At 37.1% G+C, this 119,605-nt stretch overlaps 2 protein-coding genes across 2 annotated transcripts; one reads left to right on the top strand and one right to left on the bottom strand.

Moving 5' to 3' along the window:
• The first annotated feature begins 53,299 nt into the window (after window positions 1–53,299).
• Ca1 (carbonic anhydrase 1) lies at window positions 53,300–77,513 on the top strand. Its single transcript, XM_026384047.2, has 8 exons — window positions 53,300–53,798; window positions 67,203–67,259; window positions 67,772–67,969; window positions 69,324–69,442; window positions 72,489–72,584; window positions 73,362–73,424; window positions 76,234–76,389; window positions 77,181–77,513. The coding sequence occupies exons 2-8, from the start codon at window positions 67,223–67,225 to the stop codon at window positions 77,295–77,297; spliced, it is 786 nt and encodes a 261-aa protein (XP_026239832.1). The 5' UTR covers window positions 53,300–53,798; window positions 67,203–67,222; the 3' UTR covers window positions 77,298–77,513.
• Window positions 77,514–90,288: 12,775 nt separating this feature from the next.
• On the bottom strand, window positions 90,289–91,609 carry LOC113179591 (uncharacterized). Its single transcript, XM_077800962.1, has one exon. The coding sequence runs from the start codon at window positions 91,572–91,574 to the stop codon at window positions 90,894–90,896; it is 681 nt and encodes a 226-aa protein (XP_077657088.1). The 5' UTR covers window positions 91,575–91,609; the 3' UTR covers window positions 90,289–90,893.
• Between the last annotated feature and the right edge of the window lie 27,996 nt (window positions 91,610–119,605).

Genomic DNA, 119,605 nt, shown 5'->3' on the forward strand with positions numbered 1-119,605 from the left:
GACAAAGTAAGTAAAAGGCACCTCATATTAACAGATTGGAAAAATTGATATTGTCAAACTATTCATAATACCTAAAGTGATTTACAGATTCAATGAAATCTCTATCAAAATTCCAATGACATTTTCCAAAAGAACTAGAAGAAAACAGTTCTAAAATTCATATGGAACTACAAAAGATCTCAAATTAGCCAAGGCACTCTTGAGTAATAAGAACAAAGCTAGAGGTATCATACTTTTGGTTTTCAATTTATAAAACTAAGCTACAGTAATCAAAATAGGATGGTACTAGCATAAAAACAGACTGATGAAACAGAATAGGAAACTCAGAAATAAACCCACACATTTATGATCAATTGATTTTTTTTTTTTTGGTACTGGTATTGGACCCAGGGATACTTTACCACTGAGCTACATCTCTACTTCACCCCCCATCTTTTTATTTTATTTTGAGGCAGGATCTTATTAAATTGCCCAAATTGGCATCCTCCTGCCTGGGCCTTCCAAGTTGCTGGGATTATAGGTGAGTACCCCTGCTCAGCTGGTCAACTGATTTTTGACAAACATTCTAAAAACACACAGTGGGGAAAGGATAGTCTCTCCAATACATAGAGCTGGGAAAACTGCAAAACATGAAATTAGACCCCTATCTCATGCCACCCACAGAAATAACTCAAAATGAATTAAAAAGTTAAACATAAAAATTGAAACTGTAAAACTGCTAGAAGAAAATATGTTAAAACCTCTCAACACTGATCTTGGCAGTAATTTTCTGGACCTGACACCACAAGTACAGGCAACAAAAACAAAAATAAATAAGTGAGATTGAATCAAACAAAAAGCTTCTGCACAGCAAAGTAAATAATTAATAGAATGAAAAGACAATCCACATATGAAGAAAAAATAGTTGCAAATCATACTTCACTGAAGGGGCTAATACTAGCATCCACATGGAGCTCAAATTAATTGATAACAACCAAATAACCTTCTTTTAAAAAGGACAAAGAACTTAAATACAGGCATTTCTCAAAAGTAGGCATACACATAGCTCAAAGATATGTGAAAAAATGTTCCACATCTCTGATCATCAGAGAAACAGAAATTAAAACCACAATGAGATATCAACTCACACCCGTTGGGATGGTTGTTATCAAAAAGTAACTCTTGGCAAAGATGTGGAGAAGAGGAACCTTTGTACAATGTTGGTAGGAATGTAAATTAGTACAGCCATTATGAACACAGTATGAAGATGTCTAAAGAATTTAAAACAGAATCACCGTTTGATCCAATTATGCTACATCTGGAGATCTATCCAAAGGAATTAAAAACAGGATCATGAAGAGGTATCTGTACTCCTATGTTCATTTCAGCATTATTCACAGTAGCAAAAATATGAAAGATCCTAAGCATCCTTTGATGGATGAGTGAGAAAGAGAATGCACATTTGCACAGGAGGCTTTAGAAAAAGAAGGGAATCTTGTCATCTGTAACCACATAGCTGGAGCTGGAGGGCATTATGCCATGAGAAATAAGCAAGAGACAGAAGCAGAAATAGAGCATGATCTCACTTACATGTGGAATCTAAAACACTCCAACTAATAAAAGCAGAGAGGGGCTGAGGGATGGGAGAATTGGATGATGTTGGTCAAATAGCAAAAGGCAATAACTCTGTAGAAGTCAGATGTTAAATCGGCTGGAATATGGGTATCATTCCACAATGTATATTAAAATATTAAGTTTTACACTTTAAATATGTGTAACTTTTATGTGTCAACAAGATTGTCAAAAGTAGAGAAATTAAAAGTCAAAAAGAATCCTTTGATTAGTAAAACTAAATTCAAGAATTAGAAAAAATATATTACTGTCATCTCCTAAATATGAATTAGTCAGAGCCATCTTTTAAGTCCAAAGGCAGTATTTGCTTTTTGAATCCAGGGCAGTTGTGTTTCTTTTGTTCTCAGGATACATTTGAACTCTAAGGCTATGTCTATATGTTTACTGAACTTGCAGGAGCCTTTATAAACACCTGAATCGCCTAAATGTTCAGCAGAAGGAATAGTTTAGAATAGTATAGATTCAGAAAATGGAACAATGCATTAAATATAATATTCATGATTAAATTACTGTGTTAAAATGAAAAATGCTTACACAAAATAAAATTTAACACAATACATGCAACATGCTTAGTATTTAATAATACATATAACATGCCTGGTATTTGAGAGGCATTCAGTAATTATTAGCTAATAAAAAAGAAACATAAAGGATGTAAAGTTGTGTCTTGAATTTGTCAGCTTCTAAATAAACAAAAGCTTTGCAAAGAAGATACTAGGACTCTTTTTTTTCACAACTTTATGCTCAATACCTAGCACAGTGCTTGACACCAAGGAGGTATATCACAAATAGTGTTGGAAGAAAGCATCAGACAAGAAGAAAGGGGAGAGGCAAAGGCAGAGTTTCTAACACAAGGTGAATTGTCTGAAGCAGTGCTACCTTTGTTCAAGACTGATGAAGACTGAAATGTGCTGAGGACTTTTTGAGATTAGTTGGAACTAGACTCAAGTTTGTAGAACTATTCCTATACACATGCGATGGACCAGGATAACACACATTCTGATTACTCCCTCCAAAACACACCTCCACATCATGCACTACTCTCCACTTCCACTGCTAGCAATCAAGAGCAATCCTCACCATCTGTACTCTTGCCATCTGTCCTGTGGGCCTAGCATATACAAAACTCCCCAACCTCTAGGCCTTCCATCTGGCTGGAATGTCTTATTTAGAGCCATCTTCCCTTAGACTCTGCAAGTGTAGGTTCTTTCCCAACACTCAGGCTTCAGCTGTAAGTAACTGTAAGTAAGCTGTAAGTGACCAACTCAGAGTGGTCTTCTCTGACCATCCATCCAAGTAGATTCCCCTGTAATTGTACAGATTTATGGTTATGCCATGTGATGATTTGCCATGTGTATGCAGTGTATAATGATCAAATTGGGATAGTAACATTTTAATTTTTTTGAAACATGTAGTAATTGGACATATCTATAGGGTACAACGTGATGTTTCAAATACATACAAATAATAGGCATTGATCAAATCAGAGTAATTATTATTTCCAACTCCTTATCATTATTTTGTGATTATAGCCTTCTAGCTTCTCTCTTCTAGTTATTGATAAAATATATATTAGGTGGTTGTGAGTCACTCCACTGAGCTATAGAATACTCATTAGTTATACCTGTGTTGGATACCCGTTAGCCAGCCACCTACTATCTTGCCTCTCTTCTGCCCCTCCCAGCCTCTAATAATCACTACCGTACTTGCCAAACAACCTTTTTTAAAATAAATAAATAAATAAATAAAACCACTTTATAAGAAAAACATAAGGGATTTTCTTTCTGCATCTACTTTTCTTTGGCTAATGTGATATCCTCCAGATACATTCATTTTGCTGTAACTGATAAGATATCATTCATTTTATTGCTGAATAATATTCCATGGTGAATGTGTACCATATTTTCTTCATTCATCTGTTGATGGGCATCTAGGTTGATTCAATATTTTAGCTATGGTGAATGGTGCAACAACAAATATAGGTGGAAGAAGACAAGAACTTATTGAAGCAAAACACTACTGCTATTTCTTTTTTCAAAGACGTAAACTTTGTGGTGGATTCTAAAAGTTGAAGTGTATCAGATATTTTCCAATGACTTAGCAGAGAGCATCTGTTGGTCACTAGTTCACTCTTTATCAGAAAATAAAATTGCATGTTGCAGAAAAGTCATCTGCCTAACACAAGAATAAATCCACCCCTCACCCATTCTATTCTTTGGTAGGCATCTGTGAGCATGGCATGCATATTGAATCCCAATTCAGGAATGAAAATCTGAAACCAAGCTATCTGCTTTTGTATACTCTGGCACTGTCTCATTTAAAATAATCCAAGAATGAAAATATGAGCTAAGCTATTTGTTTTTTTAAACAGTGAATATGTCAGTCCAGAAATTCCATTGGGCAGCCATTTACTCTCCACAAAGATAAGAGTTCCTGTTGACCTTGAATTATTTAGATGTCTAACAACACAACACCTCCTCCATATATATTCACTCTAAGCAGATAGAAATTGGGCTAAAAATCTCACTCTAATCACCTATCTAACTCATTAGATTACATAGAAACTAAAAGAATTTAGGACAAAAAGTAGTATCAGAAACCTTGAACTAGGAGCACCCAGAGTTTGAGTGCTAGCTCTAGCACTTATAAGCCATATATATTCTTGTCAAAATTAGCCTAAGACTTCAGTCTCCTCATTCATGAAATGGGAGTAATAAAAACTTTATAAAGTTCTTATCAGGCTAAATATAATAATGTCATGATATTAAGATAATCTGTATCATCATTATACTATGATAGCTTTCTCAATTAATATTACTTGATATCATGACAATGATTACTACTATAAACAATTATTGACTCTTTGGATTCAAATGGATCTCATAGGTCATTGAGACTAATTTCAATGAAGTTCCAAGAATCAAATTATTTTGCTCATCCAGATTCATCTTGAATAATTCCCATGAGCAAATGATTACTAAATTACAAATTAGACTATTCCATTCTCCATAACTTCATATATTTGAAATTAAGTCAAGGGTAGAAATCCCCTTCCATCATATGGGTTCTACTTCTGTCAGAGTAAATAGAATCACATTAAATCATAGTAAATAGAATCACATTAAGTCTTAAGATTTCCCTTTAAATCTTTGAAAGTAGAACCATCCATTGGACTCTCTTCTCCCTCCTCTCCTAACACAATGCAAGTCTTCCAATTCCAAGTGAATTATGCCCATTGCTCAATGAAAGTGTCACTCTTCTAGGTCTCTTTCATCTGCATAGTTTGTTGATCTTCATAAAAATAGGTACCCAAAGTGAACAAAATACTACAGAATTTGATAACAGTAGTGACCAGAAATACAATTACATTCCTTTTCCTGGACATTATTTCTTTTAATGTAGGATAAGAAGGCTTTCGCTTTTTTGGCTCACACCTTTGGATCACATTGAGCTTGATGTCTATTTCCATAGCCAAGTCTTTTTCATGTGAATTCCTGTTAATCCCATGCTCCCTGAATCCTGTATTACTTTCAGCCCATCGTTCCTGTCTGATGAGATCTTTTTGAGTCCTGATTTGCTTCTTTGAGCATATTAACTATCACTTCCAGCTTTGTGTCAGCAACAAATGTGTCTTCTATGTCTTCATTTATGTTGTGTATGAGATTATCAAATGGGATCCTGCCATGAGCAGCACCCTGTGACAACTTTGGGGAGGTCCTCAGGGTGGACATCAATCTGTGAGTTAACATACTGTGAATTCCCCTAATTATATTGTCACCCACATATTATTCTTAGGAAGCATGCCACTGTTGGAACCATGATGAAACATCTAACTGAAATATCCTGGGTGCTAAGATGACATGCAATGGTTTCAATTCTTACTTTAACACTTAGTAGATGTGTAACATCAAGCTGTTATTTAACTTTTGTTAGCTTCTCCTTCCTAATTTACAAAGTAGTTTTTTTTAAACAATGTGTACTTCTTTTTTTATACATTTTTTTTTTATTTTTTAGGTGTAGATGGACACAAAACAATGACTTTATTTTTATGTGGTGCTGAGGATCAAACCCGGGTCCCTCCCATAGTAGGCAATCGATCTACCACTGAGCCACAATCCCAGCCCAACAAAGTGGTTTTTATTTAATAGGCTAATTCCATGAAGAACTGTGTCATACTAACCTCATCTTCAGTAGCCAATATAATCCAGGCACACTCTTAGTAAATTTGCAGCAGATGATGAATTACCAAATAAATGAACAATGGGTCAAATTACCATTTCTCTGGTCTATTTGTTCAATTTATGAAAATAATGGTAGTAAATGGTATTAGAAAAGTATAATTTATTCTGAGATGATTCATTGCTGGCACCTAACCACCACTCTCTCTCTTTCTCCATGTTTTATTGGAATATGACTCACATCTTATAAAATTTACCCTTTTAAACTGTACAATTTAATCACTTTTATATCTCACAGATTGTGCAAACAATGCAGAATCTAATTTCAGAACATTCTCATCATCCCAAAACAAAAATACTATACCCTGTAGCCCTCACTCCCCATTTCATTTCTCTACCCCAGCCTTAGACGACCATTAATATTAATCTACATCCCATTTCTACAGATTTGTCTATTCTAGACATTTTATGTAAATGGAATTATTAATAGGTAGTCTTCTGTAACAATTTTCTTTCACCTAACATAATCTTTTCAAGGTTCCCTGAGGTCTTAGCATACATGAGTACTGCATTCATTTTAGGGCCAACTAACATTCCATTGCATAGATATAACATGTTGTATTTATCCATTAATCAGTTGATTTTTAAGTTGTTTCCACATTTGGATTATTATGAATAATGCTGCTATAAATATTTTTATACAGGTTTTCTGTGTACATATTTTTCATATTTCATGTTTTACTACTACCTGGTAGTAGAATTGATGGGCCATATGGTGACTCTATGTTTAATCATTGTTTTCAAAAGCAGCTGCACCATTTTATGTCTTTACTAGAGGCATAAGAAGAGTCACATTTCTCCATATCCTAGTAAATACATATTATTGTTCATCCTTTTGATTATAGCAATTTTAGTAAGAGTATATTGGTATCTCATTGTGATTTTAATGTGTGTTTCCATAATAACTAATGATACTGAATAGCTTTCATGTACTTATTGACCATCTGTATAATTCCTTTAATAAAATATCTACTTAAAGTATTTCAGCATTTTTCACTTGTGTAGCCTGTTTATTGAGGGATTGCAAAAGGTCTTTTACAATCTGAATACTAGTCCCTTATCAGATACATGATTTGTGAAAACTTTCTCTCATTCTGTGAGGTGTCTTTTAACTTTCTTGATAGTGTTTTTAAGGTTTATAAAGTCTAACTTATTTGTTTCTTGTTTCTTGTGATTCTGTGTCATATCTAAGAAACCACTGCCTGGTACAAGGACACTAAGGTTTATGTGTACATTTTCTTCTAAGAGATTTTTAGTTTTTTATTTTGTTCTCTTAAATTTAAGTCATATATATGCAAAAAATCCACATAGCCTAAATTATATATATATATATATATATATATATATATATATATATATGGCATGAGATAGTCCAACTTCAAGTTTTGCATGTGAATATCTAGTTGTCCTAGAATCATTTGTTGAAAGGACTACTGTTTTCCCATTGAATATTCGTAGAAGCCTTGTTGTACATCAATGGAGCTTAAATTAATGTTTGTTTCTGAGCTTTTAATTCTTTTTTTTTTTTTTTTCGTACCAGAAATTGAACCCAGGGCACTTAACCACATCCCCAGCCCTTTTTATATTTTATTTAGAGATACGATCTTGCCAAGTTGCTTAGGGCCTTGATAAATTGCTAAGTCAGCCTCAGCCTCCCAAGCTGCTGGGATTATAGGTGAGCGCCACCATGCCGGGCTTAATTTTTATCCAATGCTTTACATTTGTGTCCCTCTGCAAGTACTATATTGTTTTGAATACAACAGTTTTGTAATAAGTTTTGAAATCAGTTAAGTGTTTGTCCTCCATTCTTGCTCTTCTTTTTCAAGATTATTTAGCCTATGTGGATTTTTTGCATTTCCTTGTGAATTTTAGAATCAGCTTGTTGATATCTGAAAAAAAGACAGCTGAGACTTTCATAGAAATAGAGGTGACCATGTAGATCAATTTGGGAAGTATTGTTATCTTAATATTAAGTCTTTCAATCCATGAACATGATGTCTTTCCATTTATTAAGTTTTTCAATAATTCCTTTCATCAATGTTTTATAGTTTTAGCATGTAAGTTTTAAACTCCTTTTGTTGATTTCATTTGTAAATGTTTTATTCTTTTTGATGCTAGTAAATAGAATTTTTAAATTTTGTTTCAGATTTTTCCTTTTGGTGTATAGAAATTTAATTATCCAGGAGCAGTGGATAACCAGCCCATAATGCCAGCTACTTGGGAAGTGGAGGAAGGAGGGATTGTGAGTTCAAGGCCAGTGTGCAACTTGGAGAGATACTGTCTAAAAAATTAAAAATAAAATGGCTGGGGATGTGGCTCAGTGATAAAGTGCCCCTGAGCTTGATCCCCAGTACCACAAAAAAAGAAGAGAAAAAAGAAATTCAATTAAATTTTTCATAGTTATCTTAAATCCTGAAAACTTGCTAAACTTGTTTATTAGCATTAGTAGTCGTCATTTTTATTGTTATGATTGTTTATATCTTTCCTAGAATTTTCTGTATATATGATGATTTCATCTACCAATATACATATAGTTTTACTCTTTTCTCTTCAATTTTGATGCTTTGTATTTCTTTTTTCTTGTCTAATCACTTTATCTAACTCTCCAGTCCAATGGTGATAGAAATAGTAAGCATGAACATTTTTTTTCCTTTTTATGATATTGAGGGAAAAATATCCAGCGTTTTACCATTAAGTATGTTAACTGTGAGATCTTTATATAGATACCCTATAATAGGAGGAGAATGTTTCCACTTCTAGTTTGCTGTATGATTTTATCAGAAGAGGATGATTGACTTCATCAAATACTTTTTTGTATCTATTAAAATGGTCATGTGGCTTTTTCTTTTGTTCTATTTATATAGTATATATTGATTAATTTTCAGATGTTGAAACAATTGCACATCCTATGATAAGTCATATTTAGTTCTAACATACAATCTTTATGATATTTCATTCAGTTTGCTTATTATTCAGTGAACCAACATTTTCCAAATGACCCAAGAATGATGATCAAATCAATATGTGGGTAAATAATAATTCAAAGTATAAGATAAGCTGTTGATATTAATGTAACAAAGTTTAAAACCTATTGATATGATTTTAGATTTGACCTTCCACTTGTTGAGTTTTAAAGTAATATAAAAATAGATACAATTGATGAAAAGGATAATAAAATTCAATCACTTCTCCTTTCACACAGTTTTGGAAATCAGGATGCAATCCCACTAGAACTAAACAAATGTGGAAAATCCATCTGCATCTAGTCACACACCTCCTGAGCATGTGAATGGGCTAGAAATCATATAACATTACAAGTTTCCATCACACTACAGCTCACCCTCTTTCCACCATGTCATGAAAACTCTCTAGCATCAAGACTTTTGATGGCCAAGTCTACAAAGCTTCTACCCCAAGCCCTTTTCTCTTGGCTGAGTTTGTATTTTTCCTCTCTCTTTAGCTCTCTTTGTTCGTATCCTTTTGCTCTCTTCCTCTTGCACACATCCTAGTGAGTGCAGAAGCTAGGCAGGTAAGCCAGATGGGAGCCCAGTCATTCACATTCACAAGCAAACCTCAGACATTTTCGAAGGTAAATTACCATATATATTGTGGTAGTTGTTCAGTTCTTTAATCACTTAATGTATTAAACTGTCCTACCAATTTTATTAGATTCCTGCTTTTAATTAGATTTCTACCTCCCTTTTATGTGTCACTGAGAAGTTTTGGCGTGATATCTCCCTAACTCTTTTAGGCGGAACTCTTTATGCTTGTGGTCTCTTCTTACTGAGATAAAGTTCACATAACTTAAAATTCACCATTTATGTCATTTCAAAGTGCACATCCCAGTGGTTTTTAGTATATTCGCAACATATAGAACCATCACCAATAACTCCAGAAAATTCTCACAATTCCCCAAAGAAACTCCATGTCCATTAAGTAGCCATTGCCCATTTCTCCTCCTTAATCCCCACTGCTGGCAACTATTAATCTGCTGTGTATTGATTTGCCTATTCTGGACATTTCATATAAATAAAATTATAGAAGTGTGACCTTTTGTGTCTGGCTTCTTTCACTTAGCATAGTGTACTCAAGTTCGTCCATGTTTCATATATTATTATTATATATTATATATTAAATATATTATTCATATATTTCAATATTCTTTCCGTGGCAGAATAATATTCTATTGTATGGAGTATAAAATTTCATCCACTCATCAGTTTGTGGATATTTGGACCATTTATATTTTGTGCTATTGTGAATAATGTTTTCATTAATATTGGCATGCAAGTGTCTGCTTGGGTCCCTATTTTCAATTCCCTTGGGTAAACACCTAGAATTACTGAATCATATGGTAATTCTATGCTTATTTTTTCAAAGAACCGCTGCATAGTTTTCTTTTTCTCTGTTTTTTATTATAGCCATCCCAGTGGGTGTGAAGTTGTATCTCATTGTGGTTTTGATTTGAATTTATATTTATAAGGGATATTGATCTGCAAGTTTCTTATGATACATTTTTATTATTTTGGTATCATGATATTACTGCCCTCCTAGAATAAATCTGAAAATGTTCCCTCTTTAACTTTTTGGAAGAGTTTGAAAAAGATGGGTGTTATTTTTTATTTAAATGTTTGACAGAACTCACCAGTGAAGCCATCTTGTCCTAGATTTGCATTGTAGACAAAGTTACCAATTACCTATTTAATCTTTGTACTTGTAATAGGTCTATTCAGATTCTCTCCTTCCCTTTGAGTTAGTATTGGTAGTTTATATTCGCCTAGGAATTTGTCTGTTTCATTGAGGTTATTTAATTTGTTGGCATAAAATTGTTCATTGTATTTTCTTACAATCCTTTTATTTTCTGTACCCTTTATAATATAAAGATCACTTTCCTTGCTAGGCAATAGTAGCTGATTGTTTTCCTTATATCCCTCTAAAATTTTAATATCTAATCCATGAATTCTTTCAAAAATACTTAGGCTAGTAAAAATTGTAACGAAATATGTATTTGATGCTAGAGCCAGACGCAATAGATATTATAGTTCTCTGCAGTTTTTACAAAGTTTTAATATTAATATTCCTACATGGGCTGGGGTTGTAGCTCAGTGATAGAGTTCCTACCTAGCATGTGTGAGACACTGGGTTCTATCCTCAGCAACGCATAAAATTAATTAATTGATTAATTAAAGGTATTGTGTCCATCTCTAAAAAAGATAAAAGAATAAGCAGAGAAAATGTTTTAAAAATATTTCTATGTAATTTCTACTTCTACATCTCTGTGCTTTTTGGTTTTATCCTTAGTTAAGTACCTTAGCCTTTTCTTTAGCCAGAATTAATTTGTTAAACAGAACTTTTCTTGTTTAATATTTGTCAAATAATAAAATTTATATCTTTCCTATATTCATAACCAGGTACTTTTTACTGTTCTGTCCTTTGCAGAGAGGAGCAGATGGGGGTGCAGATGAGAATCACTTTCCATAATACACCGTACGGTTGGTCGACTCTTTGTGTTTATGTCTCATTCCTGCTGCATTTGATCTTGTCCTCTGTAGTTGTGCTTTCATCTAGGATTCCCTCTCCAAGATTAAAATCATAGTCCTTTGCTCCTTGCATATCAGGAGGAGAGTTTATTGCCATCTTATATGTATCAAATGGAGATGGATATGCCAATATCAGTAATATTCATAATGGGAAAGAAAAATGAACAGAAACAAAGTATTTCAAAAACAACTTAACAAATTATTCATGGTAAGGAGGCTTCTTCTAGTATATAGGAGGATGATATTTTTCAGTTTTAGGAGACCTCTATTTACTTCATACTCTGCCAATATTTATACATGCAAGCATATAATTCAATAAATTTGGTTTAGTAGAATTAACATGTTTTATTCCCTTTTTCCTAGGGGGGAAAAATACCTTTTCCATCTCCAAATAGCTGATTCATGTGAGCTCCCACTCATTCATTCAAGAAGTTCTCATTGAAACTTGTCAAAGATAAAACAAAATTAACAAATGAAAACATGGACAGACATCCTGCCCTCATAGAACTTGTATTTAACTGAGGATAGATAGCCCAAAGGAAAATTGATGTGGTAAGTACTTTGGAGAAAAATAGAAGATGATAAAGAAGACAGAAATGTAAGAGCACCATTTTACAATGGGTGGTCATTTGCTTCCCTGCAAAAGTGACATTTGCACAAATAAGAAGATATTTTCACGATAGAGCACCTGTGTTCAAATTGTATCAGGATAAGTTTCCCCTTCAAAGTCTCCCTTTGACGTGCAGCACCTGTTTTTCTGCCTCATGTCAGACATCCCACTGTCTCTTGTGAGCCCGTTCTTCCACCTCTAACACCTCCATGCATTCTTGTTCCTTTTCCAATCCTCATCAAATATCTTTCCATGTGCTTACTGTGGAGGATATGTTCTCCCAGTAGGAGAGAGATTTGTTCCTCTAAATGGTACTTCAAAAAAGCATTTGATTTATATCATGAGCATCTTATATGTCCTCTAAAGAATTTTCCCTTTTGGACATACTCTCCAAGTTCACCCTTCTAAATCACCCTCGCATGCTGCAATATATTCCAGAACAAGGTGCCAGTTTCTATTATTATTATGTGGACCATGATTCACTGCTGCTAGAGTAATCTGTGTTTGTGCATGATTTTTCACATTAATGCCAGCTAGTTTTAAAAATTATATTTAGTTTAAATATCAAAAGTTAAATTTAATACTTTCTAAATAGGGAGCAACCTACTACTATTTTTAAAAACTTTTCTTTAAGCAAAACACCTTCATTGGAATTAACAAGAGAGTCTTCAAATTCTGAAGCCTTGAGAACCACTGGTGCCATTCTTCTAAGGACATTTATATTATCTAAGAATTTAATAGTCCTAAAATTTCTATCATAAGTATTTTTATGGAAGTGAGATAAAATCCCTACAATTATAATGTAGTCATGTTCCAAAAGTTGGGAGAAGGACACAAAGAAAAGAAATCTACATTCATTCAGCATCTTATATGACAGAAATCCCTGTTATGATCCTCCCAACAATTCTAAGGGCTAGATTCTCATATTCCCATTTGACAATGGTGCACCTGAGGTTTAAAAAGTAAGTCCATTGCTGCAGGTTACACAGCTGTAGATAGGCAAAGCTGGGAGTGAAACCTGGTCTTTGTTGCTCTAAAGACAATAGACTCTTTCCAGTAGTTCCTGTCATGCTAAAACTAAAACTTGGCATATTTTAAATAGTAGGTTTTATAGAAATCCAAACCATAAAATCTTACTAACCTGTTGACTTACATGCAATTTATAAAATACCTGAGGATAATTTAAAAAATATTGATCTACATGAAAAATCCATATGTGACTTGTGAAAAGAAAAGAAAACAGGAGCCCAAATCCCTTCCTACCCACTCAACAAAGGCAGAAAATGTTTGTTCTATTAACTTATAAAATTATAATTAAAATCTTTATTTTTGGCAAACTTTAGGAAGCATGACAATATTGTCAACATATTTTAGAAAGCATGACAAATATACCAAGTATTAACATTAACATGGTGGTGGAAATTCAAGATTGGTATGTGAATTATAATTCTAGTGCAAAGTGTTCTAAGGAGTGCCTCTCGTCCCTTTTGCCAAAATTGCAATTATCAAGCTGTTACTTGACCCAGCTTGCCTCTTGGTAGCCAGGCACTGATGTGTCCCCATGGTCATGATCTCTACACTGAGTAGTCAGCTCTGCTCTGGGGAAAGTTGTTGCACAACCTCAAACAACATGCTCAACTCAAGCCAGCTGTCATGAAAGTTCACATCCCTGATCAAAGGAGACCAGAGATTATGTAAGAAAGCATGGAAAACTTGGCACTTGCAAAAAAAAAGAATCACAACTGGAAAAACCATGTTGTAGGTCACATTTTACTGAGGAACTGTCATTAGTATCAATATAATGATCATATAATTTATCATTCAAACCAGAATTCTTTTGAGACGAGTATTAATAAGAACCCTAGGAGAAAAGGCATTTAATGAGGTTGCACCAGCAAGTGGAGAGCTTATATTACACTTGCTATTAGCATCACCTTTATAAACGAGAAGACAAACATCTAAATGATATCTATACACCTTGTAGTCTTGCAAACTCTGGGATCATTTTGGATGAAAGATGTCTACACATTCATATGAGCTAGAAGCATAGCCTATTATCTGGAAATAAAAGTCCATGGTTAAATGAACCTCAGTACACAACATGTGAGAACACTATTTTTGTTTTGCTCTTTGTCCTAAGAATATGAACTCTTAGACATAGGAGTGATAACAGAGAGAAATTAAGACTTGAGCTATTACCCAATGATTCACAGCATTTTGTTCACAATTATGTACTAGAACTTAACAAGATCTATAGCTATTTGCTTATTCTGTGTCTGTTTATAAGCAACTCAAGAACAAAGAAGTGTCTTACTCATCTCTGCTGCTTCAATGTTAAGCACAGACCTACTAGATGTGTCTTCCGTAAATGTATATAAAATGAAGGAAAATGGTAGGCTCCGGAGTTCAAATCTTGAACTATAGAATCTACTATATGGATTAACATTGACTTAGAGAAATGAATTTCCCTTGACTTAGGGAGAGAGAGACGGACAGACAGAGGGACACTGACCCTCTCCTGACCCTCCCCTGATTTATTTTGATTTCATATGCTTTCATAAGAGTGAAAGCAGAGTAGACCTTTTCAAGCTTGTTCCAATGCTAGCCAGAGGCTGGAAAGCAACCTTAACTTTGCCAGTTACTTGTGCTGTCTCTGCAGGGCCTTTCTGGTGATCTCAGCCTTGCTCTACAGGCAGGCAACCAGTTTTACCAAGCTATATTTGTGTCTGCTAAGCAGAAATTACTTCAGCGTTTCCTAAGATGACTGGAATGGTAAATATTCTTTTTGAACTCTCCCTGCCTGCCATACCTTTCTTTCTCTTCAGCCACCATGGAATCAGAGTTCTAAATAAAGAGCTTACATGTGTTTTTAAACAGCTAAATTCACCTCTATTATTTCACTTCCAGGAATACTCTTTGGCTAGAAACTCTGGAGCTTCATTTATGGATAGCTCAGCTAAGTTGGACGACAACACACTTCCAAGATGGCCTTTGGGCAGAATTCAAACAGAGCTGCTTCAAATTCTTTTTAAAAGCAGACAGGGCATAAATACATATATTTTTGATACCAGCTATGGAAGAAATATGGCATCATATCTTTTTTGAAGTGAGGTAGGATATAAATAGGTAACTATGCAGATTTCCATCTCAGATATTTGTTTACAAGGAAAAGTTCAGCTCCCTCCAAACCATCCACTTTATTTGCCACCAGAGTTATTTTCCTAAAGTGACAAACTGATCCTATCATCATCTGCCTCCCATCTTCCAACTCCCTTATTATCTACCAGGATACATTTCTTACCTCCACTTACGAAACTGGGGGTTCTATATAACTTCCAAAGTCACCTCTCACCACTCTTCCATCATCACTTTTTCCATTCCTACATAGAGTCATGGTTCCATAGCTAAAATGACCCCAGTTCTGTATCCCTCCATACTTTGTAATGTTATTATGGAGCAGCTACTTTTTTTCCAGCTGTGTGAATCTGCACTGGCCTAATGACTTGCTTCACTTATAGAATGTAATTTGGGTTGATTCCATGACTAGTTATTAGGAGGATTTATGTGCTTTTGCTCTCTCTTAGAAGGTTCTAAGATTTCCAAGAAACTTCCAGGCCTCTGCCATGAAATCAAGACTAGACCAGCTTGGTGGAGGATGAATTCACCTAGAGCAGAGACTAATCATCCCAGCCAAGGCCATGTTAGACCAACCAGCTCCCAGCTGCAGGCCAGGTGGTCACACATTCATGAGTAAACCAAGCTTAGATCAGCAGGTGTGGCCATCCCAGTAGAAATCTCCTGCCTACCCATAGATTCATGAGAAATAATAAATGGTTATTGTTAAGCCACTGGTTTGGGCATGTTTGTTACTAGCTTTTTGTGGCAAAAAAAAAAAAATATATCTGATAAGGGGCTGGGATTGTGGCTCAGCGGTAGAGCACTCGCCTAGCATGAGCGGGACCCAGGTTCGATCCTCAGCACCACATAAAAATAAAGACATTGTGTTGTGTCCATCTACACCTAAAAAATAAATGTTTAAAAAATATATCTCATATACATACCAAACTACTTATAGTTCCAGAACAAAATGTTGTTCCAGTCCTTCATTGCTTTTAAAGGTGCTATTTTTCTCTGCTTGGAACAAGTCTCAATTCAGTTCATAGTCATTAATATGTCAACCACATTCTCCAACATTCATCTTCTCTTTTTCTGCAAGAGATAATCCTACTTACATTTCATGATCTTGCAACCTGTAAATCCCTTGTCAAACCCAGCAATGGTGTGGTAAAATGAGATCTCCCTGATTCTTCTTCTCTCTTACCTCATAGTTACTCACTCTCTCCTCCATGAGGTTGGCCGTGTTGCTCCTATATACATTCTAGCAGTCGTCACTTTATATTGAATTTTTTATATTTTTATCTCTTCCACTGGACTACAAGATCTTAGAAAGGAGAGACATACTGTTCATTTTGGAGAAGCCAGGGCCTAACTAAGCCAGTTGCTCCACACATCTTTGCTGCATGGCTGTTTTAATTTTTTAACTCACTATGAGTTTGTTTTATCAATGAATCTTCAAATTCATAAAATAAAGACCTGAGGATATAACATGATATGAGTGAAGTCAAAGTTTATTTTCAATCATGTCTTAGGCACTGCTAACATTATAGAAACAAAAGGCAGGTGAAGTGGTAATTAAGCCTTCCACAGAAGAAACAGGTTAAGATCATCATAAATATTTGTGGGCTGAATAACTCCCAAATGATCTGATTTATCAAAGTCTTCATTCAGAAACTAAAAGATATATTCTTATTGGAATTTGTACATTTAAGAATGGGGCAGAAAAGGATTCAAGCTATTCTATCTTAGCCAAAACATCTATTTACTATATATGCTTCCTCTAGAAGAATAGATTTTCTGACCAGGAGAGACTAATTAATAAATTCATGAAATAGATTAATTTTTTAGGTTTTTGATTTATTTATTTCAACTTGATTTGTACATTTCATCATGCAAGTATTTCATATTTGTTCATTGCACCCAGAGATGTGTGTGTTACGACTATAAGACCACACGTCTCTCCTGTCCTCTCCTCCTTCATACTCCTTAATAACTCTGTTTTACCTATAACCTCCCATAGGTCCTGATATAAGGTACAAGAAGCTAAAATCAATTAGGCATAGAGAATTAAAAGACTTTATTGACCTCAAGATGCCTGTCAGCCATGTGTGAGCATACCACAAAATCTAAAGATAAGCTCCCAGGTTTGAAAAGTCTTGGAATTTGTAGATATTAGTCCCTTAGCAACTTTACAAAATATTTCTAATACCTTCTTAATTAGCCTCTGTCTCATCACCAAAGGATGTAAAACAATTAATACGTGAAATAATTAACAGGAATGGCAGAAGGTGAGAACATTTGGAGTTTACCTCCAGGATCCCTGCTCTTGTCCATATCATCTTTACAAGAGTTTCAAAGAGCATGTTATGATATGCACTTTTTTTAAAAACATCAGAAATTTATTAGTTGCTCAAAACATTACATTATATCAATGTAATGTTTAGATTTTTTTAACATTACAATGTGTTCTCTGTTTTATTTTTTTTTTTAAATGGCAACCATGTTGAGCAGGTTGTAAAAACTTTATCCAGATAGCTTGAGTGATTCAGGCCAATTGTAAGGAAGCTAAGTCCAGGGTTGACAGGCACTTATTTGAATAAATCCAAAGGCACAGGACCCGTGTGACACAAAGGGAACTGGAAAGGGGAAATCTCATAAGATTTGTCCAATCGGCAATGGGGAATCCATGTGTTCTGCCATTAACTCAGCTCCCATCCACCCATCTTGGGGCTACCAACAGTTACTTATTCTGTTCCTCCAACTCACCTGGACTATGTTTACACCTTAGTTAAACATTTCCTACTTTGGTCCCACCTTCCTTGTGGCCTCTCAGTTTGGCAATCAAGTTCAGACAATCAACTTCTGCTCATGTATCAGAGTACTGATTTGTTTCATGTTCCTAAATCAGTTGCCAAAAGAAGTAAACCAACTGACCCCACCATTTCACACTTGACAGACTTTTCGCAGCAGGCCTTCTCAGAGGCCATGGGTCATCCCTGAGATTGGCTACTTTGCCCCTTTGAATGGGAATACTGTGTAGGCCTAATAGTAAAGGATGAAATTTACATATTCTCTAAGGCCCCAAGTATCATTAGCTTTTGTTTCAAAGAGAGTAACTATAACAAAATTTTAAAATTCTGATTGTTTGGCTCTTTAAAGTGGATTTTATTTTCTAGAACCATTTTGGGTTCATGGGAAACTGAGCAGAAAGTACAGAATTCTCATATATCTCTTGCATACACACACACACACACACACACACACACACACACACACACAACAATCTCCTGGACTATATTGGTATATTTGTTAAAAATCAGTGGAATTACATTAATATCTGATTATTATCCACAATTTATATTAAGGTTGACTCTTGGTTTTGTATATTCTATGAGTTTTGACGAATGTGTGATGCATGTCCACCATTGTAGTATCATAGAATAGTTTTGTTGCCCTAAAAATCCTTTGTCTATTCTTCTCTCTCTCTCCCAAACCCTTGGTAACCACTAATCTTTTTATCATATTCATTGCTCCTTTTTTTCCCCAGAATGTCATAGAGTTGGAATTACCAATATGTAGTTTTTTTTGATAAGTTTCTTTCACTTAGTTATATGCATTTAAGGTTCTTTCATGTATTTCATGACTTGAAAAATCATTAATTTTTAGTCTAGACAATATTGCATTGTCTGGCCATACCACTTTGTTTATTCATTCACTTACTGAAGGGTATCTGAATTTGTTTCCAAGTTTTGGCAAAAGTTAAGAACCCACAGGTGCAGATTTACACATGCACATAAGTTTTCAACTCATTTGGGTAAATACCAAGGAGTTTTGTCTGGATCATATGGTAAGAGTATTTTGAGTTTCGTAAGAAACTGCTGAACTGTCTTCTAATTGGTTGATATCAAAACTTTCTGCTAATTAGTACTTTTTTTCCTCTGAAGGATAGAATTGGCAATCATAAAACAATCAAGTTGTGCTCCAATCCTCTTCTATTGCCATTCTTACCACTTTCTCTTATTCTTCACAACAGTATTCCAATATCCATACATTGGCCATCATCCACCTATTGCCCAAAATTATGATTCTAGAGAAAAGGAGGCTACAGGCTTGAACCACTCAATTACTTGACATCTCCTGGCTGCAAAATTTCTATCCTCTTTGCATATCTTCTCTCTCTCTCTCTCTCTCTCTCTCTCTCTCTCTCTCTCTCTCTCTCTCCACACACACACACACACACACACACACACACACACACACACGAGAACCTCTGCCTATAAACATAACCCATTTACCTTAGTTTGAACTTCAACCTACCCACATAATTTTAATACAGTGTTCCTTTTGTTCTTCAACTATTTCCTTTTCATTTATTCTTCCTCAGCAGGTAAACAATCTTTACTTCACTCACATATAAAAATAGGAAACAAAACAAGAGACCTCTAGCCACCTTGCCCTACCTAACTTTCTCTTCTCTTTGTAACTTCTCTCCCAGAAGCAGTGGGTCTGTCCTGCTAACAGCTTCTGTCCTTACCCTTCAGTCTTATGCCCACTGACTTTTGTACCTCTACTTCTCTGAATCTATGTTCTCTAAACTCAGCTCTCACCCACTAATTGCATAATCTAAGAAGTACTTTCCAGCCTTGCTCTGGCTCCATCCAGTTGCTTCCAGTGCCCAGTTTTGATTTCTTTCCAAGTTTCTATCCCATCCCTACTCTTTGGTCCAATCCACAGACTTGTATTTACTGGCTTTCTTGGCTCATGTGTATCTGTGTTACAGACTGTTCTATTTCTTACTATTCTCCTCATGGCCTCAAGGCTGCCTAGACCTAGCTCTCACAGTTGATACTCCATGCTACCATTAGCCTAGACCTATTGATGGGTGATAAGATATCTCAACCATCACTTCATCAGATTATATCAACCTCCATGAGCATACTAAGGGCTCACAAATTTTTATCTTTAGCTCTCTCAAAAGCACCCATCAGGATATCTGACAACCATCTCAAACTTGAATCTCCTCATCTTAACCCATCTAATGTGCTCATTCTCCAATATTCTCTTTCTTGATAAATGGATTTCTGGTGATTTAAACAAGTTATGTTTTTGTTCCAATAACTTTGAACACTATTACAATAGTCTTCACTGTTCTCTCTAAACTTAGCCAACAATTAACATGTATCAGAGTGTTATGCTAACAAGCAAATCCAATTGCCACTTCCCTATTCAGAAATCTTTGATAGCTTTCAGCTCTCCTGTGAAAGAAAGTGTAATCTGCTTAGAGGTCAAACAAATCCTCCATCATCTGGCCATTCTCTGATTCTCTAGTTCCCCCCTCTTGTCAGACTCACTGACATACTTTATGCTTCCAGAATATTAAATAATTTATTCACCCATGTCATAGAGGACATTTGGGATTTTCAAAGCTATGTTATTCAGGATGAAGAAAAAAACCCAGGAATAATACCAACTTGGTTAACTGAAAGGATATATTTTAAAATTTTTACCCCAAGTTGCTTTTCTTTTTATTATTATAGTTACTAATGGATATTAACTGCACAAATTAATGATTCACTGAGGTTTCCATAGATGCATCTTGCAGATCATGACCATCCACTCTTTTAACCTTGAACTTCTCCCCCAATAAGCTTTTCAGTCCCTGTTAATTTCTTTCTATCCCCCAACCTTCTACCCTTCTCCACCTCTAGTCATCAATATTTGATTAACAGGCAGAATTTAATGTAAGGAATTGGTTAAACAGATTTGGGAGGTCTACAAATAAAACAACTGAGGAAAAACAAGAGTTAGTTACTATGAAGGCATCCGCTCCCTACTCCTGTGGTTGGGGGAAACAGAAAAGATTGGAGTTATAGAGTTGGGACCCAGAGATCTTAAGAGCAAGTTCAGCTCTTCTGATACATCAGCAGCTCAGAAGTGCATCCCCACTAAGCTAAGAAGTCCCAGTTCATGGAAGAGGATGTGGGCAGTTACTACCTTTGTTCTTGGAATGTGGGAAGAAACTCAACACTGGGATTGACTGCCCTGACAGGGTGAATAACCATCCCTGTGACTCTCACAGTAGTAAGGAGAAAAAGAGAAGGAACAATGCCCTTATTCCTTCCTTAGTTTTCTACTCCTTTTAATGCCCACTATTAGCAGACTCTGGAAGAGGTCCAACTGGCACGGAAGAAAAATGGCTTGCAAAGTCCTAGTGCCACTATCACTAAACAGAGAGCAGGGGTGAATGGCTTAATAACTAGCTTTCAGTCAAGTTTCTTATCTGAGGAACTGCGAAGACTGACATGGAGTCCTGCTTCTCCCTCTATAAGATGCAAGTGGTGGGGCAGGGATGGTATCCCTTTCTGAGCTCCCTGAAGCTGGAGCATCTGTTTTCAGTCAAAAGAATGTCTCTCCCAGGGCTTTATTCCTGGAACCAGTGATGCAAAGTGGAAACGATAGTGCAGAATTCATTCCAATGGTGACTCCAGTAGCAGCAGAACCCAGTGTCAAGAGGAAGTGGCCTCAGATAAAGCAGTAATAGTTGACCCGCAGTAGGGGTGACTGCTGGTAGTTCCGATTCATATAGTATAAGGAACTATCTAGATATTAAAACTAAATATGAACAATGGCAATGAATTTAAAGTCAGTCACTCGTTTATTCAACAGATAGTTTTTGGGTTTCTAGAATTCTCCAGTCATTGTGCTAGATGGCTGACCTCAAGAAGTTTACCATTAGAGGAGAGAACATACTAGAACATGGCAGGCCTGCTAGTGGAAGCAAATAGGGTGCTGTCTACTGTCTCCTGGCTTTTTTTCTATTCTGAGCTTGGTCCTTTAGATTTCCTTAGTATTTGGGGAGCCACACAATATCACAATATCCTTTCAATTCTTCACTTTTTGGCTAAGTCAACCAGCGTCAGTGTCTTTTGCTTTCAGTTTCTTTTGGAATATATATATATGAAAGCAAACAAAATTTTATATATATATAGTATACTCAACATTACATATATATATATATATATATATATATATATATATATATATAGAGAGAGAGAGAGAGAGAGTACTCAACATTCTCTCTGTTATGTGTAGTATTTTCCCACTTATGAGATTCCTTATTTCCATTTGATCACTTACTCATCTTTCTGGTGCTACTTCCTCTGCTCCTAGACTAATGTGGGTATCCCCACTGCAAAGAGGGTATGCCTTCATATCAGCAGATGCTATCACACTTGTAGCATGTTCTAGTATGTTCTCTCCTCTAGTGGTAAACTTCTTGAGGTCAGACACCATTGTTGTAAATATGAACACCATTGTTCATATTTACTTTTAATGTCTAGATAGTTCCTTATACTATATGAATCAGAACTCCGGCAGTGAAAACTCACTATCCTTAAGGGCCAAGGTACCCAGTAATTTCAGTTTAAAACATTTAGTAAGATAACAAACATTTTCATCAGGTCATATTTTTGTTTATATCTCTTCTAGTATACATACTAGTTAAAATGTTCACATAATTACAAGGGAATTCTGTTGATTAATCTAAATCTCAAGTTCAGAAAAATTAAGTCACTATGAAGAAACAACTTCCTTCCACAACGACCTATGTGCTATAATTTATGCATGACTATGATATGTATACAATGCATCTATTCTGACGGCTCCTTTGACAACTAATAATAGAAGAATCTGAAGTGATTTTTCCTTTACCCTGTGAGCCTCTTTAATCCCAGGGTAGAGAAAAGACTGGCCACTTATGGACACTTGGGTATAGTGAGAAGATCTCTCAGTCCCCCCTTCCCCTCACAGTGCTATTGTTAAATGCCTTACCCAGACCTTGGCCACTAACTGTGGGTGGTTCTGCACCATCTCTGGGGATGGCAGTTTCCTTTTCTCCTTACAAATCTGACTTTTCCAACCTCTAGGACACTTAGTGCTAGAGACTTCCTAGAGTACAGAGCTGGTCCCTGTGCCAGTATATTTGAGTAGACTCTATAAATGACTTTAGAACAGAGCTTGTACCTCAGAGCATTGGCTCTCCTAAACCAGGGGGCTAAGAAAACTGATAATCTTTAAGAAATCATAGGAGATAATTCTAGAGGACAAATACCTTTAGGGCATTCACTGACAGGTATTCACTCAAGATTTATATGGGCCCAAACCTTGTCCCAGATCCCCATTTGACCCTGAGTGTGCCAGAATGAATTCACTAACCTCTTCTTACTACACTGGAGTAAGTGGAGGGGAACAAATCTTTGTTTCTGGTTTCCTTGAGAAGCACAGACCAAGCTATGAAGTCTGAACAGAATACAGCAGGAGTTCATTCTTAGCCCCTTTCAATTATGGAATCTTTATTTAAGCTTGCTGACCTTTGAGAGACTTGCTGGAAGGTTGGCAGTCACAGAGAGGCTTAAGAGGACAAAAAACTAAAGAAATTAAGAAATGTTTATTGGTTTTGGTGGGTCTTTGAATACAAATTTTGTGATTTTTGTGAGTATTATTCAGAAATTCTCCCACTGATATACTTTGAGGAATTGATATGGAGCCACAAATAAACAGATGGTTATATTCACAATGTAACTATTTAAATTCAATTCAGAATGAAGTACAGTGGATTGTATGAGATTTCACATGTAATCATGTTCATTGTAATGAGAACCCATGTTTATATTTCATTCTTTAACATCTGAAAGTGCTATGAGGCTGGAAGAAACCATTGTCTTACATCATCTCATAACCCAATATATGCATATCCATCTTATTAATTACTTTGCTTAATCACGTGTCTTTTTTTCTTATTAAAGATTCTATGAAAAAATATTCAAAGAAGGAAAGGAATAATGGCTTTTTAGAAAGAAAAGGGAAGAAAACTAATGGATAAGAAAGAAAAAAAAGGGAGCTGATACTCTCAGTTCTCTATTGGACATACCAATGGCTTCTCTGATGGCTTTAGGAGAGGTCAGTTGTCAGACAGAAATTCATATGGTCCCGTAAAATGAACTGACATACAAAGGCTGCAAAAAAATGTGTCTCAGTAATCACAGAGATGCACTAAATGTGAGACAAAAGTTCTGCAAAGGTCTCATGCACAGAAAGTAAAATTAGAATTTGTCCCACAATTTCCCGCCCAAATTGCTATGTATGTGTTGAAACCCATATTTCTTCCAATTCACCTTTTCTTTAAAAATGACATTTTTGAGGTTTTTACCTTTAGAACAATTTTTAGGTAGCCTAATTTTTTATTGTTTATTAATTTCACATCATAGTTGAAAATCTTTTCCTAAACATAGATTATAAAATAAGTCATACAGCTTTAATTACTCATATGAGTTCTCTCTCTCTTTCTCCCCACCTACCCACTTCTAAATCCTTGGTCCATTTGATCCACTGATATCTTTTCTTATGCAAGGGGCGAAATACTGATCTGACTCTATCTTTTCTCAATTATCTTTCATATTCCCAGCAATTTATTTAAAAGCCTATCTTTTCTCCAGTAATTTACCAGTTTTAGAAATACTATATGTTGAGTCTATTTCTGGATTTTAAGTTGTATTTCACTGAGCTGTTTGTCTATTCCTGTGATAGTATCAAATTGTGTTGAGCTTAGAGGATGACTAGTTATGTTTTACTAGCTGGCAAATAAATTTGGTCCCCTTTCACAGCTTTTCTTTTTCTGGATTCTATTGGCTATTCTTGTTCATTGTTTTCTCTTCTCCTGTGCACATTACTATCTTATTAAGATCGACAGATTTATAAATTAACCTGTTATGACTAAATCATCCAAATTTGTCCAAGTGTACTTTTTTGTGTCTTCTCATACTGCCCATTTCTTAAGTTAATTTCTGAACATATTCTCTTTTTTGCTATGTAAATGGATTTTTCTGTATCATTGCATCTTTTAGCTGACCTTTTTTGTGTATATAAAGGCTACTTATTAATCTATATTCTGCTACATTATTGAACAAAGCTTCAGTTACTATAGAGAAATAAGTTTAAGTGATCTAGTATGCAGAACGGTGACCACAGTTAATAAGAATGTATTGTGTACTTCAAAATTTCTTAAAGAATAACCTTTAATTTTCTCACCACAAAAAATAAGTCAGTGAGGATATGAACGTTAAATAGTTTGACTCTATAATGCATACCTAGATAAACATTACAGGGTAGTCCATATATACACTATTATTTATCAATTTTAAAATATGAACAGACAAAAAGAAAAAGGTTAAAAAGAATTTAACATGATTACATACAGCATTTCAAATAATACTGCATTCATATTTTATGATTATAATTAAATTACAATGCTTACACATTACATAAGCTAGAAATACATGATGTCTTATTAACAAGTAATATATTGATTTCAGAATATTTGTTGAAGGTAAAGAAAGAATTGTCGAAACATCACTAAATTTATTTGTTTGTTTGTGTGTTTATATATTTATTTTTGCATCACTAAGTTTATAAACAAAGTCTTTAATCTTTAAATGGATGCTGATCTCAAAGTTGGTACTATTTTTGGAAAACTGTTATTTGTAAAAAGTAAAAGATTTATATTAAAAGTAAAAGACTTATAAAAGATTATAATCAGAATAGAAAATTGCATGGAAAATATAATTTTTAAACAAACATTTGAGGTAGAAAACTACTTCAGCACAAAAGTTATACATACAATCATACAAAGTCATTGTGTTTTTAAAAATATAATAGTAACTGTAGTTTGTGGAAAACTTGCTAGTTCCTGTGTTAGTACTTTAAAATATTACTTTATTTAAGCCTCAAAACCACTCTAGGCTGATGGTATTTATAACTATCATTTTACAGACAAGGAAACTAAATCTGAGAGACACTGGGATCTTTGTCAATGGTCCCCTACCACAGCTGGTTCATGGTGGAACCTGTCATTCTAGCAGATGCTATGTCTGCACACAGCAGGGCTCCTAATAATTAATACTTGTCAACATGTCATCAATGTATGAGAGGGAATAAATTGACTAATAATATAAAATTGTACTACCAAAAGAGGGCCGTTTTGGCTACAGTATTTATCTGAGATTGTTTTAATTTATCATCTTCTAAAAGATTAGGCTGATCTTTTTTTCCTCTGGTGTCCCTTTTGTCTGAAGCAGAATCAGTATTATATAAAAATATGATCACATTTCCCCAAAGGCAAGGTGGTCAGAGAAAGCCAGTGATGATGATATGATACTGGGTATTAAATAGCCTTAAACCAGACTTAAATTTCAAGTGGAGCCACTGGTCTGCGAAGAGAAATATCAACATTGCCGATAAGGGTTTTTAGAACCCAGCTTCAGAGTTTTGGATCCTGAGTGATAGTTCAGCTAGAATCTCAGATCAGAACTTCAAATGAACTCTACAGAGTCATGGCACTTTACTCAAGAGAAAGATTGATTGTATGTTTGTAGACTTGGCAGCCCTTGCAAAGATGACTTAGGGCAATCAACTTTCACCTCTTCTTTTCCTCTGAGATTTATGGAGAATTTTTATTTTTGGAGGCATTTTTAAATTTTTACTCATAGTAGGTGAAATGATGTTTTTGTGACACTCTGATTTCAGGACTAAATCGGAAAATCACAACGAAGAGTTTAATATTTTCCAAAATAAAGCACATTATAATTTCAAAAAATGTAGGACAAATCACTGCCCAAGCATTTTTTTAACCAATTCTAAAGTAAAAGCTGAGCACAGACTTGCAAGTTAGCTCAATTATATGTCTTTTCTTCTATTATTTCTACCAAATTTAGGCCAATCATTAAAAGTTGAATAGAGGATGAGGAAATAGCTCTAAAGAGACAATTATTAAAATGAAAAGAACCTGAAATTAACATGATTACCTTCTAGTTACTTAAGAATTAAAATTTTCATCTACTTGTTCCCTATTCCTATAAACCTCTGGAAGAAAAAAAAAAAGTTTAAAGAGGCTTTTTAAAGAACATATCAAATTTGTATTCTGAAGCGTAAAAAAGTTGTTATAAAGATGGACTTTAGTGGGCATATACTTTCTCTTTAAGAAATCAACATGTAAACAACTAAAGAAAAATGTGAAGAAAATCATTAAAACAAGTCAGAATCATATATATATATATATATATATATATATATATATATATATATTTGGTGATAAGTTAATCAATAATCTGATTTCTCGCATAGACATTTCACTATGTACACCAGTTGAATTCAAAATGCTATTTTTACCCATTGATGGCTCCTAGTGTCTTGGCCTTAGACCCTGGCTCTTCCTTTGAATATTTGGCTTAATTCTAGGCCAACACATCTTCATTACCCCTAATAAAAGCAGGTATCTACAGCTCTCAAATATTGCCCAGATCAACCCTTCTCAGCCCAGTTCACGTCCTCTCCAGTGACCTTCAACCAGCCTGGTCCTGGCGTTTACATAAGAACAGGATATTAAAATATTCCCTGTGCGTGTTTGAAGTTGATACTCACTGCCCAGTTATTTCAGAAACTTTTTAGAACAACTGCTCCATCTTTAAAGTGTCTGCAGACAGGTGTCATGGGTGAACCATCCAAGAGTGTCAGAAGCCATCAAAGCATTATTTGCAAAGTCAAAGCACTTTAGTGATGCTATTCATGAAACCCTATCTCAAAGCCTGGAGGTTATCTGGTCCAGCTCTCTATCTAATTCAAGAACTCCTTCCCCAGCATTTGTGAAAGGAGAAAAGAAGGGGAAAGAACTTGGCATTTGTGAAATCTGAAAGCCTGGGTTTAAACCCTAGCTCCAGCTCATTTACTTCTGTGATCTCAGGCAAAATGCAAACCCACTGAGCCTCAATTTGCACATGTAAGTACAAGATTTGGGACGTGTTTAATAAATAATTGAATGAATAAAAACCTCAGTAATATTGGTCTCTCAAAGTTGTACTTGTAATTTTCCAAATCATTCTCTTCCTCTCAACTGTGCTCTTATACCTTTCTGTATTTTCTGAAATTGCCTTTGCTCTCTCTCACTGATTTGCCTGGTTAACTAGTACCTATCCAGATAATGCTCTCCTGGTAAGAGCTTTCTACCTGAGGCATCTGCAGCCTGCCTGTCTGACAACCCGCTCATGCAGTTGATGTTTGTGTTTATCACTGAGTTAATCAGGTGGTATAATCATAGGTCTTCCCCTGTATCTGCCTGACAGACTGTGAGTTCCTTTATTTATGTACTTTTGTGAGGTGCAGGAGGTAAAGTTAATTTCATCTCTCAGTCTAGGGAAATCTACCACTATTTCCACAAAAGTCCTCTTTCTGGCCTTCTCCCTTTATTATATTTTTTGTAGGTTTTTTGGTACCAGGGATTGAACTCAGGGGCACTTGACCACTGAGCCACATCCCCAGCCCTATTTTGTATTTTATTTAGAGACAGGGTTTCACTGAGTTGCTTAAGCACCTTGCCATTACTGAACTGGCTTTGAACTCACAATCATCCTGCCTCAGCCTCCCAAGCTGATTATTTTTTGTTTATTCATCTTTTATCTCCATATCCATCTCCTAAGTCCTGCACCTGTAAAAGTACTGATTATAAAGTGATTATATGTATCTTTTTGTTTATGCATATTTTCAAAATGATTTTGGATTGGACCAAAAGGGATTGGACTTACTTAATTTTAAAATTAAGTAAGAAATTACTTAATTTTAGGGGCTGGGGTTGCAGCTCAGTGGTAGAGCGTTCGCCTCGAATGTGAGAGACCCTGGGTTTGATCCTCAGCACCACATAAAAATAAATAAACAAAATAAATATATTTTGTTCATGAATAAGCAAAAAAAAAAATTAATTACTTAATTTTAATAAATTGACAGGCTTTTTGCATCAACAGCACTTGTTATAGTAGACCATCTTTAATTTTCAATAAGTATCTATGCACTTAATGCAAATAAAGAATAAGTTAAAGGGCCAGGATGTAGCTCAGTGGTAGAGTGCTTGCCTAGCAGGCATAAGGTCCTGGATTTGATCTCCACTACAGAAAAAGAAAAAACCTAGAACAGGAGTGCTGACACATACAAAATGAACAGAACAGAGTTAGCAAAATTCTTCCAAGAAGGTGGGTTCCATTGTAGAATTCCCCTGAGTTCAATCCCCTGTACAGCAAAAAGATAAGAAAACAAGAAGTTAAAATATGGTCATTGAAATTACCATAAATCAGGATTAGAAAGAAAATTGTGAAGTGGGTGGAAATAGTCCAGCGACCCCCAACCCCTCTTAGGACGATAGGAATGACAGGCCACATAAACTGCACTTTTCAGAACCAGGTCCATCCTGTGCTTCTGGTTATCACAACCTATTTGGCAGAGACCTATTCCAGGGCCCATGATTGCTGTGGTGTCAGTGTTTATTATTATTCAGGGCAGAACTCTGGTATGTCCATATGTTTCAGATGGACATTTTTGGAAGAGAGTGGCCCCTCACCGACAGAAATGGCACCACCCAGGTCTCATCTCCAATGTTGCTTAGGTATGGAGAGGCCTGACGTGTCTTCTTCACTGCTGTATCTCTCACTCTGGTTGCCACAAACTTCATGCTTCCCAGCACACAAAGCATTGTGGACTGTGCCCAGGGAGGACAGTGGCCAATGTTTAACTCAAGGGGACCAAGGAAATGAAGATTTTTATCCCTACATTCCTAAAACACCAGCTGAAGTGGCCCCATTATTCAAACAATATAAAAGCCTGCCAAAGTCCATGAGCCCTATCAAGTACCACTGCAAACCAATAGGCCAAAGCTCTGATGAAGAAGGCCACCTCTATAAATGTGAATCCCAGCTCCTCAGAGGTGAGCTGGGCAGAAGGCTTCCTATGAAGAAAGTCACTGGAAACTCCAGAGGGTTTCTCCCTCACCACCCAAAAGGTCCAGGTGGTTGGTAAACCATCCGAAATCAAATTGGAAAGACATACTTTACCAGATGAAAAAACACAGAGAATATGAAGAGAGCTTTTCCCAAAAAGATCATTTTAAAAGGGCCAACTTACTACTTTGTCTGCTTACCATAAATCAGAGTGACTGTTTACTAAAGCCAAAATGAGATAATTATCTGATTTGTCTATAGACCAAAAATTGCATGATTTGTTAAGAGCACATGACTTTATAAGCTAAAACTGCCCATGATCATGAGAAGCCACAACAGAGTAATAGTCACTCACCAGTAAAATAGAAGTCAATCAGACATAGAAGAGGGCCCCACTTTCTCTGATGAAGCTTACCCCTGGTGTTTCCTACCCTTGATACACTGGGTTTCTTGGCTTGGAAGGGGGCCAAACCTCCTGTTGCTGAATAGCTGTTAAGATTTAGCCCCCTTGAGAAACTTTGGAGGAGGCTCAGACAATGCATACAACTGGCATGGTGCAATGGGTATCATTTTGCAGAACTCTCCAAGGGAGAATACTCTATTACTATAACTGGCGCAGCACCTGCCAATGCTAAAGCAAAAGAATTCTTTTGACATGGTGCTCCTATCTCATTATCAGGCCACCTTGCTCCCTTAGTCCTACTAATACATTTAGAGATTAGATAGTATAGATGTCAGCCAATAATGAAGGAACTGTTCATCCAAATGCCTGTGTAACCACTATTATAGCCAGGCATGGAGGTGCACACCAGTGACTTTGAGGCTGAGGCAAGAGGATCACAACTTCAAGACCAGCCTCAGCAACTCAGCAAGGCCCTATCTCAAAATAAAAAATAAACAGGGTTGGGGAATAGGGCTCAGTGGTAAAGCTCCTCTAATAAAAAAGAAACTATTATAACTATTTCCCAGTGAGGCCTCCCAATAAATTTAATGCTCCATGGCCTCCATCTAACCCCTTGCCATCTTGAAATTCCCAGGAGGCCTTCTATCAGCCATTAATGTATCTAGGTACAATTAATGACTCTGTTTAGGAGCACTCACTCCAACAAGAGCAAGATATTCTGATTTCCATTAATGCACTGCATCCTCAGGGTGGTCACAAGCACATCCCAAGGGCCCCCCAGGGACCTCAGCCTCATTATCTCTGGTCCAATCCCTTACTGATTTGCACTGATGTCAACCACCCAAACCCCTATCTTAAGAATTGACATGCTCCCTGGATCTATGCCACTACTGGGAGCTGATCACCCCATCAATACCTTGGTGGTCCTTTGGAGTCTGCACAATTCCCATTAATTCCTCGTTCTCCTAGAATCAAGAACTGAAAAAAAAACAGTGCCACCTGAGAATCCTTCTAAACATGAGGAATGTCCTTTCAACTTTAGGTCACTTGTTCTCAAGGCCTAGACAAGTTAATTAAATTTGATGTCACATTTGAAACAATTCCACTGGAAAACTTTTTGTGTTTATTACTTAAATTCAAATTTCCCGTAATTTTAATGGATGTCGTCACAGGGCCATGCATCAATTAGAATAAATAAAAATCTGTGCCATTATTAGTGAGTTATGCCAGACTAAACCCCACCTATTTGCTTGTACTGGTTAAAATAGTTGACACCTCCACAATACCAGTTAAAGCAAGAAACAGAAGAGCTACAACCTGTAACACAAGATAAAAGAGGGGGTCATAAGCCCCAAATTCTCCCCTTAATTGTCCAAATTTGCCTGTCCTCTGAGTCAATAAAAATACATGGAGGATCCTTATTGATTATTGTAACCACATGCCAAAGTTTCTCCCATCAAAGGACAAATGTGTAATATTACTGAGGTGACTGAAAACAAAGACACCCCCATCATGAAATATCTTGCTACAATTGACTTCATCAGTGTGTTTTATTCTGTCCCCATTATGGGCTTCCCAGACTCAATTTATCATCTTCCAAGTACCAAATCTACCTTTACCTGCTTGCCTCTGGGGTAAACAGCTTTGCCATGGCCCATAACCTTTGCCACCAAGAGTTTGGCTTCTATTGGCTTCATTGGCTTCTATTCATTATGTAGATGTTATTCTCTGAATATCACTAGAAATTCTGAAATCTGAATCACTAGAGGCTATCTATCTAGGCAGACATGGATGCCACAGTGTCCCAACTTCAAAACAGAGACTGGGTTATCACACCACTTAAAATCCAACCGCTGGTGACTTCTGTTAAATTCCAGAACACTAGCTAAAGCTCTTGCTTTTGGTTTAGACAGTGGATAAAGGACAGTTCCTTATACAGAGTAGAGAACTATGAGCACTATCCACATAGCAAGAGTTGGCAAGTGCTTGCCTTAAAATCTGTGTCACCCTTGTTTCTGTTCATGTCACAGCCAGCACATCTAAGGCTCTCTTCAATGATCCAGCTGATCTATTAATGATAGGTCACTCTACACTCAGCATTATAGGATCTATTAAAACCTAAAGTTCCACCTAAAAATCTTCCATGCTATTCATGCTCTTAAAAAATGGGTGATTAACCTAATTTTCCCCTCTAAGTCCCTCAAAGAAATTATTCCTTCAGGGCTATTTCCACAAAAGAATACATTATCAGAATGGGAGATAACTACAGTTCATAAATGAAAATGACATTCAAAAGTAATGATAGAACTGGCGCTGTATCCCACCATGATAAAATTGATAACACTGGTTACTGGTGATGACAAATTCCATTTCTTCAGATGTGAAGACTGAACACCCAGGAAAAGCCTAGGCAAGTGTAGAATAGTAACACAGGCTTCTCCGCAGAGAAGGGGACTCAGAGCAGAGTGTTCCTGAGAGGGGTGACACTTGTCCTTTTTACCATTTCCAGGTTTATTACTTCTCCCGTCCTCTAGGGACATTCAGTGAAGAGAGGGGCAATTCAAGGGGATCCACCCAGGGAATACTCATTAATAATTTCTTGCTGGGACGGACAATCTCCCTGGAGGCAGGTAACTTTGGGGTTATGGTTAGGGGAGGGGGAATGTCCTGAAGGTGTTACGGTTCAATCTCCCAGAAGCAGGTAACTTTTGCCGTGAGTGATGGGGATGTGTCCTGAAGGTATTAATATTCCATTCCCCTTTGAACCAGCTTCTACCTTCCCATCCTATTCATCTTCCATCTTCCTGACCAGGCTGGATTTCTCTATCTACACTAACTTCCGGACCTTTGTTCTTGCTTCAAAACCAATAGCAATCATTAGTGCCGGAAAGAAACAAACACCAAACAATAAAAAGCCTATCAGATGCAGCTGCACATCATGGTGTAGGATCTTGATCTTATTATTATTAGTCTGGTTACTTTCATTGTTCTGTGATCTAAAGGCTTAAACAAGCCCCATTTCAACTAGACATGGCAAATGCTGGGGTTTAAATGCCATTGAGTTTGGCTAATGCAAACCCTGCTGCACAAAACTCTCACCAACTTCCCCATCACCAGCCAACTCCATAAGTCAGACAAAAGATCCACAATGATTGGTTAAATTGGAGGGGCTTCCTATAGGCTAACACTGAAGTCCCCACCTCAACCACAGATGTTTTAATAGGCAAACATCCTAACCAAGGGCAAATTGGGCCATACGATTGACGATCTACGTAGAGCAGAACATCTCTCATCACTCATACCAGAAAAACCTTGTACTGTTGACAACTTTTAGATTCAGCTACTCTTGATTGAGATTTTAATGGTTTCAGCAAGATTCAGGTGTGTTGTAATTGAACACTGATCCAGTTACAGCAGCACCCAATATCATCTTTTCTGTGGATCCACAAAGCCTTTGACTTAAAAGATGATTGCACATCCATCCCAGAGCCCAACATGTATTCAAATTCTACAAACAGTTCAGCCTCATTATAACACCATAGAGCCACAAAAATATGACCCCATCAATTTAAGTGGGCTCCAGTGGGAAGGATACCCCATTACCACACTGGCCCAACTCAAAACTTTGCCATTAGGAATGATTTTGCTTCTGCCTCTCAGCCAACTACACCAGAACTTGGAAAGTCTCACCCCCATAGGAGACCCCAGATTTGTTTAGTTTTGGTTTTATGGTTTTTTTTTTTTTTTTGCTTGTTTGTTTTTGGTTTTTGGCCTTTTGCCCAAAAACTCAGCCCTGCTCTGTGATCCTGTAAACATCTCAGTCCTGTCCTTTATGATTGTAATCCAACTCCAAAACCTCATTAAAGTTAAGCCCCTTGGGAACCAAACCCAGTGTATCCATCCATAATGCTTCTAAGATTCATGTTCTTGCTAATGCCACCCACCTCTCCTGCCCAGAGGGTAGTTTTACTGAAGTCTCCAAATTGTGTGCTCTCCAAAGTGTAACAGAATCACACTGGCCTCTCGATACTCAAATCTTTTAGTCGTTGTATTGTTTCCCTTCCCCCTCCTTCATTTTCAGCTCCCCCACTTTTACCTCAATCTCTCCTGTCCTAACAGTGTCTATTGTTCTTGTACTCTAAAACACTGAATGGCATAAAAAGTATAGACCCATTGCCCTAGGCCCTTGGATATTTACACATATATCCAAAATGCATATGCATTTGACTGAGCTTACCTATTAGGCATTGACTATCTGTAACTGTTGGATGCTGCGCCCCTCCCCTGACTCAGGCAATGGCAAGGCCCTACTGAGGTGGATGGCGCAAGGCGTCCATCCTCTGGAGGAGCGCAGTATGTTTCTGGGAATGGGCTGATTTGTTTTTGTATCCCTTTAATAAGTAGAGTTGCGATTTCTCATATGACCATTAAGTATGAAGGAAAAATCATGACTTTCCCAATTAATGCAGCTACTTCTAAAGCATAGATCTGTTTGCTCTAAATGCAATGATTCAGCTGTGGAGTGTAAATTGTTAATGTCTAATGAAAAACTCCCTGTATTCCTGTCAAGGAAGTTTTTGAGAAATTAAATTAAAATCTAGAGAAGAAAAATTAATGTTAAGAAGACAGATTAGTGCTTAGTACTGGGCAACTTGTTCTTGTTCCTGTGCACAATGGTTTGTGCTCTTACTTTTGTTTGATTAAAAGTAATAACAAGTCAACCCCTTGCCGTAACCATGGCACCAGTTCCAGTCAGTAAGTCAACAAAGAATAGTCAAGGTATAGGCCAATAGTTTGGGACATTTGTAACTATTATTAAAAGTTAACTAAGCAGAAACAGCTCAAAACAAAACGAGAACTGAAAGTACAAATGCTTGCTTATGCATAAGCCAAAATACATTCTTCTATTCTAATTGTAACTACGTAATATTTTGTTTCTTTGAATAATGATTCCTGTTTTGTAACCACAAAGTACTGTAAGCCTGCCAAAATGAAAAGTATATATGATCAACTTCACAAGTAAAGATTGGGATCAACACCTTCACTTTGGTGTCTGTGTTGTTTCTCCACCCCTCTTTCGCCGACTCCTCACCATCCGTTCGTCTCCTGAGACCCCCTGTTGGAGCTGGTCTCCGACAGTTGGACTTGCTATTATCCTTCCACATATCACACCACACATCTTTTCTAGAAATGGAAAATATCCAGTAAATAACTCCTCTTCCAAATTTTCCTGCATGGCCAGTGGAATGGCCTGCCTGTTTCCTCAGTATGTATCACAGATGAACCGCCACTCCATTACCACATGTCCAACAAAAACCACTTTCTCCCTCTAGTGTCATTCTCTAATATTCCCATTTACCTAAAATAAGGTATGATTTTTTCCAGCCTAGAGATAACACCACAGGCTTATATGTTACCCAACAAATAAGGATGTATAACCCCTCTACATTCTGGTCTCTCTTGGCTTCCCATTTATATAGCTTCCTGCTACCACCAATCAAGTGGCCACTCTCATGAAAAGCCTGGACCACAAAATCATCATTAAAAACATAACTCACAACTTCAACACACGCTGTAAATCAAAGAAGATGCTACTGAGGTCCCCGTCATGACCAATGTATTCTGGAAACACTAAACAAAGAAAGGGACTGGCTACAGACCAAACTTCAGGAACTCCTCATGTTCCTATGGGGTCTTTTTCTTTTTACTGTCATAATAAAACATTTTCTATGTTCATTAATTCAACCCTTAGAAAAATTGTAATCTTCTGGTCAGACCAGAAGATGGTCAATCTTCTGGTCAAACCTTTATACCACTCAAGTCACACAAATACCTTAAATAATTGAGCTCAAAATTGATGTCAAGGAATCAATTATTATATATATTTTATTTGTGAATTTTTTTTCTCTTTTTAATTTATTGTGCTTTCTTGATCTTGTTTTGACACCCTGGCTAGAGGCTGGCCAGTTCCCTTTCTTGAGCAGCTGATTAAGTCCACACCCCAACCATTTCCTTTATCAGGGGCATTTTACTCTTGGGATACTAAGTACCTAACCTAATCACTACAGGGCCAGACAACAGACAAGGGGACAGCGCCTCTTCCCTGGAACCCACAAAAATTATGGGGAACCCGGGGAATTAGCTAACCCCACCCTGTTTGCCATAAATAAGCTGTGCCTGTCTGGTCCACACTAGCTTGCTGGTACTCTGTTTGCAGGTACGACCTCCCGCCTGGCCCTGCTCAGAAGACTTCTCTGCTTGGAGTTGTAAGTAATAGAGTTCTTCTGCCTTTCATCTACCGAAGCATTCTTATGTTGTGCCTAGCCACCAAAAGAACCTCTGGAGCTCACTGCTCTCGATGTATTAAAGTTGAAAAGTTTTAAACCAATTCTTATCAAGCTTTTAAGTCTCGTGGCAGGGGGTATCATGGGAAATTGAACCCAAGCGTGCTTTACCTGTGAGCTACATCCACAGCCTTTTTTATTCATTATTTAGAGACAGGGTCTTGCTAAATTGCCCAGATTGGTCTCAAACTTGGGATCCTCCTGCCTCAGCATTCCAAGTTTCTGGGATTACAAACGTGCACTACCATACCCAGCTAAACTTTTATGTCTAACAAGTTTAAAAATCTTGAAATTTCAGTGAAGAAATATAAATTATTATTTACTTATTCCTTGATTAATACTCAATGGTTATTCCTTTAAGCAATGTAGGTGATAGAACTAAATGAGTTCCTTTAAATATTTTAAACTATGTTAATTAAAAACTTATCTCTTGAACATCTCAAATGCTTGCCATGTTAGTCTTTTATAAATATTTTTAAATGGGAAGAAAATACTAATAACTAAGGAAAACTCAAAAAGGAATAGAACAAATGTGTGTACTAATAATTTTCTCTTAAACATTCAAACTGTGAAGACAGTTGGATATGGTGGCATATGCCTATAATCCCAGCCACCTGGGAGGCAAAGGTGGGAGGATTACTTGAGCCCACAAGTTTGAAAGTAGCCTGGACAACTTAGAGAGATCCCATCTAAAAATAAACAAAACCACTATGTAGAGACTCACGAAAAATTTTTCATATGGTTCATATATCTAATTTTCTAATATGCCAGGTTCTATTACAAGTTTCAAGTACCTTAAGAAACAATCTCCATAGATTATTCCAATGATTATAAAATTGGGTTTCTAGACTTAATATAAATGTATTAACACTCTAGATTTGATTGAGCTTAACATTCCTGTAGTTATTTCTCTTTTCCCAGCATTGCAAAGTCACTTATTCAAATAAAGAGAAGAGACTTACTACCTCATTGGGCTGAGGTAACTGTATTGAGAATCAAGGCCAAAGTTGAAATGTCAATTAAAAAACTTGAGAGAGGAACAGAGACCTAGTTAGGTATTACATCCACCTGAGGTGATCTACCTGATCCAAGGTTCAGCATGCTGGTCATTTTCTTCATGAAACCTGATACATCATATGAACCTTTACCCAATTTTTAAAATTACCTCTTTAACAAGTTTTTTGTCTGATTTGGTCTATGAAAATCCTCCTCCATGTTAATATTCTTTATCACTTGGCTAAATTTAATTAATTTCGTTATTGGGGTTCACATGTTTTTTTGTACTTTTCATATCTGGTTTGATGTCAATTATCCAATTGCCATTTTATTGACTTTCCCTACATGATTAGTGCTATTTACTGGATACTTTATTTTAGAACATGGAATTAGATATGCTAGCAGGACAGAACTGGCACTGTGAATTTTCTGAAGGAGGTAATAAAAAAAACAGGAAATGAGACTGTGCTAATATAGTACAGACCAGTGTGAGCTAGGTGGGTTCTCTCTGGGGCCTTTCTGGCACAAGCACTTTTTTGTGTCCTTCTTGGTGTGTCCGTAGTGTCTAGTTAGGTTTCTCTCATTGCCCTTACATCAGTGATTTCTAATTATCTGAAGGTGAGGAGTACAGCAGCAAAAAGCAAAAATGTAGGAGTCCAACAGAATTACACTGAGGTGGCATTATGGTGAAAACAACAATGTTTAAACTTCAGGTCTACTTTCTTGGTCTACTTCCAAGATCTTGAAAGGGCCCTAGAAATGTGTTTACATTGTCATAAAATTTACAAAAGACATTTTACCCCAAATCAGTCAAACCCATTATCATTTTAGTCTCTCTACCTGTCAGTGTACTTCCTTTGTCAAGTGATGGAGAGGCTTCGAGCATTTTTCAGATCCAGACGGGGAAATTGAGTTTAGAATAATTTAGAATAAATTAGAATAAATACCCACTTAGCATAGTGGGTATTTACGGGGTTCCTAGTCACTTCTGTATACATATTTATAATTTATTGCTACCCATACTGGCATAATAAAAAAAATATTCAGGGCTCAAAGCCATATCAAAATGTGCTAATAGCTCCTAGATTCAGACATTTGTGGGCTACTGAAAAGAAACAGATTATGAAAGGTACACAGACAGTACTAATCTATTGTAAATTATTTACCTGCCAAATGTGTGAAACTGCAGGCAGAGAATTTGGTTTTCATCTGATATTAGTCAAGATGAAAGTTCTCTCCTCTAAATATATCTGATACTCTCTGATATATGATGAAAACCACATCATACTTTAAAATTTTTTTAATGAAAATAGAACAAAAATTAAACAATCCTGTGTTCTAAAGCACAGACCTGAAGAAATATTTCAAATGCATATGAGGTTTTTTGCATCTGGCAACAATAACAAATACAAAATGAAATTTAATATACCATTCTAGAATTATGAATGGAGTCTCTTCCTCTTCTTTCCATAGAAAATAATACAAAATGTCTGCCATATGAAGAGTTAATCAAAGATTATGACCCTGAAATATAGGTAAAAGGTATGATAGAATTATGTCAGGCTGTGAGTTAATATAAAATATTGTGCTATGTTTTTTGTTCTGTTTCTTCTTTGGTGTTTAACATTTTTAATGTCAGACTTTTTATATCTTTTCTTTTTCCAAATAGTTGCTTTAGAAACTAATTTTTATAATTAGTTTTGCATTTCCTTTTTTTGGTAAAATTACATTCACCATTTTATACATCTTCAGGTTACAGTTTTGTGGCACGACGTACATGCACAATATTGTGGAATCATCACAGCTCTTCATGTTCCACCTTCCCAAACTGGAGGTCTGTTCCCATTAAACAACAACTCCTCCCTTCCCTAGGTCCTGACAACCATTGCTCTACTCTATCTCTGTAACTAACTATTCTAGGTACCTTATAGAATTGCAGTCCTAGAGTCTTTGTCCTTTAGAGCCTGGCTTATTTCACTTAGCATAGTGTCATCATAGTTTATCCATGCTGTGGCATGTATTATTCCTTTCCAAGCCCAAATAATATTCCTGTATATGTGTGTGTGTGTGTGTGTGTGTGTGTGTGTGTGTGTTGTTTATTCATTTATTTGCCAATAGACTTGGTTTGTTCCCACTCTTGGCTATTGTGCATAATCCTGCTATGAAAGTGAATATGCAATATCTGTTGAAGTCTCTGCTCTCATTTCTTTTGGATTTGTACCCAGAAGTAGAAATGCTGGACCAGATGGCAATTGCATGTTTAATTTTTTGAGGAAATGCCACACCATTTTCCACAGTGTCTGTACCATTTTGCATTCTCACCTACAATGTGCAAGGATTTCAGTTTCTCCACATTATTGATGACATTGTTTTCAGAAGGTTTTTGTTTGGTTGTTGTTTATTTTATAATAGCTATCTAGTTGTTGTGAAGTGTATTTTTAAGAGGGCCCCCCAAAACCTGTGTATCCCCTGGACTCAGGTCTGAACTTCAGTTCTACCAAAGTGGTCAATTTGCTCCATTTCTCTGTGGTTTTGTTTCCTCACTTGTAAGATAAGGGTAATAGTAAGCTTGTCTCTAGGATTGTTTTGAAGAGATTGTGAATAATACATGTGGAACCATCAGCATAGCACCTCCCTCAAAAGTAGCAATACCTACCTTCCTCACTACCTAACTACACATCTTTCCCTGTACTATATTGTGAGTTTCTTACTCATTTTTTATCCCCAGAACCCAGCTTAGGGCCCAACCACCATCAGTAGTTTTTTGGGTTGTTTTGTTTGTTTTTCAGTACTGGGGATTAAATCCAAGGGCACTTTACAACTGAGCTACATTTCGAGCCCTTTTTAACTTACTTTTTAGATATACTTTATTTTGAGTTAGGGCCTTGCTAAATTATCAAAGCTGGTCTCGAACTTGCAATACTCCTTCTTCAGCTTCCTGAATCACTGGAATTACAGTTGTGCACCACCACACCCAGCACACAGTCAGTACTTGATGGACTATTTAATGATGGGCTTTAAAATAATTTGTAGAATGCAGGCCACATTCTTTTAGCCAAAAGAAGGTGGAAATTGAGAGCTGGGTTTGTAGCTCAGCAGTAGAGCACTCGCCTGGCATGTGGTGCTGGGTTCAATCCTCAACACCATATAAAAAGAAATAAACAAAATAAAGCTATTGTGTCCAACTACAACTAAAATATAATTTTCAAAAAAATAATGTAAGAATTAAAATATTCTTTGGTGAAGAGAAATTAAAGTAAATATGACAATCTGGGTGCTCTATAATTCACTGAATGCAATTAAGTCCTTATCAGTATAATAAAATTTTTATTGTTCTCATTCCCTAAAGTATCTTTGCCCATGCTCAGCAAAGCATTTTATTTTTCTCATAAAATTGTAAATCATAGCATCTCTCTGCTATTGCTTTAGACCAATACTTGTATTCAGTAGACCCTACCAGACCACTGCAACGAGATTCTGATGCCCCAAAGGGTAAGAAAGAATAATGTCATGTGATTTAGGATGCTGCCTCATCTGGGCTATTTTATGCTCAGAAATATATGTATATTTAAAGCCTACAATATTCAGAGATCCCATTCCTATGTAGGCCTACATGCCAACACCTGAAAATGATAGTAATTATGACACCTGGTTAAAAAATAAAAGTCTTAAAAGTATCTAGAATAGTATGAACATAAGTTTAATACCTCCAAGATCAATTAAAACATAAGAAGAGCTTTTATTTATATATGTCAATCATACTTAATCTATTTTTGTGTCTCGATCTGATAATAAAGTTTGAAATTATGCATCCTTAATATAGACTGCTAAAATCACTTCTGTAAAAAAAGTTAATACAAATAAATAAATATTAAACCAGGCACGATAATGTATTTATTTATTCATTTGTTTATCAATAGATACTCAGTTTATTCCCACTATTGACTATTGTATATAATCCTGCTATGAAAGTAAATATGTAAATATCTGTTAAGTCCCTGCTTTTCGGTTTATACCCAGAAGTAGAAATGCTGAACCAGATGGTAACTGCATGTTTAATTTTTTTGAGGGAATGCCATGCCATTTTCCACAGTGTCTGCATCATTTTGCATTGCCACCAGCAATATGCAAAGATTTCAGTTTCTCCACATGATTGCCAACATTATTTTCTGGGGTTTTGTTTGATTGTTGTTCAGTTATGTGTTGGCACATATCTGTAATCCCAGCTGCTTGGGAAGTTGAGGCAAGAGCATCTCAAGTTCAAGGCCAGCCTGTGTCTCAAAATAAAAATTTAAAAAAGCTGGGGGTAGAGCTCAGTGGTCGAGGACCCTGGGTTAAATCTCCAGTACCAAATAAACAAATAAATGTTGAAAAAAGGAAGAACTTGTCATACTACGAAAGTTGAAGTTACTTTTTATTCTATAAAAATTAAAAGCACCTCTATTTTCATTAGCAAGTCAAACTGGGTGGGCAAGATTGTTGTTGACTTTCATGTTTATAGAAATGAGCTAGGATGTTTTACATGCTGACTACAATTAAATCATCCAAGGTTACTATGAGGGTTCCAGATCCCTTTCTTAGAAAAGAAAAAGGAAATAGAACATAGCCAACAAGTTTTAAATGTTCTTTAAGAACGTCCAAGGTTTCAGATCTGCTAAAGCAAGGTCACGTTTGAAGGGTTTGGCTCGGTTTCCTCTCATTTCACTTTTCCCATGACCACTAACTGCCATTATCATTTGTATTCCCAGAAGTTTGAATAAAGTCTGAGCAAAACCAACCTTCACTGATTCTGCTTACTGAGCTGATTTTCAAAGGGGAACTCGTACAAATAAACATACAAAACACAAGAAGCAGAAGTCCTGATGGGTTGATAAATTATAGATTATACAGTGTTGCCAGTTCTCTAGAACACTTCAGCCAAATCTATAAGCCATCTAGTCCAGCTTTGCAAGCGGCTGGTCTGACTCTCCTCCCTTCCATTTCCTAGCCTGATTCCAAAAGGGTGGGTGCCCTGTTATTTCTTGCTACAAAAGAAGTGATCTGCCAGACACCTTACCCCACCCCCGTATAGCGCAAACCCAGGGATCCTCATTCAGCATTTGACTATTTGTTGAACTATAATCCTGCCCTTCCCTTTCCATTAAGATCCAGAACTATAATAGTTTCTTACTCATAAGTAAACATAACTTCCAACAAGAGATAAATTAACATGGGTAACAAGGGTCAACAACCATCACAGTGCCAGGTGCCCATTCATTTCTCCTTCAGGTAGAGATTTCAAGGACACTTTGAAAAGAGAACATTGCTCCTATGTTTCCTAGTAAAAGGCAACAGGGCCAACTAACCATGGACCGTCCATTGACTAGAGTACTGATTACCATGTGAGGTACCCTGGGAAGTTGCTCTGGCCAAAATCTCTCCCTTACCAGCCTATACACTCCACAACATACAATGGTCAGAAACATATCCCTTTATTTAAGATCTGTTGAGTTTAAAATCACCACATAATACATGGATGGGACTGGAACATATTAAGCCATTTCCTGCCATTAATGACTTGATGTAAATTTCTTTCAAGGTAGTTAACTAGCCAAGGCTAGGCAAATTCGGATGTCAGATTGGAAAGTTCAAGAACTATGTCCTAGGAATCCAGGGTGATCTCCGAAGTGGCTTAGCTGAAAAACAGTGTGAGGAAATTGTGAACTTGGGGAAAAAAAAAAGGGATAGCAAGCAGGATGAAATCTGATATGAACAAGGAGGTAGAAGGGCAAAGCCATTTCACAGATCTGTCAACCAACTGCAATCCTGACCTCTGGTTTCCCTAAAGTAAGAGCTTTCACAAAGTAAACATGGTATTTTAATGTACTATTTGAGGTGGCCATGCAATTATGATATACAGTTTAACTGGAATGAGGGGACACTCCCAAAGGAAGAGCCCAGAAGGAGCCCAAGATTATGAGAGAAGAAAGTGGTAATTGTTTGGAAATGTTCTTAGGTGTCCTGGTCTGCCACTGATCTATGATCTTCAAACCCAAACTGCAAGGGAAGCTTTTTTCTAAGCCTCCCTGGAAGAAACCCATGACCCAAAAATCCTTCTCCAAGTCTGTCCAGAGGCATGCTACTGGTCCAAGTAGAGTCCTATTTGGTTTTAGGAGGGAGGACCTGTGGGGACACAATTATGAAAAGCCTGGAACCTCTTCATTTCAATACTTAGCTCTTGGCCCACCTAAACAGATAGGGCTTTGCCCCCACCCCCCAACAGTAAAAACTTACAAATCTCTGAATTTTCTCTTTTTTTAAAAAAATATTTTTCTCCCCTCCCCCCCCAAAATTTTAGTTTTAAGAAGGATGGAGGATCAATCTTGACAAAATTTATCAAGAAACTGATAAAAGCAAATTGTGCATGTCAACTGCTTCAGTCGCAATGTGTGGCACAATCATCAAAAACATTCTATACTTCTTTATTCAGAAAAATTAAATTTCCACATGTTCAAAGAAATATGTACTGCAACTAAAGGCAGGCAGGAACATTTTATTTAAATGTAATTCACAAAATTCTGCCTTCTCTTTGCTTTCAATGTTTTCTGGTTTTATTTCCACTATGGGTAACTAACTGAAAAGTTATACAATTCATATTATCTTATAAGCAATGAAGAGAAAATGAGATTCAATAGCACATAAATAATTCTCCATCATCCTTACATCCTTTTGATTTGTTCAGTGATTTTGTTTTTTGTAACATATGATAACACAGCATGTATAGTATTGCAGGCAGCTATTAAACTGTCCATAATACATATTCTCAGCCCCATGTCCCAGATATGACTTACCTGCATCTTTCCTGGCCACTGGTCCTGCTCCTAGAAATCTCAGCCATTTCTGACAAAGGACATACAATAATGTTTTTAAAGCAGTCATCTCTAAGTGTGATTCTCAGACCAGCAGCATCAGTATCAGCATCACAGGGGAACATGATGCAAATTCTCCTCTCTTAACCCAACCCACTGAACCAGAAATTCTGAAGGTGAGGTTGGGCAAACTGTATTTTAACAAGCTCTCCAGGTGATTCTGATGCACACTAATGTTTGAGAACTACAGGCTTAAAAACATGAAGCAAGGATTTTCATTTGTTTTGGGAATTATCCCTCAAGTTTAATTTTTCCATTCACTTTAATGTTTTTTTATGTCATGAAATTTTCCCCTTGATTTTTTTCAAACAAGCACATTTTTCTTTCATAAGAGTATAATGTTTGTGTAGGTAGCATAAAATAAAATAACTTCTCATCTGGTCAGGCGATTTCCAGTTTTATAAGGCAATAAAATAATACTCCAAAGTTGCACCCAGCTCCATTGACATGCCATGTCAGTAAACACATAGAAATTGCAGAAATAGCTTTTCTCCTCATATAAGTGTTTAAATATGAGGCTTTTGAGAAAAAATTTATATAACTATTATAGAAATAATATATACTCATTGTAATCATCAAACAATACCAATGTAAAGCAAGTAAAAATTTAGTAATCTGTCCTGACTCTTCTCTCTTCCAGTCATCTCCCCTTCAAGGCAGCAAATGCTGCCAGATTGTATTATCTTTCTACTGTCAATTCACTGCATGCATAAGCTTGAATATGCAAAAAGAAAGCTTTATAAACAAAATCGGATCATATTATGCTTTTGCTCTGAATTTTGCTTTCAACACTTAAAATATCACAAACACAGTTGCCTTTTATCATTATTTCATCCATCCTCTGTTAGGTTATTTTGAAATGCCTACTCTTGGAAACACTGATTCAGTTAGTTTGAGTGTGTGTGTGTGTGTGTGTGTGTGTGTGTGTGTGTGTGTTTCCAATTACTCTTTTTAAATTTTCATAGTCTAGATTCCTAAAAATGAGATTTTGGGTGTTTAAATCTATGTCTATTTATAATTTAAGTGAGAACTGTGAACTAATGATTGTAACACTTTACATTTCTACAAGGAATAATATTGATGTTTTCAATTTGGGTCTCCCACTGTTTTGGTTTGCATTTCCAGACACAGTGGTTACCACTGGAGATTTTGCAAGAGGAGGCAAAATGCTTCCTTGGAAGCAGAGAGGGAAAGATAACCTCCTGATGTTCTGAATGAGAGTGGGTTTGGTGGGCTTCCCTGCTGCTCAGCTGTGGGGATTGATATCAGTTCTGCTCAAAGTCACAGTTCCTCATCAGGATGTTAGAGTTGACCAGCACGAAGCAGGCTACACATTGGAAACTGACAGAGGAAAACTTTCTCTAAAAAAATCATAGGAATATATTGGGTTTAACTAGTTGTACCTATTCAGGGAACCAGAGTTCTGAGTTTCTCACCTCAGGCAAAATTAGCAACCCTCCACCCAGCTGGGAGCGCCTGCCTTCTACCTGAGCCTATACACAACGAAACCTATACCTGTTTGTTCTTAAGACTATATTTTGGAGGCTCCTGGGCCTTGCTTATTCTGCTGGTTGAACCTTACCAGTCAGATGCTGGCATTGAGATTGGGCCATAGATAGGCAAATTGTCATCTTTCCTGATCTCTTGTGTTTTCTTATTTGTATATGGCCACAGTTGTTCTCCCTGTGTTTAAAAATAAACAAGCAAAGGCTATAGAGAAGATGGAGAGGAGATGATTCTACAATGTTAAAAGTTGATCACCCTTTTATAAATTTATCTAGAATAAAACACAAAGTATATAAAGTAATTTTCCAATCCTTCCAAATGTTAATTTTAAAGAAAAAGCCCCTATGTACAGATGAGTGCAGAACACTGCAGCATAAAGACCATATTTGGCTTCCCCAGCCTGCAATGTGAGAAATTCCTTTTACCATAATAATATTAGGAAAGCTCTGTCCAGCCAAGCAGGGTTCACTTTCTTAAGTCATAGAGGTTCATGAGGCCAGGCAAAGTTTCAGAATCATTTAATCTCACCTTTCAACATCCATGATGGTTGAACTGAAGCTATCTACTTTCAGATTTATGTGCCTGTAATTTTTTCATGATGCTCTGAAATGTAGCACCTGGAAGTTTATTCCCCAGGAGATGCTCAGCTGCATCTCTGACCTAATCTTGAATCCTGTTCCTGAGACCTACCCCAGCTCACCAAACACCTCCCCATTTCATCTTGGATCTTTCCATTCTTGGAGCTTTTCTCATCTGTCTTTTGGGGACCAAGGGAGAGAGCCATGTGGCAGCTGTTGCTGCCAGTATCATGAGTGGAAGCTGAGCACCCACCCCCATCCCAACACCTCTCTCTCCACATACCTCTAGGTGGCACTAAGAAGGACCTACTGCTTGGGCTAATTTGATACCCTCAGATCTGTCACAGTTTATGATCTAATGAAAATTGAACTCATTTATTCTCCAGTTAGGAGGTTTCAGTTTTCTAGTACTAAGATTAGACCAGAGAGATGGTATCTCTTTGCTGAAAATGGTGTACTAAGATTCTGGCATGTTTTCCAGAGATGAGATTGATTTTTGTTTGTTTGTTGTCTAGCTCAGTGTATTGTATACCTGTTTTGCTTCATTGAAAGTTTTATTATTTGGGGCTGGGGATGTGGCTCAAGTGGTAGTGCAACTGCCTAGTATGCATGAGGCACTAGGTTCAATTCTCAGCACCACATAAACATAAAATGGAGATATTGTGTTCACCTAAAAAAAAACTAAAAAATAAGTATATAAAAAAAGAAAGTTCTATTATTCCACTTCCAAATGGATCTTTTTCATGAGCGAAATCAAATGGTTTGTTCTCATTATCACTAACCTTCCATGGAAATAAATGAGCAAAATCAATTCATTTGTTAATTCATTCCAACATCTAACAAATATTTATGAATATATACTTAGCAAAATGAAGGATCGTAGGATTGATAAGATTCTGTCTCTGATTTCAAGTACTTAATCATCTATCATCTGATGGAGAGACAAGTATATATATATAAATATAATCATGACTTGAATGTGAAAAAGGTCATAAGGAAGATACAATACAAAGTCTATGGCATGTAGAGATGCTTCCAACTTTCATGAATCTCATGGAAGGATTCATTAAAGAAATACTGTAGTTCCCCCTTATCAGCTGGCTTTACTCTCTTCAGTTTCGGTTTCCTGCAGTCAACCACCATCCAAAAATATTAAATGGAAGTTTGCAGAAATAAGGCATTTTTAAGTGCTTAGTTACACTCAGTAGTGATAAAATCTCATGCCATCCTACACGGAATGTGAATCATTCCTTTGTTCATTGTATCCACACTCTATATACTACCCATCCATACTACCTACTAGCCCTCTAGTGATCAAATCAACTATCATGGTATTGCAGTACTTGTTTTCAAGTAACCCTAACATACTAGCCTAACTTACATCATGACGCCTACATCATTCACCTCACTTCACCTCATTATGTAGACATTGTGTGATCTCACATCATCATGTGTGTCCTGAATGGGAAGCCGAGCATTTCACATGAAAGAGCACCAGATGTCAAATACTGAAGGTGGAGAGAGATGTATAGTGTAAATCTGGACATGACAGCCCTGTTTTATTAAAAAGTCAACAATGTAAAGGAAACTTCTAATATATATGGAAAAGTGGGCTTGAGGCCCTGGTGTGCTATGTCTGGGGTTCACTTATTAAGCAAAGTTGTGGGAAGCTGTTGAAAGTTTCTGGACTGTGAATGAGTCGATTGGAACTGGGCTTCAGGACTATGATTCTCACAGTGTGACTTGAGATAGACCTGAAAGAACAAAGGCTCAGGCAGTGCTGCCAGTTAGGATGTGATTTTATGTCAGCAGGTGAGAGGCAATGGTAAGGAAAGGAGAATAAAAAAGGAAGGAATGGCAGAGGACATGTGGACCCATATGGGCAGAATTCCTGCCTGGGAACTTCAGGAAGGGGAGGGATCGCTCTGAGAGATGGCTACACTCTGACCCTCAATAATGGCAGAACCATTAAAAGATGTATTGGAGGCAAAAGGAAAACAGTTCCCAACAGTGCAGGCAGCCTTCGTGGAGGCAAGAAGGGCCCAGAGTGTGGGCAAATTACTCTAGCAGTACTGACCCTTAATTAGAGAGAAGGAGCAGACAAGTTTGTAATTAAGAAATAATATTCTCGAGTGTAGGACAGGGCTCAATGCTTGTATCTCACTGACTACTCAGAAACTCCCTGCCCCCTTCCCCTGGGCTTGTGACCCTGCCCTGGAGGCACCCTCTTGTCCCCCTGTTGGAAAGACCCTGCCTGCTCTAGAGCTTCTTTTGCCACAGCCCAGTGCCCACTGTGGACAAGGACCCACCAGACAAGGCAGCACCCTGACCAGAGGTGGATTAGGAACCTGCCCTCTGCCCAGTAGCTCTGGTTCTGAGGTGGGATAAGGTATACTACTATCCTGGAGCCTTCCCCTTTGGCCTCTAGAATGTTCCAGAAGGCTGGATAGGTCCTTCTTTTAGATATCTGCCAGAAGCTGCACTGGGATGCTGTGCCCATCTGCTGGTGCCCTCCAACCCATGCAGCCTCCTCTTCCCCCTTTCCAGGACCTCCCAGCACTTGTGCCCATCTCCCCTGCAGTTTAGGGCCTGGCTGGTAAGGTGAGTGAAGCTGACATGTGCAGAGTGGCTCTGTATACCAGGTGATATAGACCCACACTTTGTCCCCTTGGGGCCAAAGTCAGTGCCGTCAGGTAGCAGGAGACGGGCTGTTTCCTCCCACCTGACTACAACTCCCCACTTAAATCTGTCAGAAAAGTCCCTGTGCTGCTACCTCACCCCACTGCTCCATGGGCTCCTTTGTAAAGGGCTCCCTAGCTGGATAATAAAAAGTTTTGAGTTGGAAAAATAAAAGAAAGAATATTCTCATAGAAACACTTTGAAAGTAAATTTGCATTTTTAAATGATTAGCAGATGGACCTGTTGACATCATTCATCACCTGTATGAACAGAAATATTTGTTGTGCTGTGCTCCTGAGCACAGCACTCCAGGGGTTGGAAGCACAATGGGCCAAGTTTGGTTTTTAAATAATGTTAGAAAATTAGAATTTCTGTCATTAGTAGTAAAACTATGCAGCTACCTAAAGCAAAAGTGTTGAGAAAAGAAAATATTTCGTTCAAGCTTTTTTAAAAAGGGTAACCTGAAGGCAGAATAGTAATTACCAGAGATTGCGGGGGGGAAAAAGAGGGGTGATTAGTGAATACCGTATGTATGTATGGAAATATCATACTGAGCCTAATTAATATGTGCAATATATGTGAATAAAAAAGAAAGAGAGCTTTTCTGCAAGCAAAAGAGAAGACGGAGGGAGAGAGAAAGAGAGACAGAGGGGAAGAAAGGAAGGAAGGGAGAGAAGGAGGGAGAGAGGAATGGAGGGGAAGGAAAGAAGGAGAAAGAGAGAAAAAGAGAAGTGTTAGTTCTTGGAGGAGAGGGAAAGAGAGCAAGAGGAGGAAAGGAAAGAAAAGGAAAGGGGAAGCAAAGGGAAAATGTTTTATTTTTCCCCTAAATTTTGGATGGATTTGCCACAAAACAGCAACCTCGATGGCTAAGCAAACTTAAGTAGGCTTAAGAGCCGTAGTAAAATAAAACTTACACCAAAATCAATCTGACTCCTCTTCGTGCTACTGTGCCACAGGGGAATTAAAGGTGAATAGTTTACATAAATGGCTTTATTGATAATCAGTTTGATAATCAGTTCTTCTTAATTATTCCTGCATAAGTATTTATTATTGACATCAGCAATGATACTTTCCTCAGAGCAATATATGATGTATTATCCACTTAGAAAAATAGAATAATGGATGAATAATTAGTCACTTAACATGAACTAAAAACAGTGGGAAAATATCTAAAGAATGATCATCTTCAGAGTAGTAATGAAACTTATTAGTTCACCATATTATTTCAACTACCAGTATCTGCTCTTGTTAGCCCCACCCCTCAAACCCACATTTTATTATTTATTTATTTAGTACTAGGGATTGAACTCAGGCCATGTGCTTCTTCAATGAGCTATTCCCCCAGCCTTGTACCCAAATTTTATAAAGCAAACTCCCTGGACCTTTTTTTAGCTCAGTATGAGCTAATTTTCTTATATCTCCTACCTAAACATGCCAATGCAATCACACTGAGTGCAGAATTTCATCTTTTGACACTCAGTTGGCCTGTTTTCTCCTGGATAGCCCATATACCCCTACCCCTAATCTCTACCATTACTTAATGAATTCTGGAGTAAGTTGCCCTTTTCTCCCTACCTATGATAGGCTAAATACTGGCCTTCAAAGACATCCACATCCTAATCCCCAGAATCTGCAAATATGTTACCTTACACATCAAAAGGGACTTTGCACATGTAGTTGAATTAAGTATCCTGAAATGGGAAGATTATTCTAAATCACTCAAGTGGGCTTAATACAAGTACAAGAGTTCTTATGATAGGAAGGCAGAAGAGAAGACGGAGAGAATGGTAGGCTGATGACTTTGAAGATGAAGAAGGGAACATGAGCCACAGAATACAGGAAGCTTCTAGAAGGTGAAAAAGGCAAGGAAACAGATTCTCCCCCAGAGCCTTCAGAAGGGGTACAACACTTCTGACACACTTTGAATATAGCCTCTAAGATGCATTTCAGACTGGTGACTTCCAGAAGTGTTAAAGGATAAATTTATATTATTTTAAGCCACTAAATTTTTTGGTAATTTATCATAGGAGCAATGGAAAACTACTACATCACCTCTACATGTAATGGTTCATAAACTCGTAACACAAAGCTGTGGAATGCCTATTCAGAGAGAACAAATTGCATAATCAGCACAGTCCTCAGGATAACAGCAGCTGGAGAACTGGTGCTTCCAGCACTGATCCAGAGCCGAAAGGATAGAACGGGATCCAAATAGAGATTCCGTACAGTGAGCACCCACTGCACTCCAGACACCGCACCAAGTATTCTGTGTATGTTCTCTCTTTGACACTTTCTGCTTTCGTCTCCTTTTAAATATCTCTGACATATACAATGACTGTCTTCTTGAGTATCTCATGGCCTTTGAGTGTGAACTCATTGTTTGATGATGTGGGAAGTCCTAAATTTCTAAGTTGGGCCATCTTTCCTTCAGAGAGGTCAGTAGCCACTGACCATCACCAACCATGAATTAATTCTCCCAAGTGCCAGCTCGCCAAGGTTTGGTGGTTCTACAAAAGGAAAATGGTGATGGTACAAGATGATGAGAAAGCAGATGGATTTAAACTACATTTAGGAGGAAAAGACTTTTAAAATTGCCAGAGACCTGATCTGTATGTTTGGGGAAAGGAAATATTCAAAGAAAACTCCTAGATTTCTTCATCAAGAAAGCATCAAGGAAGATGATAGTGCCATTTACAGAGAGTTTACAGGGAGAAAAATTTGTGAGCGATAGAAGACAAGAATTACATATTACATTTTTAATATACTTCTGATTTTATTCTAATTTTTAAAAAAGTTTTAATGCTGAGTGTCCAGAATAATTTCAATTACTTTATAGATTGACAAGAAAAGGTCAGTAGTGTCTTTGGTGTTTATATATGCATATTTTTAGGGAAAATTGGTATTTCATCTTATAAATAAAATCTGATTGGGTTTATTTAAGACACAAAGAGTGACTGAATATATCAAACAAGTGAAGTTGCAGGAGATAAAAGAATACAAATTTTCATGCTTTCTATCTTTCTGGAAGGATTTATAGAAGAACTGTGAAATGAGTCTCCAAAACCTGACTGGCAAAGATTTAATGGGATTTGAATGTTTTGGGTTTTTTTTCTGTATCTTTTATCTCTTGTTTTGTTTTAAATTTCTTCTTCTTAACCAAATGCTGCAACCAGGAAATGTAATCTGTGTGGAGCGTCAGCATTTGTTCTCCATGTTCCTCCAAGGAATTCAATCTCCTCTTTGATATATCATGTATAACACCAGTAAATGGGTCTTGATCCAGTAGAGTTTACTCCAGGCTCAGTTTTTAGAATAGAGGCATGTCCTAAGGTATACAAAGGGGACAATGATCAGTGATGATATATGTGCAACTATCATGGACACTAGTGGAATGAACCTATGTTATAACCCCACTGTCCCACGAAGTTGTCAATGATAAGTGAGGTCCCATTGCAACCTGCTTCTACAGGATTCTTGCAGAGATGAAAGTTAACAGAAGCTATCCCTGAGTGAAACTGGCCTTCTCTTCCTCCAGCTTCCTCTCCTGCCTCCGTCCATCTTCATGTCAGCCTTTCTTTTAGTTTTAAGCTCATCATCTTTCTTCTTCCAGATCTTCTTGACCAATCATTTGCATTTCACCGAACCTTATTTTTACTTACATGTTAGCTAGTTCAGGTATTTCTATTTTTAAGTGTTATTTGAATTCCCCTAGGCCTCATCCACCAAATGAAGTCACTGATTCATAGATCTGGCTTGCAAGAACAGATCCTCCTCACACCCACCCCAGTGAGAACATCACCCAGTCAATTCCTGGCACCCTCCAGGATATTTCCTGTGCTCAGAAACAAGTCTGCTCATGTTCGCACATCCAGCCTTCCTCTTATGGCTTTTATTACCTCAAAAGCCATTTTTAAAAGACACTTTCCCTCCATCTTGGCTGCTGATAACTGTACTTGGAATGTGGCTTTCCTGACTAAGGTACAATCTGTGGTTACTTTCTCTATGACTTCAAGGTATCAAGTGACACTGTGTTTCTTTCCGTCCTCGCTGTGCTCAAGCTACTATATTGTACTTTGTGAACTAATGGGCTGAATGTGCCCCAGGTATTGCAATTTGTTACCTGGACCCTCAGAGCAACTTTACCTTGACTGTTGATCTCGCCAAATCCATCTCGAAGACCATTTCTTTGGTTCCTATTGTCCTATTTCTTCATTTTTTGAAGAAGAAGAGGGAGAAGGAGAAGGAGAAGGAGAAGGAGAAGAAGAAGAAGAAGAAGAAGAAGAAGAAGAAGAAGATGAAAAAGAAGAAGAAGAAGAAAATAATAAGATATTTTAAATCTTCACCTTCTATTCTCTTTCTCTTCCCTCACCCCCAAGAGGTGATTGTGATGACCTGAATTTGGTGGCTACTTTTTTCAAGTACACTGTTTATGTTGTCACTACATAGTATGGAACCGTAAGTTATTTGTTAATTTTAATGCACATTTTAAACTTTATATAATTGGTGTTATACCTTATTCATTGTTCTTCAATTTGGCTTTTTGATTAATTATATTTTTGAGATTTATCTATATTGGTGCATATAGTTCTTACTCCAAGATATAACACTGCCACGTGTATTTGTCCACTCTTCTACTGTTTGACATATAATTTGTTTTTAGTTTTCTGCTATTAACTACTACAAACAAGTTTTAACATAACTTGAAGCAATCCTAAGTATGGAAAACTTAAATGAGATTGTTCTTCAGAGATCAGACTTAGGAGCCGTTGTCACTGAAAGTCACACTTCTTCGGAGGGATACAGTTTGGGTAAAGAGAATCAAGATGAAGAGTTGCTTTCCTGGAATATCCCTTCCTTTCCTCTTCTTTCTAATTCTAACACAACCTTTCCTTTTTCTCACATATCACCAGGATCCTCACATTTCACTAGTCCAGAGCCATCCAATCTCTTACATTGGCTTTTGGAATTAGTCAAGCTCTGGGTTAAAATACCACCTCCACCTCTGTTAAAGCTTGAACAAAGTTCTAGAAGCCATCTAAGTTTCATTTTTCTCATAGAGTGATATTAATCACTTTAGTGTGAGGAATAAGAAATGATATCTGAGGCCTTCCATGGCAGGCTGGACTCTTGCTGTAGAGAGGTGGGCTATGTCCCCTTTTCATGAATGGGGTGATCTTTGACTTAAGGCCTCTCCTGTCATCTCTTTAGTATACTAACCAGCTTTCTGAATGGAGGCCCAGGCCTCCAATAGAGTGTTCCAAGAAAAGGAAACTAGTTTCTCTGATGTCCCTGATGCGCCTGGAAACTGGCATAGGGTCTCTTCCACCGTTAGTCAAAGCAGCAATAGATGATTGGAATAGCCTCCTCACCGGCCTCTTCAGTCATGGATCTTGTCCCTTTAAATTTGTTAATAATTTACCATTGGGTTTAATATAAAATAACCGTACACATGTCAGGTGCTCCTATCCACTTCCCTAAGCTCATCTTATTGGGAAAATCAGGCAAGCAGAAGCAAAGGGCACTTGAAGAGTGGGAGAAACCAAACTTTATTTTACACTGGCGGGCCCAGAGGAGATCAGCACTGCAGACTCTGAGAGTCCCTTAACCAGTTTTTCCCAACATCTATAAACTACCTAGTGTCATAAATTCTCCAATCTAAAATGATACATGATTGTGCACAAGGTTTCAAAAAAACGATATATGATTGTGTGTGTTTCCAGGCAGGAAGTGTGTTTACAAAAGCTGAGTGCAATAGAGGAGACTGATCCTCTTACAAGGTAAAACTCTAGCCTCGGGCCCCAGCCTTCAAAGGGGCGTTTCCTTCAAAGGAAATTATTAGATCCTAAGGAAAGTCCTTTGTATCCAAAATGTCAGAGTGCCTGTTGCTAATTAGTTTCCTTGAAAACCAGCTGTCTGGAAAGGGGAGGGGAGGGAAGGAGAACTCTCCCTTTCCCAGGCACTAATTTTCACAGTATCCTTAGTTTATTTTGTATCCAGGCCTGGGTTAGTTACCCATTACATTCTCAGAGCACCTTTTCATGAAGAGAGGACATAGCCCAGCTCTCTACAGTGCCTTAGCTCTGTTTCAGTTCCTTCACATGCAACAAACCCCTTAAAAATTCAGCAGCTTAAACTATTTTTTAAAAATCACACGACCAAACATAGGGGAGAACAAGGTAAGGGTGTGAAGGGCAGGGGGCCCAGATTCAGTGGAAGCCATTCAAGTGGCAAGACTGAAACACCTAATTCTATTTAAGGCTCCAAGCTCTTGCCTACCTAAGGGCCTTTGCAAAATCTCTTCCCTTTATTCATTCAACCAATGCTTAGGTATCCACAGATACTGGATAAAATGTTCATGACTCTCATGAATCTTTCTTCCTAGAGGAGGAAAGCACATAATAAACAAGTGAAAAAATAAACAAGATGATCTTAAATGATTTTTAAAAAGCTCTGAAGAAATAAACTGGGGTAACAGGTAGAGAGTAACTTGCAAAAATGGAGATGTTAATTGTGGTCAGGAAGCTGTTCTGAGAGGTGGTGCTATGTCTAAACCTGAGTAAAGAGGAGAACCAGATCAGTGGCTCTACAGAGATGGAGTGTTATAGGCAGAAGAAACAGCTCCAGCCTCTACAGTCTTGGATCTTGCCCCATAGTTACAATGCCGGGCCCTTACCACCACCCACCCAGTTAACTCCTTTAGAGAATGTGCCAGAACTTGTAGGCGGCTACTGTTATTTTCTTGTTCATTGTGAGTCCACAATAAACTATAATACCCATGAACATAGGGCCATGTCTATGTATTTCTTGAATATTTTCATATAACTTTGCTTAGTCAACATTCAAAAAGAATTGTTACATGAAGAAATAAATAAATTCACAGTCACTCTCACAGGCTAAAAATAGAACTACAAGATGATGAGTAGGGTAGAGACAGGCCACCTGGGTCTGGATTTCTCTCCCCAGGTTAAGGTTGGGGTCAACCCACTGTGCAGTTTCTTGGTACCCTTTTGGGAGATTCACTTGAGTGGCAACTCCCCTGACTCTGAGCTTCAGTCAGTGCTGCCCTGCCAAGCCTAACAGGTTTTAATAAAATTAAGTGCCAGAGAGAAAGCTTTGGGGGATTCATCCTTTTTTTCTGTAAGAAGTTTGTTGGGATTTTTATACTAAATCCCTAAACTTTTCTCCTGCTCCCTTCAAATTTGAAACAATAAAAAATAGAGCTTGTATTCTGTTTCATTAGAAACCACCTCTCATGGACAATAATAGCAGCTGACCGTTGCAACCTCCAAAGTAGGAGTCTTTCCCTCAGTGTTCACAGAAAAACATGGAGGCTTATAGAATTGAATAATTTCCACAATATATTTGAGGAGTAAATGGAGATCAGGTGTTCAGATCCCCTGTGTCCATATGGTCTTCCCGCAACTCACATTGCCTTTGTGTTGACCTGTTCAGCACAGGGGCTGAAAATGCAAATTCACAATTTCTTATCTCCAGTCCTAAAATCCCAATATCTAAAAACCAAAAGTTTCCCTGCAAAAACCTGACCTGGCTTAACTTGAACTCATCTGTGGGCAAAACCTACTTTAAGCTGACATAAATCTACTTAGACTTTTTATTCTACTTAGCATACTCACACATTTTACTACAGAAATAATAATATGCTCCCTCAGGTCTTATGAAGGAAATTAATGATGTAGTTTAGACTTTGCATTGTATTATTTTCATAAAATCTGAAAACTTCTGAATTCTGAAATATGTATCCCTAGGATTTCACATAAGCACCTTGGAATTTGTAACAAGTAATATTTGTGAATGGCTTTATAGTTCACCAAGCTTTTTAAGAGTTGAAGAATTGTATTTTATTTTCTTCTAACACACAGAGGACTTTGGCAGATTTTTATGTGCCTTATTTCCTTTCCTTTCTTTAAAGCAATTTTGTTTCCTGATGTTTGGCTACTAACTACACTTAATTCCAATGGAACTTTTGAATTATTATTCCCGTAGAGAGATATTTAATTTTCAAATGAAATGAAATGAGGGAAAGCATCTTAAGAAACACTGATATTTTAAATTAACTTTAAATTAATGAATGTATTTATTTATTTATTTTGGTGCTGGGGATTTAACCCAGTGGTGCTTAACCAATGAGCCACATCTCCAGTCCTTTGTATTTTTTATTTTCAGACGGGGTCTTGCTAAGTTGCTGAGGGCCTCAATAAGTTGCTGAGCCTGACTTTGAACTTGCAATCCTCCTGCCTCAGCCTCCTGAGCCTGAGGTATATTGTTATATCCTGTTGCATGTACATACTTGTACATACTTGTACATGCAACAGGATATAACAATATACCTTGATCAATTTCATTCCCTAGTACCTTATCTTTCCCTCCCCGCTTTCCTCCTCCAATTCCCTTTCCTCTGTTCTATGGGTGGTTCTCAAACTTTCAATAAGAGGAAAGGGTATTCTAAACTCTTTTGTACCTTTGAACTTAGAACCACAGGAACATAGTGCCTATTAAAAAGAATTGAAGTTATACGTTAAAACATCTATGGGTGATTTTTTTTACAATGTATTGGAACCTCAAGATGCAAATGCTGTCCAAGTCAGCTGAGCTGGAAGTACATAGCTTTATGATAGTATTAGTGTGGCACACAATTAATGGCCCATATTCTTCTTCTCCCATTTAGGCCAGATGTTTTTCCTCACATTTTCGATCACTGCCATGCACACAGTGCCTTTTGTACCTGGCTCAAACTAGAATGTACTCTTTCCCTAAGGCTTGGATCCCTGGACAGTATTCTCCAGACCTAAACTCAGCCAATGCTCCAAACTGTTACCTGAGCCTGAATTCAACTAATGGTCTTTGAACAGCAGAGGATAAGAGGGTCCTAGACTAGAAGCCAGGCTGAACTGGCAGGCAGAGGAAGCTTGAGTCCTGATACAGGCAGCAGTCAGTGGCTGTGACACAGGCCAACCATACGTCAAAGGCAAAGTCAGAGTCCAGATTGGAGGACTAGAGCCTGTCCAGAAAGCTGAGTTGTTCCTGATGACAAATGACAGAGCAGAGACCAGGCATAAAAGTATAGGTCTGATATTCAAACTAAACTAAATTCAGCTACCAGAAAAGACATGTTCACATGTCTATTCCAAGATGTAACTAGAATTTATGTCCCCAGCACTGGTTTTAAGCTCTTTCCCTGCTGAGGTCATATAAAAAGAAGGAGCAGGATTCTGCAAGTGCCACTTGTAACATGGATTAGAGCCAAATGTGGTTTTCTCCCCTGCCACTTTCAGTGACATCTATTCCAAATCTTATTCTCTTTGAAGTCATGGGTCTTTGAGTTCCAAACTCTCCATCCATCCCTTAGAGATGGGTTGACTGGTTTGGATGCAACCCTGATGTTTAAGGAGACGGGCTGGTGACATCAGTGACACTGCATGAGTAACAATGTTGCAAAAATCAATCTACAGCTTATTTCAGCAACCAGAGTTATGGAGCCTGAGGCAAAGCCCAACTGCTATGGTACCATTTGTTTTGTTGCTTGTTCGTATTATGATGAAGGGATTAAGTTGTGCTCAATTTAGCTTCATCTAGACACTTGGTTCAAGTCCTCTGTCAGTAGCTGCATTTTAATCCTACTGAATTTAATAGCAACGCCAAATATCTCTAAGGTACCACAATTTATTATTGATCTTTATGTTGGTTCGACAGCAAGCAGCCTTATAATTAATAACAAATACATCTGGTCCTTGCCTCTGGGTTCTCTGCAGAGGGAGTGAAAAGAACTGGATTGTCGGGCTTGCTTTGGAAGAGGCAATAATAGGAAGGAGACTGAAAACTGATCATAAATCAGTTGCCTTAGGCAGAACACCTGCCCTGTCAGTCTTAGCTACATCCAAATGGAAAAATGGGTGATCTAGGATTACCCCTGGGCAATGCCAATGGCCAAAGCACTGAAAGGTCACATCTATTATGGTTGGCATTTCTCTCCCCACTGGGCTGTTTTCTGAGTGGATGTCATACTCGTCTCATACAGAAGGCATGTCCATCATGTCAGAACATTGCTGTCAATATTCGATCTAATAAAAGACACCCTATCTTTCTTTTCTTCAAATTTCATTATATCTAGCAGCTGCCAAAAGATGATTCCTTACTCCCTTACTACTACTCCAACACATTTTAGAGACTGGAGGCTTTAAGCAAAGCTTCATGGAGTGCCTCTGATTTTAAAGTGAAAATGGTTCTTTTAAAAATTATTAAGCAAATGAAATGGCACAGTCAGTCCCCTATCCAGACATGGCTTTATATAAATAGTCAAGGATCCCTTGGAAGAAGCCAGTGGCCCTTATAAATAATATCATGTTCGCCAGTAATCAGAAGTGGGAGGAGGAATGGAAAAACAGTCTTAAAACAGAAAAATAAAATAAGATAGAAAAGAGAAGCAACAGCTGGGGCCAGCTGCAAGCAACCGCACAGTAAAACTCTGTCCAGATGTGCAGGGGAATTTACAAGAATGCCCAGAGCTTTCCACAGGAGCAACAAAAGACCACAGTATAAGAACAGCAAATGTGAACCCTGGCTAGGCAGTGCCCCTAGGAATTACCAGCAGGAGGCACTGAGAACATTGCCAGGAATTCATCTTCCCCAGATCAGATCACTGTAGAAAACCAGCTTTATTTGTTCTAAGTAGTCTACACTCATGATTTCATTCTAACCAGAGTATGGTTCTTAACTATTAAGATCCTTAGGACTCTCTTGGACCTTGTGGGTCTCCATTTTAAAAGTGTTATTGATATGAACCTGGGAGGTGTTTTTCCTGGAGTTCTTTCTCACCAGACTGGTTCCGGCTGCCTCCTGGGTGATGATGGAAAACTATGACACTTGCCAACATGTCATTCCCTCATTTTGTAATCCTCAGGCAGTTGCACAAAGGTTATATGGAAGCTTACCAACTAGTGAAGGCAGAGTCCAGGACGCTCTTAAAGGAATTAGGTCTATCATTGCAGTTTCCAAATATTGCCTATTGAGGGACTCCACCACAGTGCCAGATAAACTCAGTGCGAGGGGACACAAAAAGAATCCTTTCATTTGACACCTTTTCACTTATAACCCTGGAGTTTTGAAACGTAAGGCCTTTAAATCCCAGTTGAGAACTGCTGCCTAAGCAGCTTCTCCAAAATTTTCTGATTCCAGAAACTAAAGGAGCTCTAAGAAACCAGACGACAAAATCCTATGCCCTCTTTCTATGGGAATTGTTGCTAAGGAAGAGTCATACTATAATAACCAGAGATCTTTAAAAGTCCTTAAAACCCATCATCTACTTATAGCTAAATCTATCTTAGAGATCAGCTTACTATTTTTTATATATTCAGGTTAACTCTTTTTGGTCTAGAACAATTTGGGGAAAAAAAATCAGAAAGAAAAACAGAGGAAATTCTGACCTCTATCAGCTAAATTAATATGTCTGTGCCCATAATACCTGACAAGAAGAACTTAGAGGAGGAAAAATTTATTTTAGCTCACAATATTAGAGGTTCAGTCCACGGTGGGCCAACTCCATTGCCCTGGCCCAAGGTGAGGCAGAACATGATGGCGGAAGAGTGTGGTGAAGGAGCTGCTCCATTCATGGCAGCCAGGAAGCAGAGAGAGAGACAGGGCCACAGGGGAGAACCCTTTCAGGGCATACCCACAGTGACCCACCTCCTCAGGCACACCCTACCTGCCTACGATAACCACCCAGTCAATCCATTCAAACTGGGCTGAACTGATTGTTATAAGTCTCATCATCTGATCATTTCACCTCTGAATAGTCCTGCATTAACACAAGAGCTTTAGAGGACAACTTTATTTAAACCACAACAATTAATTTCCCAAGTAATCCTTTGCAGAAGGGAGACAGGATCAAAAAGGAATCAAAATATAAAAAATAAAATATTGAGAGAGACTTTTAAAAAAAAAGGAATTTCATTTAAATCTTGCTAGTTTGCCTTTTGCTAAAAGGATAAGGATCTTTCCTAAAATCTTGTTTTAGGGACTCTAACACATATTTACTGTTTTTTTGTTTGTTTTCTTGCTTGCTTGCTTGCTTGCTTACTTTCTATCCGACAAGTAGAAGGAAGGAGGAGCTATTCTTTTCTGTTTTGTGCTCTGATTCTTTACCCCAGGACTAGAAAAAAATGAAGGTTTTATGGAAATGCAGAATATGCCTTCACCAGCTACACTGGGATAAGGGAGTATAAACCTTGGTAGCTTGGTTTCTCCAAAATAAATAGGAAGGATAAGCAGTGGGAATACATGAGAGAGCACCATGATTCGGGGCAGGCTGGCTCTGGAAATGGGAGAGTTCACAGCATGCATTCATTTCGGAGAGAGGATGATCCATATCCCACCACCACCTCCCACAGATAGAACCAAGCCCTGTCTACATGGACATACAGGACCTATTTTAGGGAAACTATAATGACTGCTTTGAAATGATAGCTTCTCATATGAATGAACTCTTTATGATAATAAAGTAAAAAGTGATGGAAGAAAAAAAGCTATTGTTAGTTTGATTTTATCAATAATTTTTTCATAGTGGGAAGAATTCTTGGCAGGGTTTGAAGATTTATCCTTCTAATTCTAATGCTTGTATCTGACTTTCGACAAGTGGCTTAGCTTCCTCATCTGTGAAATTCATTTTTTTTCATTTTGAAATAGAAAAATGGACATTTATATTAACCAACTCACAGGTTCCTTAAAAGTTAATAAATAGGATCATGTGAGTTAAAACTATAGTTGGATAAAGCCCCATTCTATGGGGACTATTCTAAAAGAAAGTACTTCTTTCTTGAAAAGCAACTGTAATCATTCTGTTTACCCCTTAGCTATTTCTCAGAAAAATCCCTAGGGAGGATTATGCCCTGTGGCTTCAGGGTTGATTAGCTAATAGGCTTCGTCCAAGAGTTGAAGTCTTGGAAGCTCTGGCAGAGCCCTGGGTCCTTCTCTCTCTGGCTGCAGTTAACTCCCCCATCCTACTCAAGCATAGTCCACACAGCTTTCTGTATGATAAGTACACCCAGGAAAAATAAAGTTTTTTACAGTGTATCTGCTGCTTGTCTGTATCTCTAATACTCATTTAAAAAAAAAAAAAACTTCAAGGTGAGTTATTAACCCAGGTTCACACAGACACACAAAAGAAATAGCACTATTGAAAAAAATTCTATGGTTAATGTAATAGCTGTGAAGCAAAAGAAGTCTGGGACTGAAGGAACACTGTAAATGTCACCTCAGTCCATTATGAATTTTTGTTCACTATTTTAAGATCAGTGAAGAGAAGCTCCATAATATACTTCTCTCTCTGCCCTTGGATAAGGTGTCATTCTGCAAACTGCTAGTTCAAATAGCACACTTGCCTCCTTTTTTATTTTTAAATAAATCTACTCGAAGGAGGATCAAATAAGAACAAATTAAAATGGCAACCTCCTGCATGCAAAAATGGATATTTCCCCTGCCAAAAAGCATTGCCTCTACTTAATAATGGATCTGACCTGAGCTTTTGATACAGACACTACTGCGGAGCAAGCTACTGGCCCATATTTAACATACTGACTACTGGCCCATATTTAACATACTGACTGGAGAGTTGAAAGGGTATGGCAAAAATGAATGAAAAAAATCATTTCTTCTCTGGATATTACTAAATGCATTATAAACTTAAGAAATCTGATGAGAAAAGAGACTAATTTCATACAAGAATGAGTATTTTGTGAAGTGGCTGCTAAAATGAATACTAATTCACTGTTTTCCTAAAGGACAAGGCATGTCCAGCATGTCATTTAGAATCTTTAAAAAGGGGTTGTAGAAGTGCCCAAATGTGTTTTTCAAATATCCCCAGGGAAATGCCTGGTTAAAAAAAAAAAACAGATCCCAGGCCTCACATGCACAGAGGTCCCATTCCTCAGTGTTGCAAGGGGTCCAAGTGGCTAGTGTCACTTGCAGGTATCCTGCAACCTCAGATAAGTTATGTGCCTGTTTGCTAATAACACTGTCCAGCTGAGGAATTTGGCCAGAGACTTGCCCTCATTTAAATATATATCTCTCAGTAATAGATTTTGGGGGGTAGAATCAAATATCCCCCAAGGTATCCGTAATAAGGCTATCAATACTTACAAAAAGAGATTGATATTTATTAACCACCCAAATTGGCTAAGGTCATTTCACCAAAGTAAGAAATTGAATTAGATACACACACATAAATTTTAGTATCACCTTCAGGTGAATCTGAGGCAGGTGATCTGCAAACTATACATTAAGAAACACTAGATTGAGAAAGGACCTATTTAATTGTGAATGTATTTTAGAAATCTAGTCTTTGATAAAAGCTCCTTTGAGAAAAGGAGCTAATGAAGTTATTAGGTGAGTTGGAACATTTGTTAATATAATTTTAGATAGACACCCCAAAAAGGTGCACGAAAGAAGTTAGGACAAAAATGATTGACAGGACTGACCTTGACCTCCTTTAAAATTTACACTTAAGAATTTTTCTAAACACACAGAGTTTAGTTTAATATGCCATAAGCAAATATCTGTTATGCAATTGTTTGAATTTCAGACCACATTCAATCCCTTGCATTGTTTTGTTTTTATATAATCATCTATTTTCCTGAGAATTAAAATTAACTTTTTTTTTAGGCTAACTTGACCACTTAAATTTGTGCAGTGTTTTATGGTTTACAAAGCATTGTGCATTTATATTGTTTTCTTTTTAAATGAAAAATGCTACTTAATGTTGTCATTGTTATAGGAGGGCATACTAACTCCCCTTCTAATTATAAACACAAGATAAAAATGATATTTCTCAGTTTTAAAGATAAATATGAGGATGGTATGGCTAATGTGCCAACCTACATTAGCCACTCATGCAGTAGAAGAGATTCCTAACTATTATCTTAAAAATTCACAAACTCATATTCTCAGTGTATCTTTCCAACCCGTAATTTCAATAAGCTTGTCAGTGAATTAGACAATTTAAAATTCAAACAGAAGCATGAATATTTAAGATACTGTGAATATATCTATGTCTATGCTATAGGTTAAAGTGGTTATCTAGCAGAGTTGACTTAGTTGTTAATAAAAAATACTCATCAACAGATTTGAAAATTGTTTTCAAAAATAAAATATTCTCAGACAAGAAATACAAGTTTGAAAATTTCCTTCAATCATGGTAATAAAATCCTTAAGAATTATGAACTTTTAAAATGTATATGTCAAAAGTTCAAACCATATTTGAAGAGTTAAAGTTTGACATTTATAAAGTGTTAAAAAATTTGACACTTACAAGGACCAAGGTTGTCACTCTCCCAGCAATGACTGACAGACACAGTTGGTCACCTCATTTCTCCCATTAATAGAACAGCGAAGGGAAACTTTCTTTTTCCTTAGTCCAAATATGATCATGAGTTTACTTCTAGCAAAGCTCACTCACATGCTCACACATCAGTGTGCCACACACTGCTGAGTTTAGATCAATGCGTTGGGTAGGCTTAGTCCCTGAGGAGCATTCTGTCCTTCCAGTCTTCATAAAAATAAAATAGTTGAAGTTAAAAATGATATATAACTCTCCTCTCCACATTTATTGAGCACCACTATTTTCCAGCCAGGTTATAGATAAAGAGCATACAGTGGTGAAAAAATAGACAAGGTCCTGCCATCATAGAGGTATCATTTTAGAGATGTTTATAGATATTAAATGGTCTTGTTGCTCTTGATTAAGTTTTAATTGCATATGGATTTATTCAGAATAGTCTATCCATAAAAACAAAAAACATAAAAACAAAAAATGTTTTTGGATTTGATCACCTTAGGAAATATGCAGTTTAGAAGACCAGAGGCTATGTAGATTGAACACGTTCTTGATATATCAGTTCAAAGATTATAACCCTAGAAAAGCATACTGGAAGATGTCTATGAATGAAATTGAAATGAATGCAAAATTAAACATCTTGAACTTAGTGTAGATGTCAAGTTGGGAGAGGAAAAGACTCTGAGCAAAAAAAGAGGGGTCAAGGTAAATTGGAGGATGTTAGGGATTAAACTATAGGTGCTCATTAAATTTTACATCCTCTATTTAATTTTATGCTTGTGGGAGTACTCAAACACACCCTGAGAATATAAGAGAATAAAGGGTCATAATAGTTAAGTAATTTTGTACCTAAAACTTTAAATGAGTGTTAAGGTATTCATGTGATGAATCATATTGTAATCATGTAATGAAGTGGGGGTTGTCTTTTTCCAAATATGTTGATTAATTTAATCATTCAATTTTATAGTTTAAAGAGGCTGGCCAAAGGACACATAATTTCAGTTAGATAGGAAGAATAATTTCAAGACATCTATTGTACAGTGAGGTGACTATGGTTAACGACAATTTATTGTATTACTAAAAAATGCAGAGTGGATGTTAAATGCTACCACCACAAATATAGCTATGTGAGACAATGCAATTGTTAATTAGCTAAATTTAACCATTCCGCATGTATGTGTGCTTCAAAACACCACGTTGTACACAATAAAAACATCTATAATCAGAATAAATACAGCAATATCCAGTTTTTAATAGTAAATTAAAATTTAAAATTTTTAGAAGGTCCCTTTTAAGCCATGTCCCCTTATGCTTATTAATGCCATAGAAAGGAAGCTTAGCCTCTTCCCACTCAGTAGTTATTCGTGAGCCATTGTCCATTCTTCACACAAGGCAGTGTTCTACCATCAGGACAGAGGAGCAAACTAGTCAGTCTTGCCAAAAATGGCTCCTGACCCCCTCTTCCTCAGGGGTTGCAGGTAGCTTAGGCAATTCCAGCTTGTGAAACGAAGTGTAACTCTCGTTATTTTGGAAGCTTATTTTTCTGGTTGTATCCCCAGTGAGCCCATGTTGGGCCTTGAAAAACAAGGACCTAGCCAGAGACCAACACATACTAATCCGTTATCTTTGCCTCCCTGAAAAGTCCTGTGGACCTTCTCATACCTCAATAGATGTGAGTTATCAATTGATCTTAAGAGAATTGTGGGCAAAGAAGGAGAATTAGGGGCTCATCCACCTCATAACTCACCAGCGTGGCATTTGGCAGAGATATAGTGAGGGAAGCAATTTAACTAGAGGCAGAAGTCTTGACTTCTTGCTAGCTGAAGTGAAGTTCTGAACATCTCTCTACTACAAAATGGTAATTCTTACTCTATAGAGTGTGTTAGCAAAATAAAATAGCTTGAAATGAAGTATAAATTTGTATGGAACTACAAATAAAAAGGCTTTTATCCTAGTAGACTTATTTTATGTAAAATAAATATATGTAATATTTAACTTTGGTATTAATAAATCTCCATTTATGAATTCCAATAGTGCTCCAGAATGAAGGGCTTTATGAATAATATATATTACAAATAGTAATTTCATTATCTAATTCTAAATTAATTTCATGATACTAGCTCAGTTCATCCTGTAAACATGCAAATTAATCTTCTTATTAGATTACAGTATCTAGTATTGCAAGGGTGAAATTGGAAAACTTAAGTACATGAAATATTTTTAATTTGGAAAATACAAAGAATTGCATTTGACAATATTTTTGAATAGCCTAAAAGAAAGAGGACTTGGCATAATAAAATCTATAATTTTGATATCTTTCATAGTAAAATAAAATAATTAGAGCTGAGCTAACCCTTGTAGACATTTTTGTTACAACACCTTTTTTATATACCTCCTGATAAGCAAGAGAGATGATGAAATAGTGGCCTCATAAGGGCAGAGAAGTTTCTATAAAAACTCCATGTGAAAGTTGCAAAGTTGCAGTTGGTTATTCCAGGTATTATTTTTGTTTTCAGAGAAAGAAAACTAGAAGACCATGGCAAGTTTAGACTGGGGATACGATGCCCAAAATGGTAAGAGTACTTCTTTTCCTGTAAATCAAAATAAGAGCTTATTCCTTTTTCTAATAGATGAGGTATGAAGTTTTTAAGATAATATACAGCCACAGTTATTCCTTTTTCTAATAGACGAGGTATGAAGTTTTTAAAATAATATACAACTCAATAGTTTGAGTTGACTGTTTTGAATAATTACAATATCTTTGCAAATACTTTTAGCTGTTCTTTAGAGCACCTCTATCTATAAAAGAAAGGTATTTGATATATTCTTGTTGCACTCTATTGCTTATAGTAAGATATTTATAGTCTAATCTTATAGACTAGGTGTATAAGCCTATATCACTGATGCTGACAAACTTTTACAGTATAATTTAGAAAAGGGACACTGCCAAAGACAGAATTTCCAATTAACAGAATGTCATTTAAGACAGCTGAATAAACTATAATAAGCAAACAGGTAGAGTCCTCAAACTTAGAATCAAGCATTCGGTAAAGTGTTAATTGTATACATATATTCATCCTGGTAGGTCCTGAGCAATGGAGCAAGTTGTATCCCATTGCCAATGGAAATAACCAGTCTCCTATTGACATCAAGACCAGCGCAACCAAACGTGACACCTCTCTGAAACCCATCAGTGTCTCCTACAATCCAGCAACTGCCAAGGAAATTATCAATGTGGGACACTCCTTCCATGTGACTTTTGATGACAATGATAACCAATCAGGTGAGCCCTAAAATTATTCTGTTATTTTTTCCTTAGAATCTATTGGGGAAATTGAAACAAAAGTGCTAAGAAACACAAAATGCCATCCCAAGTATTTTGTACAAATGTGTAACATTGCCTTTATCTGGTGAGGCATTTTGGATTTCTAGAAAATGGCCAAGTGGTAAAGATATTTTGGTGGAGGGTACCAGGGATTGAACTCAGGGATACTCAACCTCTGAGCCCCATCTCCAGCCATATTTTGTGTTATTATTTAGAGACAGGGTCTCACTGAGTTGTTTAGCACCTTGCCTTTGCTGAGGCTGGCTTTGAACTTGAAATCCTCCGGTCTCAGACTCCTGAGCTACTGGGATTATAAGCATGCACCACCACACCCAGCAGTTGTTCTCCTCCTCAATGACATCATCCTATTGCTCTGGCCATCCCAGGATCTTTAGGCTCACTTCACTCTCTCAGTATAAACTACTTTTTCCCCAAAAGTCTAATGAACAAATAATTATGAATATAAAACTAAAAAGACAAACATATTCTAATTGAGATGAGGGTGAACACAGTAGGGAAAAGAGATGGGAAACAACTGAGTTATCCTCCTACCCTGAAATCTGTCATATTGCCTGCTACATAGACAGCTTTTCATAAATGTTTGTTGAATAAGTTGTAACAATTCCCAAAGATAGTTCTACTGATGATAAAGCTAAATTTGTTTTAGCACTTCCCTATGAGGTTCCAATCCTAAGGTACATTGGGTGCTATGTCTTTTATTAATATTAGATTAGGTCTGGTATCATGTGTGCTTAAGTACTTATGATTGTAAAGACTCTCCAGAATGGCAGGCCATTCGATATAAAAGTTTTTCAAGTAACCTTGCCTCACAAGTGCTTTCTTTTGGTCCCTGCCCAGGGATTCTCAATAAAGCTAGCATGGTTGTGTCATGATTAAATACAAAGTATGTGATAAGCAATTTGATACTCAAAATAAACTGCTCTAGCCTTCAACGCATGCCATCTCTGTTGAAAGAAGGAATGAATAAACTTGCAAATTAGAGATTCAAGAAAAGCCCTTAATCATACAATCCATTCATGTCACAGTATACTTTCTTGGAAGTATAAATAGATAAAATTGTGCTGGGAACTGTCTATAGCTCATGAACTCTGTCTTATCAAGCCAAACCCAGAGATACACCATACATACACATGCCACTGTCCTAGATGAAGGGATTAGAAATCAGATGAAAACTTTGACAGTGCTGTTTGCTTTCATTTTACTAAAGAAAAATTTGTGTCGGTATATTAAAAAGTGCAAAGAAGTTGGCATTTATGATCATCCAACTAACAGTAGTTCCCTTTTCTTCCAGTGCTGAAAGGTGGTCCTCTCTCTGACAGCTATAGACTCAATCAGTTCCATTTTCACTGGGGCAGTACCAATGAGTATGGTTCTGAGCACACAGTGGATGGAGTCAAATATGCTGGAGAGGTAATGTAATTCAGTAAGAGATACTTACACTGCAAGTACTCCCCAAAGTAGCTCCACTACTACATAAGTCACCATCATAATGATTTCAAAGGAGTGAGCATTCTGGTCTCTGTGAGGAACTCCCAGTCTCCATTAAAATCAAACAGATGCAGCACTATGTTTGGCAACTGAGGGACATTTTTCATGTGAAAAGGGATAGCTGAACTTGGAGCAGCACTCTGAGCCCAGAATTTACCTCTTCTGAAAATGCCTAAAATAGCATGATCTAACATAACACTGATGGCCCAGCTTCCTTTGAAACTCTAACCCTAAGTGGGAACATCACTATTCTCTTTGTACTTAGACTTCAAGTTTGGAACACACCTGTCCTTTGGGTGTGGCCAGGCAGAAACACTTCAGTAATAAGTCTCTACAAGGAGGTCAAGTTCAATCCCAGCAATGGTCACAGGGAGGAGCACACACCTAGTGAGGTTCTAGCTGCAGCAGCCTCTACCCAATGACTACCGTTTCCTGAACTGCCCTCATATGGGAGGTTGTGATCATTTCAAGACATTATTATCTGTGTATCGACAGAAAAAAATATGCACATGTGCATTAGATTCAACCCAGGGTCTGAAAGATTCAAAGGGAGGTTATGTGCAAATACATAATACATATATGCCCATATATACAGGTTAACTTTACTTTTATTAAATAAGTTTTATAATACATATACTTTTGAAACTTGGTGTTTTTCCCACTTTGCAGATTATCATGATTATTTTTCCAAATCAAAAGGTTTATTAACACCTCATTTAACATCTGTGTATTATTTCAATTCCATAAATACATCAGAATTTATTTAATTGGCCCCTATTGGTGGATAATTATAATGTCTTCTGATTTTTATTCCATTGTGTTCTTATTCTCTTACAAAAAAATACTTTAATAATTAATTGCATCATACTTGTATCTCATGGACCAGTGAAAGTGATTATGCAGGACAAATTTTCACAAAAGAGATGGCGAGGGTAGAGAGTAAATGCATCTTTTATTATGAAAGAGGATTTGGGGACTGTACACAAATATAACTTGCTTTGTGTTTTATTGTAATGTTTGGATGATACCTTTTGATGCAGCATAAAATCTATTAAATGTTCATCTGCCATTTCTCACCCATAAAAATTGAAGGTTGGCTAAAATCAAATGAATTAGGAATCTAAATTAGTATTATGTTTTTGGAAAGATCCTTGGTATTATTCAAGAAATCTAAATCATTGATTCTCTCATCTAAATGGAGAAAAGTAAATAAAATCAAGGCTAATTATGAGAGACAGTCACAAAGTTCAACAAGTCATTCAATAAACCCAAGTGGGTACCTATCACACTCCAGGTTAAGAGGTAGCACAGCCTTGGGGTGAAGAATGCAAGCTCCTCAGCTGATTTCCAGAGTTCAAATCAAAGTTCTGCCACTCACTGGTGGTACATCTTTGGGAGAAATTGCTGTGTGTCCCAATCTTCTTATCTAGAGAGCGAAGATAATATATTAGTATGTTCCTGAAACAATTGTTGAAGAGAGAGAAATGAGTAAACCCATATAAGGCACACTTAGGCCAGCTCCTTTCACACTGAAAGTGCTCAGCAGTGTTACATTTTTGCAGATAAGACACAAGCAAGTACTCCTCAAGCAAGACAGATATGCATAAGTGATTATGATTAAACAAACGTAGTAGTAAATGCCAGTGTGAATATTCAGAAAGCACTCTGGGGATATAGAAGTAAGAATAATCAAGGATAGAGACAGAATCTAGACTGGCAGCATCAGAGAAAACTCTAAGTAATAAGATGACACTTCAAGCATGACTGGGAAGTGACCTCTTTTGATATATTGTCCTAATTATTCTTTTTTCTTTCAACAAATTGTTATTGATCTGGACATAGTAGCACAGGCCTGCAATCCCAGTGACTATGGAGGCTGAGGCAGGAAGATCGAAAGTTCAAGGCCAGTCTCAGCAACTTTGAAAGGTCCTAAGAAACTTAGTGAGACCTTGTCTCAAAATAAAATATAAAATGATAAAATGGGCTGGGTATGTAGCTCAGTGATAAAAATTCCCCTGGGTTCAATCCCTAGTACCAAAATTAATTAATTAATTAATTTAAAAATACACACGAGAGAGAGAGAGAGAGAGAGAGAGAGAGAGAGAGAGAGAGAGAATGCACTTGCCATACACAAGATATTATTTTCAGAAAATACTTGCTATCAGAGCTTTCATTTTGATAAAGAAAAATGTATAAAGGAAGGAAGCAAAGGAAGAAGAGAGATTAGATAAGCAGTATTTTGAGAAATTATTTATGGTCGTTTTATATTGGATAATCAAAAAAGAATTCTCTGTGGAGTAGTATCTGAATTCAGCCTTAACTCAAGACAAATGTCTGCTATACAAAGACCATAAGGAAAGAAATCCCAGAGAAAATCAACAGCCAATGCAAAGACTCAAAGTTATGATCAAGTGAAGAGATATCATCTGTGAGATATGATGTAGAAAATAAGAAGTTGATGATAACTGTGGTACTTTTTGATTAATTAGATGGGTAGTATTACCTCTTCCTACGAAGGGAAAATAAGGCAGGTTTGGAAAGGGAGAATCAAGAGTTCTGATGTGCCCAAGAGATTCTGTCATTGGCCATGGCTCCCAGGCAAGCCAGGCAGCCCTTCTTTCAAAGTTACTGCAAATTACCTCATGTGAAGGGAAATTACTTCAGTGTTTGTCCTAGAGCTAGTCAATCAGATTTCCTGATCTTTTCATGCCAGAGAGAGATTTTTTGTTAAAGGACTAACATTGAATAGTTGATGATATTGTAGGAAAATAAATCTTACTTATGGGTCCTAGGAGTTGTCATCAGTACACTCTTCCTAAGAGTGGAATGTAGACCTTCCTACTCACCGGATAAAAGTTCCCATGTATTTTGTCTGCTAAACACATTATCATATATGGTCAAGTTGACTTGCAACTTACCTTTTTGCTTTTACCTTTGTATAAATAACTAACCACATTGTCGTTTTTAGTGTCACATTGTTCATTGGAATTCTGCAAAGTATCCTAGCATTAGAGAAGCAATCTCCAAGGCTGATGGTTTGGCGATTATTGGTATTCTGATGAAGGTGAGTTACAGGTAGTCACCCTGCTCTGCTAATGCTATTTCTTACCAATCAGACTTCAGAATAGGATGACAGAAGGCAAAAGATACTTGAGTTCTTCTTTTTAGAACATTCCTATTCTACTTATAACTACAGATAAGCAGATTCCTTATACCAAAATCCCTGTTCTCTAAACTTCCTACCTCATAGACAGGGATTTATTTATTTACTATCTCATCAGGAAGGAAATATTAAGAGAATTTTCCCTAGAAAGTTCAATAGATTATTAAAGTAGTGAATGTTGCTCAAATCCTCTATTCTGGAGTCCCTGAAAAGTTTTATAACTCTGAAATTAATTATATAATTCAAGTTAACCTTGATTGAGCACTCAGAGTAAGCCAAAGACATGCCAATCATAACTAATAGAACAGGACAAAAATAAAAGATTTTGTATCACAGTTTTGCTAAATATCCACTTTGTCTTGTATAGCTTTGATTATCTTGCTCATAATTTAATTTAAAACAAGATCTGTTTGCTACTTTATCTGCCAGTATACCTGATGAACAATTTATAGAGTACAAGGGCCTACAAAGACAAACACTAACAGAATCTCTGCCCCTAAAGCATAGAGAAAAGTATTATACCTCTCTTCATTTACTGAAGTACATTAAATAAAGAAAGGAAGGAAAGAAGGAAGGGAGGGAAGAAGGGAGGGAGGGAGGGAGGAGAAGGATTGATTTAGTTCAACAGTATTCTCATGATTATAATCTTTATCACTTTTTTTTTTTTTTAATCTCCAGGTTGGTCAGGCCAACCCAAAGCTCCAGAAAATACTTGAGGCTCTAAATGCAGTTAAAACCAAGGTAAATAAACTAAGTTAAATTCTGAGAACAGGAATCCAGGGAAGTAAAAAAAAAAAAAAATCATTTAATTGCTTATTGAAGTGGGAGTAGGAAGACTGGTGTAAAAGCTAATTTGAAAATCAAAGTCCTACTTACAAATTGTCTGTGTCTAAGAAAAACCCCAGTGCAAGGATTTGTTTTGTTTCATTTTCATATTATTTGTCAGTTTCAGCAGGATGAAGCCTATGGAAAAGCAGGTTACTGAGTCAACCAAATTTGCTTGAAAAACTAAACCCAAATGAAATGTAAATGTTTTTCTACTTCATGAAACATATCTATATTTTTTCAGAAGTACAAAAACTTAGACATGAAGAGTATTCTTTAGAGATACCATTAATGGGCAATGTTTGATAATCATGATTCCCAACTAAAGTTTAAAAAAATGGATTTTTTGAAATATTCATCCTTAGCTTTACCACTTTAACAGCAAATAAACCACAGAATCAGGGATTTCTTTTTTTCCCATAGTGTGGAGAACTCTGATATTTTTATATAAAATAAGTATGTTTTGTGCTAATTCCAAAAAAGATTAAAGCTAAATAAATATATTATAAAGAGAAAAAAAGAATATTAAAAAATACCCAAGATATATTTTAAAATATGAACAGAAAATATAAGGGCATAATGAATAAATATCAAAGTACAAAATAATAAAATAATAAAGAAAAATGATGACTAAATAGAAAATAAATTTTCATCAACAAAAAAAAGTTGATTCTTTAGAATAACCAACAAAAAATAGTACATTTTGGCAACTTTGGTAGTGGAAAAGTGGAACATTACAAAATATTATTAAAAATAAAAAAGAGGATATAACTGAAGATATAAAAGAAAAAAATATGACATCATGCCAGTAAATTTGAAAATTCATATAAAATGGATGATCTGTGAAAAAATGAAGAGAACTGACTCAAAGGGTGCTAGAAAACCTACATAGACCAAAAGCCTAAAAATAAATAAAAAAGATTGTCAAAAATATTCATTAAAAGAAAACTCTGAACCTATATCATTTTAGGGAAAAAAATATTCCTCAACCTTTAAGAAACAATTGTGTATCAGTTGCCTAGGTGAGGAAACAGACAAAATACACCTCAGCAATTTAATTACACTTAATACCAAAACCAGATAAAAATAATGCAAAAAGAAAACTGTAAGATAATCTTCCTTAGGAATATAGATAAAAGAAATCTTAAAATTAGTTACAGCAAATCAACTTCAACATTGTATCAAGAGAGTAATGTTTCTGAACTAGTAGAGTTTATCCCAGAAATGTGATTAATATTAGAAAATCTCTAAATATAATTCATTATATAAACAAATTAAAGATGGAAATTATATCACCAACTTGTTACATGCTTGAAAAGCATTAGATTTTTTTAAAAAAAAGAAGAAAAAGAATGGGTATTGAATTTTGGGGGGGTACCAGGGATTAAACCCAGAAGCACTCAATCACTGAGCCACATCCCCAGTACTTTTTTATATATATTTTTATAGAGGCAGGATTTTGCCAAATTGCTTAAGGCCTCACTAAATTGCTGAGGCTGACTTTGAACTCATGAAACTCCTGCCTCTGCCTCCCATGCTGCTGGAATTACAGGCATTTGCCACCATACCCACCTCCATACCCATTCTTTTTTTTTTTTTCTTTTTTTAATTTTTATTGGTTGTTCACAACATTACAAAGCTCTTGACATATCATATTTCATACATTAGGGGGGATAGTAGGGAATAGGAAAGGCAGCAGAATACAACAATTACTAATTGGGCATTATGTAAAATTGTGGATGTGTAACCGACGTGATTCTGCAATCTGCATTTGGGGTAAAATTGGGAGTTCATAACCCACTCCATACCCATTCTTGAGGATAAAACAAAATAAATGAAAACTTTTAGAATTTGATGAAGAATATTGCTCACTATTATATATAATTATGATGTACTAATAAAAACTTAAAAAGGATTATTACCTAGAAACAAATCAAACATCAAACTTAATTTTAAAACAATTGAAGCATTTCTACTTCAATGAAGAAAGATTTTAATTTTTATTATGATGTTTAATTGTGATGGTCACAGGGTGCCAACTGTGACCATCACAATTAAACATCATAATTAAAAGTCTGAATCAATATAATAGTAAAGAAATAAGGGCAAATATTGGAATGAATATTGGGAAAGCAAAGATAAAACTATTATTATGGACAAATGATATAATAATTGACATTTACCCTGAAAATTCAAAAGAATCAGCTAAAAAACAGAACAGATATAAAAGTCTGGCAAAAATGCCTATACATAAAAGGTTAGCATATAAATATCAATTCATTTCACATACAAATAAAAAACAATCAAAAAGAAACTGGGAGAAGACTAATATATTACCAATTTGCATGTCAATAAATATCTCTGTCTCTAGAACAAAATCTAGCATCATTTCTAGAGACACAGAAATGCTTTATATTGGAAATTAAATATTTTTTGATGATCATAGATTGTAAAAAGTTTTTGCACTTTTGTTTATCTTCAATTAAATGAAGATGAAAATTTCTTAGTTAAAACATCTATATAGTTCATCTTCTGCCTTTTCCATTGTTTTTAGTTTGTATATCCACAAACATACCAGTCAGGAAATAAAATATAGAAAGTCAATTCGACTCTTAGCTAAAATCTCTAGATAATATATAACAAGGTAAATAGTACATATGTGTAACATTGATATAACTATATTATATCACAAAATAATGATACAAGTTTTTCCTTTTTTTCCCAGGGCAAACGAGCCCCGTTTACAAATTTTGACCCCTCCACTCTCCTTCCCTCTTCCCTGGATTACTGGACCTATGCTGGCTCTCTGACTCATCCTCCTCTCCATGAGAGTGTAACCTGGCTCATCTGTAGAGAGACCATCAGCATCAGCCCAGAACAGGTAGCGTATCCAAGTGAATGAGTGGGAACGGGGAGTGCAAAGCAGAACTATCTCTTCAATTGACAGTGCCAGCTGGAGCTATTATAATTTCAATCAGGTTTCTGAGGAGTTTATTTTCTTTTCCAACTGAAAAAGATTCATTTCTGGCATAGCTCTTCTGAATTATCCAAAAAAGCATGTTTATTATACTGTTTTTACTTTGTGCATAAAATAGAAAATGTGGAATTCAGAACTCCCACTACTCTCAAGTTTTTAAATATTAAAAATGTTTCTTTAATTATTTTTTACAATGATGATGATAAGAATCATCATTGATTGAACAATATTTTTATTAGGTGTCTTGCATGTGTTCTGTCAGACAATTCTCATAATACACATGCAGGACAAGCCTTGTATCTATTGCTCTCTGACATTTATCAAGCACATAGTAGGTACTCTAGTATTGAGCACATTTAAGTACTATCCATGTATGGGCCCATTTAATCTTTACATCAACCCAGTGAAGTAGGTACTATATTAAAAGTGAGGCACCAAGTATATGTCACTTGCTCAAAGTACCCCAGTTGACAAGTGAGAAAGTTAGTGTTCTGTAACCCAATCTTTGATAATTTAAGCAAAATACCTAGTTTAAAGGACCATAATGGATCTTGGTCTTCCTCGATTCCCAATGGTGAAATACTGCAGTTTTCTAAATATTCAGTTTTCTAAATAACAGTGTGTTCATTATAATGGAAGGAAAGTGCTTTGTGTGACTTACTTGCTTTTGATTCTTTTATATTTCATCCTTCCAGCTGGCACAGTTCCGCAGTCTTCTTTCAAATGCTGAAGGAGAAAACCCTGTCCCTATACAGCACAACAACCGACCACCCCAGCCTCTGAAGGACAGGACTGTGAGAGCTTCGTTCTGATTGGCTTAAGAAGGAGGTTATCCTCTCTCAAGAGAAGGTCCTGCAGCTGACATAATCCAGTAAAATAATGATTTTTAGGAAACAAGTTTATTTCAATATTAACAAGATAGTATGCCTGCAACATTTAATCTGTAGAACTAAAACAACATTAATTTTAGGTCCTAAAGCCTCAGATAAAAATCTGTAAGCCTGCAAATATGTAATCTATATGCAGAAATTTATGCTTCAATTCAACTTTATTTTGTGGAATTATTTTACAATTGAATTGAGTGATTTGTATCTTTCTCTAACTTTGTTTCATTTTAGCTAAAACAATAAAATAGTTTGATCTCTTCCTTCTTGTCTATTATACATTCTATAAAAACCATTAGCTTTGTTCTCCATTTACATTAAAAAATCTTAAATATCTTATTTGCAAAAGTATTTTGCCTCCAATGTAATAACCTAAGAAGCTTGAGGTGAGATATTGAGAAATTCATTTGCTTACTCTCAAAGGCAAATACAGAACAAAAGATGACATATGCATATAGTATTAGTATGCTGGCCCAATATTGCTACCATCTTTTCCCCTGTGATAATAATGTTATCTTTTATATATCAAGATGATGCTTCTAGAGACCACTTCCACATTTTCTCCCTATAATAGAAAGATCAGTGTGTTTGTTTGTTTGTTTGTTTGCCATAAGTATAACTAGTCGATTTGCAGGCAGAATCTGTACTTTAAAATGAGAAAAAAAAAAGACACAAGTGAATTGTTTATAAAAACACTGAAGGAGCCTGGTGAAGTGGTGCTTGCCTGTAGTCCCAGTAACTCAAGAACCTGAGGAAAGAGGATCAAAGTTCAAGGCTAGCCTGGGCAACTTTAGTGAGTCTATGTCTAGCATGTCAGTACCACAAAAAAAAAGAAGGAGGAGGAGGAGGAGAAGGAGGAGGAGGAGGAAGAGCAGGAGGAGAATTCTGAAGGAGTCATGCGGGTGTAGAATCATAGAGAAACATTATTCAATCTTTTGTGCAATTAACCTGAAGTCAACTTTTTCCATAACTATGCCTAAATTCAGAATTTTACAAATCCTTTGCCCACTATTTAGCTTTGTGGTTTACTTTAGTTCTTTCATCTGGAAAAAAAAATCATATTAGAGAACAAAGCCAATCCCAATATTTTTGTTTTGGCTAATATCACAGGATCTGTCAAAACCCCTAAATAACTAGAATCAAAGTTAGACAGAAGCAGCAGATTCTTCTTTGCTCTGAGGATCTTGGTCTTCCTCTGTGGAGGCTGTGTTTATTTAGCACCTAATAATCATTCTAACAGACTTCTTTTGACATATTTTAATTGAAATCCAGAATTTACATTAATCCTCTTTATTAAAATATGGACCCAAGTAATACATTACCTCTTCTCCCATAAGCTTCTCTAAATACAAAATACTTTTTTTTGCAAAGATAATCTGTATAAACTACTCTGTATTTGCTAAATATGGAGAAAATTTAAAATAGTTACCTGTCCTGTGATCTCTTAGTGATATTGATTTGAGATATTGAGATATTGATTGTATTTTAATCTGAAAGTTCCCAAAGGTCATCATGAGAGCCAAAGAAAGAGGGATATAAATTTAATTTGAGAAATACATCTACAACTGATGTTCAGGACTTACAATATTTGAAAACATTTATGGAAAGAAAGTAAACAATTTAGAAATAAATTTCACAGGAAAGAGCTGAAATATACTTGACCTGATGACCCATGTATTTTTAAAGAAGGTTAAAAATGGATTTCAAGATTTATGTATAAGTCCGTGAGTCCTATAATAGAATGGGTAAACAGGTGACAGGAGATATACAGTGATCATCAAACTTAACCCCTAAGCTGAATGCCCCCTGGGGAGTTCATTTCCCCTTTCTGCTTCTGCCAGAATGTCATGGTTGTGGCAGAATTTGCAGGGTGCATTATGAGTGCTTTCCACATTTCTCTCTGAAGTGTTCATAAAAACAGGTGTTGAGAGATGAAGTGTGCACTAGGCATTGGACCTACTGGGAATTCAGCTTGTATTTTTTGTTGGCTCATGCTCCTACTGTATGCCCTCCTCTTGCGGACTTAGGTAGGGGATTTGAACATCCTGCAAGGATTCTGGTTTTTCCATGATGCTTGGCAGTTAAACTTCTTTATGCTAAATCTGTTGGGCTTCTCAGCCTCCAGAATGACAACAGCAGCTGGTGAGGCAGGGCACAGGCTCAGAGAGAGAAAAGTACTTTTCCACTTTGCTGATTGCTGCCTTGTCCCCTCCTTTTCTGAAAGATTATACTGAATACTTCTAGCACCCTTCAGCTGATTCACGAGTCCAGGGAGCTCAAAGTATTTTCTAAGTTGTTCATTTCTGTTAAGTTTCAGAAAAAAAAAAATCCTCTAATGATATTAAATTCATCAAAGGGGGGATTAAGCCAAAGAAAATAAAGGAAAAGAAATATCTTGTTTAAATTCAATTTCCTTACAGGACTCAAAAAAGCATATGTCTATTTATTATAACTCTAGTTACCCTGTATTAGTTGTTCTTCATTATTTTGTGGTCACAGATGCCTGTGAATACATGATCAAATCTACAAACTCCTTCCCGCTCCAAAAAATAATCAGATGAAGCCAAATTTTGCAGTGGGTTTTAAAATACTTAGAAACTCATGCCTTTCCTTCCTTCCACATCACAAAGTCACTTCTGAACCTCAGCATAAGATCTTTGCTCTAAACTATTTAAAAAAATAGACCACAAAGAGCTCCAAGTCTCTCTTGATCTTGCTTCCTAATGTAACATGAAATTTTGCTTTTTCTGCTCATTCTTCACAGCAAGTGCCTAGAGATAGAATGCTAATATATTCTGGAACAGTTAGTGAATTATCTTTTTGTTGTTTTTTTTTCTCTTTTCAAATACTTTGAGTGATAAACTCCCATTGTAGAAAAGATGTAAAATGACCAAAAAAAAAGAAGAGAGAGAGAGAGAGAGAGAGAAAGAGAATCCACATTTCAGTGAATTGTTAATGGGTGGGTAAATTAACAAAGGTTACAAAGGAAAAAAAAGTGAAAAGGATGGAATAGAAAACACTCACCTGAAGAAGATATCATCAGATTTGTAATGGACAATAATCACTTTGAAAGCCATCAACGTTCTCTGAATCCAAGACTATGAAAGGAAAAGAAAATATTATTTTATAAACATTATCTTCATGGTATCTATGAACTACAAATGCTTATTTGCCCAGTGTTCTCTATAAAACACTGTACAGGATTCCCTTATTGCTAATCAGATTTTGCTATTTTTCAATTGCTAGCTATACAAAGAGAAGTAGTCATAGATATAATGAATAAATAATTACATTTACTTCTGGGCTATGCTACTTTAATAAAATAGAACTATAAATATTTAACCCACTACAAGAAGATTAATGATTTTTTGTTCTAGATTTATAGGGACACTATAAAGAAAAAAATGCATAAAATAAAAAATATTTTAATAGAAATAGAACATGTTCCAAAGAAATGAGAAATGGACCTACTGTTCTTGTTTCCAAATTTTGCTTCCCACAGAAGAGTAACTCATAAGAAGCAACTTAGAGTCTTAAAAATATGTGCCTGGTCTCATCTTGTACCAACAGAGGGAACAGGAAGGGAAAGGGTTAAGTTAGAGATGTTAGAAAGCTGAGACTATAGGACATTGACCAGTAGTTTCTCACTATGGCCTCTGGGAGGCTGATCTCCTACTAAGAGAAGGTAGAAATAGCAGTTAAACAGTCAGGGAAGAATAGAGTTAAGTGGCTTTATTTTTACTCTCAAAGACCAGAGAGTATACCTTTTCCAAATCATCACGAAATATTGTAATCCCTTTAGAGGCAGATTCATGTTAAACTATTTAGGTATGTTATTTTCTCTATGTAAGTAAGTGACCTAAATTGCTAGCAAGAACAAACATGCATAACAGAACCATATTGTGCTAGAATGATGTTTAGCTACTTGGAAAAAATGAATAGAATTTGGTCTCATCTACCTATGAAAGTAAATCTGAGTTGCACTAAATGTTTCAAAGAAATCATTAATATAGTAGAAAACAAGTAAATATTAAAATAATATTTGGTGGATAACTTTATTGGAAAATCCTAAAGGAAAATAATAGGATGATTGATTAAACTACAAAAATTTTTAAATGTTCAGTTTAAAGCAACAACAATAAGAAAATTATTAAAAGTAAAATGACAGCTAGGAAAAATGTTTTAACATAAATGGCATCGATAGGAACAATGGTTTTGCTATGTGAAAAAAAAAAAACTTTCACAAGTAATTAACTTAAAAATTGAATTCCTCAGAGAAAATCCCCAGAAGAGGCAATTTGGTAAAGAAGAAATACAAATGACCAATAAATACCTGAAAAGTGTTCAATATTAACAATCACAGAAATACAGATTGCAACAATGTTTCATTATCTTTATGTATAGAATTAGCAAAGATTTTTAGAATAATAGTGTTAATGATGCGCAGAAATAAGAACTGTCATACATTTCCATGAAGAAGGTAAATTGGTACAATTGGTAAACTGGTACAGCATTGCACTAGTTTGTTCCAGAAGAAATCTCATTATAAAAAATCACATAATAAAAACTATAGGCTCAATGTAGGAAAGGAAAGTTAAGTGGTAGAATTTTAGATTTGCCCTAATGAGGTTAAGTCCAAATTTATATTTTCATTCAAAATAGTCTCAAATGCCCACATTCAATGCCTATCTGATATCTCTACTTATATATGTATATCATAAGAACATTTCAAGCTATTCAAAACACAAGTCTGGATGTCCTCCCTAAGTTGTTTTTCACCATCCCTGATGTACAGAGACCACAAGGCGGGAGGGCTACACATAGCTCAGGGACTGCTTAACTGGAGGGAAACCAGCACAGCCTGACCTTAACCAGCTGATACCACACTGAACTTGAAAGGAGTCTTGATTTAACTTTTCAAGCACAACCTTTCCCTTATTACTGTGCTGCTCCTCCTTTTTCTATCATCAAGAGCAAAGTGCTCTCCAATTAAATTTCCTATGTAACAAGCCACTTCTTACATTTTCCTTTGACAGACCTGAAGATATCTATCACATGAAAAAATAAATGTTTTTCTAGTACATTCGAGATTCCTAGGAAAAAGACCCCAACTGACTTGAATGGGGTCCAGCCCTTATCCCATCAGTGTGACTAAGCACTCAGTTGGGATGCCATAAAATTTGCTGGCTTCCAAGAGCCTCTAGGAGCAGATGTGACTCATGGTATCATGGTGAGCCAAACAGAGATTCCAAAATGGGTTACAACTTCCTTGAAGAGGAAAACAACAAAGGAAAGAGAAGTTTTTAGTCTAGGAGTAAAGTCATGTGAATCTAAATGAAGTTTAGAACTGGCTTCATTTGAGAAAGATAACTCTAATTCTGTAACCTGAATTTGCCCTAAATTTGTAATGGTAGAACCTAATACATCAGTTGGTTATTAAACAGCCATCTCCTTCTACCCTCCATACGAATTGAACAACAAGTCAGGAATTATTTTTATGCTGTAAATACCAAAGCAAATTATTAAGCCCTGTGCAGGGATATAAGTCTGTATATAAATCAGAAAACCGAGTCAGAAAACTAACACAAAGAGAAATCTAAGCTTGTAATCTAAACACAGATTAAATAGTTAGATTTTTAATGTAAATACAAATTAAATAGAAAAAATTATTAGTTCCATAGAAATGAGTACAGAAAATCATGCAGTTTAAATAACAAGTAAATAAAAAGGAATTAAAGTCCCTCTTAACACTTCTTGCTTCCATAGGTAGCTCAAACTCAATAAAGGCTAACAAAAATTCTACCTAGAGAGAGATTTTAGAACCCAGACATCTCATAGGCATTTTTTTCTCCTAAAATTGGAAAACAGTGATTTTTTTTGTACTTTGTACATGAGTAATGTATAAGATTGTTCTGGAGACTTTAAATGTCCTAGCAGGAACATGGTTTTCTGTTGCACTAAATGACAGATTAATAAGGATTCCATTCCAGCCTCCAGCCAAGCCTTACGTGCTTTGACAGTGCATCAGTTTTCATTAAAAACCTGGTGAACCCAGTCCTACCAAGAGGAGAGCTCACTATTCTTCTGTTTTAAGTAGTATTTTCCCCTTGATTTGACCATACCAAGCAAGCAGAAGCAGGTCTGTGTTCTTCTTCTCTTCAGCTTCTATTTAAGATTTTCACCATTGTACCCTGAATTACTTACAGTAGATTTCAAAACTTTTTCTCCTACCTGAGCCCTTAGGTCTTGGCTCAAACTTGACCTCCTCCCAGTGGTCTCCCCTAATCAGAATTTTCAGCCCCTGTTACGGTTTCTCACAGAACCCCACACTTTTTCTCAATGGTACTCAGGACAGTTATAAAATTCATATAATTACCCATTTAGTGTTGGTTAGGCCTGCCAGACTGCTAACCATATGAAAACAGAAACAGTGTCTGTTGGCTTCCTCTCTGTATTTTCAGTAATTCATACTATATCTGATATGTAAGAAGGACTCAATAGATTTTTTTGATGAATAAATAGCATTTCCTGGTCTGTAATCTATGATCCACAAGTGACTCCCAAAACTGGAAAATAAAAATCACTTCAAGTTTTTTTTTTTCTTTCATGAGTATAGTTTTCAAGGCCCTTTGTAGTCTTATTTAATGGATGTAGGGTGATTCAGGATCTTTCTCATAGACTCCCAAAAGATTATGATGACCTGCCATGGGTGGGAGCCAATGGATGTATTGGGGGGTGGGGGGTGGAGCAAGGGTGTTTCAGACTCCCATTATCTTCTAAAGTTAAGTCCGAACTTGCTAAATTTCTGTCTTAGCTCTTTTGCTAATGTGACTAAAAAGACCCAACCAGAACAATTGTGGAGAAGAAAAAGATTATTTATTTGCTCACAATTTCTAGAGGCCTCAATCCATAGATAGCAGACTCCATTCCTTGGGGCTCAAGGTGAGGCTGAACATCATGGCAGAAGACTGTGGCAGAGGGAAGCAGCTTCACATGATGATCTAAGAAACAGAGAGAGACTTCATTCTTCAGATACAAAATATACGCCCCATAGCCACCCCCCAATGAACCACTTCCTCCAGCCACACCCCACCTGCCTCCAGTTAACACTCAGTTAATCCCACCAGGGATCAATTCACTGATTTGGTTAAAGCTATAATCCAATCCTTTCTCCTCCAGACCTTCTTGCATTATCTCACACATGAGCTTTGGGGGGACACCACATCTAAACCATAACAACTTCATACTATGTCCCATCTACTTTTACCTGGAGGGCTTCCCTCACCCTTGGTTGCTGTTTGTGCACTTTGCCTCTGCTTGGTAGACACTTTTGACATTCTCTAGACACACCTTGCTTCCCTGACACTGCTCAGGCTCTTCCCTTCTCCAGCCATCCTCTTCTAGTAAAATCCCAGCCATAGTTCTGTGTCGATTTCAAATGTCTCCCCTCTAGAACAACCCCTGGGTCCCCACGGCTGGATGCAAGTCTTCCCTCAAATCAAACTCCCAACCCACGTCACATGCATCTCTCCCAAGCTCTTCCTTTCGTCTTCTTCCTAATTCCCTTGCACTTGACTTATCTCTCCTTTTAGACTCTTCACAGAATGCAACAAGAACGGGTGAGAAAAATATCAGGAAAGCAATGATTCATTTTATCACTCATACTTCTATCTCCCAAGTTACTCAAAATTAGAGCCTATAGGAGGAACTCCAAGTGTTTGATTTGACTCAGTGTATTCTCACTATGAAAGAATAAGGATGTTGTATATGAAAAACTAAACATTAACAACCAATGCAATGGATCATTTATGTGCAGGGGAAAAAATCAAACACCAAGTGTATTTAGTTAACTCTATATTAATAAGATGCTATTCTAATTCTATTATTTATCATTCAAACATTTAGTATTTTACTATGTGGAAAGCATCATACTGGAATGTAGAAAATATGAATAAAACACTGATCCTATTAAGAACAATCTTACAAACTCTAATTTTATATTTCTTTATTTCTTTTAATTATTTACTATGTATTTACCATTTGAAAAATGTATTATATCAGTGCTGCTGGAGATGAAGAGATGAATAAGAATACACTGTTATAAAGGAAGTTAAAATTCCATTGGGGAAGATATTGATGTAAATAACTATAAGTCAAATTAGAATGAAATACTTACTGTAATAAACATACAGCAAAATGCTGGGAAAGCAGAGAAAAAATGACTTCAACTCCCTGATGCTGTTTATCAATCAAGGTTTCAACCAAGGTAAGTGCTACAAATTTGCCTTTCACTACACAATCAAACTGCTCAACAAATAAGTGCTCCTCAAACACAATGAGAGAGTTTGGAGTCTATTGTCAGTCTTTTCTCCTGTAATGGAGAATATGCTAGGGAATACATCTAATTCAGTGAATGGAAGAAAGGTCTTCTTGGCACATGAAATAAAATATATAAAAGGTGACGCAGCAGACAAAGAACATAGTAAGCCAATACTTAGAAAGCAAGCACAAGACAATGGTATGTCCTGAGGACATCCCGGACCAGCTGTATCACCCCAAGTGCAGATACACAATCAAGAGTCCTCATCCCAAGACTCAGGTAGAAGAACCAGGATTCAATCAACAAATATATGAAAAAATGCTCATCATCTCTAGCAAATAGAGAAATGTAAATCAAAACTACTCTAAGATATCATCTCACTTCAGTCAGAATGGCAGCTATTATGAAGACAAACAGCAATAAGTGTGAGGATGTGGGGGGAAAGGCACACTCATACATTGCTGGTGGGACTGCAATTGGTGCTGCCAATATGGAAAGCAGTATGGAGATTCCTTGGAAAACTGGGAATGGAACCACCATTTGACCCAGCTATCCCTCTCCTAGGACTATACCCAAAGTACTTAAAAACAGCATACTACAGGGACAGAGCCACATCAATGTTTATAGCAGCACAATTCACAATAGCTAAACTGTAGAGCCAACCTAGATGCCCTTCAGTGGATGAATGGATAAAAAATGGCATATATACACAATGGAATTTTACTCATCAAAAAAAAAGAGAATAAAATCATGGCATTTGCAGGTAAATGGATGGCATTGAAGAAGATAAGGCTAAGTAAAGTTAGCCAATCCCCAAAAAACAAATGCTGAATGTTTTCTCTGATATAAGGAGGCTGACTCATAGTGGGGTAGGGAGGGGGAGCATAGGAGGAATAGATGAATTCTAGATAGGGAAGAGGGGTAGGAGAGAAAGGGAGGGGGCAGGAGGTTAGCAAGGATGGTGGAATGTGATAGAAATCATTATCCAAAGTACATGTATGAAGACATGAATTTGTGGGAACATACTTTATATACAAACAGAAGTATGAAAAATTGTTCTATATGTATAATAAGAATTGTGATGCATTCTGCTGTCATGTATTTAAAAAATAAAACCAATAAAAAAAAGAAGAAGAACCAGGATTCACTTCCTGGATTAAAAAATGGGTGAGTCAGGTGCAGTAATACACACCTCTAATCCCAGCTAATCTGGAGACTGAGGTAGGGAGACTGCAAGTTTAAGATCAGTCATGGCAAGTTAGCAAGATTTTATCTCAAAATAAAATCAAGGGTTGGGATATAGCTCGGTGCTAGAGCACTTTGCCTAGCATATGTAAGGCACTCGGTTCATTCCCAGGAGCATGGGGGGAGGAGAAGGGGGGATAAAAAGATAAAAGTACATTATTGTTCATATCTTGGAGAACTCAGGTTATCTATGCAGGGACACAGAATCTGGACAGAAGCAGTTATGGGAATTAGAGCACACAGGCTGACTAGGTACAGAGTCGCTAGTTGCTAAGGTGGGCCTTCTCATATCTCTCACTTCAAGGTCAGCATACATTTTAGAGACCAGCAGAACTGAATTTGCATCAAGCAGTTCGGTTGCCCAGTTATGGTGAGAAGACAAACATAATAAGCATAAATAAGAAGGGCTTTTAAAGAGAGACACAAAAACAACATAATCCCCATCACCTGTGACTGCCAAATTTCCAAGTCAAGTTCAAGCTACATTTGTTATAAATCTGCTCCAAATCAGTTTTGAAAGGTTACATGAAGTCAAACCGAGCAAATCAACACAGAAGTTGTTTCAGGTTTAACTTGATTTAGATATAGATGATTCAGCACTTTGAAGAACAAAGGGAACATTTTATACAGTTACAGTTTATTTAGGAAATTCAAAAAGGATTCAAATTTTCCCACTGGGCAAAGTTGACAAAGAATCTTACCAAAGGTAACTGAAGGGCAATGTAACATGCACATAAAATTTGTGCACATTACAACACAGTTATCTATGATCTGATGGACCTAAGGAGTGAACTTGGATGAAATTGAACCAAGGGATGAAATAAGGGATGAAATTGAACCCAAGGATATAGGAGCCAAGAAGCATACTTGCTCCAAGTGGAAATGAAGACAATTATGTAACAATATTAGGCCAGCTTCACGGAGAATTTCTTGGTACAGGCTCTCCTAAGAATCAATCTTTCCTTAGTAAGAATGTACCTGCTTTGCAATTCAAAGTATTGAAAAAATATATCCAAAATAATTCAACTGAACAAAGTCACATGATAGTGCAGTTAAAATGCTGGAGGCATTGGAAAAAGAAGCACATTTCACTTGAACAGATACTTTTTTAAACAACGATAAAGTGCCACGCCCACCTGTCCATCCAGTCCCTCACCTTATCCCACATCTGCTCAACTTCTGTCATCATTTCCACATCCACTGCCACATCCTTGTTAAAGATATTATTGCTTCTCCCTGGTATAATTACCACCCACATGAATCTGTCTTTATTATTGTCTTCCTAAACACATTCTACATCCAAAATTCGATTTAATCAAATACCGTCTATGTTTTTTTTTAAAAAAAAAAAAGCTTTTTATTTCCTCCTGCATTAGAATAAACTTCAAATTCTTTAAATTTGGCTCTTAAGATCTCTGTGGATATGTCCCAACCTAACTCTCCAGCTCGACTTTCCACCACTTCTCTCAGGCAACTCCTGCTCCAGTCATAGAGACTAGTCTGTGGTTCCCTGAACTAACTGCACTGCTATATATATATATCAGTGCTTTTGCACACTCTCAGCAAAATGCCTCATGTTGTTCTCCTTCCAGATTCAAGCAAATGTCTGCCTCATCTGCAAACATCATTTGTCTCAGGTAGTACTTAACATAAACCCTTAGATCTAAGAGAGGAGGATCCCTGGGCTAGACATTGCTCTTTGGACTGGCTCTTATATCATAAACAAAAATGAATAATGTATTGAGGAACATGAGGATGCCTCTGTCAAGATCCAGTTTTTGAACTTGTACAGAGAACCTAAACATCTGCAATCATGACTAACATAATTCAGGTGTGTTATGGGGGGTCTTCCCAATTATGAAGGGTTTCCCCAAATCTCCTGAATTAATACAGGAATATTCAGAGGTAAAATTATTGGGTTTTGAGAGCTGTAACCTCCTCAATCCACCCTAGCTTGAATGGACTGACTGGGTGGTAACTATAGGTCCATGGGATATAGCCATAGGAGGTGGGTTGCAGGGGATGTGCCCTGGAAGGGTACATCTTCTCTGTGTCCCCCACCCTCTGCTTCCTGACCCTGCCATGAAGGGAGCAGCTTCCCTCTACAGCACCCTCCCCTTATGATGTCTGCCTCAGCTCCAGGGCCCAGAAAAATGGAGTCGAACATCTATGGACTGAGACCTCTGAACCTGCAAGCCCCAAATACACTTTTATTCTTTTAAGTTGTTTTGGTTGGTTATATTTGATCACAATGAAAAATATTGACTAACACAGATCCCCCACCAAAAACTATCTCTCCACATCTCTAGCTCTCTCCTTGAAATTAAAGCCAACTATGTCTGAATGGAGCGAAATATTATGGGTTATATAGCTGTGGATATTGTAGATCTATGTGGCTGCAGAGTCTATGGAGGACTTATGCAGTAATTATGCTTAAACAAGAGAAAACTCACAGATAGCACTCATGCCACCTGAAATTTGCAAATGGATTCTTGCAAAACAAACTGCTATTCCCAGTATGCAGAGAGCCAAGTATGCACTTTCTTATTTGCCTCTATGCTCAAATTTATGGTTCCATAGCTATCCATGAATCAGTGAGTATTTACAGCAGCTATGCATGGACTTGAGAATCATTTGGCAATTTTTAAAAATTCACATTACTCTTAAATTTGTATGTAAATTAATCTAGAGGTAATACGGGTGACTTGTCAATGCATTAGCAGCTAGATGGCCTTTAATTGCTAGGATTAGGAATTGTTTTGTTTTTTAAAAATGTTTAATTCAGTTACATTTTCAAAAAAATTGAATTAGAAATTTCAGTTTTAACTATTTTTTTAAGTTTTCAGTTTTATTTTATTGTATTTTCTGTACCAGGGATTGAACTCAGGATTACTCCACCACTGAGCCACATCCCCAGCCCTATTTTGTATTTTATTTAGAGACAGGGTCTCACTGTGTTGCTTAGCACCTTGCTGAAGCTGGCTTTGAATTTGCGATCCTCCTGTCTCAGCCTCCCTAGCTGCTGGGATTACAGGCGTGCGCCACTGTGCCTGGCTTATTTTATTATATTGTTTTATATAAAAAATAATTTTGAAAATAATTTAAATTTTAAAATTCTGTACTGTGTTCAACATATAACTTGATAAAATGTGTTGCAAATTTTAAATGCTCTGAACACAGGTATACTTTTAGACATTCAGACCATTATTGTTAGTAGTTTACAGATTACATGAAAATCTTTTTTTTCTTTCAATATTTTATTTTTTTAGTTCCTGAAATACAAATCAAATACCTTTTGGTTACATATCACTTGAACAAGCTTGATACTCTTTTCAATATATGGTGACCCAACACAGATACTTGACATTTTCTTTTTAAACACAATACAGATTGTTTTGGAGGAAAACAGCTTATCAGAAAGATGCATGGATACACAGAGTTAGGATATACCCACCAACTTAAAATTTGGTCCACTAAAGTATATTATTATTCTTCCTATAACAAAAATAAATTAACCCTCACAGTTGAAAAAACAGAAATATTTGGCATAGGCTTCTGAGTGAGCTTGAAAAACAAGTTGTGTTTCAACTCTGTAGAGGAACATACAAAATCCACTTAGAAACATCTGACAGAAAAACTGGTCTGTTTGCTATTGGGACTCTTCTGCTTCAGAAGATGAGTGAAGGTATACTAGAGGGTAATGAAGACCCATAACAGCCACAGAATCACTTACTGAGAATTAATCAAAATTTAATACAGAATAACACAGGACAACAGTACAATCTCAACAGTTATTCAAATGCCTAAAAAGCAAGTTGTAAGCTTAGAACAAATACCTCAGCAGGAACAATACAACACATTTACGCAATTTTGAAGGTGTGATACTCTGTGTACAAGTGCCTTAGGTTCTGGAACCTTGGGACAACAAAACATACAAAGAAAGAATATACCCAAGCTGCTTAACCTTCGACCATTCTCTTGAGTATTAAACCCAGGCCACCTTTGGCCACTTGCAGGGGTGTCTTTTCTTCCTTATTCTCAATGTATATACTTGCTCCTTGGGACACCAGCAGCTTTGCTTCTTCTACTCTCTCCTCGTCACAGGCTAAGTGTAGAGGAGTGTTACCCTCAGTGTCTTGGATGTTTGTGGATGCTTTGTAGTACAGAAGAATATGAATCATCTTCAAGTTACCCTTGGCTGCTGCCCGGTGCATTGCTGTAGCCTCATAATGATCCTTAGCATCTGGATTAGCTCCACCTTCTAGTAACATGACAGCAATCTCATGCCTGTTTTTAGAAGCTGCATAATGTAGGGGAGTACAGCCATTTTGATTGACGGCATTCACTTGTGCACCTTTTCCCAGGAGCGCCTTTACAATTTCATCCCGGCCAGCAGAAGCAGCAATATGAAGAGGAGACCAGCCTGCATCATCTTTATCATTCACTGGCACTCCAAGTTGCAGCAAGAACTCAACAATTTCGGTATGTCCGGCTGAACATGCCCAGTGCAATGCAGTTCTGCTGTCCTGGTCAGTTCTAGTAGCCAGTGATTTATCGGCCAGGATGCTCTCCTTCAACTCCTCCAGCTTCCCGCTGTAGGCCAGGTTGCAGACCATCAGGTTAGACACACACCCCTCCATTTCGCTTCCCCAGGATCTCAGTGAAGCGCAAGGGACTCCCGCCTCACCTACATGAAAATCTTGCTTATAAAATTGTAATTAGTGATTTTGTTAAAACTAAGGCCGTAAAAAATATATTTGTGGAATAAATTAACTTCATTTTATGAAATATGTTTAATTTACTGCTCAACCAAATGTTGACATTCCTTCAGAAGAATGCACAAACATGCCCACTAATATTCAAAGTCAGTCTATTTTGATATTGTGCCAGTTAATAATGTCAAATTCATGGCTTTACATATGCTGTCAATTTTGTCATTACAAAAATAGCTTCATGGAACTTGATAAATGATGTGTAAATATCTGGTGAGATAGAATGTGGCTTACATTTTCACCTCTTCCGCAGCCCCTTAGATGTACAGAGGCCTACCCTCAGCTTTCTCCCTACTCTGCATCCATAGGCCACTGTTCCCATCTTCTGTAGATGTACATTACATTATACTTATTTGTTCACTAATCTCTCTTCACCACTAAACTATGGTCTTCCCAAGAGCAGAGACTTCATCTTTGTAACTGGAATACCTAAGACATTTCCTAACATATGGTAGGAGTTCAATAAATTGGCTGAAGTAATATGTATATACAATATGTATATACAAGAGGGCAGCGTTGCTTAAGAGCATGAATTCTGAAGCCTAATTGTCCATGTTACATCCCTGGCTCTGATTTTATCTCTTCATCTGGAATACTTACCTTAACCTTAACCTCTCAGCCCCTAGGGTTTCCACATCTATAAAAAAAAAGAATAATAACATCATCTACCCCACAAGATTGTTAGGATCAAAGTATTATTAAGTAAAAGAATAAATGAATTAGTATTTACCAAGAGTTAGAAATGTGGCTTCACCTTAAATGGTAAATATTTGCTAAATAAATACTTAAATGAAATCAGGCCATATTTGCTTAGGTTTTACTAGAAACCATATCTTATTTCCTCATCACAGCAGTTCTATGAATGGTGTACAATTATTATCTTTATTTTCCAGATGGAAAAATTGAGGCTCGGAGAACTCTAAGGACATAACTGGGGCTAAATCTGGCTTAACTACTAAAAGACTTTGCTTTCAAAAACAAAAACCAAAAAATCACTTTTTAAAATATATATATATATATATATATATATATATATATATATTGAAATTATGAAAATACTGTCCAGTTTCTTAATGCTATGTTTTATTTAATTTTTCTTAAATTGTTATAGTATTCTAAAATTTTTCAAGAGAAAAAGTATCCTGAGGCTTAATGCAGTAAGTTTAGTAAGCAGTATGTCAAACAAGGTAATATATTTTATTGCTTAATGTGAATAGGAGCAGTGAGCATGAATGCATAGTCATTAGCCCTTAGAAATATGACATGCTCCTAAATGACCTTGGATATTGAAGTATTTTATAAGCACTATTATATGTGTTCTATGATACAAAAAGTATATCATAATTATGGGTATCTGCCTGATGAAAAAAAAATTAAATCAAATTACTTCTCTTGGGTTATTTTTAGAGCAAAGCCAGTGACATTCATGCCTTTTCCTTCCCAGAACTACTATCCTACCACCATAGGTGAATATTACTGACCTTGCAGACGTTGAAGGTGTTGCCACTGTGCTTTTATGTTATCAAGTTTGTAAACTTCTCATGGGATGTTCTCTACCCTCAAGGATTTTATAATAGGAAATTAAATTTGATAAGTTTCATAAAATGTTCCTGCTAACATTGCTAGAAATGAGAGGGACTTAAGTTTATAAACCTTGGATTGTTGCATAATTCTCTGTTTATCCAGGCAGGCTGAACTACGTGGAATAGTCAGGAAAGCACAATAAGAAATAAAGCAAATTGCAAAGGAGGAATCAGTACATAAAAGAAGTAGTCACTTACCTGGTGAGGTAAGAACGGTACCTACAAGTAGATCTAGTCAAGATGGTGATGTCCTAGATTGGTACTAAATCCATATCATGATTTTAGGAAAATTGTGGTGGACTGCTAGAACTGAAGATAAATAAAAAAGACCACAAGATCACAATTTCTAAAATGTTAATAAATTTTTCCTACATTGAGTTGTTACCTTTGTATTCTCTGCACACATTTTATACTCTCTATGTAGTCACTATATATCCTTTAAGAATGTATTTGCTGCACATAGTATAGATCCTGCACTTCCAGAGGCACCAGTAAAAACTAAATTTTAAGGAGAGCTACTATAGGAAGAGGAGAATGCAATGGATGTTCACATAGTACCCAGCTTCCCATCACCGTGATGTCTGGGATTCCCATGAAGCCAGGGACCTCATTTGCCATTTCATTGTCATAGTGTAAGTGCTTTACCTGCAGAAGGTCCTCAAAAAATATTTACTGATTCATGCAGATCATTCATTAATGTAAGCTTGCTTTGTTTTGGTTCTGAGCACCATGTTGTTGTCCTTGGGGGAGAAAAAAAAAAAGCCAAGTGGTAGAAACACAAGAAAAAAAAAATTCTGCCAGAATTATACAAGAGGAGCAAGGCTTATATAAACAAGGCACTGGGGTTTTTTTAGCTTTCAAAATCTTGCATTTCCTAAACTTCATGTATGGAACAAATCCAACTAAAGTAAAATGATCAGAAAAGCAAAGATTAGTTTATAGTTGGGAAAGATGAAAGGGTGGGAAACCAGTGAGCCCCATGATGAGGGCAACCCACTGTACCTCATTTTCCTGCATGTAAACTGGGGATCATTTTTTATACTATTTTGAGACAACAATGTTTTTTTAAAATAATAATCTGAGGTGTCAAGTACAAAAGAACCAGATACAGAATCCACATTCAGTGTTTGTTGAATCTATTGAGTAAAAATATTGTCCTTTAGAGGAGATATTTGAAAAAGAGTAAGTTGTTTCAGATTTAAATGAGAACTAGAGTGTAGAAAACTTTACCCATTTAAAAGACCTCATTGGGGCTGCAGGTAGAACATGTGCAAGGCCTTGGATTCTATTCCCAACACCATAAAAATCAATGAATAAATAAAAGATCTCATTAAGCATTCCCCCATCACTCTGCCTGAAAGAAGTGTGTGGGTCGTTTTTCAATTTACCGGGGTGAAGTATTATTTTTTCGCCCACGCTTAACCCAACTGAGTAAAGAATGTATTGCTTGCATATGCATGGTTTCAGTTTTTAGATATCTTTTTCTCTCTGAAATCTGTTGTTTTTAGGTCTGCTCTAATTCCCTTCAGGACCTTGTTAGTGGAAGCCTCTGGAAAAAGAGGCTTAGAGACAGAACACCTGCTCAACCCAGAAGAAATTTCGAAAACTAACTGAATATATCTGTATGTCACTTTGTGGCATAACATTTTGAAAAATGCAGAATTAATGTTTTATTTATCTTTAAAAATGAATGTACAAATTGACTTAGAAATATTGATCTCAAACCACAGCACTGTTAATTGTTGATAGCATAATGATATTAGATTTGCGGGTCCTGGGACCCATGTGACACCTATAGACCACTAAAGCCAAGCATGTGAAGTGTCCATGCAGAAAGATAGTCTGGATGTTTTATCAACAAAGCAACCAAAAGATTACAGCTTGCAGAAATGAACTCCAGGCAAATGCCTTTGTAGAGTGTTCAGGTCATCATAGCATTATCTGCTTACCCTCTGAATGAGTAAAGTCGTCCATAAAAACAGATTCTCTTGGCAAGAGCTAAATTCTGCTCTAACAAAGTTTTTTTTTTTTTTTTTTAAAGCTGATAGTCAGCACACTGACCTCTGAATTTGGGTGGGCATACCACGTTGAATGCTCTGGCACGGTAACATTGCCTGATAATCCCCGGGCTAAAAAAAAGATGCAGAACACAAAAGACATCCCGACAGTAGACCTGGCAACACTTTTTCTGTGACCAAACCGGTAAGCCTTGTCATTGCTGAACCATCTTCACTTCTGATCTCCCCACCAGCCATTTGCTGACTCGTAGAATTGTATAGTACTGGTCTTCTTTAGGAAGAATTTAGGATACATTCCTTTAAAAAGACCCAGAATGTCTCAGATTCTTCTGTGGATGTAAGAAAGGAAGGTCTGAGGCTGCAAACATGCAAGAGAAGCCGCCCCCTTCAAAATTGTGAAGTTGCCATTATATAGTATTTTTCAGGATGTGTGCATAGAGCATGTGGGCTTGTAATACAGGTTCAGTGGATGATAATTATAAAATACAAATAATTTAAAGGATGAATAAAAGCACCCAAATTCTACTAGACATGCATGCATCAAAACATCACACTCCATAAATAGGTACAATTTTATGTATCAGTTAAAATATACAATGTTATTAAAAAAATTTTAAATGTATTAATAGCAAAAAACATCACCCATTTTCTACTACCCAAACCACTATTTAGATTCTGATATGCAATCTTCCACATATATATGTATGCATAAATAGAGATAGAAAAAATTTAAAGATATGGGTACATACATAAAGATAGAGGAAGCTAGAGTTAGAAATATATGATACAGACAGATTAAAAATGTAGGATAGATATTACAATGCATACCTTGTTCTTTTGTAATTTGCTTGTTTAATTTGACAAGAATTTATGATTATTTCTTCATATCAATTAATACATTACAGGTTAATTTGGTGGGATACCAGGGATTGAACTCAGGGGCACTCAGCCACTGAGCCACATCCTCAGCCCTTATTTTGTATTTTATCTAGAGACAGGGCCTCGCTGAATTGCTTAGAACCTGGATTTTGCTGAGGCTGGCTTTGAACTTGCGATCCTCCTGTCTCAGCTTCCCGAGCCACTGGGATTACATTTATGTGTGACTGTGCCTGGCATTACAGGTTAATTTTTAATGGCAAATAGTATTCTAGCAAATGGATGAGCCACAATTTATTTTAATAAATCTCTTACTTTTGTACATTTGCACTGAAAGTTATTTTCTTTTTAACAAGCAACTTTGTAGTGATCATCTTGTACAAGATGCACAGATATTTTCACACTGGCTTGAAATTGTTTCCTTGATATAAATTACAAAAAAAAAAAAAAGTGGAAAATAGGCATATTTTCAAGATTTTGGTGTATAACTTTTTTATTTCCTTTGCAAATCAAACCTAGGGATAGTGAGACAGGATCTTCCATGATTATGTTCACTGTTAGTCAGGGATAATCAACCAAGTACGGGATCTAATATTTCAATAAATGACATCTCCTTAGGGGGAAAAAAAAGTAGGGCTTTTTTGTTCAATTCTTTTCTGAGAAACTAATTGTCCAAAATTTCACAGACTAGCATATCCACTGGGTCAATGTACTATGCACTATGTCTGATCCTCTGTAGCAGCTGACCGTGGAGGGGAGTGGGTTTCCCATCTGTGAGCGGGATTTCAGGAGCCAAGTCCCAACCCTTAGGAATAAAGATGGAGCATATTCTTCCTCCCCTAAAGAGGACTTATGGTGTCCAGATCCATCCTCTGGCTTTCGACAATGAAACCACAAGCCATAGATATGATGACTTTGAACCATGGCCCTCGGGTTGTGGCTCACTTTCAGAAAGTGACCCTGCTTTGCTCCTGTCATTCCTTCCACCACCTTTCCCTGAACACGCCCATGTTTTCTTTACCCTACATAAACTTTGTACCCCTGTATAAGCCATATAACTCCCGATGTACACTCATTGCTTGTCCTCTTTTATATGCCATGTACATTTCCCTATTGCACAAAATCCCTGTCTACTTTTCCTACTCCTGTTCCCTTCCTGTTCTTTAGTCTCCTTCTTGATGCTCTGGCTCTTTCTAGGAAAGGACAAGAGCTAGAGCACTAGTGATCTGGGGGTAACTTGGAGAGTCATAGTAAACACCTAAAAGTGGCTTAATATGCATAAAACAGAGAAATTGAAGGAGAGAAGGGATCCAACTTTAGCATTAAAGAAAGATGATGTAGATGGTTTCCACTTGCTGTAGTCAAAACTTTCAACAACTGCTATAACTTTAAAAGTTCACTTACATGAAACCACAGGGATGAACCAATAGGCATCAGCACTTACTAAGATGGTGTTGGCAAGGATGTGGAGAAATCAGAGCCCTCATACATTGCTAGTGGCGGCCCGTCAAAAAGCTAAACATAGAACAACCACACAGCTTAGCAATTCCACCTCAGATATATACCCAAAGAATTGAAAGCAACATTATTCGTAATAGCCAAAAAGCAGAAACAACCTAAGTGTTCACCAACATATAAAGAGATAAACAAAACATTATATATATATATATATATATATATATATATATATATGCACATACATACATACATGCAGTGGAATATTATTCCGCCATAAAAATGGAGGGAGTTCTGATACGTGCTACAACATGGATGAACCTTGAAAACATCATGCCAAGTAAACAAGTCAGACACAAAAGAACAACTATTCTATGAGTCCACTTACATGAAACATCTAAAACAGATAAATTCATAAAGATAGAAAGTAGATCAGAGGTTACTAGGAGCTGAGGGAAAAGAATAAACAATTATTGCTTAATGGCTACACAGTTTCTGTTTTGAATGACGAAAAGATTTTGGAAATGGGTGGTGGTGGTGGTTTGCTCAACACTGTGAATATCATTAATGTCACTAAATTGTACACTTAAAAGTGGTTAAGATGATTAATTTCATGTTTTTATACACATATATTATATATTTTTTCACAATTTTTAAAAAATCAATAATGTGATGTACCAAAGAAACTGAATCATATCCTTTGAATGGGTGAATTGTATGGTATGGGAAGTACTGTTTCTTAGTAAATCTGTTTTCTTAAGCTCATTTACAAAAATTCTTCCTCTCTGTATCCAAATCACTATGATTACAAAGAACATACAAGCAAATTTGAAAAAAAAAATATTTAATACATTTAGAATTCTATTTCCATGGCTTATTTTCCTTTTTCTTACTTTTAGTTTTTAATACATTAAGGTTAATTTTGGGGGCTACCAGGGATTGAACTCAGGGGCACTCAGCCATTGAGCCACATCCTCAGCCCTTATTTTGTATTTTATCTAGAGACAGGGCCTCGCTGAATTACTCAGCACCTGGATTTTGCTGAGGCTGGCTTTGAACTTTCGATCCTCTTGTCTCAGCTGGTAGTAGAGACAAGTGCCTTCCCTGCAAGGTACAGTATTTATTCACAGACCTGCTCACCTCCATGGGCAGCTGGGCTTGCTCGTGTTACGTGAATGAAACGGTAGCTAATGCAAATGGTTTTCATCTGAGTTTGTGCTTCTGCTCTGAAAACACTGGCAAAGGAACTAACCCAAAATCAGCTCATAGGAGGGCAAGATAACCCTGGTTTTCCTTTTTTTCTGAAATGTTCACATAGAATTTGGAGAATAGAACGTATATATTAATTTTTACTCCATTGATAATAAAAAAAAACTTTGGGAGGAAATATTATGATCAATAACTAAAGATAGTCCAATAAAAACAGGAAAGGCACTGACTCAGGCTTGTAGTACAAACACCTGTTCTGAACATGCTGGATGATATTAAGGTGACCTTCGAGTCCTTCCTTCCTCCTTTACTGGATGGGTCATTTAATATCTTACCTGTATTTTCTCTTCTTACCTGCAGTTTTTCTTACGCAAAATGGGAGACATGTTAATCAGGATTATTGTGTCAATCAAATGAAATATCAGTAATGCTAGTTCTCAGCAACTAGAAACGTGAAGTGAGAATCAGCTCCCTGCATGAGGTTTTGCATGATCTTTTTGAGATTTCCCAGGTAGGGGCTGAAGATTTTCTTTCCTCCTTATTCCAGAAAAAAAAAAAAAAGGAGTGAAATTCTGATACATGCTACAACACAGTTGAAACTTGGAAACATTATTTCAAGTAAGCAATCCATTTGTATATATATTGTTTGACTCTACTGTTATGATTTGGATGTGAGTTGTCTCCCAAAAGCTCACATTTGAGACACTGCAAGAAGGTCCAGAGAAGTGATTGGGTTTTAAGAGCCTTAATCCAATCAATGAATTAATCCCTAATAAGGATTAAATGAGTGGTAATTGAAATCGTAGGGTGTGGCTGGAAGGGTTGGAAATTTCGACATGGATTTGGGGTACATATTTGTATCTGGCAAGTGGAGACCTCTCTCTGCTTCCTGATCATCGTGTGAGCTGCTTCCCTCCTCCACAATCTCCCACTATGATGTTCAGCCTCACCTCGAGCCCTGAGGAATGGAGCCAGCCTTTTATGGACTAAAACCTCTGGATCCGTGAGTCCTCAAATAAACTTTCTTCCTCTATAGTTGTTCTGTTTGAGTCCTTTAATCACAGCAGTGAAAAAGCTGACTAAGTCATATCTACTTAAATGAAATATCAAAATAGAAAAGTTCATAGAGACAGAAGGTAGATCAGAAGTTACCAGAGGTTAATTCCTTCTAACTATGACTGAGTGGGAACTGCCTGTCAATAGACACCTCCCACAAAGGACCACAAGTATTTCATTGCACCCTGGTCCCATAAATCAGATCAAATCCTCTTGTCAGGGACTTATAATTATTTGCACAGTGAATTCCAGTACAAATTTTCTATTGTTTCCATAACAACTTACAACAAACCCAGTGCCTTAACACAACATAAATTTATTATCTTATGGTTCCCTAGGTCAGAAGTCCAAAAAGGCTCTCACCGTGCTAAAATCAATCATCAGCAGGGTTAGTTCTTTTTTTGGTGGCTCTAGGATTGCATCTGTTTCTCCAGCTTTCCTGGCTGCTACAGGCAGCCCACATTCCCTGGCTCATGACCCACCTCTTCCATCTTCAAGGTGCACAATGTAGCGTCTCTCTAACCCAGTTCTGTCAACACTTCCCTTTCTCTTTCCACAGCCAGAAAAGATTCTCTGCTTTGAAAGATTTGTCCAGGTGAATCCACCGGAAAAAACTGAGATAATCTAGACTGTGCCTTTATTCCTATCTGCAAAGTCCCCATTGCCACATTAGGAAATGTGTTCAGAGATTCTGGGGATTGAGATGTAGATGTGTATCAGGGTCATTATTCCTCCCACCACAACTTCAGCAGACCGTTTAATGATCTTTCATAAAAATGAAGTTATTTACCTCTATGCAATGCTCATTCTCAACTGAACATATTTCTTGAGGTCTTCTTACTGTATTCCATTTTAAAAGCTCTCCAATCTCAAACATAATACCTGGTCACTATAACCCTTAGAATAATACATAGTCTTTAATTACCAAATCCAAAACTTGTCTTTTCTATAAATTTGTATAGCCTCTCCATCTTTGATTAGCAGACTACATTTTAATGTGTTTATTACACTTCTCTGGAAAATGGTAACAAAAGGCATCTTTTTTCTTTTTTTTTAGACATTGCACTTAACCATTGGAAATATAAGAAGAAAGAGAGCTGATACATTAAAATGGTTAAAATGAATACCATAAAAGGACTGATATTTGAGAAATACTGTTGCTTAAGTCTTTAGCTCATGCTAACATTCTTCATAACCCTCCTCGGATTCTCCTGTACATCATATAACTGGTAATTCTGCATTTCCATAACTGGAGCCAATCCTGGCTCCTTTGTGACTTGCTTCCATGTCACAAAGGAAACAACAGCACACCTTCTCCTTTGGAAGGACTGACGTTTGTTTCTATGGTATTTTCAAGGCCACCCACCTTGCAGGGCATCTCATGATTGACACATCCAATACTGTATTACCTTTCATAATCTTTAACATGCTCACTCTCAAGAATGAGCAAAATAGTAATAATAATATGTGTAGGAAAGTTCTAAAATATTTTACAGGTTACATCTTAGATTATCAGCTCATATGAAATACAGGTTTTAACGGATGCTAGTCACTGGAAAAATACTTGGCTTCCAGAATCAGGTCCAGTTTATTTGGTTTCTTCTATTTTTTTTTCCTTTTCTCATTGAACATCCTCCTACTTGGAAGCAAGGATTAAACTACTTGATTTTCCTTTTAGATGTTATTATTTTTATTGATTCTTCTTAGTCGTACATAAAATTTGGATTCACTTTGACATAATTACAAAAGCACAGAATACCATTTGCTCTAATTCAGTCCCCAGTGTTACCTGATCTCTTGATGTCTCTTCTAGCCTTAGGATCCTAGGCTTCTGGATTTTTCTCCCTGTGTAGTAGAAGAATGATTGTTGAAGAATGAAGTCTCTGCACAAGACATTTTAATGGTAACCTCTGACCTTTACAAAATGCCAGTTGACTATCTCAGGCTGTCTCTTTATTTGTCACGGTTCATTAATAACTTGGACTCCTTGTATCACTAGGACAAACTAAAGGAAAGTTCTAGCAAACACTTTCCAAGCCCAGGAGATGGGGAGATGCTGAAATCAAAGGACCCCCTCTGCTTCTCCTGTTATCTCTGCTCTATCTCCTCCCTTCACCAGAAGAAGGCCAAGGATGTTTGTGGATGGAGCTTATTGCTAGTGCAATGGATTCCTGGAACAGGAGCAAAGCTCAGCAGGGCTCTGGCAGTGCAGACAGCAGCTCCTCTGCCTGTGAATCCCTCTCCTACCTCTGCTTTCCTGTTGGCAGGGCCATCCACTGTGGGGGAGGCTGCCCGGGGTAGGAAAAGAAGAGTCCACATCCCCAGCACACCCAGCAGAAACAAGCGGATTTGTGCCCTTGTTGATAGAGGAATTATCCTTCAACATATCTTTTTTGAATACTATAGAAAAGAGATTAGATCTACTTTATGTATTTTTACCACTTATGCCCTTAAAATACCACTATTCACACTAATTTCATGCAGGGGGGGGGGAACAGTCAAATATTTTTTCAGAGGGATACTGGGGATTGAACTCAGGGACACTTGACCACTGAGCCACATCCTCAGTCCTATTTGGTATTTTATTTAGAGACAGGGTCTCACTGAGTTGCTCAGTGCGTCACTTTTGCTGAGGCTGGCTTTGAACTCATGATCCAACTGCCTCCGCCTCTGTAGCCACTGGGATTACAGGCGGCACCACTGCAACTGGCAAAAAACAGTAAAATTTAAATTTTTTTTTTATTTTACAAAATAAATACATGAATGTAATTCAAACTGTGTGTCCATCTCTCTCCCAAAATTATGAGCCCCTTCAGTTCAGGAAGAATGTCTTTTTCATCTTTAATGCCAGTGCCTATCACAGTGCCTGACGTATAGCAGAGACAACAAGGATCGGTTGAATAAATAAATAACTGACCAGTGATCATAACTTTTAGTACATTAATAAAATCACTCAAAAAATAGTAAACAAGCATCTACTGGGTGCCTGATACTGTGCTAGTTCTGGGGCTGCAAACATGAAATAAACATACCCCTGCCCTCCAAGACCCACAGTCAGCCAGGAATGGGAGACATAGAAGAATTGTAGGCAGCACCATCAACAAAACACATCAGAGCCGAGTTCAAGAAGCTCTTCATTCAGTCCAGTAGGGAGAAATGTTCAAAAAAGAATTCAGAGAAGAGGCTACATCTGCTGGTCCTTAAAAAAACAAAGAAATAGAGAAAGGGCATTTCAAAACAGAGGAAAAAAAAATGGAAGCTAGAAGAGAGGTTAAAAAAAAGGGCAGGCCTTGCTTAGAGAATAACAAGGTTGACTGCAAAGGCCCCACCCAGGGGGGGCTGGCCAGGGAGTGGCAGGAAATGAGGCCAGAGAGGGGTTGGAGCCAGTGATGTGAGCTCCTGAGTGCAGGAGTAAGGTGTCTGGATTCTGTTCTGTTAGTAGGGTAACATTCAAGAAAGGCATGTGGCCAAGGATGGACACCACCAGCTACTATGCAGTAAGAGGGGTCTGAGTGAAGGCAAGAAAGATGGAGGTGATGTGAGCCTTGAGCAGTGGTGATGATAAAGAATTTCTGCTTAGGGCTGGGGATGTGGCTCAAGCGGTAGCGTGCTCACCTGGCATGCGTGCGGCTCGGGTTCGATCCTCAGCACCACATACCAACAATGATGTTGTGTCCGCCGAGAACTAAAAAATAAATAAATATTAAAAAATTCCCTCTCTCTCTCTCTCTCTCTCTCTCTCTCTCTCTCTCTCTCTCTCTCTCTCCTCTCTCATTCTCTCTTTAAAAAAAAAAAAAAGAAGAATTTCTGCTTCCAAAAAAATGGAAACAATTGTTGCATACATGATTTCCAAGTTTCCTCATGGGTTCTGAGTGGGGTACCCTCTTACTCCCTACTGCATCCCATACAGACCCAAACTTAAGCCTATGTCCTGGCAAAAGGCAAACTTATGACTCTTGGCACTTAAATCCAGCGTCTCTTTGAACACATATTTAATCTGTCCTTGTTTGCTCTAGCCTTAAGGTTGGCATCTACATGACACCATAGACTGAATGTCTCTCCTTCATGAGAAGAGAGATTAGCACCTTCAGGGCACTGAGTGACATTCCTCAACCATTTGCTACACTCTGCCCCCTGGGTGATGTCACCTGGAGATGAGGAAATGCGACCATAGCTCCTTGTCCTCTCTGCTGAACTTCAAACGGAAAGGCCAGTAGGGGGTATATGCCTTTGACTTAGAGAGAAGTTACTTCATGCTTTTAGACACAAAGCAGACTTTAGTCTTCAGATTACAGAATTCTTTGTAAATTACTCAAATTTTGGATTGATAAGCGCCAGAATTATACCCAGATTATGTGGTTCCCTCAACTTCTCTTTGCATCACTCAATTTATAAGAAGTAAAACACATTATCCAAACTTTATAAGAATGAGATACATTCAAGTTTCATTTTCTAAAAATGTCTAAAGAGCAAAATGGTAAGAATTTGTTATTTGTATGGAGGTGAAAACATGGACTTTTTTTCTTTTTTCTTGGTGATAATGTGTGATTTTAAAATTGTTGTCTGCAGGTGTTAAATACATTAACATGTCCCAGTAGAGCCTGTGAATAAGCAGCACCAAATAAATACTGTTCTATTTCAATTTCATGATCAAATATCCTCTGGGAAATCTAGATCTCAGAATGTAGTTCCCCAAACATGGCCCAAGATTCTAGGAGGCCCAGGATCTGTGACCTTCAATGTCCCTAAATGCCCTCTGTTATTGGCCCCTGAAGCTCTTCCATGTCAGTAGATTCCCATTCAGAGTTAACCTTCTTTCTAACTAACTCCCCAGCCACTATTACAAGCACTTCAGTGAACTGAAGCTCTAGGCTATCCCTGGGATCTGTCAGTTAACCTTCAGCTTGAAGCACAATGTACAACCTCCCTTTTAAATAGGGTGACCCAAAGACACTAATTTATGTTGCTATATTTTGCATTGTCGCTCTCTCTCTCTCTTTTTTTTTTTTTTGGCATTGTTGTAGCCCTCACTGTCCCCCTGTGGGTAGACGATTGCCCCTAGCACTGTAAACCATCTCAGAGAGGGCAACTTGACAATTCTGCTTGACATGCCCTTCAGGCCTAAATCAACCCTCAGGAATTTGAAGTAAAAAACAATTGAAAGTGGGAAAAAAAAAGGATACATATAGGAAGCTACTTATAGCAATACTGATTATAGTAATAAAAATGGAACTAACCCAAATAGTCAAGAATAAAAGAATTATAATTAGTGATACTTAAACTTTGTTTTGACCATGGGACACTCTCTTCAGTGAAACACTGTGCATACACAAAACACATAAAGTGATATAAAAATATTTACTTTTTAAAGAAAAACTACTGCACATAGAGAAAGTATGGAGGGAAGGGGGAGTGAAACCTATCTGTTTCTGCTCCTGACTCATCTCCAAAAGTTTGGCCCTGTTAACATGTCTGAGGACTTCTCAGGGTACTATGAAATCTGACATCATTTCCTTGGTAGCTAAAAATAAGTGTATAACCACATAAAATGTTTATAAGACAAAATCTGTAATGTGATATTATTCAATGAGATGATTGGAACACATGTATATTATCTCTATGTACAACTGTATAAAATATGCACAGTTAAGATGATGAGAAAGATGATCAATAGATGAACAAAATTATCTTACCTTAGTTTATGTCGTTTTTTAGAAACAGAAACTACTTAGTGGAACTGTGTTTCATCAAACCCACTGACTAGCCCTAAGGCTTTAGGCAGCTAACCTGGCCCTCCTGGGCACTGTCCTCTGTAAGATGAGGAGAATCATGGCCATGGGGTTATTGTGAGTCTCAAATGAGTTGATTCACTTGCAGGGCTTAGAACAACACCTCAACAGATTCTAGCTGCCGTTGATAATATGATCATTTCCATTGTACTCAGTTGTAGAAATTTTAAGGTAAAATGTGGAAGCAAAAGAGAAAAAAAATTAGCTATAGCCAGCTGCCTGTCTCCTTGCTGATTCTGCTCAGAAGAGTTAATGCCCACCCACCCTGCTCAGTGCCAGGGACTGCTCCTGAGCTAAGACCCCTAGCAGGGGGTAGCCACAGAAAACAGCAATAGGCATGCTCTAAATCCTGCTATCTCCCCCTTTTAATACTTGATAAAAAGGGGTATTTCCCTTCTCCCACCTCTTATTCCCTTGAAAAAATCAGAGCAGCAACTTGAAGCCCTATTCTTCTTGCACATCCACCAAACATGGGGATTTTACTTTGGGCTGTGTATTTTCATTTAATCTGATGTTCTAGAAACATTTAAAAAGCATTTTAAAATAAGGCTTCTAAATGCAAGCAAATTGTCTTGAAACTTAACATAAAGACAAAAATTCATATTTCTGTGGTGTCATGCCTCTGTCCTATAAATACAGGGTCAGTGGGGTATTCCGTCTCTCACTGCCCGTGCTCCTTCTGTTACTCATCTGCTTGCTGACATCCTCTTCCTGTCTCCTCCTTTGTTACTCTAACTTCTGAGGTTGATTCCCTTATTTCAGTTTCTTCAGTACCTTATCAATATCTATTGATTTTTTTTATCCATCAGTTAAATCAGCAACACATATAGCTTAATTGATTAATTGATGTCTTAACTATTTTGATAAAAATTTTTCTAAGGTCCACTTTTCATTTCATATGGAATTTAAAAGAAATGCTTTGAGACTTAAGTTCTTAAAAGAACCATCTCTCACCCATTCCTTTTCTTAGATCTTGCTTAACCTCTGTTTGAAAAATACTCAATGTCAGCAGTGACATCTAGTGTTGCTGCACCTACAGAGACATCTTGAACTACTAGACTATTCTTACACTTTCCTGTTAGTAGACTATATTTATTAAGTGTGCCAGACTCTGTGATAATTCCTTTAAGTGCCTTATGTAAAATGCACAACAAATTTCTTCCATTGGCATCATTATTATTCTCCTTTTATGAAACCGAAAACTGAAGCCTGGAAATGTTAAGAAGCTTGCCGAAATGCAGAATGAATTCTTAAAAAATCATGTTACGTGCATGTGTAAATATGCCACAGGAAATTTCACCTTTATGCAGAGGCAAATTATAAATCAAATATAAATAGGCATGTGAAAGGAGGTCTGGTAGAGAAAGGAGAATGGAAGAGGGAAGGGAGGATGAGGGTGAAAAGAGAGAGGAAAGGAGAGATCATGAACTGAAATTGAATGCTATGCATGTATGAGTTTGTTGGGATGAACCCCACTACTATGTATAACTAAAGAGGTCTCATAGAAAAAAATGAATAGACAAACTTGACAATACTCATAAGTAATTGCACTCCACCCTCTGACCTTCTGAACAAATCAATGCTTCCTTCCAGACCACTGCCCTTAACCTCAAATTTTAAAATAAGATGGTGAAAGTGTTTCTATTTGTCCTGAGGTGATTCAGTTTTGGGTAAGTAAAGGCCCAACCCCCCCCCCCAAAGTCCTCTCAAAACTTTTCTTATTGAGAAAACAATAATCTAAGTTCCCTCGAACACCGAGGCTAGAAAATTCTTATCATGTCCCCATAATGTTTTATGAACAATATGTTTTACTTTCTGTTGTTCAAGAAATAGCCTTTGGGTTGTAGAGTCGTGTGCATGGATTCATAGATGAATGGGGCACCTTGGCGGGGTGGTGAGGGGGCAGATAGACTGCTTATAATAAAATTTCTGAACCTGACGACAGGGATGTGATCTTGACCCACCCTAAAAGTGAGAGCTGAATAAGAATCAAAGAAAGAACAGTAGCTGGACTTCTCACCATGAATCTCAACAAGAATGAGGCATGCCAAAGAGCTCAACAGGTGGTAAGTAACACAGCAAAATAAGCTATTAATAAGAAAACCTCAAATATAAGGGCCTTTGTAATTGGATGACAGATTAAGACTGCTTGAAGACCCCTAATCTAATCCAGTACTCACAGAAGAAAACTTACAAAAGAGTTACACATTTTTAGAAGTACAGGTGAAAGTAACCTAACATTGATCTAGAAATTTAAGTCTAAACTTGCTTCCACCTGAGGCCATTTCTCCTTATCTATACTTAGCAAAGGTAGATGCACAGGGCTGAGCATCTCGCATGTTTACTGTTAGTGAATACTTCCTCAGCCTCCTCTTTCCTGGCAGTGGCAGAAGCAGGGCCCACTGGAATCAGTACGGTACCCAGAGGGGTAAGAAGTACCCAGAGCAGGTGGCACTGCTGCTCTCAGAGGGAACTGTGGCCAGGAGATGCACCTGGGGATGGAAGAAGGAGGGAAGGAGAGAGAAGAGAAGAAATTAAGAGAAACCAAGAGTGAGTAACTCGTGAGCACAAATGAAAGACCCTCTGGGAACATTTAGAAATAATGAGGAGAGGAATCCTTTGGAAGGGGCTGAAATACTGCACAGATGGGAGTTAAGTGATAGCAATGGTTTTCATTTTCCCCTTGGCTGAGCTATGCCTCTAACTGTGGGCAGTTTTGTGATCCAACAGCACCACCTGGTGGTTAATATGAGGAATAACTCACCTCATCCACTCTCCCTTTTTCCTATTTAAGAAATTTACGTTTACATAATTTTTTCCTTTTAAAGTTTCTTTAATTTCTGGTAAAATGCTTGTTTCATTTACCAAAGAGTCTATATTTACTGAAATATTATCTTTCTCATAATTCTCCCCATCGTCACCTGTATTCCATTCCTCTAACAGTGTCTCTCACCTTAACAGTGTTATTCTGGAAGATCCCGTAACTAGAGTGAAGTAACCTGAATGTTAGGAAACATGTATGGCATCCACTATATTGTGAGTAAGGGTCTTCACATAAGTAATATTGATACTTTTAAACATTGCAAGAAAATTTATACAACATTTCAAAGTACTGCAGTACTGTATAAAAATGGTTTTACATGTGTGTATTGCTAACACTTAAAAATTGCAATATCTTTAAGAGTTTCTAAGGAATGCTGTGCATTCAATATAATATCAAAGTAGATATATAATTATAGTTCTTCACCTAGTCTTCTACAGAAGTACAACATTAGTCCAGAAAATTCGAGATTATATTATAAACCTGAGCATGAAAACATCATTTATTAAGTATTTGTTGAAATCTACCATGTGCTAAGCACTGTCCAGATGCTAAGAACAGGTTAACAAAATAAAATTCTTGTCACTAAGGAAGTTAAATGCTAGTGAAGGATACAGAAGGCACTTAAAATAAATAATATTATGCTATGTTAATTATGCTATGGGAAGGCCATAGAAATTATAAAGCAGGATAAGGATAAAGAAAGTAACAGAGGCAGGGCCACTACTTCAGAGAGCAGAGTCAGGAAAGCCACTTTAAGAGCGTGACATTTGAGTGAATGAGAAAGCTATCCTTGTGAATATCCAGGGACGATCATTCCAAGCAGGAATATCAGATGCACAGACTTGAAAAGGCCTATTCAAGGAATAACAAGAAGTGTGTCAGTGATGGAGAGAACGGGGATGAGATAGCCAAGCTAGCGCTCAAGTTTACAGGTTAACCCACACCCCAGAAAATCGAGAGTTAAAAAGTGAACCATGAGGCTGAGGTTGGGGCTCAGTAGCAGAGCACTTGCCTCCAACATGTGAGGACCAGGGTTCAATCCTCAGCACCACATTAAAAATAAATAAACAAAATAAAGATATTGTGTCCATCTAAAACTAAAAAAAATTTTTTTTTTTTTGTAAATTTGAATCAGTCTTCAAGGTTGTGGAATTAAGGTAAGATACCTGGAATAGGAGATAGGGAAGTCAACTCAGATTTCCAAGGACTATGTGGTCAGCAGAGTAACAAAAAGCCAAGAAAAACAAGATCATTAAAAGCAAACCACAGAGGCAGAGTTGTGATCTGCTGTGCTCCAAAACCCACCTGAGAACTTTCCTAGATGATAAGGGGCAAATTCCAGGTGGTAAGGGGCAAGCACGTGTGTCACTGAAGTAGCCTATAGTTAGTTACCTTTGCTCTACTAGTATCATAACAATCACATCTCAAGGCGGATATCTAGGATGGTAATGGAGATGCAACTCACAGGAAGAGGCATGATGCAAAGGTGTTCAGGAATGACTAAAACTCCACCTCTCCATGCGATGACTTCAAGACGGTGGGTTCCTGTCTACCTGAATAAATGCTGTGCACCTTTTTCCTTGGAGTCGGCCTGGGATTTCTGCCCCCCTGGTGCTGCCTCCCTTGTGCTTCAGCACAGGAAAGAAGAGCCCTGTTTCTGTGCCAACGTGCCCTTATCTGATTGTTCTGCTAGCACAAAAACTCACTGAGTTAGTAAGAGAGTCAGGAACAGCTGGTGCAAAAATCAGGTAGAACTCCATATATCAACCTAAGGATTTCAGATTTTATACCAAGCGACAGGAAGTCATTGGTGTGGGGAGCTCAATGAAATGATGGGCTCTGACCTACTTTGTAAGAATCACCTTGGCTGCCGTGTGGAGAAGACTGTGCAGCAAGAGTGGAGCAAGGAGACCGGTGGAGAGATAATATCTTAAGAGTAACAATCACAGAGCTTGCTAACAGCTTCAGTTTGGGTGTGAGAGAAAGAAAGTAGAGATGGACGTGTGTTTTGAGCAGCTGATGCTAACCTCTACTGAGATGGAGCATCCTGGGAGAGGGGCCATGTGCAGGAAACAACAAGGGGATGAGAAGTAGAACTGAGAAATCTGTTTGGACATGTTATCTGACATCCCCGGAGCTGTCTTATAGGCAGGTGAATGTAGGACTTCTGAGCTCAGGGAAAGAGTTGGGGATGGAGATATAAATTTGTGTATTAGGCATGTGTTTAAATGTTATTTAAAGTCATGGGATTAGGGAAAAAATCACCTAGGGAATGAGTGAAGAAGAGAGATAAGAATAGACTGGAAAGAAATAGCTAGTGAGGGAGGAAACCAGGAAATTGGTCTCAGAAGACAAGCAAAGGGATAGAAGCACACATATACACCTGTGTCTAGTAAATAATTAAATTCATGATTAAACATCTGCTAGATCTCTGATTCTGTGACAAGCACTAAAGGCCAATAGAGAAGAGCAAGGAATGAGCAGTGTAGACAATTTGGGGTTTTAATTGATGACTTAGCTGCAGGATATTTCAAATGAAAACTCACCTGAATGAAAAATATTACAGAGTAAGAGGATGTTGTAAAGTTTTACCAGGTTATTTGAAAGACTTCATGAGAAACTGGCACATATACAACAAACATTAATTAACTGTAGGGACTAATTCAAGAATTGATCTATTTGGAACATTAGCGTATTCAATATTAGATATTGAAACAGATACCTTTGAGATCTTTATTTTTAAAAAGATTAAAAAGGGATGTATCCTCCTAGCATTTTAATCCCACAAATTTTTAACAAGGATACACTTGAATTATATACAACAAGGAGTTTTTGTTTGAATAGAAATGAAGTGTATCCTCATAACAAGGAAAACAAGTAGAGCTTTCTGCCTCCTCTGTTCCTTAATGTGGTTGGAGAAGTAAAAGAATAACTGGGCTCCAATTTCAAGCTCTTCTGATGAGTGAGCAAACTCAGCCAAAAGCATGCTTCTGGGTGGCTGCGAAGCACAACAGAACCTTTTATTGTTTGGGGAAGGAGCCCTTGAAGCTTGTGTTTGTTCGGATTCTGATTTCCAAAGGACAAACATGGGAGTATATCTACAGCACAGCAAATAAAGGAGCAAATGGATTGGCAGGAGGGGGGTAGGAATTGTTTCACCGCTGGATCCCAGGATGTCTGAGTGACAGATGAAGAAACCCTACCCAGCAGGTCCCCAGGCCAAGAGAAAGGAGCACTGTTTGGTGTGTGATAATTGGTAGACCCCTTGGGACTAGAGCTGCAGGAGGTTCATGGATCCCAAAGATTTTGATTACATAACAACCCTCAAAATTGTTTCCAAAGTCTTCATACCTATAAAGTCTCTACTTAGGCTCAGAATGTGATTAATCTGACTACCGTTTTTCACATCCAGTGTCTTTCATTTGTCTTCCAGGTGACTGAGAAAAGACAGCACTGACCTGTATCAATCAGGAGCTGCTTCCCTAGAAAAAAAACATCCCCAGGAAAATCAAAGAGGATGAAATAATGAAGCAGGTTATAATGAGGCCTTTTGCCTGCATTAACTCATTTCCTGAATTATAACACTCTGTTTTCTTTATACATGCAATTGGTAGATTGAAATAATATTTTTTAGTGTTTGCAGGATCATACTGAGATTTTGCACCAAAAACTTTAAAATAAGGAAAATGAGTTCTAAACTCTACATTTTCACTAAGTAGCTCCAAGAGTTAGGCTTTATTTTATATATAAATAAATAAATGTGTGTGTGTGTGTGTGTGTGTGTGTGTGTATATATATATATATATATATATATATATATATATATATATCAGATTAGAGCAGAAATAGGAGAACTCTCTTTAAGGGACAGAGAGGACTTCAGATTTGAACCTTACTTGAGTGAATGTGTTAATGTGTCTGAAGGTCAGATGTGCCAATTAGAGAAAAGGTTGATTTGCGACAGAATAGAAAGATGAAAACCACATATATATAGTTTATCCAAATATGACCAAAAGTTAAGAAAATATTAGCTATCAAACTAAGTATTTTAGTCCTCTTGCAAAAAAAAATCTATACATTGAGGATAATGCTGGGAGATATAGAGAACAAAATTCTATTCTGAGGAGAAGTATTGAAAAAACACAATGCTTAGAGCAGTAGAGTATTAGGAGCAAATGTAGAGAGAGAATTTCTTATGACAGAGCCCAAAGAACCACTAGGCCAGGGCTCCAAATGATAATATGATGAGTGGTTTGGATTTGAATTCAAGTAATTAACCCAGACTTAGAGGAAACTGCATTGTCCCTTCCCACACATAAACAGGAAGTGATGCATATTGTTTGGCCTTGGCCTTGATGCTTGCTGGGAATTAAATGACAAAGTAGAGAGAACAGAAAAAGTGAGGGAGGGCCACAAGGAAAGAGGGAACCTGAAGTTATCTGAATGGAGTGATGAATTCTACGTCCAATAGGGTGAGACTAAGTGCATACAAGGTGGCTGAGGCAGTATCTACGTATGTTGGGTGGTTTTATTACAGCATAATCCAGGCTGTTCACTAGAACCGAGCACAACTTTCAGAGGAGTGGAAATCTGAGAAGAACAGGGGTGGTACATTGAATCTTGGCATGGTTCACGAGATGGTTCTTGATCCTTTTTGTCTGGGGACCCTTTACAGTCTTAAAATTTACTAATGATCCCAAAGAGTTTTTGTTTATGAGGGTTTATCTATTGATATTTTATAGTATTAGAATTAAAACAAAAGTATCAATGTGTTTGTTAACTCAGGGATCATAGATGTATAAAATAAGTAATTTACATAATAAGCAACAGATTTTGTGATAATAACAATATTTCTAAAAACAATAAAAAAGTGATATTTAAATATTTTTGTAAATCCCCTAATGTCCAGCTAATTAAAATACAGTTGATTCTTAATAGCTTCTTCTCCATTCAGTCTGTCGTGATAGGCTGTTTGTTTGAACCATTTGAAATAAACCCAGCCTCACACAAATATGTAGTAGAAAATGGAGCAAGTTTCTAGATAATCGTGGATGTTCTCTTTCAGTACTTTTTCAGTAGGTTTTAAAACTTGACAAGTGGCAGTTTCTTAAAGGTTAGTTGCATCTCAATTAACTGCATGAATAAAGTTTTCATGCTTTGTTTTACCAAAATATATTAGTCTATTGTGAATTTGGAACAGATATTTGATCTGTGCATGAATAGGTAACACGATGCACTTGTCAGAGAATATTGTTTCTCTGATGTATCCATATCTTCAAAACATAGACACAATTCATTATAAAATATCAAAAAGAAACAGACTTGTTAAAATTATCTCTGGCCTCTTCAGAAATGTGTTTAAGCACTAAGAAGCTGGCAAGCTTATGGAGGTAGACACTCCCATTTTCCCAAGTCATCATTTTCTCTTGAAAGTGGTTCTAATTCCATCACTACCAACAAATACTTTCAGTTGTTTTGCTTGAATTAAAATTCTTACTCTGTTCATATTCAAGAAAACATTTCGCAGTTACCCACATCTAAATCTCCATTGTTTGTCGGCTGTTCTGTCAGAAATGGTGCTCCGTGAAAATAGTGGTGCATTCGGTTGGCCACTCGGTTTGGATGTTCTTCACAGAGGTGTCCCATTTTGTTACACCAAACATTAAAGAATGTAAACTAACAATTTTTACTTCAGAACACGGACATTCTTAAGAGACTCTGGCATGTCAAAATTGTGATCACTTGGTGGTGACAAAAAAAATGACTGGTACTGTCTGTCATTTACTGCCACAGCCTACAAAGAAACAGTCGTTTAAACTATCATCACTTTTATAGCAGAAGCACAAATAGAAAACCAGTAAAAAGGCACATAGCATCTTGGTACTATTAGGAAGTAGTACCGACTTCACCAAACCCCTGCAAGTGTCTCTGGGATCTCCCAGGGGTCAGCTGGACACTCAGAGATCAGTCACTCCAGGGCACAGGCTGAGGAAATTTCCTGGTTGTCCAGGTGATGGAAGTAGAAAAGGTTTCCCTCAGAGGAGAGACTGGTGGACCTTGGCCAAAACAAAGAAAGGTGACATTTGTTTGGAGACCATCCTGAGGAGAGGGTGTATTCATTATGTCACAGTACAAATCTACAAAATTCCACTCCCATTTATCTTGGACCAATTCCAAAATTGTTAGACTAGCATTTCTTTTTTTTTAATTGATTTTATTTTTTTAAATACATGACAGCGGAATGCATTACAATTCTTATTACACATAGAGCCAATCCTCAAAAAAACAAATGCCGAACGTTTTCTCTGACATAAGGAGACTAGCATTTCTTTAGGGAACAAACTACTGGAGTTGATGAATGATCTATGGGCACTTGTTATTTCATTGAGGAAGAATGGATTGCAAGCTGTGCCAACTTGACATGTCATCAGAGCCCTTAGTCACCTGTGTTCTCATCCATTATGCTTTCAACAAGTTCTTCTTGAGTTGCCTGTAAGAACCAGATGCTGTGAAGAGAAGGCATGCTCCATCCATCCTGGCTGCTGGACAAGTTCGATGACAGCTAAGAAAGATAAGGATGAGATCTAAAGGAGACATTGCTTACTCCTTGGAACTTGAGAGAGGTCACCAAGAGACACACCACAAGCATGGGAATTCAGTGTCTACACCTGAGCCCCACACGGAACAACAACTGAATTGTGTCATCAAGCAGCTTCGTTCCACTGATCTACTTCACTATAGCCACCCCTCCTCTGGCCTTAGTCCAGTCAGTTTTGAAAGGGGCTGATGCCACCTGCCCTCCTGAGCCAGTGTTCTCCTGCTGGCCATGATGGCTTGGTTAAGGAAGGGCAAGTGACTCAGACTAGACAAATGAGAATTCAGGTCATTCTTGTATTGAGATCTTTGGACACAGAAGCTCGGCTGGCAGCACAGATGTAGCTTACAGAGGTGGCATAGGTGCAGAGGTGCAAAGACTCATCCTGAAAACATAAAAGGAAAGTCTGACTGGCTAATGAAGCCCACAGAAGTGGAGGCAGCCAAGACATAAGAGAACTGAGACCTGATCTAATCTCCTGGCTTTATCACAATGAAAGTCAATTTTACCATAATGAAATCTGGCTTTACCTGTGATTTTTTTTCAATTCTGTGAAACAGCAAACCCCATTATTTTCCTTAGCTATTTTAAAGTGGAGTTTCTATCATTTTCAAACAAAAGCATCCTTAATGACATAGTTCCCTACCCAGGTACAAAACCACATAGAGAACAAAAGAAATCAAATTCCAAATATATAACATTTGAAAACTTTGATATCAAGTTCTCCAGAATTAATTCATCTAGAATTAATGTTCTCAAGCCAGGCTCGGTGTCACACACCTGTAATCCCAGCGGCTTGGGAAGCTGAGGCAGGAGGATCGCAGATTCAAAGCCAACCTTAGCAAAAGCAAAGTGCTAAGCAACTCAGGGAGACCTTGTCTCTAAATAAAATACAAAATAGGGCTGGGGGTGTGGCTCTGCATTTGAGTGCCCCTGAGTTCAAACCTTGGTACCAAAATGAAAAAAAAAGAATTAATGTTCTTTAATTAATCACTTCCTCTTTTATCTTTTTTTTTTTTTTTTTTTTTTTTAGGGGTAGGTACCAGGGATTGAACTCAGGGAACTTTACCACTGAGCCCCATCCCAGCCCTATTTTGTATTTAATTATAGACACGGTCTCACTCAGTTGCTTCGTGTCTCACCATTGCTGAGGCTGGCTTTGAACTTGCAGTCCTCCTATCTCAGCCTCCCTAGCCGCTGGCATTACAGGCATGCACCACCGTGCCCAGCACAAATCACTTCTTAACCTTTATACCTCTATACTTAGCACATAAGATGTTCAATAAATGATGGTCAAATTAAATTTCCTGAGTGGAAGAGAAGTTTAGCAATGGCTTTCCATCTCTGGAAACTTCTAGTCTAGCCTCATATCCATTCACCTGACCTCCCTAATGGAGATTCCAGCCAGTGCCTTTCCAGTCCTAAGTCCATTTGCCCTCATATCCACTACTGTACTTGTCCACTGATTTTTTTTTTCCTGTATAGCAAAGAAGATGACCTCATATATCTCCATGTGGTCTGGCTTCTGGCTAGGCTCCAACACTGGGTATCACCGGTGGGAGTTTGGAGGATGAAATGGACAGAGAACTTAAAGTATTCCTCCCTGTCTCTCTGTCTCAGTCAGGGTCTCGGGTAGTAGCTGATCTTTCCAAAAAATAACAAGATCCTGCTAACCAGGCCCTTTCCTTTCAGCTTCAACTGTGTGGCCCTGGTTTCTAGGCTCTAGAAACCCTGCCCTCCTCTAAGGAAGGAGGAAGGTTTCCCTAAACTTGATTGTCTCCCTGTCCTCTGTTTTTTCAGCATCCTCCATCACTTCTGTAATTAATTTTAAGCATTTACACCCTCTCTTTGAAAAACTGAGTGGTTTCTGTTTTCCTGTAGGAATCTGATAGTTCCACATACATTTTTAAATGACAACGTGCATTTAATTATATGTTTGTGTCTGGGACCCTCAGAGAGGCTCCCTATACCTCCAGCTCCTTCAGTACCAGTCTGACCATGGATGCCTATTTCCAGAAGTCCTTGTTAAAACAGCAACCTTTGTGTGACATGTTTTTCTAAGTTATGCCTTCCATGAGGAACTTAGGACCAAGTTATGGTCCATCTGATCTCATTGAGACACAAACCCACACAAGGGTTTCTATAGCTCTCACCCATAAGCACATCTAAGCTAACCTGACCTCCCTTTTCACCCAGAGGACCTTGTACTGAAAACAAACTCATTGGAAATGGGAAGTTCAATGGACCCACTCCCTTCCACCGAGTGATTTATTCTGATGGGTGTAGAGGAGCAAGGAAATGCTGAGAATCTTCCAGCAGAAAGACTTCTCTCAGTCCATGAGGGGGCTGGGGTGAGGGTGGGGGTTCCTAACTGGTGTAATTCCTCTCCATGAAGGCAAAGGTGGGGTTTTAGCCATACTGGAGAAATGTCCAGTCAATTCAACTCAATGAAGAGTAAGGATGTAGCTCAGCACACACAAGGCTCTGGGTTTAATCTCCAGCACTGCCGAAGCAAAAGGAAAAAAGTATTCCTGTTCACCAACATGAGTTTATACCTTTATTTTAAAGGTATCCTTTATTTTCCCTTCCCTTCTGTTCCTAAATAACTTGGTCCATCAACCATTAGGTAGAGTCAAGCAAGTGAACATTGTGCAATATCCGGGGACAAGGAAGCCCAGCAGGGGACATCAGAGGGAGAAGGGAGCTTCTGTGGAGGGTAGGGTGAGAGACCAGAGGTGGTGGTGGAATATTGGCAACACACAGAAGAATGGACCAAATAAGTATGTTAAGAACAACAAAAGTCTGGATTTTCACTGCTAGAAAAAAAGAATTACAAATATAGAATGAATCCTAAAGTGTTGGATTGAAATTGTAAATACAAGTATGAAATCAGTTTTTAAGACATATAGACATTTTTAAGTACACAGAGGTGTGTGTGTGTGTGTGTGTGTGTGTGTGTGTGTGTAGATATGCACTCATTCTTGACATCTGTCCCCTGAGAGGGTCTTGAAGTAGCAACACTTCAATATCACTGAGCTCACCTACTGAGCAGATCATGGTTTTTCCAATACTATTTTCTACTAAAAGAAGCCAGATCTCCTTGAAAAATTACTGATTCTAAATCCTGAGAAGGAAAAGTATAAGATGAGCCAGGAGCATCATATAACTGTCAGAAAGTAAAAAAATAGAGACTCAGATGGCCAGAGAAGTCAGCTTGAAGATGCTCCAGCTGGGAAGGAAGGAAGGAAGAAAGGAAGGAAGGAAGGAAGGAAGGAAGGAAGGAAGGAAGGAAGGAAGGAAGGAAGGAAGGAAATATAACAATAATGGTAGTAATAAAATAGGTATCTTTAAGTCCATGATGGAAATAAATGAATGCATAGGATGTTTAATGAGGAACTGGATATATACAGTATTGAAAAAATCCCTCCTAGACACAAATACTTGTTAACTACAAAGGATAATCACTTTAAAATGAAAAAGGCTAGCAGACAGAGTCATAACCAAGTGACAAAAGTGAATGGTACTCTATAATAGGACAAATCAAAATTGATTACCTGGCAGAATGCAATGGGAACACAGCACCTCTTGTGATATTCCTGCCCACAATACACAGGCTGAATCTAATCTAAGAAAATACTAGGAAGCCCAAATTAAAGGAAATTCTATAAAACAGCTGGCCCATAATCTTCAAAACTGTCAAGATCAAGAAAACCAAGACTGCAGAACAGCTCCTGACTGAAGGAAACACAACAACTAATGAACAAATCATTCTCTAGTGGATTGGGTGGGCAATAGTGGAACAATGTGAATCTCATGTCTCTTTTAGCTTTATTGTGGATATGTAGGACTGTGTCTTTGTTCCAGCTCAAAGGAAATGAATACACACTATAGTGCACAAGATGGTGAGAAATCAGGACACAACTTACATTAAAACAGTTGAGGGGGTAAATGTGTTTTTGGCACTGTGTTTGCAATGTTTCTAGGCAAAACTATAATTTGATTCTATGTATTGCATATATATAGCCCTCATACAGTTGAAAGTTTTTTCATTTTCTTTATTGTGGTTAAATCCAATTTAAATTATAACACAAAATGCTTAGCAAACATCAGATATCTATACTAACATTTAAAACTCTAACTTTTGTAAAGGAAATAAAATAGTAATTTTAAAACACACTTAAGCCTTTTGTCCCTAAGAGATACATAAATAAGCAGAAAATCTTCAAGGAGATCAGTACAGTGCGGACTTTTTTAGCCTACTAAGGGGCAACCTGTGGCATAGAACTGATGTAATTCTGCAGCAGAAAATTACAAAGTGGTAAATTACAAAGTGGTAACTCACACACAGTAATCACAATCCCCATCCTAAACACCATCTAGATAATCTAGATACAGCAACTTACATTCTCTAAGAAAACAAGCTTCTTTCCCTCACTAGGATGCTTCACAACATGTCTCTCCAAACTAAAGAAATGCCTTCCCATCCAACACTAG

Source organism: Urocitellus parryii, chromosome 7 (assembly GCF_045843805.1).
Source record: "Urocitellus parryii isolate mUroPar1 chromosome 7, mUroPar1.hap1, whole genome shotgun sequence".
Lineage (NCBI taxonomy): Eukaryota > Metazoa > Chordata > Mammalia > Rodentia > Sciuridae > Urocitellus > Urocitellus parryii.

Bases quoted from the DNA above. Each gene is read 5' to 3' on its own strand.
- LOC113179591 (XM_077800962.1), bottom strand. From the start codon at position 91,574: ATGGAGGGGTGTGTGTCTAACCTGATGGTCTGCAACCTGGCCTACAGC.
- Ca1 (XM_026384047.2), top strand. From the start codon at position 67,223: ATGGCAAGTTTAGACTGGGGATACGATGCCCAAAATG. The intron at 67,970-69,323 runs GTGAGCCCTAAA...CTTTTCTTCCAG, and splicing joins TGACAATGATAACCAATCAG to TGCTGAAAGGTGGTCCTCTC. The intron at 69,443-72,488 runs GTAATGTAATTC...TGTCGTTTTTAG, and splicing joins GAGTCAAATATGCTGGAGAG to TGTCACATTGTTCATTGGAA.